The sequence below is a fragment of the Balaenoptera acutorostrata genome, chromosome 12, assembly GCF_949987535.1.
Source record: "Balaenoptera acutorostrata chromosome 12, mBalAcu1.1, whole genome shotgun sequence".
Taxonomy (NCBI): Eukaryota; Metazoa; Chordata; class Mammalia; order Artiodactyla; family Balaenopteridae; genus Balaenoptera; species Balaenoptera acutorostrata.
In genome coordinates, this window is record NC_080075.1 from 25,946,970 (window position 1) to 26,091,148 (window position 144,179).

A 144,179-nucleotide genomic window follows, 5' to 3' on the forward strand; every position below is an offset into this window, starting at 1 on the left:
AATGTAAATTGATACAGCCACTATGGAGAACAGTATGGAGGTTCCTTAAAAAAATAAAAATAAAATTACCATATCATCCAGCAATCCCACTACTGGGCATATACCCTGAAAAAACCATAATTCAAAAAGACACATGCACCCCAATGTTCATTGCAGCACTATTTACAATAGCCAGGTCATGAAAGCAACCTAAATGCCCATCAACAGACAAATGGATAAAGAAGATGTGGTACATATATTACTCAGCCATAAAAAGGAACAAAACTGGGTCATTTGTAGAGATGTGGATGAATCTAGAGACTGTCATACAGAGTGAAGTAAGTCAGAAAGAGAAATGCAAATATCGCATATTAACACATATATGTGGAACCAGAAAAATAGTACAGATGAACCGGTTTGCAGGGCAGAAATTGAGACACAGATGTAGAGAACAAACATATGGACACGAAGGGGGGAAAGCAGCATGGAGTGGGGGTGGGGGTGTGATTTATTGGGAGATTGGGATTGACATGTATACACTGATGTGTATAAAATGAATGACTAATAAGAACCTGCTGTATAAAAAACCAAAAAAAACGAACAAACAAAAAACACAAGAAAGAGCCAGTGTTGGCGGGGATGTGGAAAAAAGGAAACCTTTGTGCACACTTGGTGGGAATGTAAATTGGGGACAGCCACTATGAAAAACAATATGGAGGTTCCTCAAAAAACTAAAAATAGAGCTTCCATATGATCCAGTAATTCCACTTCTTGGTATTTTCCAAAAGAAAATAAAAACACTAATTCAAAAAGATATATGGACCCCTATATTCATTGCAGCCCTATTTACAATAGCTATGATATCGAAGCAATCTGAGTGTCCATTGTTAGATGAATAGGTATAGAAGATATATATATATATATATATATATATATATATATATATATATATATATATATATATATATATATGTATATATATAAAAAGGAATACTAGTCACCCATAAAAGAATGAAATCTTGCCATTTGTGACAATATGGATGGACCTAGAGGGCATTATGCTAAGTGAAATAAGTCAGAGAAAGACAAATACTGTAAGATTTCACTCATATGTGGAATCTAAAAAAACAAAATAAATGAACAAACAAAAGAAAATGGAAATATACTCATAGATACAGAGAACAAACTGGTGGTTACCAGAGGGTAGAGGATGGGCAATGCATGAAATAGGTGAAGGGATTAAGAGGAACAAATTTTCAGTTATAAAATAAATAAGTTAGAGGAATGTAATGTACACATAGGGAATATAGTCAATAATAGTGTAACTACTTTCTATGGTGACAGAAGATAATTGGACTCGTGAATATTTCATAATGTATAAAAATATTAAACCACAATGTTATACCTCTGAAACTAATATAATATTGTACATCAATTTTAACTTAATTAAAAATACTTTAAGAAATTAAATCAACAGGACTTGGATATTGAACATGTGGAGAGAGATAAATGTAGGCTGATTCTCATGTTTTGGGCTCAGGAAAAAGATAGGTGACAGTGCTATGTTAGTATTCTGGTCTTGGGCCTGGAGAGAGAGATAAGTACTTCACTTTGGGACATGATGATTTTCAAGTGCCCAGAGAAAAACCAAGTTTAGTAATTCAGCTAACTCTTGGGTACATGAACCTGCAACTCAAGAGAGAAGTCATGGCTGGAGACAGATTTGAGTGTCATCATAACACAGGTGTACATTAAAATCATAAGAGTAGATAATATTGCCCAGGGATAGGGCAAAGGAAGAAGAAGTCTACAAGACAAAGACAAATGCTAAGGAGGAAAAAGAAAGGTGCTTGGGATGAAGTGAGGTACAGCGTAATCAAGAGAAAATATCGGCAGGAAACGAGGAAGATTTCAAGAACCAGTGGTGGTTAACATAACAAAATGTGGGGTCTATAAAACAGAAATAGGAAAGGTCCATTAGATTTGGCTATTAGGTTGTCGGTGACCTGTTCAGTAATTGTTTCAATAGAGTATTAAGATCAGAAATCAAGTTACACGAGATTGAGGAATAATGAAAAATGAAGAAAACAGAGAAAGTAAATTTATTCACTTCAAAGAAGCATTGTGAGAAGGAAGGATAGGGTGGGACAGTGGCTCAAGGAAGACACGATCTATAAGGGTTTGAAGCGGTTTTTTTCTCCTTATCTTTGGTTTGCTTTAGAATGAGAGTAAAATTTCTACTTCAATATGGAAGAAATTTGTTTGCAAGAATTTGTAAATCCAGAGCCTAGGCCTAGCATCTGGGAGAGAACTTTTGATCCGTAGTTATAACACACAAACAGGTACACACCAGTCATATCACATAGTAGTAACATACGTACACAGGCACATATACATACACATACACATAAACACACACATCAAAATTAGTTTGGGACTATAATCTTAAAATCCTTACATTTATACCAATTTCGAGTTCCAATAAGATATAACAGAAAGATTATTTGATTAGGGAATCAAAAACCCAAGTCATAATCCTGGCTTCCTTTCCAAATGGTCATGTGACTTTTCAGTCATTTTATCCTTCTGAGATTCAGTGACCTTACCTGAAAACTTAGAGAGCTGAACTGAATTAGGAATGACATCTTAAATACCAGCTCTGATGGACTGTCACAGACTGCTCAGCATGCTGTGTTGAATTGGTTTGAGGCTGTGTCTAAGCTTCCTAAGCACAACTATTATAATAGACTAGCAATCTCTGCCACAGGTAGGAAATCAGTAGTGCTGAGTGTTTACCATATCTAAACTACTGAACTTGACATCCCATGATTCATTAAATGCATTGTCATCCTGTCATACATTATGACTTTGACCCAGTAAAATGCTCTGTAGCCATTTACACCCCTTATTTATTCCAAATCCCATTATTATTTTACTAAAGAAGTGAATGAATCTTACATCACTAGTCTGAGTCTGTGGTCCTATTCAGAAACTAGGCCTATTCCTTTCTGTTTATCTTTCTAATAGGCTTCTACGACAGGTATACAATTTAGGGAAATAAACCACTGGTTGTAAAATCTTCAGAGATTTGGAACTGCATATATTAGGTTCCAAATGATGTCTATGATATTTTGGACTATGACAGAACTTATTTTCAAGCCAGCTCTATTGGTCCTTTCTTGCTAGATTCAAATGTCATATTTACAGCATTTCTAATACCCAAGTAAGGGATCCAATACCTAGTCCCTTACAACAGGATCTACTGCCCTACAATGGATGTAATCACAGAAGTTTATGACAAGCAGTTATCTAAAGCACATTAATGGAAGATTGCTCCTCTCCTCAAACCACCCACAAACAAATTCTCAAGGATATTTCTTTTCTAATTGATTGCAATAAATATAGCTTTGCTTACAACTTCAAGTGGACTCAGGCATTTTACAAAGCCTCTATCATTATCTTGATAAACTGTATGATTACTGTTTTTACACGCTTTCCTAGCATAGAGGCCCTAAACAGGGAAATATGGGGATGTTTTATAACTGTATGTATGACTGGTACTTTGTCAAAGAACCAGAGCGGCAATTCACAGAACTTTCAGCAGAACATCCTCAAACTCAAAAGGTGTTAATCCACAAGCCCAGTGAACTTTGCCATTAATATCCTTCTTTATTGTGCTGTTTTTATTTGTAAGAAAGCTTTTTTTAATACAAAACTTGGTGGTCTCCTACTCCTTCAGCCACGTGCCTATCCCCTCAGGAGGTAACTAGGCAATTTTCTCTGTATGTGAACATTATTTCTATACCATTTGTTCTTTTATGTCCTGGAGGAACGCTACTGACCTGTGTGCTCCTCCTCCATTGCCTCTCTTTGATATCTCTCTTCTCTGTAGTCATTTCCATCTCATTGCTTTCTTCAGCATTTGGAGACTCTTAGCTAGTTCTCCATATTACTGCTGAAATTATCCACAGGGTCTACTGTACTACTCCTAATACATTACAAGATTCTGTCAACTCATTTTTTTTTCATAGCCATCATTCCAATTTCCAGCTGGCTTGTTTTTTGATTTTTGCCTTCCTGTAAACAAGCTTACTTTTGATGTTTATTGTCTTATCTTTTTTTAAAAAATGCACATCTACTTTTTTATTTATTTGAAAAAAACACCCAACATCCTATAAAAGGTAACTAAGAAAAGAGGGTTTTTTTTGTTGTTGTTTTTTATTTTTTGGCTAAGTAACTTTCTACCTTTAGAGATAAGTTATTGTCTTATCTTTAATCTCATGTTTCATAGAATTCAGGCTTAATTGAATTTTATTGAAAGTACAAGCAGATGCTGCCTTAAATTACTTTTGTTTCCTACGGTAAATCTTCTTTACAAGTATGTCCTTCCTTTACCTCATGTGAGCTCTGTTCTTTCAAGCTTCAAAGTCTTTCATAGTCTCCAAATTGGTATGTATGGATTTTCCCTCTAGTTTTATCCATACTGAAAATGAGAATTCTACACAAGCCTGAAATCTCCTCTGGAAACAAGGTGCTAAAAATTAGATGCTTTCTCAGTTTCAGCAAAAGCCCCCACTTTAATAGGGACAACGAGGACTAGCTGCAAAATTTTCTGGACGCAGTCAAAAGTAAAAATGCAGGGTACCTTGTTGAAAAATTATTTAAAATTTCAAGATGGTGACAGCAAAGTATTAATCCAAGCACAGGGTTCTTTTGAGTAAAGGAAACTGTGTAACTGTAAAGTCATACATCCACAAAGCCATCCCCAGGAGAATGACCCTCCACTCTCCAAAGCAGGTTGCTAGACCACCAAGTAGGTCTTATAAGGAAGTGTCTATAAAATGGATTTTCAAACCTTAACCCTTCACTCATTTAAAAGGTATAAAACAGCTGAAGAGTGAGTTGGAATGTGGAAGAATTCTCTAGACCAAAGTATCAGTGTGCTGTGAGAAAGGCCCTCCTCAATGAGCCTTAAATAGTTTACATAGGGAGGAGTTGTAAGCAAACAGTAAGAGCAGCTTTACTCTCATCCACAGAAATGCAGTATAGTGTTCCCAGGGAGAAATTTCTGAGAATCTACACAAGTGCCGCCATGAGAGTGTCAGTTTTGGCTATCTTCCAAGCCAGGAGAGCACCATATCATGACAGTGCCAGTCAAGAATGTCTTTTCCTGACCCTGCCTCCTGGTCTAAGCAAAGAGTCAGAGGAGCAGAGAAAAGAACAGCTTTATATCGAGGTTTTGACTATTACCTAGCACTGAAATGAGACTGCTTTGTGAGTCTAAGTGATCAGAAACTGTTTCTATTATCTGAGAGTAACTGGACCAGCCAGCCAGTTCACCAAAGGTCAAAGGGAAAAACTAATATAGTGGGTTTGTATAGAGTTGCTTTATAATTAGGCCTCATCAAGTTTTGCTTGTTCAAATACAGAGTTTGTGTCTCTCTTGTGGATCTCTTCAGTTTCCTCTTGTTTGCTGGATACAGACCTCTTGCTGGATCTTTAGATTGAGCACCAGTTGCCTTTTTCATGATCCAGCATTGCAAAGTGAGCAAGAGTAAGCAAGGTCTCAGGCAACTTCACTCAGTTTGGTGCAGCTGCAGCTCCAGGTGCCGAGCCTGTTGAGAATTCCCTCTGCTGCCTCAGGATACTCTCCCAGGTTCCTACCACTGCCCACTAGGCCCAATTTCCCATCACCCTGACCCCAAAGAATCTGCTGATTCAAGAAGTTGTGACTACAAGACTTCCACTTCAGGAACAGCTTCCTCTAATTCTGTTCATGAAAGTTGGAGGAGAGAGTGCTACTGTCCACAATGAGTGAAGCTGTTGAGATTGGGCACCACTGGGGAGTCCCCACTTAGGGAGACTTGAGCCCTTAGTGCACTTCTTTGACTAACAAATGCCACACTCTTTCCCTTAGCCTGCTCCTCCCTCCAGCCCAGCTCCTTCTGCTCAGAGCTAGAGCACACCAGCAAGTTTCAGTTAAGGCACTGAATCCCCATCCTAGCTGTACATCAGAATCAGCTGAAGAGCATTTCAAACATTGGATTATGTTTGGATTATATTCAGTCTCTAACTTGTCTTCGTCCATTATCCTGAGCATCAGCAATCATTGGCACTCCGTGACTTCATAAACTTTCACATTTGTCCACTCTTTAGGCAATCCAGCTGCATTTCCTCTAGCATTTTGTTCACCTTCATTTACCTTCAGAGCTGATGAAAATCACACCATCTCAGATATCAGGCTTCCTCACACAGGCCTTCTCTATCCCAAGTACAGCAAGCAGATTGCTTTGTTCCCTTGCCATTCTGAGCATTATCCAGGTGCTGAACACAAGATGCTGTGAATAAATGATGAAACCAAGTTTCAGCTTAGAGCTTTCTGTGTTCCATTTGCATAGCTATAATGTCAGATTCATTATTCATGAGCATATGCTATTATGGCCCTTCCCTTATAGCTCAATCCTCCACTGCCTCTGACTCTCAGATGTGCAAGATGAACCATCTCTCTTGCAGCTTGGAGCAATCTCTCCTTTCTGAGTGCACAGTGGAGTGATGGCCCTATTTTTTATGCAAGTGTGGATCCTTGGATGCTTAACATTCACAACCAAACATAAAACAAAACGGAAGATTTTGATTCTGAAAGTCATAAGCATACTGAGTCAACAAGGGAAACTAAGGAGCTGGGATTGCCTTTAGAATTCTGGTGGAGTGAAAAGTTGGTCTATCTCTAAATAAAAGTAAATTATGGTGTATTGTAGGAGGTGTGCTAGGAAGGCTTTCCTAATCAAAATTCTCTCCCCTAGATAGATGCCTTTCATGCCTGGGATTCCACTATTAAAAATTGTCAGGAAGGAGGGAGAGAAGATGGAGGAAGAGTAAGACGTGGAGATCACCTTCCTTCCCACAGATACAGTAGAAATACATCTACACGTGGAACTGCTCCTACAGAACACCCACTGAACGCTGGCAGAAAACGTCAGACCTCCCAAAAGGCAAGAAACTCCCCACGTACTTGGGTAGGGCAAAAGAAAAAAGAAATAGCAGAGACAAAAGAATAGGGACGGGACCTGCACCAGTGGGAGGGAGACGTGAAGGAGGAAAGGTTTCCACGCACTAGGAAGCCCCTTCGCGGGCAGAGACTGTGGGTGGCAGAGGGAGGAAGCTTCGGAGCCACGGAGGAGAGCACAGCCACAGGGGTGCGGAGGGCAAAGTGGAGAGATTCCCACACAGAGGCTCGGGGCCGAGCAGCACTCACCAGCCCGAGAGGCTTTTCTGCTCCCCCGCCGGGCCGGGCGGGGCTGGGAGCTGAGGCTCGGGCTTCAGTCAAATTGCAGGGAGAGGACTAGGGTTGGCGGCATTAACACAGCCTGAAGGGGTTAGTGAACCACAGCTAGCTGGGAGGGAGTCCGAGAAAAACTCTGCAGCTGCCGAAGAGGCAAGAGACTTTTTCTTGCCTCTTTGTTTCCTGGTACGCAAGGAGAGGGGATTCAGAGCACCGCCTAAATGAGCTCCAGAGACTGGCACGAGCCGTGGCTATCAGCGCGGATCCCACAGCAACAGGGGCGCAGAGGAAAAAATGGAGAGATTCCCGCACAGACGCTCGGTGCTGAGCAGCATTCACCAGCCCGAGAGGCTTCTCTGCTCACCCGCCGGGGCGGGCGGGGGCGGGGACCTGAGGCTCGGGCTTCGGTCAGATCCCAGGGAGAGAACTGGGGTTGGCGCGTGAACACAGCCTGAAGGGGTTAGCGCGCCACAGCTGGCTGGGAGGGAGACCAGGAAAAAGTCTGCAGCTGCCAAAGAGGCAAGAGACTTATTCTTGCCTCTTTGTTTTGCAGCGCGCAAGGAGAGGGGATTCAGAGTGCCGCCTAAACGAACTCCAGAGACGGGCGTGAGCCACGGCGATCAGCGCAGGCCCCAGAGACGGGCGTGAGACACTAAGGATGCTGCTGCTGCCACCAAAAAGCCAGTGTGCGAGCTCAGGTCACTCTCCACACCGCCCCTTCTGGGAGCCTGTGGACCCCGCCACTGCCAGGGTCCCGTGATCCAGGGACAACTTCCCCGGGAGAATGCACGGCGCGCCTCAGGCTGCTGCAACATCATGCCGGCCTCTGCCACCGCAGGCTTGCCCTGCATCCGTACCCCTCCCTCCCCCCGGCCTGAGTGAGCCAGAGCCCCCGAAGCAGCTGCTCCTTTAACCCCGTTCTGTCTGGGTGGGGAAGAGACGCCCTCAGGTGACCTACACACAGAGGTGAGTCCAAATCCAAAGCTAAACCCCGGGAGCTGTGCGAACAAAGAAGAGAAAGGGAAATCTCTCCCAGCAGCCTCAGAAGCAGCGGATTAAAGCTCCACAAACAACTTGACGTGCCTGCATCTGCTGAATACCTGAATAGACAACGAATCATCCCAAATTCAGGAGGTGGACTTTGGGAGCAGGATATATTAATTTTTCCCCTTTTCCTTTCTTTCTGAGTGTATATGTATATGCTTCAGGGTGAGATGTTGTCTAAATAGCTTTGCTTTATAATAGCTTTGTTTTACTTCACTATATTATATACTCTTTCTTTCTTTCTTTCTATTTTTTCTCCCTTTTACTCTGAGCCGTGTGGATGAAAGGCTCTTGGTGCTCCAGCCACGCATCAGGGCCATGCCTCTGAGGTGGGAGAGCCAACTTCAGGACACTGGTCCACAAGAGACCTCTCAGCTCCATGTAATACCAAATGGCTAAAATCTCTCAGAGATCTCCATCTCAACATCAAGACCCAGCTTCACTCAACGACCAGCAAGCTACAGCACTGGACACCCTATGCCAAACAACTAGCAAGACAGGAACACAGCCCCATCCATTAGCAGAGAGGCTGCCTAAAATCATAATACGGCCACAGACACCCCAAAATACACCACCAGATGTGGACGTGCCCACCAGAAAAACAAGATCCAGCCTTATCCACCAGAACACAGGCACTAGTTCCCTCCACCAGGAAGCGTACACAACCCACTGAACCAAACTTAGCCCCTGGGGACAGATACCAAAAACAACGGGAACTACGAAGCTGCAGCCTTTGAAAAGGAGACCCCAAACACAGTAAGATAAGCAAAATGAGCAGACAGAAAAACACACAGCAGGAGAAGGAGCAAGGTCAAAACACACCAGACCTAACAAATGAAGAGGAAATAGGTAGTCTACATGAAAAAGAATTCAGAATAATGATAGTAAGGATAATCCAAAATCTTGGAAATAGAATAGACAAAATGCAAGAAACATTTAACAAGGACGTAGAAGAAATAAAGAGGAACCAAGCAATGATGAAAAACACAATTAATGAAATTAAAAATACTCTAGATGGGATCAATAGCAGAATAACTGAGGCAGAAGAAAGGATAAGTGACTTGGAAGATAAAATGGTGGAAATAACTACTGCAGAGCAGGATGAAGAAAAAAGAATGAAAAGAACTGAGGACAGTCTCAGAGACCTCTGGGACAACATTAAATGCACCAACATTCGAATTATAGGGGTCCCAGAAGAAGAAGAGAAAAAGAAAGGGACTGAGAAAATATTTGAAGAGATTATAGTTGAAAACTTCCCTAAAATGGGAAAGGAAATAGTTAGTCAAGCCCTGGAATCATAGAGAGTCCCATACAGGATAAATACAAGGAGAAACACGCCAAGACACATATTAACCAAACTGTCAAAAATTAAATATAAAGAAAACATATTAAAAGCAGCAAGGGAAAAACAACAAATAACACACAAGGGAATCCCCATAAGGTTAACATCTGATCTCTCAGCAGAAACTCTGCAAGCCAGAAGGGAGTGGCAGGATATACTTAAAGTGATGAAGGAGAAAAACCTACAACCAAGATTACTCTACCCAGCAAGGATCTCATTCAGATGTGATGGAGAAATTAAAACCTTTACAGACAAGCAAAAGCTGAGAGAGTTCAGCACCACCAAACCAGCTTTACAACAATTTCTAAAGGAACTTCTCTAGGCAAGAAACACAAGAGAAGGAAAACACCTACAATAACAAACCCAAAACAGTTAAGAAAATGGGAATAGGAACATACATATCGATAATTACCTTGAATGTAAATGGATTAAATGCTCCCACCAAAAGACACAGGCTGGCTGAATGGATACAAAAACAAGACCCATATATATGCTGTCTACAAGAGACCCACTTCAAACCTAGAGACACATGCCGACTGAAAGTGAGGGGATGGAAAAAGATATTCCATGCAAATGGAAATCAAAAGAAAGCTGGAGTAGCAATGCTCATATCAGACAAAATAGACTTTACAATAAAGACTATTACAAGAGACAAAGAAGGACACTATATAATGATCAAGGGATCGATCCAAGAGGAAGGTATAACAATTGTAAATATTTATGCACCCAACATAGAAGCACCTCAATACATAAGGCAAATACTAACAGCCATAAAAGGGGAAATCGACAGCAACACAATCATAGTAGGGGACTTTAACACCCCACTTTCACCAATGGACAGATCATCCAAAATGAAAATAAATAAGGAAACACAAGCTTTAAATGATACATTAAACAAGACGGACTTAATTGATATTTATAGGACATTCCACCCAAAAACAACAGAATACATATTTTTCTCAAGTGCTCATGGAACATTCTCCAGGATAGATCATATCTTGGGTCACAAATCAAGCCTTGGTAAATTTAAGAAAATTGAAGTCGTATCAAGTATCTTTTCTGAGCACAATGCTATGAGACTAGATATCAATTACAGGAAAAGATGTGTAAAAAATACAAACACATGGAGGCTACACAATACACTACTTAATAACGAAGTGATTACTGAAGAAATCAAAGGGGAAATCAAAAAATACCTAGAAAAAAATGACAATGGAGATACGATGACCCAAAACCTATGGGACGCAGCAAAAGCAGTGCTAAGAGGGAATTTTATAGCAATACAAGCCTACCTCAAGAAACAGGAAACATCTCGAATAAACAACCTAACCTTGCACCTAAAGCAATTACAAAAGAAGAACAAAAAAAACCCAAAGCCAGCAGAAGGAAAGAAATTATAAAGATCAGGTCAGAAATAAATGAAAAAGAAATGAAGGAAACAATAGCAAAAATCAATGAAACTAAAGCTGGTTCTTTGAGAAGATAAACAAAATTGATAAACCATTAGCCAGACTCATCAAGAGAAAAAGGGAGAAGACTCAGATCAATAGAATTAGAAATGAAAAAGGAGAAGTAACCACTGACACTGCAGAAATACAAAAGATCATGAGAGATTACTACAAGCAACTCTATGCCAATAAAATGGACAACCTGGAAGAAATGGACAGATTCTTAGAAATGCACAAACTGCCGAGACTGAACCAGGAAGAAATAGAAAATATGAACAGACCAATCACAAACACTGAAATTGAAACTGTGATTAAAAACCTTCCAACAAACAAAAGCCCAGGACCAGATGGCTTCACAGGTGAATTCTATCAAACATTTAGAGAAGAGCTAACACCTATCCTTCTCAAACTCTTCCAAACTATTGCAGAGGGAGGAACACTCCCAAACTCATTCTACAAGGCCACCATCACCCTGATACCAAAACCAGACAAAGATGTCACAAAGAAAGAAAACTACAGGCCAATATCACTGATGAACATAGATGCAAAAATCCTCAACAAAATACTAGCAAACAGAATCCAACAGCATATTAAAAGGATCATACACCATGATCAAGTGGGGTTTATCCTAGGAATGCAAGGATTCTTCAATATATGCAAATCAATCAACGTGATACACCATATTAACAAATTGAAGGAGAAAAACCATATGATCATCTCAATAGATGCAGAGAAAGCTTTCGACAAAATTCAACACCCATTTATGATAAAAGCCCTGCAGAAAGTAGGCATAGAGGGAACTTTCCTCAACATAATAAAGGCCATATATGACAAACCCACAGCCAACATTGTCCTCAATGGTGAAAAACTGAAACCATTTCCACTAAGATCAGGAACAAGACAAGGTTACCCACTCTCACCAGTATTATTCAACATAGTTTTGGAAGTGTTAGCCACAGCAATCAGAGAAGAAGAAGAAATAAAAGGAATCCAAATCGGAAAAGAAGAAGTAAAGCTGTCACTATTTGCAGATGACATGATACTATACATAGAGAATCCTAAAGATGCTACCAGAAAACTCCTAGACCTAATCAATGAATTTGGTAAAGTAGCAGGATACAAAATTAATGCACAGAAATCTCTTGCATTTCTATACACTAATGATGAAAAATCTGAAAGTGAAATTAAGAAAACACTCCCGTTTACCATTGCAAGAAAAAGCATAAAATATCTAGGAATAAACCTGCCTAAGGAGACAAAAGACCTGTATGCAGAAAATTATAAGACACTGATGAAAGAAATTAAAGATGATACAAACAGATGGAGAGATATACCATGTTCTTGGATTGGAAGAATCAACAATTTGAAAATGACTCTACTACCCAAAGCAATCTACAGATTCAATGCAATCCCTATCAAACTACCACTGGCATTTTCCACAGAACTAGAACAAAAAATTTCACAATTTGTATGGAAACACAAAAGACCCCGAATAGCCAAATCAATCTTGAGACCGAAAAATGGAGCTGGGGGAATCAGGCTCCCTGACTTCAGACTATATTACAAAGCTACAGTAATCAAGACAGTTTGGTACTGGCACAAAAACAGAAACATAGATAAATGGAACAGGATAGAAAGCCCAGAGATAAACCCACGCACATATGGTCACCTTATCTTTGATAAAGGAGGCAAGCATATACAATGGAGAAAAGACAGCCTCTTCAATAAGTGGTGCTGGGAAAATTGGACAGATACATGTAAAAGTATGAAATTAGAAAACTTCCTGACCCCATGCACAAAAATAAACTCAAAATGGATTAAAGACCTAAGTGTAAGGCCAGACACTATCAAACTCTTAGAGGAAAACATAGGCAGAACACTCTATGACATACATCACAGCAAGATACTTTTTGACCCAGCTCCTAGAGAAATGGAAATAAGAACACAAATAAACAAATGGGACCTAATGAAACTTAAAAGCTTTTGCACAGCAAAGGAAACCATAAACAAGACCAAAAGACATCCATCAGAATGGGAGAAAATATTGGCAAATGAAGCAACTGACAAAGGATTAATCTCCAAGATTTACAAGCAGCTCATGCAGCTCAATAACAAAAAGACGAACAACCCAATCCAAACATGGGAAGAAGATCTAAATAGACATTTCTCCAAAGAAGATATACAGATTGCCAACAGACACATGAAAGAATGCTCAACATCATTAATCATTAGAGAAATGCAAATCAAAACTACAATGAGATATCATCTCACACCGGTCAGAATGGCCATCATCAAAAAATCTAGAAACAATAAATGCTGGAGAGGGTGTGGAGGAAAGGGAACACTCTTGCACTGTTGGTGGGAATGTAAATTGATACAGCCACTATGGAGAACAGTATGGAGGTTCCTTAAAAAACTACAAATAGAACTACCATACGACCCAGCAATCCCACTACTGGGCATATACCCTGAGAAAACCATAGTTCAAAAAGAGTCATGTACCAAAATGTTCATTGCAGCTCTATTTACAATAGCCAGGACACGGAAGCAACCTAAATGTCCATCAACAGATGAATGGATAAAGAAGATGTGGCACATATATACAATGGAATATTACTCAGCCATAAAAAGAAATGAAATGGAGGTATTTGTAATGAGGTGGATGGAGTTAGAATCTGTCATACAGAGTGAAGTAAGTCAGAAAGAGAAAAACAAATACAGTATGCTAACACATATATATGGAATCTAAGGGGGAAAAAAAAGGTCATGAAGAACCTAGTGGCAAGACGGGAATAAAGACACAGACCTACTAGAGAATGGACTTGAGGATATGGGGAGGGGGAGGGGTGAGATGTGACAGAGTGAGAGAGTGTCATGGACATATATACACTACCAAATGTAAAATAGATAGCTAGTGGGAAGCAGCCGCATAGCACAGGGAGATCAGCTCGGTGCTTTGTGACCACCTAGAGGGGTGGGATGGGGAGGGTGGGAGGGAGGGAGACGCAAGAGGGAAGAGATATGGGAACATATGTATATGTATAAGTGATTCACTTTGTTATAAAGCAGAAACTAACACACCATTGTAAAGCAATTATACTTCAATAAAGATGTTTAAAAAAAATTGTCAGGAAACATTGTCTTTTAGAAAGAAAATGTTCTTGAGAAGAATGCCATACTGAACCAGCCCACTTGTACGTGGAGCTTCCTATGTGTCAGGTACTGTTCTAGATGTTTTCCACATACTAATTCATGTGATCCTTAAAATAGACCTAGGATGTAGATAATATCATCATCATCATCATCATCATCATCATCATCTCCACTTTTCAAATGAGGAAAGTGAATCACCAAAAGCGTGGGTAACTTCCCCAAAGTCATATGCAAGTATCAAGCCTAATTACAGAATCTGAATGTAAGCAATACATTGCAGGGCCTCTGGAAGATGACACATGTAAGGGGTCTCCCTGTATGTCTGAAGATTACAGAAAGAGTGGAAAATATTCTGAAAATAAGAAATGTGAAGGCATGCTGAATGGAGCAGGGGACAAAGCCCTTACTGTTGCATATCATCTGCCCTCCAACCCTATTACCTTCATCCTCTTCTTCCTGTCTCCCCTTCTTTTCCTCTATACTCACACTCTGGCCTGTCTGCAGCAACTTGGCACACCATGAATTCTCCCATTTCAAAGCCTTCACACTCACTCTTTTTCTTCCTAGAATGCTCAGAGATCCACATGATTTCCTCCTTTACCTCTTTCAATTATCAGAGAAATCTTGTCTGACCACCCAGTATTGTCTGACTTGATTTTCCCAATAACCCTTCAAGATCAATGTTGCCATATTTCTACCTATACCCATTTTATAGACGAGAAAGATGAAGCCCAATGCTGTTAATTCATTTGCCCAAGGTAATATAACAATAAGCAGCAGAGCCAGGACTTAAACTCAAAAATAACTGCAAGACTTTGATCATTTTTGGAACACCCAATCTCTATCTTTTCCCTTTTATCCCCCATAGATTGCATACCTAGTGCTTCTAAGATCTGTACTAGGAAGAACATGTCAGCATCTCTGCCAAAAATACTTTTACTCATGCAGTCACCATATTTATAATCGGTCTCCATCTAAAGATATATCTGATCTAACCTTATCATTGCCAAGATCGGTGATTTAATTTTTCAGTGAGCCTTGTTAATTATAGCCATAGACTCAGATAACCAAGTATAACATGGAAGACCTGGAAGACCTCTAAATTGTCTCGTTTTATCTTCCAGTTGGAGGTCATCTTGAAAGAATTGTAAAGTAAGTATTTCACAGCCATTCATCCATTCACTTAACAAATATGTACTGAACTTCTAATGTGGAAGGAACAGTTCTAGGTGCTGAGTATATAGCAGTGACCCAAAAGATTGAGCTCTTTCTCTCACAGAGCTCACACTGCAGAGACAGGTAAGTAGTAGGGGGCAGCTAACAGACAAATAAATAAGTAAATGTATAACATGCCAGGTGATGATAAGTGCTGTGAAGAAAAAGCAAGGTAAGTGGACAGAGATTTGGAGGGATTGGAGGGAAAGATGGTGTGATGCTATTTTATATTGTGTAGTCAGACAAGACTTCTCTGATGAGGTGACAGTTGAAAGAGGTAAAAGAGGAAATCATGTGGAACTCTGAGTATTCCAGGAAGAGAGAACAGTGAGTGTTTCCATTTTTTTCCTGAATCTTTATGAAGAGGTGGCATGACTTAGTGAGAAGTTAGAGGCATAATGTAATCAACAAGACTTTGTTTAAAAAGGAAAAAAACCCATAAAATTCACAAGATCTCCAGCAAAGTATACCTCATCCTCTTCATTTTTTTTTTTGTAAGATAATGACTTTTATTTATTTATGGCTGTGTTGGGTCTTCGTTTCTGGGAGAGGGCTTTCTCTATGTGTGCCAAGCGGGGGCCACTCTTCATCGCGGTGCGCGGGCCTCTCACTATCGCGGCCTCTCTTGTTGAGGAGCACAGGCTCCGGACGCGCAGGCTCAGTAGCTGTGGCTCACGGGCCCAGTCGCTCCGCGGCATGTGGGATCCTCCCAGACCAGGGCTCGAACCCATTTCCCCTGCATTGGCAGGCAGACTCTCAACCACTGCGCCACCAGGGAAGCCCTAGCAGGCAGATTCTCAACCACTGCACCACCAGGGAAGCCCTCATCCTCTTCTTTATTTCCAACAACTCCCATAGTTCTACTACATTGATTTATTTAACACATCATTAACAAAGTAATTTATTTACTGGGCTCTCACTTAATACCAGGTATCCCCACTTAGTGAATATGTCTTATTAGGTCTCTTTTATGATTAATACTTCACTGATAAAGGATACCTTTATTGTTCTTCCCTCTGCCAGAATGCAAGTGTACAATGAGAAAGCATTCAGTATTTGAGATGCTCTGGGTTGGATAAGGAGAATGGAGATATTGTATATTATTCCTGACTTAAACAACTAAAAATACCTTGAGAAATACTTTGTGTTTTCAGTATTAGAATAAATCTATGGATAGCAAAGAGTGGATGATGCATCTGCATCACAGAGCAGAAATGAAATGACTAGTCTAGCTCAGAGTCATTTGTTCTTTTAGTTTATGTCTAGTCACTGTCTACTTCTCTCATGGAACCATTAACTTACACATGTATGGCTTCAGTCTAAGAAGAGAAGAAATGTGCATGGAGTAAAGTCTTATTTTATTATGAATTCATTCTCTCCAGGTTCAGGTAATGCTCCATGGTTTTCTGTTTCTGTTGGGGAACAGACTGTCTCAGGGTTGTTATTTAACAGCCCTTTATTGGCAAAACGCATGAACAAATGACTCCTGTTTATTTCAAGGAGAAAGCTGCTCCTACCAATTCCAGGAAGGGATTGCTGAAAATCAGAGTGTGGGTAATAGGGGATGTGACTCTTTCATTACACAGCACTTATTCACTTTCTAAGCACTGTGGATACTGTCTCATCTAAGGTAGGAAAATCAGGGCTGCATCTTCCCTTTCCCTGACCAACTCTAAGTTTGGGAGGTATTGGGAGTGGTCTATGAAGTCAAATGAAGTCTATGAAGTCCCAGGGCTTATAACTAAGTGGTAACAGAGTTGGAACTAGATCTCAACCTTTCAAATCTCTGTCAATGGCTCTTTTCATAATGTCCTTCCTTCTTTCACCCATACTCTTTGGTCCACATGTATTTGATTTTGTTTTTGTTTTTTCTTTATTGGAGTATAATAGCTTTACAATATTGTGATAGTTTCTGTTGTACAACAAAGTGAATCAGCTATAAGTATACATATATCTCCATATCCCCTCCCTTTTTAGCCTCCCTCCCATCCTCCCTATCCCACCCCTCTAGGTTGTCACAAAGCATCAAGTTTATCTACCTGTGCTACGCAGCAGCTTCCCACTAGCCATCCAGTTTACATTTGGTAGTGTATATATTTTAATGCTACTCTCTCATTTCAACCCAGCTTCATCTTCCCCACCTGTGTCCCCAAGTCCATTCTCTACTTCTATGTCTTTAGTCCTGCCTTGCCACTAGGCTCATCAGTACCATTTTTTTTAGGTTCGATATATGTGCTTTAGCATACTGTATTTGTTTTTCTCCTTTTGACTTATTTCACTCTGTATGACAAGCTCTAGGTCCATCTACCTCATTACAAATAATTCAATTTTGTTCCTTTTTATGGCTGAGTAATATTCCATTGTATATATGTGCCACATCTTTATCTATTCATCTGTTGATGGACACTTAGGTTTCTTCTATGTCCTGGCTATTGTAAATAGTGCTGCAATGAACACTAAGGTATATGTCTCTTTTTGAATTTTGGTTTTCTCCAGGTATATGCCCAGTACTGGGATTGCTGGGTCATATGGTAGTTCTATTTTTAGTTTTTTAAGGAACCTCCATACTGTTCTTGATAGTGGCTGTGTCAGTTTACTTTCCCACCAACACTGCAGGAGGGTTCCCTTTTCTCCACACCCTCTCCAGCATTTATTGTTTCTAGATTTTTTGATGATGGCCATTCTGACCGGTGTGAGATGATATCTCATTGTAGTTTTGATTTGCATTTTTCTAATGATTAATGATGTTGAGCATTCTTTCATGTGTCTGTTGGCAATCTGTATATCTTCTTTGGAGAAATGTCTATTTAGGTCTTCTTCCCATGTTTGGATTGGGTTGTTCGTCTTTTTGTTATTGAGCTGCATGAGCTGCTTGTAAATCTTGGAGATTAATCCTTTGTCAGTTGCTTCATTTGCCAATATTTTCTCCCATTCTGATGGATGTCTTTTGGTCTTGTTTATGGTTTCCTTTGCTGTGCAAAAGCTTTTAAGTTTCATTAGGTCCCATTTGTTTATTTGTGTTCTTATTTCCATTTCTCTAGGAGCTGGGTCAAAAAGTATCTTGCTGTGATGTATGTCATAGAGTGTTCTGCCTATGTTTTCCTCTAAGAGTTTGATAGTGTCTGGCCTTACACTTAGGTCTTTAATCCATTTTGAGTTTATTTTTGTGCATGGGGTCAGGAAGTTTTCTAATTTCATACTTTTACATGTATCTGTCCAATTTTCCCAGCACCACTTATTGAAGAGGCTGTCTTTTCTCCATTGTATATGCTTGCCTCCTTTATCAAAGATAAGGTGACCATATGTGCGTGGGTTTATCTCTGGGCTTTCTATCCTGTTCCATTTATCTATGTTTCTGTTTTTGTGCCAGTACCAAACTGTCTTGATTACTGTAGCTTTGTAATATAGTCTGAAGTCAGGGAGCCTGATTATTCCAGCTCCATTTTTCGTTCTCAAGATTGCTTTGGCTATTCGGGGTCTTTTGTGTTTCCATACAAATTGTGAAATTTTTTGCTCTAGTTCTGTGAAAAATGCCATTGGTAGTTTGATAGGGATTGCATTGAATCTGTAGATTGCTTTGGGTAGTAGAGTCATTTTCACAATGTTGATTCGTCCAATCCAAGAAGATGGTATAAGTTTCCATCTGTTTGTATCATCTTTGATTTCTTTCATCAGTGTCTTATAATTTTCTGCATACAGGTCTTTTGTCTCCTTAGGCAGGTTTATTCCTAGATATTTTATTCTTTTTGTTGCAATGGTAAATGGGAGTGTTTCCTTCATTTCCCTTTCTGATATTTTGTTGTTTGTGTATAAGAATGCAAGGGTTTTCTGTGCATTAATTTTGTATCCTGCTACTTTACCAAAGTCATTGATTAGCTCTAGTAGTTTTCTGGTGGCATCTTTAGGATTTTCTATGTATAGTATCATGTCATCTGCAAACAGTGACAGTTTTACTTCTTCTTTTCCAATTTGGATTCCTTTTATTTCTTTTTCTTCTCTGATTGCTGTGGCTAAAAATTCCAAAACTATGTTGAACAATAGTTGTGAGAGTGGGCAACCTTGTCTTCTTCGTTATCTTAGAAGAAATGGTTTCAATTTTTTATCATTGAGAATGATTTTGGCTGTGGGTTTGTCATATATGGCTTTTATTATGTTGAGGTAGGTCCCCTGTATGCCCACTTTCTGAAGAGTTTTTAATCATAAATTGGTGTTGAATTTTGTCAGAAGCCTTTTCTGCATCTATTGAGATGATCATATGGATTTTATTCTTCAATTTGTTAATATGGTGTATCACATTGATTGATTTGCGTTTATTGAAGAATCCTTGCATTCTTGGGATAAACCCCACTTGATCATGGTGTATGATCCTTTTAATGTGCTGTTGGAGTCTGTTTGCTAGTATTTTGTTGAGGATTTTTGCATCTATGTTCATCAGTGTTATTGGCCTGTAATTTTATTTTTTGTAGTATCTTTGTCTAGTTTTAGTATTAGGGTGATGGTGGCCTCATAGAATGAGTTTGAGAGTGTTCCTCTCTCTGCTATATTTTGGAAGAGTTTGAGAAGGATAAGTGTTAGCTCTTCTCTAAATGTTTGATAGAATTTGCCTGTGAAGCCATCTGGCCCTAGGCTTTTGTTTGTTGGAAGATTTCTAATCACAGTTTCAATTTCAGTGATGGTAATTGGTTCGTTCATGTTTTCTATTTCTTCCTGGTTCAGGCTTGAAAGGTTGTATTTTTCTAAGAATTTGGGCATTTCTTCCACATTGTCAATTTTATTGCCATATAGTTGCTTGTAGTAGTCTCTTGTGATCCTTTGTATTTCTGCAGTGTCAGTTGTTATTTGTCCTTTTTCCTTTCTAATTCTGTTGACTTGGGTCTTCGCCCTTTTTTTCCTGATGAGTCTGGGTAATGGTTTATAAATTTTGCTTATCTTCTCAAAGAACCAGCTTTTAGTTTTATTGATCTTTGCTATTGTTTTCTTCATTTGTTTTCATTTATTTCAGATCTGATCTTTATGATTTCTTTCTTTTTGCTAACTTTGGGTTTTGGGGTGTTTTTTTGTTCTTCTTTCTCTAATTGCTTTAGTTGTAAGGTTAGGTTGTTTTTTTGAGACTTTTCTTGTTTATGTGTTTCTTGTTTTTTTAGTTTCTTGAGGTAGGATTGTTACCTCTTAGAACTGCTTTTTCTGAGTCCCATAGGTTTTGGGTCATCATGTTTTCATTGTCTTTTGTTTCTAGGTATTTTTTGATTTTCTCTTTGATTTCTTCAGTGATCTCTTGGTTGTGTAGTGGCATATGGTTTAGCCTCCATGTGTTGTATTTTTTACAGTTTTTTTCCTGTAATTGATATCTAGTCTCATAACACTGTGGTCAGAAAAGATGCTTGATATGACTTCAATTTTCTTAAATTTACTGAGGCTTGATTTGTGACCCAAGATGTGACATATTCTGAAGAATGTTCCATGTGCACTTGAGAAGAAAGTGTAATCTGCTGTTTTTGGATGGAATGTCCTATAAATATCAACTAAGTCCATATGGTCTAATGTGTCATTTAAAGCTTGTGTTCCCCTTTTTATTTTCTGTTTGGATGATCTGTCCATTGTTGTAATTGGGGTGTTAAAGTCACCTACTATTATTGTGTTACTGTTGATTTCCCCTTTTATGGCTGTTAGCATTTGCCTTGTGTATTGAGGTGCTCCTATGTTGGGTGCATAGATATTTACAATTGTTATATCTTCTTCTTGGATTGATCCCTTGATCATTATATGGTGTCCTTCCTTGTCTCTTGTAATAGTCTTTATTTTAAAGTCTATTTTGTCTGATATGAGTGTTGCTACTCCAGCTTTCTCTTGATTTCCGTTTGCATGGAATATCTTTTTCCAACCCCTCACTTTCAGTCTGTATGTGTCCCTAGGTCTGAAGTGGGTCTCTTGTAGACAGCATGTGTATGGGTCTTGTTTTTGTATCCATTCAGCCAGTCTGTGTGTTTTGGTTGGAGCATTTAATCAATTTACATTTAAGATAATTATTGATGTGTATGTTCTTATTATGATTTTTTAATTGTTTTGGGTTTGTTTTTGTAAGTCTTTTCCTTCCCTTGTGTTTCTGGCCTAGAGAAGTTCCTTTAGCCTTTGTTATAAAGCTCGTTTGGTGGTGCTGAATTCTCTTAACTTTTGCTCGTCTGTAAACCTTTTATTTCTCCCTCAAATCTGAATGAGATTCTTGCTGGGTAGAGTAATCTTGGCTGTAGGTTTTTCCCTTTCATCACTTGAAATATATCTTGCCACTCCTTTCTGGCCTGTAGAGTTTCTGCTGAAAGATCAGCTATTAAACTTATGGGGATTTCCTTGTATGTTATTTGTTGCTTTTCCCTTGCTGTTCTTAATATTTTTTCTTTGTGTTTAATTTTTGTTATTTTGACTAACATGTGTCTCAGCATGTTTCTCTTTGGGTTTATCCTGTATGGGACTCTGTGCTTTCTGGACTTGTTTGACTATTTCCTTTTCCATGTTGTGGAAGTTCTCAACTATTATCTCTTCAAATATTTTCTTATACCCTTTCTTTTATTCTTCTTCTCTGGGACTCCTATAATTCGAATGTTGGTGTGCTTAATGTTGTCCCAGAGGTCTCTGAGACTGTCTTCCATTCTCTTCATTCGTTTTTCTTTATTTTGCTCTGTGACAGTTATTTGCACCATTCTATCTTCCAGCTCATTTATCTGTTTTCTGCCTCAGTTATTCTGCTATTGATTCCGTCTAGAGTATTTTTAATTTCAGTCATTGTGTTGTTCATAACTGTTAGTTTGCTCTTTAGTTCTTCTAGGTCCTGGATAAACGTTTCTTGTATTTTCTCTAGTCTATTTCCAAGATTTTGGATCACTTTACTGTCATTACTCTGAATTATTTTTCCAGTAGTTTGCCTATTTCTTCTTTATTTATTTGGTCTTGTGCATTTTTATCTTGCTCCTTTGTCTGTAAGATATTTCTCTCTCTTCTCATTTAGTCTAATTTACAGTATTTGAGGTCTCCTTTCCCTAGGCTGCAGGGCCATAGTTCCTCTTGCTTCTGTTCTCTGCCCCCAGTGGTGGGGTTGGTCCAGTGTCTTGTGTAGGCTTCCTGATGGGAGGGACTGGTGCCTTCTTTATGGTGGGTGGAGCTGAGTCTTTTCTCTCTGATGAGCAGGGCTGTGTCAGGTGGTGTGTTTTGGGGTGATGTGAGCATAGTATGACTTTAGGTAGTCTGTGTGCTGATGAGTGGGTTTGTGTTCCTGTCTTGTTTGTTGTTTGCTATGAGGCTTCCTGTGCTGGAAGCTGCTGGCAGTTGGGTGGAGCCGGGTCTTGGATTCAGATAGAGGATTCTGTGAGAGCTCTCCGTGATTATTCTTCCCTGGGGCTGGGAATTCTCTAGTGGTCTAGTATCCTGGACCTGGTGCTCCCACTCCAGAGCCTGTATCCCAACTTCTGGTCAAGGGACCAAGACCACGTAAGTTGCTCATCCCAGCAATAAAGGGCATTTACGAAAAAAAAAAAAATAGACTAACAAAACCCCAGACCAATGGTAAAAAGTAAAATCAAACAAACAGAAACAGAAACAAGGAAACATGCACATACACAAAAGAAACAAAAACAGAACCAAATAAATCAAATAGCAAGAGAACAACCGACAAACAAAAGAACCCAAGAACGAAATCAAACAATTAAGGAGAAAGCTGACAAAAACCCAAACCCAAAAAACAAAATCAAAGCAGAGTGCTAACTAAAGAATGAAACAAAGAAAAAAAAACCTGATAAAAATGATATAAAAAGAAAGAAAAAGAGCAAAGGGAAAGAAGACAGAACAACAGAAAAGAAAACAGAAACAGAAATATTTTTAAAAAAAGAAAATATATTACAGAATAAAAAGACAAACAAAACCCTGGAGAAATGGTAAAACAAAATCAAACAAACAAAAACAGAAACAAGGAAACACACACACATGTAAAAGAAACAAAAACAGAGCCAAATAAATCAAAAAGCAAGGAAACAACCAGACAAAGAGAAGAACTCAAAAATGAAATCAAACAATTAGGATTAAAATGAACAAAAACACATAACCTAAAACAAAACCAAAGCAGTGTGCTAACTGAAGAATAAAGCAAGGAAACTGAGCAAACTGATAAAAATGATTTTAAAATAATAATAATAATAATAAAATAAAATAAAATAAAAGGGAAAAAACACAGGACAACAGAAAAGCAATGTAGAAATGGAAATATTAAAAAATATATATTAAAGAAAAAAGGAAGAAAAAATAAAGGAGCAACAGAAAAACAAAGTAAAAGTAGAAAAGCATAAAAAAATTATAAATAAAAGTATGTTATAAAACAGGGAGATCCCAAAAGACTTTAAAAAAAAAACTAAAACAACAACAGACAAACAAAGAAAAAGAAACCAAAAAAAAAATCTAGAACCAACAACAGAATGAATGAAAACATGCTAAAGTTAATAGTAATCATTGTTTCCCTGGGGTCTCTGCTGTAAGTGTCCTTGCACAAACCATGAGCCACAGCCCATCTCCACCTCCCCAAGAGGCTCTCCTCTGCCTCTGGGCTGGTCTCTAGACTTGCTGTAGGCCCTGTGGGGACCACTCAGACTCTGGTCTGGTCCAATTCCTGAGTGTGTTGCCCCCAAAGTCCACAGCTTCTAGAGCTAGACCATTTTCATTTGTGGGAACACTCATTGTCTACTCAGATATTCCATAGATGCAGGGTCTACCTGGCTGATTGTGGGGATTTAATCTGCAGCTTGTACAGTTGATGGAAAGATTTTTGATCTTCTTCCTTAGTCACCCCATCCCTGGGGTTCAGCTTAGGTTTTATCCCCACATCTGCATGTGGTCCACCCTCAGGGGTCTGGTCCTGAGGCTTCTTTGGAGCTCTTGGGTCTGCCCCTGTGAGGACCGGGAGCAAAGGTGGTATAACTGCTTGCATTGCAGGAGCCCCGGCAGCGCCAAATGCAAGGGAAGCTGACGGCCATGGGTGCAAGAGATATGGCCCTAGTGAGGGTCTTTTCTGGTGCCTGGTGTAAGGCGCATGCAGGTGAGCTCTGGCAGGGGTTTTTCTGGCTGCTGGCAGCAGGCATGCAAGGGCCAGCCCTGAGAGGGCTTTTTTATTTTTATTGCCCTGCTGCTGGCACATGAGGGCCAGCTCTGAGGGTTTTTTTTTTTTAATTGCTTTTCATTCAGCACACAAGAGCCAGTCCTGAGCAAGCTTCTTTTATTGTCGTTGGCAGGTGTCAGCGTGTGGGAAGAGAGAGGTTACAATAGTGGCCCCTCCCCCTGTGTGTGACTCAGCAATAGCACCCTGCTTCCATGGCAGTCCAGTCTTCCTCCATAGTCATTCCCTTCTGCAGATTTCTTCCCTCCCATCCCCTCAGTCCATCTCCCCACAGCTAGCAGCTGCTCTCACTCTGGGCCTGTTCTCCAATCCCCACGCACCAGCTCCCAGCCCCCTTGCACACCTGTGAACACATGTCCCAGTATGGGGCACTTAGGGCCATGGTATGGACCATCTGTGTATTTCGCACTCTGTCCCATCTGCCACAGATCAGCTGCTTCACCCTCTTCCAACAGCCTCAAATGCTTCCCTTCTGTCCCAATCAATTTCCCCATCAGAGAGGGGGTTTCCCTGAATTCAGGAATCTCTCCTCTGCTTCAGCTCCCCTGCCCCATTGTGCAGGTCCTATCCCACTTCCTCTCCTCCTCTTTCTCCTTTCTTTTTTTCCATCCTACCAGTTATGCAGGGAACTTTATAGTCTTTTCCAGTGTCCAAGGTCTTCTGCTAGTTTTCAGGTCGTGTTCTGTGAGAATTTTTGCATCTATAGATGTATTCCTGATGTATCTGTGGAGAGAGACGACCTCCATATCCACCTACTCCTCCACCATCTTGGAACCCCCGGTCCACATATTGAGCTTTGGTGATTTCTCTTCTGTCAAAGATTGCCTATAACTTTATAGGCCATATTTCTTTGAGTGATACCTCTCTGAGGTGGTATAACTGTGAAGAGCACATAACAAAATTGTTCCTAAGTAAAGCCCAGTACTAGGTAGGAATTATTCACTCTCATAATGATTATGGTTCCTACTTGCATGATGGGAAAAGTAAAACAGTCGAAAGGAATTGGTGAAATATTTTTCATAAACTAAGTGCAGAATAAACTGATTACTGCAAAGTATTATTCATTTGTTCTAACCAAAAAGCAATACTACTTCTTGATTATGAACCTCTTTATTTAATATAATTTTGGAACTTATATTGTTAATAGAAGAGAGCAAGAACCCAGGGAGTCAGTTGCTTTCATGGAAATAAATACCTTATGTATTCACAAAATCTCATGAAAACCAACAGAATATAAAAAAGAAAAAAGAATATCCCAAGATTTATAGTGGATTTTAACTTTTTTGAATGACCATTTTTTGGGATCTTTTCAGAAAATGTAAACAACACATTTGCATTCCGATCAAGTTTATAACCTTTTTCATTGTACAACAGGAATGTGAACTGTCTCAGAGAGATGACTGTTATTTATAATTCCAAAAAAAAAAAACGTTTATTTAGCGGAAATGGGTCCGGAATATCAAAAAATCTAAATATAAAATAGCTTTAATTATTATATTATTTAAAATACATTATGGACAAATTGGAACCACCAACCATATTTTTCTGCATGGTTAGTTTAATTAGTGAATGAGTCATTTATAATGAGCAGCCATCCTGGGCATTAAAAACAATTTTGTTTAAATTTTTAAAGTTTATTTTCTTAGTAAACAGACCTGTCTTGCATAGGAATGCAAGAGATTTCTGTGTATTAATTTTTTTTTTTAAAGGATTTTCTTATTTATTTATTTATTTATTTATTTATTTTTGGCTGTGTTGGGTCTTCGGTTCGTGCGAGGGCTTTCTCCAGTTGCGGCAAGCGGGGGCCACTCTTCATCGCGGTGCGGGGACCGCTCTTCATCGCGGTGCGCGGGCCTTTCTCTATCGCGGCCCCTCCCGTCGCGGGGCACAGGCTCCAGACGCGCAGGCTCAGCAATTGTGGCTCACGGGCCCAGCTGCTCCGTGGCATGTGGGATCCTCCCAGACCAGGGCTCGAACCCGTGTTCCCTGCATTAGCAGGCAGATTCCCAACCACTGCGCCACCAGGGAAGCCCTGTGTATTAATTTTGTATCCTGCAACTCTACTAAATTCATTGATTAGCTCTAGTAGTTTTCTGGTGGCATTTTTAGGATTCTCTATATATAGTATCATATCATCTGCAAACAGTGACAGTTTTACTTCTTCTTTTCCAATTTGTATTCCATTTATTTCTTTTTCTTCTCTGATTGCTGTGGCTAGGAATTCCAAAACTATGTTGAATAATAGTGGTGAAACTGGACATCCTTGTCTCATCCCTGATCTTAGAGGAAATGCTTTCAGTTTTTCACCATTGAGAATGATGTTTGCTGTGGGTTTGTCATATATGGCCTTTATTATGTTGAGGAAGGTTCCCTCTATGCCCACTTTCTGGAGAGTTTTTATCATAAATACGTGTTGAATTTTGTCAGAAGCTTTTTCTGCATCTATTGAGATGATCATATGGTTTTTATTCTTCAATATGTTAATATGGTGTATCACATTGATTGATTTGCGTATATTGAAGAATCCTTGCATCCCTGGGATAAATCCCACTTGATCATGGTGTATGATCCTTTTAATGTGTTGTTGGATTCTGTTTGCTAGTATTTTGTTGAGGATTTTTGCATCTATATTCATCAGTGATATTGGTCTGTAATTTTCTTTTTTTGTAGTATCTTTGTCTGGTTTTGGTATCAGGGTGATGGTGGCCTCATAGAATGAGTTTGGGAGTGTTCCTTCCTCTGTAATTTTTTGGAAGAGTTTGAGAAGGATGGGTGTTAGCTCTTCTCTAAATGTTTGATAGAATTCACCTGTGAAGCCATCTGGTCCTGGACTTTTGTTTGTTGGAAGACTTTTAATCACAGTTTCAATTTCATTACTTGTGATTGGTCTGTTCATATTTTCTGTTTCTTCCTGGTTCAGTCTTGGAAGGTTATACCTTTCTAAGAATGTGTCCATTTCTTCCATGTTGTCCATTTTATTGGCATAGAGTTGCTTGTAGTAGTCTCTTAGGATGCTTTGTATTTCTGCAGTGTCTGTTGTAACTTCTCCTTTTTCATTTCTGATTTTATTGATTTGAGTCCTCTCCCTCTTTTTCTTCATGAGTCTGGCTAATGGCTTATCAATATTGTTTATCTTCTCAAAGAACCAGCTTTTAGTTTTATTGATCTTTGCTATTGTTTTCTTTGTTTCTATTTCATTTATTTCCACTCTGATCTTTATGATTTCTTTCCTTCTGGTAACTTTGGGTTTTGTTTGTTCTTCTTTCTCTAGTTTCTTTAGGTGTAAGGTTAGATTGTTTACTTGAGATTTTTCTTGTTTCTTTAGGTAGGCTTGTATAGCTATAAACTTCCCTCTTAGAACTGCTTTTGCTGTATCCCATAGGTTTTGGATCATCGTGTTTTCATTGTCATTTTTCTCTAGGTATTTTTTTATTTCCTCTTTGATTTCTTCAGTGATCTCTTGGTTATTTAGTAACGTATTGTTTAGCCTCCCATGTGTTTGTGTTTTTTATGTTTTTTTCCCTGTAACTCATTTCTAATCTCATAGCATTGTGGTCAGAAAAGATGCTTGATATGATTTCAATTTTCTGATATTTACTGAGGCTTGATTTGTGACCCAAGATGTGATCTATCCTGGAGAATGTTCTGTGCGCACTTGAGAAGAACGTGTAATCTGCTGTTTTTGGATGGAATGTCCTATAAATATCAATTAAATCTATCTGGTCTATTGTGTCATTTAAAGCTTTTGTTTCCTTATTTATTTTCATTTTGGATGATCTGTCCATTGGTGTAAGTGAGGTGTTAAAGTCCCCCACTATGATTGTGTTACTGTCAATTTCCTCTTTTATAGCTGTTAGCAGTTGCTTATGTATTGAAGTGCTCCTATGTTGGGTGCATATATATTTATAATTGTTAAATCTTCTTTTTGGATTGATCCCCTGTTCATTATGTAGTGTCCTTCCTTTTCTCTTGAACATTCTTTATTTTAAAGTCTATTTTTTTTCTGATATAAGCACTGCTACTCCAGCTTTCTTTTGATTTCCATTTGCATGGAATATCTTTTTCCATCCCCTCACATTCAGTCTGTGTCCCTAGGTCTGAAGTGGGTCTCTTGTAGACAGCATATATATGGGTCTTGTTTTTGTATCCATTCAGCAAGCCTGTGTCTTTTGGTTGGAGCATTTAATCCATTCACGTTTAAGGTAATTATCAATATGTACGTTCCTATGACTATTTTCTGAATTGTTTTGGGTTTGTTTTTGTAGGTCCTTTTCTTCTCTTGCGTTTCCCACTTCGAGAAGTTCCTTTAGCATTTGTTGTAGAGCTGGTTTGGTGGTGCTGAATTCTCTTTGCTTTTGCTTGTCTGTAAAGCTTTTGATTTCTCCATCAAATCTAAATGAAATCCTTGCCAGGAAGAGTAATCTTGGTTGTAGGTTCTTCCCTTTCATCACTTTAAGTATATCATGCCACTCCCTTCTGGCTTGTACAATTTCTGCTGAGAAATCAGCTGTTAACCTTATGGGAGTTCCCTTGTATGTTATTTGTTGTTTTTCCCTTGCTGCTTTCAATACTTTTTCTTTGTATTTAATTTTTGCCAATTTGATTAATATGTGTCTTGGTGTGTTTCTCCTTGGGTTTATCCTGTATGGGACTCTCTGCTCTTCCTGGACTTGGGTGGCTATTTCCTTTCCCCTGTTAGGGAAGTTTTCGACTATAATCTCTTCAAATATTTTCTCTGGTCCTTTCTCTCTCTCTTCTCCTTCTGGGACCCCTATAATGCGAATGTTGTTGCGTTTAATGTTGTCCCAGAGGTCTCTTAAGCTGTCTTCATTTCTTTTCATTCTTTTTTCTTTAGTCTGTTCCACAGCAGTGAATTCCACCATTCTGTCTTCCAGGTCACTTATCCGTTCTTCTGCCTCAGTTATTCTGCTATTGATTCCTTCTAGTGTAGTTTTCATTTCACTTATTGTATTCTTCATCTCTGTTTGTTTGTTCTTTAATTCTTCTAGTTCTTTGTTAAACATTTCTTGCAGCTTCTCGATCTTTGCCTCCATTCTTATTCCGAGGTCCTGGATCATCTTCACTATCGTTATTCTGAATTCTTTTTTGGAAGGTTGCCTATCTCAACTTCAGTTAGTTGTTTTTCGGGGGTTTTATCTTGTTCCTTCATCTGGTATATAGCCCTCTGCCTTTTCATCTTGTCTATCTTTTTGTGAATGTGGTTTTTGTTCCACAGGTGGCAGGATTGTAGTTTTTCCTGCTTCTGCTGTCTGCTCTCTGGTGGTTGAGGCTATATAAGAGGCTTCATGGGAGGCTCTGGTTGTGGGTAGAGCTCGATATTTTATATTTTCTTAGCAGTCCTTTGTTTCACAAATATTTCAGTATTAATTTTTTTCCAACACGTATAATCTCTGAATCGTATTGATGGAACTTAAGTCAACAAAATTTAACAGTATATGAATTTAATTATATAAAAGTTTCAGTTCTCAGAAAGTAAAATTCTTAAGAAAACATCAACAGTCCTTACCACCTTTATTTATTTTTTATTTTTTTAAACATCTTTACTGAAGTATAATTGCTTTACAATGGTGTGTTAGTTTCTGCTTTATAACAAAGTGAATCACTTATACATATACATATGTTCCCATATCTCTTCCCTCTTGTATCTCCCTCCCTCCCACCCTCCCTATCCCACCCCTCTAGGTGGTCACAAAGCACTGAGCTGACCTCCCTATGCTATGCAGCTGCTTCCCACTAGCTATCTATTTTACATTCGGTAGTGTATATATGTCCATGACACTCTCTCACCCTGTCACATCTCAGCCCTCCCCCTCCCCATATACTCAAGTCCATTCTTTAGTAGGTCTGTGTCTTTATTCCCATCTTGCCACTAAGCTCTTCATGACCTTTTTTTTTCCCTTAGATTCCATATATATGTGTTAGCATACTGTATTTGTTATTCTCTTTCTGACTTACTTCACTCTGTATGACAGACTCTAACTCCATCCAACTCATTACAAATATCTCCATTTCATTTCTTTTTATGGCTCAGTAATATTCCATTGTATATATGTGCCACATCTTCTTTATCCATTCATCTGATGATGGACACTTAGGTTGCTTCCATATCCTGGCTATTGTAAATAGAGCTGCAATGAACATTGTGGTACATGAGTCTTTTTGAATTATGGTTTTCTCAGGGTATATGCCCAGTAGTGGGATTGCTGGGTCGTATGGTAGTTCTATTTGTAGTTTTTTAAGGAACCTCCATACTGTTCTTCATAGTGGCTTTATCAATTTACATTCCCACCAACAGTGCAAGAGTGTTCCCTTTTCTCCACACCCTCTCCAGCATTTATTGTTTCTAGATTTTTTGATGATGGCCATTCTGACCAGTGTGAGATGATATCTCATTGTAGTTTTGATTTGCATTTCTCTAATGATTAATGATGTTGAGCATTCTTTCATGTGTCTGTTGGCAATCTGTATGTCTTCTTTGGAGAAATGTCTATTTAGGTCTTCTGCCCATTTTTGGATTGGGTTGTTCGTTTTTTTGTTATTGAGCTGCTTGTGAATCTTGGAGATTAATCCTTTGTCAGTTGCTTCATTTGCAAATATTTTCTCCCATTCTGAGGGTTGTCTTTTCATCTTCTTTATGGTTTCTTTTGTTGTGCAAAAGCTTCTAAGTTTCATTAAGTCCCATTTGTTTATTTGTGTTCTTATTTCCATTTCTCTGGGAGCTGGGTCAAAAAGAATCTTGCTGTGATGTATGTCATAGAGTGTTCTGCCTATGTCTTCCTCTAAGAGTTTGATAGTGTCTGGCTTTACACTTAGGTCTTTAATCCATTTTGAGTTTATTTTTGTGTATGGTGTCAGGGACTGTTCTAATTTCATACTTTTACATGTACCTGTCCAATTTTCCCAGCACCACTTATTGAAGAGGCTGTCTTTTCTCCACTGTATATGCTTGCCTCCTTTATCAAAGATAAGGTGACCATATGTGTGTGTGGGTTTATCTCTGGGCTTTCTATCCTGTTCCATTGATCTATAGTTCTGTTTTTGTGCCAGTACCAAACTATCTTGTTTACTGTAGCTTTGTAATATAGTCTGAAGTCAGGGAGCCTGATTATTCCAGCTCCATTTTTCGTTCTCAAGATTGCTTTGGCTATTCAGGGTCTTTTGTGTCTCCATACAAATTGTGAAATTTTTTGTTCTAGTTCTGTGAAAAATGCCAGTGGTAGTTTGATAGGGATTGCATTGAATCTGTAGATTGCTTTGGGTAGTAGAGTCATTTTCACAATGTTGATTCTTCCAATCCAAGAACATGGTATATCTCTCCATCTGTTTGTATCATCTTTAATTTCTTTCATCAGTGTCTTATAATTTTCTGCATACAGGTCTTTTGTCTCCTTAGGCAGGTTTATTCCTAGATATTTTATGCTTTTTGTTGCAATGGTAAACGGGAGTGTTTTCTTAATTTCACTTTCAGATTTTTCATCATTAGTATATAGGAATGCAAGAGATTTCTGTGCATTAATTTTGTATCCTGCTACTTTACCAAATTCATTGATTAGCTCTAGGAGTTCTCTGGTAGCATCTTTAGGATTCTCTATGTATAGTATCATGTCATCTGCAAACAGTGACAGCTTTACTTCTTCTTTTCTGATTTGGATTCCTTTTATTTCTTTGTCTTCTCTGATTGCTGTGGCTAACACTTCCAAAACTATGTTGAATAATAGTGGTGAAACTGGACATCCTTGTCTCATCCCTGATCTTAGAGGAAATGCTTTCAGTTTTTCACCATTGAGAATGATGTTTGCTGTGGGTTTGTCATATATGGCCTTTATTATGTTGAGGAAGGTTCCCTCTATGCCCACTTTCTGGAGAGTTTTTATCATAAATACGTGTTGAATTTTGTCAGAAGCTTTTTCTGCATCTATTGAGATGATCATATGGTTTTTATTCTTCAATATGTTAATATGGTGTATCACATTGATTGATTTGCGTATATTGAAGAATCCTTGCATCCCTGGGATAAATCCCACTTGATCATGGTGTATGATCCTTTTAATGTGTTGTTGGATTCTGTTTGCTAGTATTTTGTTGAGGATTTTTGCATCTATATTCATCAGTGATATTGGTCTGTAATTTTCTTTTTTTGTAGTATCTTTGTCTGGTTTTGGTATCAGGGTGATGGTGGCCTCATAGAATGAGTTTGGGAGTGTTCCTTCCTCTGTAATTTTTTGGAAGAGTTTGAGAAGGATGGGTGTTAGCTCTTCTCTAAATGTTTGATAGAATTCACCTGTGAAGCCATCTGGTCCTGGACTTTTGTTTGTTGGAAGACTTTTAATCACAGTTTCAATTTCATTACTTGTGATTGGTCTGTTCATATTTTCTGTTTCTTCCTGGTTCAGTCTTGGAAGGTTATACCTTTCTAAGAATGTGTCCATTTCTTCCATGTTGTCCATTTTATTGGCATAGAGTTGCTTGTAGTAGTCTCTTAGGATGCTTTGTATTTCTGCAGTGTCTGTTGTAACTTCTCCTTTTTCATTTCTGATTTTATTGATTTGAGTCCTCTCCCTCTTTTTCTTCATGAGTCTGGCTAATGGCTTATCAATATTGTTTATCTTCTCAAAGAACCAGCTTTTAGTTTTATTGATCTTTGCTATTGTTTTCTTTGTTTCTATTTCATTTATTTCCACTCTGATCTTTATGATTTCTTTCCTTCTGGTAACTTTGGGTTTTGTTTGTTCTTCTTTCTCTAGTTTCTTTAGGTGTAAGGTTAGATTGTTTACTTGAGATTTTTCTTGTTTCTTTAGGTAGGCTTGTATAGCTATAAACTTCCCTCTTAGAACTGCTTTTGCTGTATCCCATAGGTTTTGGATCATCGTGTTTTCATTGTCATTTTTCTCTAGGTATTTTTTTATTTCCTCTTTGATTTCTTCAGTGATCTCTTGGTTATTTAGTAACGTATTGTTTAGCCTCCCATGTGTTTGTGTTTTTTATGTTTTTTTCCCTGTAACTCATTTCTAATCTCATAGCATTGTGGTCAGAAAAGATGCTTGATATGATTTCAATTTTCTGATATTTACTGAGGCTTGATTTGTGACCCAAGATGTGATCTATCCTGGAGAATGTTCTGTGCGCACTTGAGAAGAACGTGTAATCTGCTGTTTTTGGATGGAATGTCCTATAAATATCAATTAAATCTATCTGGTCTATTGTGTCATTTAAAGCTTTTGTTTCCTTATTTATTTTCATTTTGGATGATCTGTCCATTGGTGTAAGTGAGGTGTTAAAGTCCCCCACTATGATTGTGTTACTGTCAATTTCCTCTTTTATAGCTGTTAGCAGTTGCTTATGTATTGAAGTGCTCCTATGTTGGGTGCATATATATTTATAATTGTTAAATCTTCTTTTTGGATTGATCCCCTGTTCATTATGTAGTGTCCTTCCTTTTCTCTTGAACATTCTTTATTTTAAAGTCTATTTTTTTTCTGATATAAGCACTGCTACTCCAGCTTTCTTTTGATTTCCATTTGCATGGAATATCTTTTTCCATCCCCTCACATTCAGTCTGTGTCCCTAGGTCTGAAGTGGGTCTCTTGTAGACAGCATATATATGGGTCTTGTTTTTGTATCCATTCAGCAAGCCTGTGTCTTTTGGTTGGAGCATTTAATCCATTCACGTTTAAGGTAATTATCAATATGTACGTTCCTATGACTATTTTCTGAATTGTTTTGGGTTTGTTTTTGTAGGTCCTTTTCTTCTCTTGCGTTTCCCACTTCGAGAAGTTCCTTTAGCATTTGTTGTAGAGCTGGTTTGGTGGTGCTGAATTCTCTTTGCTTTTGCTTGTCTGTAAAGCTTTTGATTTCTCCATCAAATCTAAATGAAATCCTTGCCAGGAAGAGTAATCTTGGTTGTAGGTTCTTCCCTTTCATCACTTTAAGTATATCATGCCACTCCCTTCTGGCTTGTACAATTTCTGCTGAGAAATCAGCTGTTAACCTTATGGGAGTTCCCTTGTATGTTATTTGTTGTTTTTCCCTTGCTGCTTTCAATACTTTTTCTTTGTATTTAATTTTTGCCAATTTGATTAATATGTGTCTTGGTGTGTTTCTCCTTGGGTTTATCCTGTATGGGACTCTCTGCTCTTCCTGGACTTGGGTGGCTATTTCCTTTCCCCTGTTAGGGAAGTTTTCGACTATAATCTCTTCAAATATTTTCTCTGGTCCTTTCTCTCTCTCTTCTCCTTCTGGGACCCCTATAATGCGAATGTTGTTGCGTTTAATGTTGTCCCAGAGGTCTCTTAAGCTGTCTTCATTTCTTTTCATTCTTTTTTCTTTAGTCTGTTCCACAGCAGTGAATTCCACCATTCTGTCTTCCAGGTCACTTATCCGTTCTTCTGCCTCAGTTATTCTGCTATTGATTCCTTCTAGTGTAGTTTTCATTTCACTTATTGTATTCTTCATCTCTGTTTGTTTGTTCTTTAATTCTTCTAGTTCTTTGTTAAACATTTCTTGCAGCTTCTCGATCTTTGCCTCCATTCTTATTCCGAGGTCCTGGATCATCTTCACTATCGTTATTCTGAATTCTTTTTTGGAAGGTTGCCTATCTCAACTTCAGTTAGTTGTTTTTCGGGGGTTTTATCTTGTTCCTTCATCTGGTATATAGCCCTCTGCCTTTTCATCTTGTCTATCTTTTTGTGAATGTGGTTTTTGTTCCACAGGTGGCAGGATTGTAGTTTTTCCTGCTTCTGCTGTCTGCTCTCTGGTGGTTGAGGCTATATAAGAGGCTTCATGGGAGGCTCTGGTTGTGGGTAGAGCTCGATATTTTATATTTTCTTAGCAGTCCTTTGTTTCACAAATATTTCAGTATTAATTTTTTTCCAACACGTATAATCTCTGAATCGTATTGATGGAACTTAAGTCAACAAAATTTAACAGTATATGAATTTAATTATATAAAAGTTTCAGTTCTCAGAAAGTAAAATTCTTAAGAAAACATCAACAGTCCTTACCACCTTTATTTATTTTTTATTTTTTTAAACATCTTTACTGAAGTATAATTGCTTTACAATGGTGTGTTAGTTTCTGCTTTATAACAAAGTGAATCACTTATACATATACATATGTTCCCATATCTCTTCCCTCTTGTATCTCCCTCCCTCCCACCCTCCCTATCCCACCCCTCTAGGTGGTCACAAAGCACTGAGCTGACCTCCCTATGCTATGCAGCTGCTTCCCACTAGCTATCTATTTTACATTCGGTAGTGTATATATGTCCATGACACTCTCTCACCCTGTCACATCTCAGCCCTCCCCCTCCCCATATACTCAAGTCCATTCTTTAGTAGGTCTGTGTCTTTATTCCCATCTTGCCACTAAGCTCTTCATGACCTTTTTTTTTCCCTTAGATTCCATATATATGTGTTAGCATACTGTATTTGTTATTCTCTTTCTGACTTACTTCACTCTGTATGACAGACTCTAACTCCATCCAACTCATTACAAATATCTCCATTTCATTTCTTTTTATGGCTCAGTAATATTCCATTGTATATATGTGCCACATCTTCTTTATCCATTCATCTGATGATGGACACTTAGGTTGCTTCCATATCCTGGCTATTGTAAATAGAGCTGCAATGAACATTGTGGTACATGAGTCTTTTTGAATTATGGTTTTCTCAGGGTATATGCCCAGTAGTGGGATTGCTGGGTCGTATGGTAGTTCTATTTGTAGTTTTTTAAGGAACCTCCATACTGTTCTTCATAGTGGCTTTATCAATTTACATTCCCACCAACAGTGCAAGAGTGTTCCCTTTTCTCCACACCCTCTCCAGCATTTATTGTTTCTAGATTTTTTGATGATGGCCATTCTGACCAGTGTGAGATGATATCTCATTGTAGTTTTGATTTGCATTTCTCTAATGATTAATGATGTTGAGCATTCTTTCATGTGTCTGTTGGCAATCTGTATGTCTTCTTTGGAGAAATGTCTATTTAGGTCTTCTGCCCATTTTTGGATTGGGTTGTTCGTTTTTTTGTTATTGAGCTGCTTGTGAATCTTGGAGATTAATCCTTTGTCAGTTGCTTCATTTGCAAATATTTTCTCCCATTCTGAGGGTTGTCTTTTCATCTTCTTTATGGTTTCTTTTGTTGTGCAAAAGCTTCTAAGTTTCATTAAGTCCCATTTGTTTATTTGTGTTCTTATTTCCATTTCTCTGGGAGCTGGGTCAAAAAGAATCTTGCTGTGATGTATGTCATAGAGTGTTCTGCCTATGTCTTCCTCTAAGAGTTTGATAGTGTCTGGCTTTACACTTAGGTCTTTAATCCATTTTGAGTTTATTTTTGTGTATGGTGTCAGGGACTGTTCTAATTTCATACTTTTACATGTACCTGTCCAATTTTCCCAGCACCACTTATTGAAGAGGCTGTCTTTTCTCCACTGTATATGCTTGCCTCCTTTATCAAAGATAAGGTGACCATATGTGTGTGTGGGTTTATCTCTGGGCTTTCTATCCTGTTCCATTGATCTATAGTTCTGTTTTTGTGCCAGTACCAAACTATCTTGTTTACTGTAGCTTTGTAATATAGTCTGAAGTCAGGGAGCCTGATTATTCCAGCTCCATTTTTCGTTCTCAAGATTGCTTTGGCTATTCAGGGTCTTTTGTGTCTCCATACAAATTGTGAAATTTTTTGTTCTAGTTCTGTGAAAAATGCCAGTGGTAGTTTGATAGGGATTGCATTGAATCTGTAGATTGCTTTGGGTAGTAGAGTCATTTTCACAATGTTGATTCTTCCAATCCAAGAACATGGTATATCTCTCCATCTGTTTGTATCATCTTTAATTTCTTTCATCAGTGTCTTATAATTTTCTGCATACAGGTCTTTTGTCTCCTTAGGCAGGTTTATTCCTAGATATTTTATGCTTTTTGTTGCAATGGTAAACGGGAGTGTTTTCTTAATTTCACTTTCAGATTTTTCATCATTAGTATATAGGAATGCAAGAGATTTCTGTGCATTAATTTTGTATCCTGCTACTTTACCAAATTCATTGATTAGCTCTAGGAGTTCTCTGGTAGCATCTTTAGGATTCTCTATGTATAGTATCATGTCATCTGCAAACAGTGACAGCTTTACTTCTTCTTTTCTGATTTGGATTCCTTTTATTTCTTTGTCTTCTCTGATTGCTGTGGCTAACACTTCCAAAACTATGTTGAATAATAGTGGTGAAACTGGACATCCTTGTCTCATCCCTGATCTTAGAGGAAATGCTTTCAGTTTTTCACCATTGAGAATGATGTTTGCTGTGGGTTTGTCATATATGGCCTTTATTATGTTGAGGAAGGTTCCCTCTATGCCCACTTTCTGGAGAGTTTTTATCATAAATACGTGTTGAATTTTGTCAGAAGCTTTTTCTGCATCTATTGAGATGATCATATGGTTTTTATTCTTCAATATGTTAATATGGTGTATCACATTGATTGATTTGCGTATATTGAAGAATCCTTGCATCCCTGGGATAAATCCCACTTGATCATGGTGTATGATCCTTTTAATGTGTTGTTGGATTCTGTTTGCTAGTATTTTGTTGAGGATTTTTGCATCTATATTCATCAGTGATATTGGTCTGTAATTTTCTTTTTTTGTAGTATCTTTGTCTGGTTTTGGTATCAGGGTGATGGTGGCCTCATAGAATGAGTTTGGGAGTGTTCCTTCCTCTGTAATTTTTTGGAAGAGTTTGAGAAGGATGGGTGTTAGCTCTTCTCTAAATGTTTGATAGAATTCACCTGTGAAGCCATCTGGTCCTGGACTTTTGTTTGTTGGAAGACTTTTAATCACAGTTTCAATTTCATTACTTGTGATTGGTCTGTTCATATTTTCTGTTTCTTCCTGGTTCAGTCTTGGAAGGTTATACCTTTCTAAGAATGTGTCCATTTCTTCCATGTTGTCCATTTTATTGGCATAGAGTTGCTTGTAGTAGTCTCTTAGGATGCTTTGTATTTCTGCAGTGTCTGTTGTAACTTCTCCTTTTTCATTTCTGATTTTATTGATTTGAGTCCTCTCCCTCTTTTTCTTCATGAGTCTGGCTAATGGCTTATCAATATTGTTTATCTTCTCAAAGAACCAGCTTTTAGTTTTATTGATCTTTGCTATTGTTTTCTTTGTTTCTATTTCATTTATTTCCACTCTGATCTTTATGATTTCTTTCCTTCTGGTAACTTTGGGTTTTGTTTGTTCTTCTTTCTCTAGTTTCTTTAGGTGTAAGGTTAGATTGTTTACTTGAGATTTTTCTTGTTTCTTTAGGTAGGCTTGTATAGCTATAAACTTCCCTCTTAGAACTGCTTTTGCTGTATCCCATAGGTTTTGGATCATCGTGTTTTCATTGTCATTTTTCTCTAGGTATTTTTTTATTTCCTCTTTGATTTCTTCAGTGATCTCTTGGTTATTTAGTAACGTATTGTTTAGCCTCCCATGTGTTTGTGTTTTTTATGTTTTTTTCCCTGTAACTCATTTCTAATCTCATAGCATTGTGGTCAGAAAAGATGCTTGATATGATTTCAATTTTCTGATATTTACTGAGGCTTGATTTGTGACCCAAGATGTGATCTATCCTGGAGAATGTTCTGTGCGCACTTGAGAAGAACGTGTAATCTGCTGTTTTTGGATGGAATGTCCTATAAATATCAATTAAATCTATCTGGTCTATTGTGTCATTTAAAGCTTTTGTTTCCTTATTTATTTTCATTTTGGATGATCTGTCCATTGGTGTAAGTGAGGTGTTAAAGTCCCCCACTATGATTGTGTTACTGTCAATTTCCTCTTTTATAGCTGTTAGCAGTTGCTTATGTATTGAAGTGCTCCTATGTTGGGTGCATATATATTTATAATTGTTAAATCTTCTTTTTGGATTGATCCCCTGTTCATTATGTAGTGTCCTTCCTTTTCTCTTGAACATTCTTTATTTTAAAGTCTATTTTTTTTCTGATATAAGCACTGCTACTCCAGCTTTCTTTTGATTTCCATTTGCATGGAATATCTTTTTCCATCCCCTCACATTCAGTCTGTGTCCCTAGGTCTGAAGTGGGTCTCTTGTAGACAGCATATATATGGGTCTTGTTTTTGTATCCATTCAGCAAGCCTGTGTCTTTTGGTTGGAGCATTTAATCCATTCACGTTTAAGGTAATTATCAATATGTACGTTCCTATGACTATTTTCTGAATTGTTTTGGGTTTGTTTTTGTAGGTCCTTTTCTTCTCTTGCGTTTCCCACTTCGAGAAGTTCCTTTAGCATTTGTTGTAGAGCTGGTTTGGTGGTGCTGAATTCTCTTTGCTTTTGCTTGTCTGTAAAGCTTTTGATTTCTCCATCAAATCTAAATGAAATCCTTGCCAGGAAGAGTAATCTTGGTTGTAGGTTCTTCCCTTTCATCACTTTAAGTATATCATGCCACTCCCTTCTGGCTTGTACAATTTCTGCTGAGAAATCAGCTGTTAACCTTATGGGAGTTCCCTTGTATGTTATTTGTTGTTTTTCCCTTGCTGCTTTCAATACTTTTTCTTTGTATTTAATTTTTGCCAATTTGATTAATATGTGTCTTGGTGTGTTTCTCCTTGGGTTTATCCTGTATGGGACTCTCTGCTCTTCCTGGACTTGGGTGGCTATTTCCTTTCCCCTGTTAGGGAAGTTTTCGACTATAATCTCTTCAAATATTTTCTCTGGTCCTTTCTCTCTCTCTTCTCCTTCTGGGACCCCTATAATGCGAATGTTGTTGCGTTTAATGTTGTCCCAGAGGTCTCTTAAGCTGTCTTCATTTCTTTTCATTCTTTTTTCTTTAGTCTGTTCCACAGCAGTGAATTCCACCATTCTGTCTTCCAGGTCACTTATCCGTTCTTCTGCCTCAGTTATTCTGCTATTGATTCCTTCTAGTGTAGTTTTCATTTCACTTATTGTATTCTTCATCTCTGTTTGTTTGTTCTTTAATTCTTCTAGTTCTTTGTTAAACATTTCTTGCAGCTTCTCGATCTTTGCCTCCATTCTTATTCCGAGGTCCTGGATCATCTTCACTATCGTTATTCTGAATTCTTTTTTGGAAGGTTGCCTATCTCAACTTCAGTTAGTTGTTTTTCGGGGGTTTTATCTTGTTCCTTCATCTGGTATATAGCCCTCTGCCTTTTCATCTTGTCTATCTTTTTGTGAATGTGGTTTTTGTTCCACAGGTGGCAGGATTGTAGTTTTTCCTGCTTCTGCTGTCTGCTCTCTGGTGGTTGAGGCTATATAAGAGGCTTCATGGGAGGCTCTGGTTGTGGGTAGAGCTCGATATTTTATATTTTCTTAGCAGTCCTTTGTTTCACAAATATTTCAGTATTAATTTTTTTCCAACACGTATAATCTCTGAATCGTATTGATGGAACTTAAGTCAACAAAATTTAACAGTATATGAATTTAATTATATAAAAGTTTCAGTTCTCAGAAAGTAAAATTCTTAAGAAAACATCAACAGTCCTTACCACCTTTATTTATTTTTTATTTTTTTAAACATCTTTACTGAAGTATAATTGCTTTACAATGGTGTGTTAGTTTCTGCTTTATAACAAAGTGAATCACTTATACATATACATATGTTCCCATATCTCTTCCCTCTTGTATCTCCCTCCCTCCCACCCTCCCTATCCCACCCCTCTAGGTGGTCACAAAGCACTGAGCTGACCTCCCTATGCTATGCAGCTGCTTCCCACTAGCTATCTATTTTACATTCGGTAGTGTATATATGTCCATGACACTCTCTCACCCTGTCACATCTCAGCCCTCCCCCTCCCCATATACTCAAGTCCATTCTTTAGTAGGTCTGTGTCTTTATTCCCATCTTGCCACTAAGCTCTTCATGACCTTTTTTTTTCCCTTAGATTCCATATATATGTGTTAGCATACTGTATTTGTTATTCTCTTTCTGACTTACTTCACTCTGTATGACAGACTCTAACTCCATCCAACTCATTACAAATATCTCCATTTCATTTCTTTTTATGGCTCAGTAATATTCCATTGTATATATGTGCCACATCTTCTTTATCCATTCATCTGATGATGGACACTTAGGTTGCTTCCATATCCTGGCTATTGTAAATAGAGCTGCAATGAACATTGTGGTACATGAGTCTTTTTGAATTATGGTTTTCTCAGGGTATATGCCCAGTAGTGGGATTGCTGGGTCGTATGGTAGTTCTATTTGTAGTTTTTTAAGGAACCTCCATACTGTTCTTCATAGTGGCTTTATCAATTTACATTCCCACCAACAGTGCAAGAGTGTTCCCTTTTCTCCACACCCTCTCCAGCATTTATTGTTTCTAGATTTTTTGATGATGGCCATTCTGACCAGTGTGAGATGATATCTCATTGTAGTTTTGATTTGCATTTCTCTAATGATTAATGATGTTGAGCATTCTTTCATGTGTCTGTTGGCAATCTGTATGTCTTCTTTGGAGAAATGTCTATTTAGGTCTTCTGCCCATTTTTGGATTGGGTTGTTCGTTTTTTTGTTATTGAGCTGCTTGTGAATCTTGGAGATTAATCCTTTGTCAGTTGCTTCATTTGCAAATATTTTCTCCCATTCTGAGGGTTGTCTTTTCATCTTCTTTATGGTTTCTTTTGTTGTGCAAAAGCTTCTAAGTTTCATTAAGTCCCATTTGTTTATTTGTGTTCTTATTTCCATTTCTCTGGGAGCTGGGTCAAAAAGAATCTTGCTGTGATGTATGTCATAGAGTGTTCTGCCTATGTCTTCCTCTAAGAGTTTGATAGTGTCTGGCTTTACACTTAGGTCTTTAATCCATTTTGAGTTTATTTTTGTGTATGGTGTCAGGGACTGTTCTAATTTCATACTTTTACATGTACCTGTCCAATTTTCCCAGCACCACTTATTGAAGAGGCTGTCTTTTCTCCACTGTATATGCTTGCCTCCTTTATCAAAGATAAGGTGACCATATGTGTGTGTGGGTTTATCTCTGGGCTTTCTATCCTGTTCCATTGATCTATAGTTCTGTTTTTGTGCCAGTACCAAACTATCTTGTTTACTGTAGCTTTGTAATATAGTCTGAAGTCAGGGAGCCTGATTATTCCAGCTCCATTTTTCGTTCTCAAGATTGCTTTGGCTATTCAGGGTCTTTTGTGTCTCCATACAAATTGTGAAATTTTTTGTTCTAGTTCTGTGAAAAATGCCAGTGGTAGTTTGATAGGGATTGCATTGAATCTGTAGATTGCTTTGGGTAGTAGAGTCATTTTCACAATGTTGATTCTTCCAATCCAAGAACATGGTATATCTCTCCATCTGTTTGTATCATCTTTAATTTCTTTCATCAGTGTCTTATAATTTTCTGCATACAGGTCTTTTGTCTCCTTAGGCAGGTTTATTCCTAGATATTTTATGCTTTTTGTTGCAATGGTAAACGGGAGTGTTTTCTTAATTTCACTTTCAGATTTTTCATCATTAGTATATAGGAATGCAAGAGATTTCTGTGCATTAATTTTGTATCCTGCTACTTTACCAAATTCATTGATTAGCTCTAGGAGTTCTCTGGTAGCATCTTTAGGATTCTCTATGTATAGTATCATGTCATCTGCAAACAGTGACAGCTTTACTTCTTCTTTTCTGATTTGGATTCCTTTTATTTCTTTGTCTTCTCTGATTGCTGTGGCTAACACTTCCAAAACTATGTTGAATAATAGTGGTGAGAGTGGGCAACCTTGTCTTGTTCCTGATCCTAGTGGAAATGGTTTCAGTTTTTCACCATTGAGGACGATGTTGGCTGTGGGTTTGTCATATATGGCCTTTATTATGTTGAGGAAAGTTCCCTCTATGCCTACCTTCTGCAGGGCTTTGATCATAAATGTTTGTTGAATTTTGTCGAAAGGTTTCTGTGCATCTATTGAGATGATCATATGGTTTTTCTCCTTCAATTTGTTAATATCGTGTATCACATTGATTGATTTGTGTATATTGAAGAATCCTTGCATTCCTGGGATAAACCCCACTTGATCATGGTGTATGATCCTTTTAATGTGCTGTTGGATTCTGTTTGCTGTATTTTGTTGACAATTTCACATCTCTCTTCATCAGTGATATTGGCCTGTAGTTTTCTTTCTTTGTGACATCTTTGTCTGGTTTTGGTATCAGGGTGATGGTGGCCTCGTAGAATGAGTTGGGGTGTGTTCCTCCCTCCGCAATGTTTTGGAAGAGTTTGAGAAGGACAGGTGTCAGCTTTTCTCTAAATGTTTGATAGAATTCACCTGTGAAGCCATCTGGTCCTGGGCTTTTGTTTGTTGGAGGATTTTTAATCACAGTTTCAATTTCAGTGCTTGTGATTGTTCTGTTCATATTTTCTATTTCTTCCTGGTTCAGTCTCAGCAGATTGTCCATTTCTAAGAATCTGTCCATTTCTTTCAGGTTGTCCGTTTTATTGGCATAGAGTTGCTTGTAGTAATCTCTCATGATCTTTTGTATTTCTGCAGTGTCAGTGGTTACTTCTCATTTTTCATTTCTAATTCTATTGATTTGAGTCTTCTCCCTTTTTCTCTTGATGAGTCTGGCTAATGGCTTATCAACTTTGTTTATCTTCCTGAAGAACCAGCTTTTAGTTTCATTGATTTTTGCTATTGTTTCCTTCATTTCTTTTTCATTTATTTCTGATCTGATCTTTATGATTTCTTTCCTTCTGCTAGCTTTGGGGTTTTTTTGCTCTTCTTTCTCTAATTGCTTTAGGTGCAAAGTTAGGTTGTTTTTTCGAGATGTTTCCTGTTTCTTCATGTAGGCTTGTACTGCTATAAACTTCCCTCTTAAAACTGCTTTTGCTGCGTCCCAAAGGTTTTGGGTCGTCGTGTCTCCATTGTCATTTGTTTCTAGGTATTTTTTGATTTCCCCTTTGATTTCTTCAGTGACCACTTCGTTATTAAGTAGTGTATTGTGTAGCTCCATGTGTTTGTAATTTTTACAGATCTTTTCCTGTAATTGATATCTAGTCTCATAGCGTTGTGGTCAGAAAAGATACTCGATACAATTTCAATTTTCTTAAATTTACCAAGGCTTGATTTGTGACCCAAGATATGATCTATTCTGGAGAATGTTCCATGAGCACTTGAGAAAAATGTGTATTTTTTTGTTTTTGAGTTGAATGTCCTATAAATATCAATTAAGTCCATCTTGTTTAATGTATCATTTAAAGCTTCTGTTTCCTTATTAATTTCATTTTGGATAATCTTCCCATTGGTGAAAGTGGGGTGTTAAAGTCCCCTACTATGATTGTGTTGCTGTCGATTTCCCCTTTTATGGCTGTTAGTATTTGCCTTATGTATTGAGGTGCTCCTATGTTGGGTGCATAAATATTTACAATTGTTATACCTTCCTCTTGGATCGATCCCTTGATCATTATATAGTGTCCTTCTTTGTCTCTTGTAACAGTCTTTATTTTAAAGTCTATTTTGTCTGATATGAGAATTGCTACTCCAGCTTTCTTTTGATTTCCATTTGCATGGAATATCTTTTTCCATCCCCACACTTTCAGTCTGTATGTGTCTCTAGGTCTGAAGTGGGTCTCTTGTAGACAGCATATATATGGGTCTTGTTTTTTGTATCCATTCTGCCAGTCTGTGTCTTTTGGTGGGAGTATTTAATCCATTTACATTCAATGTAATTATCGATATGTATGTTCCTATTCCCATTTTCTTAAATGTTTTGGGTTTGTTATTGTAGATGTTTTCCTTCTCTTGTGTTTCTTGCCTAGAGAAGTTCCTTTAGCATTTGTTGTAAAGCTGGTTTGGTGGTGCTGAACTCTCTCAGCTTTTGCTTGTATGTAAAGGTTTTAATTTCTCCATCAAATGTGAATGAGATCCTTGCTGGGTAGAGTAACCTTGGTTGTAGGTTTTTCTCCTTCATGACTTTAAGTATATCCTGCCACTCCCTTCTCGCTTGCAGAGTGCCCGCTGAAAGATCAGCTGTTAACCTATGGGGATTCCCTTGTGTGTTATTTGTTGTTTTTCCCTTGCTGCTTTTAATATGTTTTCTTTATATTTAATTTTTGATAGTTTGATTAATATGTGTCTTGGCCTGTTTCTCCTTGGATTTATTCTGTATGGGACTCTCTGTGCTTCCAGGAATTGATTAACTATTTCCTTTCCCATATTAGGATAGTTTTCAACTAGAATCTCTTCAAATATTTTCTCAGTCCCTTTCTTTGTCTCTTCTTATGGGACCCCTATAATTCGAATGTTCGTGTGTTTAATGTTGTCCCAGAGGTCTCTGAGACTGTCCTCAGTTCTTTTCATTCTTTTTTCTTTATTCTGCTCTGCAGTAGTTATTTCCACTATTTTATCTTCCAGGTCACTTATCCGTTCTTCTGCGTCAGTTATTCTGCTATTGATCCCGTCTAGAGTATTTTTAATTTCATTTATTGTGTTTTTCATCGTTGCTTGGTTCCTCTTTAGTTCTTCTATGTCCTTGTTAAATGTTTCTTGCATTTTGTCTATTCTATTTCCAAGATTTTGGATCATCCTTACTATCATTATTCTGAATCATTTTTCAGGTAGACTGCCTATTTCCTCTTCATTTGTTAGGTCTGGTGTGTTTTGACCCTGCTCCTTCACCTGCTGTGTGTTTTTTTGTCTTCTCATTTTGCTTATCTTACTGTGTTTGGGGTCTCCTTTTCACAGGCTGCAGGTTCGTAGTTCCTGTTGTTTTTGGATCTGTCCCCAGTGGCTAAGGTTGGTTCAGTGGGTTGTGTAGGCTTCCTGGTGGAGGGGACTAGTGCCCGTGTTCTGGTGGATGAGGTTGGATCTTGTCTTTCTGTTGGGCACATCCACGTCTGGTGGTGTATTTTGGGGTGTCTGTGGCTTTATTATAATTTTAGGCAGCCTCTCTGCTAATGGATGGGGCTGTGTTCCTGTCTTGCTAGTTGTTTGGCATAGGGTGTCCAGCAATGTAGCTTGCTGGTCATTGAGTAGAGCTGGATCTTGATGTTGAGTTGGAGATCTCTGAGAGATTTTCGCCATTTGGTATTACGTGGAGCTGGGAGGTCTCTTGTGGACCAGTGTCCTGAAGTTGGCTCTCCCACCTCAGAGGCACAGCCATGATGCCTGGCTGGAGCACCAAGAGCCTTTCATCCACACAGCTCAGAATAAAAGGGAGAAAAAAATAGAAAGAAAGAAAGAAAGAGGATAAAGTAAAATAAAACAAAGCTATTATAATAAAAAATAAGAAAAAAATTGTTAAGAATAAATGTATTCAGAAATTTTTTTTTTAATTTTTAAAAATAGATTTATTAATTTTTATAATAAAAAATAAGAAAAAATTATTAAGAAAAAAAATTTATTGAGAAAAAATTTGTTTTAATTTTTTAAAATAAATAATATGAAAAAACTTATTAAATTTTTTTTAATTTCTAAGAATAGAAAATAAGGAAAAAATTATTAAGAAAACATTTATTAGGAAAAAAAATTTTAAGTAAAAAAAAAAAAAAAAAAAAAAAAAAAAAGGGCTTCCCTGGTGGCGCAGTGGTTGAGAATCTGCCTGCTAATGCAGGAGACACGGGTTCGAGCCCTGGTCTGGGAGGATCCCACATGCCGCGGAGCGGCTGGGCCCGTGAGCCACAGCTGCTGAGCCTGCGCTTCTGGAGCCTGTGCCCCGCGACGGGAGGGGCCGCGATAGTGAAAGGCCCGCGCACCGCGATGAAGAGCGGTCCCCGCACCGCGATGAAGAGTGGCCCCCACTTGCCGCAACTGGAGAAAGCCCTCGCACGAACCAAAGACCCAGCACAGCCAAAAATAAATAAATAAATAAATAAATAAATAAAAAAAAAAAAAAAAAAAACGGGCATACCTAACCTTAGGACTAATGGTGAAAGCAAAGCTATACAGACAAATTCTCGCCCAGAAGCATACACATATACACTCACGAAAAAAGGAAAAGGGAAAAAATTAATATATCCTTCTCCCAAAGTCCACCTCTTGAATTTGGGATGATTCGTTGTCTATTCAGGTATTCAGCAGATGCAGGCACATCAAGTTGTTTGTGGAGCTTTAATCCGCTGCTTCTGAGGCTGCTGGGAGAGATTTCCCTTTCTCTTCTTTGTTCGTACAGTTCCCGGGTTTCAGCTTTGGATTTGGACCCGCCTCTGCATTTAGGTCGCCTGAGGGCATCTGTTTCCCGCCCAGACAGGATGGGGTTAAAGGAGCAGCTGCTTCGGGGGCTATGGCTCACTCAGGACGGGGGGAGGCAGGGGTATGGATGCGGGACGAGCCTGCGGCGGCAGAGGCCTGCATGACATTGCAGCAGCCTGAGGCACACCATGCTTTCTCCCGGGGAAGTTGTCCCCGGGTCACGGGAGCCTGGCAGCGGCGAGCTGCACCGGCTCCCGGGAGGGGCAGTGTGGAGAGTGACCTGTGCTCACACACAGGCTTCTTGGTGGCGGCAGCAGCAGCCTTAGCATCTCCTGCCCGTCTCTGGGGTCCGCGCTGTTAGCCACGGCTCACGCCCGCCTCTGGGGTCCGCACTGATAGCCGCAGCTCGCGCCCGTCTCTGGAGTTCGTTTAGGTGGCGCTCTGAATCCTCCCCCCTTGCGCACCGCAAAACAAAGAGGCAAGAAAAAGTCTCTTGCCTCTTCGGCAGCTGCAAACTTTTTCTCGGGCTCCCTCCCGGCTAGCTGTGTTGCGCTAACCCCTTCAGGCTGTGTTCACGCCACCAGCCCCTGGTCCTCTCCCTGCGATCCGACCAAAGCCCGAGCCTCAGCTCCCAGCCCCCGCCTGCCCCGGTGGGTGAGCAGACAAGCTTCTCAGACTGGGGAGTGCTGCTCGGCGCCGAGCCTCTGTGCGGGAATCTCTCCATTTTTCCCTCTGCGCCCCTGTTGCTGTGGGATCCGCGCTGATAGCCACGGCTCACTCCCGCCTCTGGGGTCCGTGCTGATAGCCGCAGCTCGCGCCCGTCTCTGGAGTTCGTTTAGGTGGCGCTCTGAATCCTCCCCCCTTGCGCACCGCAAAACAAAGAGGCAAGAAAAAGTCTCTTGCCTCTTCGGCAGCTGCAGACTTTTTCCTGGACTCCCTCCCAGCTAGCACCGAAGCCCGAGCCTCAGCTCCCAGCCCCCGCCTGCTCCGGCGGCTGAGCAGACAAGCTTCTCGGGCTGGTGAGTGCTACTCAGCACCGATCCTCCGTGCGGGAATCTCTCCGCTTTGCCCTCCTCACCCCTGTGGCTGCGCTCTCCTCCGTGGCTCTGAAGCTTCCCCCCTCTGCCACCCACAGTCTCTGCCCACGAAGGGGCTTCCTAGTGTGTGGAAACCTTTCCTCCTTCACAGCTCCCTCCCACTGGTGCAGGTCCCATCCCTATTCTTTTGTCTCTGTTATTTCTTTTCTCTTTTGCCCTACCGAAGTACGTGGGGAGTTTCTTGCCTTTTGGGAGGTCTGACGTCTTCTGCCAGCGTTCAGTGGGTGTTCTGTAGGAGCAGTTCCACGTTTAGATGTATTTCTACTGTATCTGTGGGAAGGAAGGTGATCTCAGCGTCTTACTCTTCTGCCATCTTGCCCCCCAACTCCCTTAGCACCTTTAGATATACAGTATATACTTATGACTTTGATTCACAAGGGTCCAAACCTGCTCTGGCCTTTTGGAACACTTGCTCTTGGGATGCTCCCTCTGGGAACCTAGCTACTAAACTGAGGGAAGCCCAAAGCACATGGGAAGGTCATGTGGAGGTGCTCCAGCCTACAGCCCCAGATAAGCTTTCAGGTGAGCTCTCAGCAACAGCCAACCTCAACTGCCAGCCATGTAAGTGAGCCATCTCAGATATCCAGCACAGACAAGCCTTCAGAAGACTGTAGCCTCAGACAATATCTGACAACATCTGCGTGAGAGATCCTAAGCAAGAACTGTCCAGTTGAACCTAGTCTAGCCACAGAACCATGATAGATAATAAGAAATTGTTGTTTTAAGCCACTAAGTTTTGGAGTGGTTTGTTGTGCAGAAAAAAAATCACTGGAAAAGTCTCTATGACTAGGCTTTTTGTCCTGATTTATACCCTTTAGTTCCTTCCATGCTGCTAGATATAGAGTTAGTCTCTGAATCTGCTTATTTAAGGTCCAGGCAATTTTCTGATTTCTAACCAGTCCCATTTACTTTACTGTCCCACACTCCTCCCTCCCTCACAACTGAAATCACTAGAAACACACAACAGCTCAACCTACCTTAATATTCTGAAACCAAATCATCTCTCTGGACCTTTTAAATCCCAACTCCTTTTCTTGATGGCTATCTATCAACAAATCTACCATAGGTTCTCAACTATGACTGCATATTGGAATCACTTGGGAAGAATTTAGAATGTATATGGTTACTATTTCCCACCCCCACAGATTCTCATCTAATTGGTCTAGAACAATGTTTCTCTATACTGGCATTATTGACATTTTGGGCTAGATAATTCTTTGCCAGGAGGGGCTGTCTGCTGTATTGTAAGATACTTGGCAGTATCCTGGCCTCTAACTACTAGATGTCAGTAGCACCCTTACAGCTTTGACAAACAAAAATGTCTACAAATGTTGCCAAATGTCCACTTGGGGACAAAGTCACCCCCAGTTGAGAACCACTGGTCTAGGGTTTAGCCTGAGCATCAAGATGTTTCCAAACTCCCCCAGAACATTCTAATGTGCAGTCAAGGTTGAGCACTACTAATCTAGAATAGTGTTGCTTTTCGAACTTAAATATGTATATGAATCACCTGGGAATCTTGTTAAAATGCAGATTCTGATTTACTAAGTCTGGGGTGGGCCCAAGATTCTGCATTTCTAACAAGCTCCTAGGTGATGTGATGTGGTTCTCAGACCACACATTGTGTAGAAAGGAAGTAGACCCTGATGGCTATACTTCCACTTAGCACCTTCACTTAGTACCTTACCCTAATTTCCCCCCAGGTTATTGGTGATTGTCAAAACACAGTACCTACATTCTCCACAGTAGGCAGAGATGCCTGAAAACATGGTAGAGCAGAGAAATTACTTCAAGTGAGTCATTCATTTCTTAGGGCTCATTGTGCCATAGACTACATGTTACATTTCACCAGGCTAGGAGGTGCCAGCAGATTAGAAGGAATTTTCCCTACAGTTTGCTGCTTGCTGGTTGCCAAGGGAAAACACCAAATAGTACCATGAGCTACCAGTCTTTTTCAACAATACACTTCACATTGCCAGTCAGAAAAAAGGCTGTATGCGAGACCAGAGATATCCCCCTGCTGCCTGAACCCAGCTCCAGCTTTCCTTCTGCATTTTAAAGCCCACAAATTTAACATATGTCACAGGGGTTAAACAAATGAGTCAAGAAAGCAGATTTTTAGTTTGAAGAGAGATTTCAGGAAGCAAATTCTACAACTGAATCAAGACAGACTAGACTTCTAGAATTTACACAGAACTGTGGAAAGGTTACATTTCCCTCCACTCACAATACAGGAATGCAGAGAGTTTGTACAGCTCTGTTCTGTTTTGATTTTGTCTGAGGGAAATGCTCTCATTTTATTCTGGTGGTATTTATTTGCATTAAAATCACTTTAGAAGTATCTCCTCTCTCACCTGTAAATTTAGCCAGGAACTTGACAATGTCAGTGTCATATTATTTAAATCCTATTGGCTCCAAAGAAGGAAAAAACATCTCACTATCTGGGAATCTATAGTGAAGTACAAGCCTATCTATAGATTCTCCATCTATACATCTCTATCTAAAGATTCTCTGGTTCAATGTGTGATATGAAATACCACTGTTCTTGTCACCTGTAAAAGAAAAAAGGGGGGCTGTGAGTAATCTTGACTACTGACTGTCCACAGAAACAATGCTAATTAATTTCGGAGAGTTCTTTGAGCGTAGAAACTGTAAGAGATATTTCCTCTTCTACTTTTCTTCATGTCCCTCAGAGACAATATTAAATAAGCTTCAAGTATGTGGACACTAATTAATTCTGAATAGATCTTCTTCTGAAACCCATACCTACTTTTTCACTATGGAGAAAATTCTGACAGTGAAAAAGAAAGCTCAAGTTCCCATTTACTTCTCTTTTTCTGAAAACCTTATACCCAGTCAGACTTGTTAATTGGTTCCTGGCTGCCTCCCCCCTTGACTATATCCTAGCTCCTCTTAGATCACTCATTATCAATAAGATGGGTCAGGGACATTTATCAATGTCTGGAGACATTATTGGTTGCCACAACTGGGAGGTTGCTACTGGCATATCTGGATAGAGGCCAGGGTTGCTGTTATATGTCCTGCAGTACACAAGAAAATCCCCCATTTTTAGAAGCTCAAAAAAACCTTCAACTAAAGGCTGCTGGAGACTGCAGGCCTCATCTTACCACCTAAACTGCTACTCTGAAATAGAAGGCAGAAAAAGAGAAAGAGAAAAAGGACTCCTACAAGTAATTCTGAGGCAGGAGGGAGATGGGCCCCAGGCTGAATTGTTTCTCCCCTGTGGACAGAAACTCCATAATAGCAGAAACTCCATAAAAGCAGGATGACGGAGGAGGCTGGGTCCTGCCCAGATAAGAGATAAAAGACCACATATTCCTCATTCTTGAAATCAAGGAGACACCCCCCCCGACTACACATGACACTGAAAGGCTCCCTGGAGGTCAAAAAGGGAGGGGGTGCCAACTCACAGTAAGTGATGTCAGCTACCCATAAGCCTCATTGCTAGAATCTATCTTGGCTAAGATCTGCACACGCACACAGGAGAGGACCCTGAGATATACCAAATATGGACTCAGAACCAGGCAGAGCAAGATGACTGGTCAAAGGCAACTCAGAAAAAATGCCCCATAAAAGTGATTCAAACTACCATGAGGGCACAACTCTTCCTCTGAGCCCACATGTGTGTCTATCCATACGTACTGTACTCTTTTTTCTCCTAATATACAATTTACTTGCTTCACTACTTTCCTTCTCTATGTGGAAATTGATTTCTACACTGCTGATGGATTAGGGCCTTGTCACTGGCCACTCATCCCTGGTGGTCTAGTGGCTAGGACTCGGTGGTCTCACTGCTGCAACCTAACCTCAATCTCTGGCCGGGAACCGACACCCTGCTTCAATCCGCTGCAGGCTGAGGCCACCCAGGATTAATTCCTTTACTTATCCACGAAGACAGAGACCTTCTCATTCTTGTCCTTTTCTGTTACCCTGGAGGGTAACAGTGACTACTTAATAAATATTTGTCAAAAAAATGAATCAGGGCTTCTCTGGTGGCGCAGTGGTTGAGAATCTGCCTGCCAATGCAGGGGACACGGGTCGAGCCCTGGTCTGGGAAGATCCCACATGCCGCGGAGCAACTAGGCCCATGAGCCACAACTACTGAGCCTGCGCGTCTGGAGCCTGTGCCCCGCAACGAGAGAGGCCATGACAGTGAAAGGTCCGCGCACCGCGATGAAGAGTGGCCCCCACGTGCCACAACTAGAGAAAGCCCTCGCATAGAAACGAAGACCTAACACAGCAAATAAATAAATAAATAAGTCAGAAGCTCTTTAAAAAAAAAAAAAAAAAAGAATCAATCCCACCCCTCAGTTCAAGGATGTTCTCAAAGGAAAAGAATAAAAGGAGAAATCATAGCTATAAAATTAGCTATCCTGGGGTCAGTAGTTTGGGACTTTTTCAAGAAGTGTAGTACATCACAGTGTTTCTCAAACTAGTGTGCATATGAATTAACTGGGATCTTGTTAAAAATGAAGATTCTGGTTTATTAGCTCCAGGATCAGGCCAGAGAGTCTGCATTTCCCTCATTCTTCCAAACAAATCTGATACAGCCCAGGCCACACTTTGAGCAGCAGTAGACTGTGTCCAGCCTTGGAACCTTTCTCAGCTTCCATTTCCTGTTGTAGAAAACAGAGAGGATAATAAATTTTCTGCTACGCCCACATGAAAAAATTGTTGTGATGACTAAATTAAAAAATTATGATCTGACATGATCTAGAAAATTTACACGGGATTTCAGAAATCATATAAACTAAACTCTTCAAATTTAAGTGAGAAACAGAGGCTCAAAGACATTTTAACTTGCCCAAGTCACACTGGTGATTGGCTGTAGAGTTTAAACCAAATCCTCACCCGGACTCTCAATCCAGTCATCTTTCCCCTCTCTGTGTGCTGGCTGCACACACTGTCTGGTACCTAGTGCTGCAGGTCTGGCTTTCGTTTAATTGTCTCTGTTTTTCCCTTGATGGTGTTACATAATGCCTTGGCTAAAAATGAACTCAACCATTTCTCCAAGTCCCCCTGTCACTACATCCATATCTGATTGCACATTCAGTGAGATGGTTGGCTGTTACTATGTCTCTAAAATCAATCGTTACACTCCACTACTCCATTTTGTGCATTATGGTGAACTTATATTGGGTTTTGCTCCCCTGATGTATGAGAGAAGCACAAACCATAGGCAAAAAAGAGCAGTTAGCTTGTTGCCAAACAACAGAGCAGGCACTGAGCTGGTATCAAAACCCCACATTCAGATCCTCTGTGCATGCTCCAAACCTCTTCAGAAAGAATACAACCCTTCACTATTTACGCCAAACTCTCATTAGTCCAACAGCCTGTTGTCTTAATATTAAAAACCTGCTCATCAATATAGATTTAGGTGAAGGGAAGTTATATTCAAAGAGGAACATTCTACCATTTATGATTCACTTTAAAATTCTACCCTTTCATTGTCTCAAAATAATATTGGATCTGCTTTTCTTCCTCTCCTGCAAAGTAGATAATATTGTTCTAAGAACTCAAATTGCATTCCTGTCCTGTGTCTTTTGCCTCCCAGTTGAAGCAGGCCTCTGTGTCTCATGGATTTTAAGTGCCATCTAGTGGTAAATCTTCAGATGTTAAAAAGAATACAATAAAGTCTAATTCATCAAGCATAGTTGGGTCTCCAGACAATGGGATAATCCCTTTACCTGAAAATCACTGTATCTGCCATATGTGAATTACCAATATTCAAGATTTTTAAATACTATAAAAAAACCTCAAATAAGTGTGAATATTGGTTTGAGCATCCCCTTTAAAAACTATTGTAACTTCTCAATCAAAAAGCATCTGAAAGATCCTTATAATTAGAGTTTTTCTGTTTATATTAGAGACAAATTGAGGCATTCTCAAAATGTTTTTTTTTTAATTTGAAAGACATGTTTTTAAACCATAAAAGTAGTTTAGCCCCTCTGAGTAACTTGTATTGGTATTTTCTATTTGCTTTGACTATTCTACCCACTTCCTCCATCACAGAGAACAGCAACAACTTGGATTTCATCCTACAGAAAGACAAAAAAATCTTTACTTTCTTTCTCTTCCTTGGAGAAGGAGATCCTGGAAAGATGTAGCCTCCCTTCTCTTCCTCCACTCACATAAGCCTTCAGTGTCTGCTCTTCCTAAGTTTGTAATCTCCCAACCCACCACCTGCACTTAGGTGAATCTGGCTGAGTGCTATAGGATTTGGGCTCCTCTGTCTCTATTATGTACAATGGCAGACAAACCAGAGTGGGCAGAAGTTAAAAATGTGTCTACACAAATGACAATAAAAACACAACCAGACAAAATCTATGGGATGCAGCAAAAGCAGTTCTTAGAGGGAAGTTCACAGTGATATAGGCCTTCCTCAAGAAGCAAGAAAAATCTCAAATAAACAACCTAACTTACCACTCGAAAGAATTAGAAAAAGAAGAACAAATAAAACCCAAATTCAGGAGAAGGAAGAAATAATAAAAAGCAGAGAATAAATAAGTAAAATAGAGATTTAAAAAAACAATAGAGCTGGTTCTTTGAAAGGATAAACAAGATTGACAAACCTCTGGCCAGGCTCACCAAGAAGAAAAGAGAAAGAACCCAAATAAACAAAATAAGAAATGAAAAAGGAGACATAACAATTGATACCACAGAAATACAAAAATATAATAACAATAATAAGGGAATACTATGACAATTGTATGCCAACAAATTCGACAACCTAGAAGAAATGGACAAGTTTCCAGAAACATACAGCCCACCAAAATTGAATCAAGAAGAAACAGATAATTTGAACAGACTGATGACTAGAAGTGAGGTAGAATCTATAATTTAAAAACTCCCTACAAACAAAAGTCCAGAACCAGATGGATTCATAGGTGAATTCTATGAAACATAAAAAGAAGAACTTATGCTGATCCTTCTCCAATTCTTCCAAAAAGTTGAAGAGCAGAGAACACTCCCAAATTCATTCTATGAAGCCACCATCACCCTGATATCAAAACCAGACAAAGACACCACCAAAAAAGAAGATTACAGGCCAATATCTTTGATGAATATAGATGCGAAAATTATCAACAAAATGTTAGCAAACTGAATCCAACAACACTTAAAAAAGATTATACACCACGACCAAGTGGGATTCATCCCAAGTTCACAAGAATGGTTCAATATACACAAATCAATGTGATACACCACAGAAATAAAAGACAAAATCACACAATCATCTCAATAGATGCAGAAAAAGCATTGGACAAAATTCAACATCCATTAATGATAAAAACTCTTAACAAAGTGGATATAGAGGGAACATATCTCAAGATAATAAATGCTATTTATGACAAACCCACAGCCAATATAATAATCAATGGTAAAAAGCTGAAGGCCTTCACACTAAAATCTGGAATAAGACAAAGATAACCACTCCTACCTCTTCTATTCAACATAGTACTGGAAGTCCTAGCTACAGCAATCAGATGGGAAAAAGAAACAAAAGGTATCCAAACTGGAAGGGAAGAGGTAAAATTGTTATTCTATGCAGATGATATGATATTATACATAGAAAACCCTAAAGATTCCACACAGAAACTACTAGAACTGATAAACTGATTCAGCAATGTAGCATGATACAAGATTAGCATACAGAAATTTGTTGCATTTCCTTACACCAACAATGAAACATTAGAAAGGGAATATTAAAAAAATAAATTTTAAAATCACCCCCCCCCCCAAAATTAAAATACTTAGGAATAAACCTGACCAAGGAGGTGAAAGACTTACATGCTGAGAACTATAAAATGTTAATAAAGGAAATTGAAGATGATTCAAAAAAAATGGAAAGATATCCCATGTTCTTGGATTGGAAGAATTAATATTGTTAAAATGGCCATACTACACAAAGCAATCTACAGATTTAATGTGATCCCTATCAAATTACCAATGACATTTTTCACAGAACTAGAACAAATAATCCTAAAATTCCTATGGAATCATAAAAGAGCCAGAATTGCCAAAGGAATCCTGAAAATAAGAACAAAACAGGAGACATAACCCTCCCAGACTTCAGACAATTCTACAAAGCTACAGTAAACAAAACAACATGGTATTGTCACAAAAACAGATATATGGATCAATGGAACAGAATAGAGAGCCCAGAAATAAACCACACACTTATGGTAAATTAATCTTTGACAAAGGAGGCAAGAATATACAATGGGAAAAAGACATTCTCTTCAGCAAGTGGAGTTGGAAAAGTTGGACAGCTACATGTAAATCAATGAAGTTAGAACAGACTCTCTCACCATACACAAAAATAAGCTCAAAAAGGCTTTAAGACTTAAACATAAGACATGACACCATAAAACTCCTAGAAGAGAACATAGGCAAAACACTCTCTGACATAAATCGTACCAATGTTTTCTTAGGTCAGTCTCCCAAAGCAATAGAAATAAAAGCAAAAATAAATAAATGGGACCTAATCAAACTTACAAGCTTTTGTAGAGCAAAGGAAACCATAAATAAAATGAAAAGACAATCTACAGAATGGGGGAAAATAATTGCAAATGATGCAACTGAATATGGCTTAATTTCCAAAATATACAAACAGCTCATACAACTTGACAACAACAACAACAACAAAACAAACAGCCCAATCAAAAAATAGTCAGAAGACCTAAATAGACATTTCTCCAAAGAAGACATACAAATGGCCAACAGGTACATGAAAAGATGCTCAACATCTCTAATTATTAGAGAAATGCAAATCAAAACTATAATGAGGTACCACCTCATACTGGTCAGAATGGTCATCACTAAAAAGGGTACAAATAACAATGGCTGGAGAGGGTGTGGAGAAAAGGGAACTCTCCTACACTGTTGGTGGGAATGTAAGTTGGTACAGCCACTGTGGAAAACAGTATGGAGGTTCCTCAGAAAACTAAAAATAAAATTACCATATGGGCCGCCGTTGATCCGGTGCTGCAGTGAGGAGGTGTTTCTCGCCCGTGTTGTGTGTGTGTGTGTGTGAGTGAGAGAGCGAGTGAGTGAATGTGTGTGTGGGGTGACTTGGCTTGTTGTTGTCGGTGACTTCCCCCTCCCCTCCACCCCTCCCCCTTCCCCGCCGCTGCTGCAGTGGCCGCTCCCTGGGCCATAGGAAATGAGCGATAATGATGACATCGAGGTGGAGAGCGATGTTGACAAACGGGGTCATCATAATGCACTGGAACGAAAACGTAGGGACCACATCAAAGACAGCTTTCACAGTTTGCGGGACTCGGTCCCATCACTCCAAGGAGAGAAGGCATCCCGGGCCCAAATCCTAGACAAAGCCACAAAGTATATCCAGTATATGTGAAGGAAAAACCACACACACCAGCAAGATATTGATGACCTCAAGCGGCAGAATGCTCTTCTGGAGCAGCAAGTCCGTGCACTGGAGAAGGCGAGGTCGAGTGCCCAACTGCAGACCAACTACCCCTCCTCAGACAACAGACTCTACACCAACGCCAAGGACAGCACCATCTCTGCCTTCGATGGGGGCTCAGACTCCAGCTCGGAGTCGAAGCCCGAAGAGCCCCAAAGCAGGAAGAAGCTCCGGATGGAGGCCAGCTAAACTCCATGGGGCAGGCCAGCAATAAAAACTGTCTGTCTCCTCCATCATCTTATCCTCCTTTCAGTTCATCTTTAAAACCCTCAGAACCATTTAAGAGACTATTTTTTTCTCCTTCTCTTTTTTTTTATTTTTATTTTTTAATTTTATTTTTACGTAGAAGCTCTTGGACAACAGCTCTCGTTCTCCTTCCCCATTTCCACTATATATATTTTTAACGTTTCCCTTCAGGGATTCCCTGTCCCCACCAGGAATATTCAAACCAAAACACCCCAACTTGGCAACTTTTTCTGTGGAGGACAGAAGGCCGGCCAGACCTCTGAGCACATGGTGTCCTGACCACCCACCAGCTCCTCCAGCCCTGCCGGGTGCATGTGCCCGGGGGACTCCTGCCCCTCCCAGGCCTCTCCTCCCGGGCCAACCTCACCGCTGTTTGATAGACTTTGTGAATCTGTGGACTGCTCTACTTTAAGAAGATGACCAGTTTGGAGTAATCAGAATTATTCCCCCTTCTTTTTAAGGATTTTTTTTTTTTCCCTAAAAGGCTATTTATCGCTCCTGCTGAAAGACCAGATCCTTGAAGAAGTTTGTGGTATAAAAGGAAGTGGGGACAGATTTGCAGTGCAGAGTCTTTGGCCTGTTTCACTCCTGCTTCTCTCAGCCAGCCTTAGGGAGGGCCGCGTGACACTCGTGTGGTTTGTGGGGGGACAGCAGCAGTGAAGCAGTAGCTGCCAGGGGGTGGGAGGGGGCGGGACAAGGAGGGAGGGTCGGGTGGGGTAGAGGTTTTGTATTGAGGGCCAGTGATGATGTTTTGATATTTATTTCCTGCTACTGAAATTTGAATCTGAGTGAATTGTCCCTCTTTCTGATGATGTCGGTATTGCAAAATGACAGATTCATAAAGTAATCATCAAATCTTCCTTTCTTTCCATGTGTATTTCTAAGAAATAGAGCCAACTGATTTTCTATGTAAATACCAAGAGCGGTTCACCTCATACTAAACCCACACCCCAGTGCAGACACCTCCCCACCCTCGTCCCCCTCCCCTTCTAGCTGTCCTGGAACCTGTCCCCATTATGTGATCCAGCCCTGGTTCTGGCTGCGGTCCGCAGATCCCAGTGAAGGGTTTTGTGTGTTTAGGCCTCATTTCTTTGTCTTTTTCCTACTCTGTTCCTGGCATTTGCTGATTTCTAGTGTATACTCTGTAGTCTCAGTCCATGTTTGATTCCATTCCATGGAGATAAAAAGTATGTTGTACATACTGCTGAAGAATTGTCTTGCAAGTTAAGGCTTCCCCTTTACTATAAGACTATAAATAAAAACTTATTTTATCCTTAAAAAAAAAAAAATTACCATACGATCCAGCAATCCCACTGCTGGGCATATATCCAGACAAGCTATAATTCAAAAAGATACATACACCCCTATGTTCATAGCAGCCCTATTCACAATAGCCAAGACATGGAAACAACCTAAATGTGCATCAACAGATAAATGGATAAAGAAAATGTGGTACATATATACAATGGAATACTACTCAGCCATAAAAAAGAATAAAATAATGCCATCTGCAGCAACATGGATGCAACTAGAGATTATCATACTAAGTGAAGTAAGTCAGAAAGAGAAACACAAATACCATATGATATCATTTATATGTGGAATCTAAAATATGACACAAATGAACCTATCTATGAAGTATAAACAGATCATGAACATAGAGAACAGACTGGTGGTTGCCAAGGGGGAGCATGTTGGGGGAGGGATAGAGTAGGAGGTTGGGGTTAGCAGATGTAAGCTTTTACATTTAGAAAGGATAAACAACAAGGTCCTACTTTATAGCACAGAGAACTATTTTGAATATCCTATGATAAACCATAATAGAAAAGAATATTTTTTTAAAAAAGAATATAAAAAATAAATGTGTCTACAGACTTATCACCAGATCATAACAGAGTTAGAACTGTGATTTAGATTTTCAGCTCCTGGTCTGATGTTTTTTCAAGATCAAATGGAGTTGTAGCAGAAATGCACTTATAAAATAGACCCCAGGTACTCAGAGAAAATATGTACAAATGAGATACCTACAGAGAGATATAAAAACAGATGTCCCTTCTACAGCACAAACGGAGAGTTTGAAAAGAATTTTTATTAAAAATGATTAGATATTCTTGAACAGCAACTCCTACTAAATGCTAGTTCACTACAATTTATTTCACTTTGTTTTTGACAGCATTTGTTTTTTCTGAATAAAAATGTAAACTATAGAAAATATAGACAAAGCATAGAGTAAAATGTAAGTTCTCTTTCATACATCTTGTAGACTTAGCCTTATTAAAATCCTTTGGATTTTTTCCTGAACGTATCTAGGATAAATATTGAGATCATATATACAAATAATTTTGTCATGTGGGGTTTTGTTCACATAATAATTTGAGCCTTTTCCATGTAATTAAATATATTCAGAACACTAAAATATTTTATCACATGAATGCACCATGTTTAATTTAACCAATACTTATTGATAGACATTAGATTCTTCCTCTTGTATCTAAAAATTCTGAGACAAACTTCCCTGTATAATAAAAGAAATGTAAATATTTATTACAAACTTACTTCTAGAACTTGAATTGCAGGGTCAAAAGGTGTGAATATGTTTAAGTTTTGTGATACACAACAAATTGATTGTTAAAAATGTAACCATCAATAAACACTCTCACCAGGATCTTGTAAGGGTACACCAATGACGTTTTCCTGGAGGAGGGAGACTGCTTCAGAACACCTTCCCTCTCATCAGGATGTATCCTTGAGCACACAACAGGCCTAATTAAAAGTCTCAAACATTTAATATTGCAGTGTATGTTTTACAGGACTTCTGACCTTGAAACTGTAAGCACCTCCAGAATTAGCTCTGGGTCTACATAAAGTATACATAAGGTAATCATAAGTGTATCCCTGGTCTCTCAAGGAGATAACAGAAGTTTCAGTTGTTACGTCTTCTACTTTTCTGTATAAATTTGTGTAAAATTCTGACTAAATTTTGTAGTTATTTTTTTCCTTTAGTGGTACTTTACATGCATGTAGTTCTGATAATTACCCAATATTAAAATTATGTTCTGTGTCTCTCTTCCATATTGATTACAGAGAGGTCTTTTGCTTATGATACTGTTTTATTTCCCTAACAACCTCGTAAGAATACCTATATCCCACAAACCAGAGTTTCTTTGACATAGCTGCCTGGAAACAATAGTAATGGTGGAAACAATGTAATTCTGGAACATTCCATCTGAATTCACTTAACAGAATATTTTACAATTGACAAATTTTAAAACTAGAATCAGATTTCCCTGACTTCTTTTAGCATTATTATTTTTCAGATAACACATGGCATTCTTTTATTCTTCTTAATAAAAAGAATAACTAGAAATATTTTTTAAACATATCAAAACAATTATTTTAAATTTAAAGGAAAAAAAAACCTCTTGTTGTTAAAGTTTGCCCTTTCATCCCTGTTTAAATTCCCTTCAGTAAGCAGGGGAAGCTCATCAGTTTTGCCTTTTTATTAAACTAGAGTAGAAGTCAGGGGCTTTTGGCTGAAAACTCTCAATTTTTCTCCTCTGTCAGAGGGAGTTTTGCATCTCTGAACTCAAACAAAATAACAGGATTGGTTAAGAATGACTAAATTCACATTGTATTTAGGTTTAATATTCTCAATTACCAATATTTGATATTTGATTAGAAAAAAATTGTCAATTTCATGCTGTTGAGCTAATAGAACAATTTATAATTACCAAATTATAATTAGTAGATCACTAGAAGCAAACTTCCAGAGGTGTCACTACAGTGGGTTCTGGTGTTTGCTATCAGTCAATTATTAAGGATATGCTACTGACTGCTGAGCCAGGAGTGGCTGGAGGAGTGGTGTCTACAGGACTATGGCCCCAGCCCTCTTTTTCTGGCATCATCTTCTGATCTGGTTCTGCACAGATTTCTATTTATGGTCCATGATGATCTGGGCTCTTGCACATCATCCTGGTCATTTCCTAACAAAACAAGTAGTTAACTGGGGACAAAGACAAGGTAAGGACCCCATCATTAATAAAGAAAAGAAAACCACTGGGACTGGACGCATCCTCTGGCCAACCAAGAGCCAGCCACACTGACCCTGTCTACTCTCCACCTGCCATCCTCACTTCCAGTGCCTATTAACAAATGACTAGGTTGGGATCCAAAATGTCATCAGAATTGTGAGCAGTCAATCTAAAGAGAAGGGCTTCAGCTTTTCCTCTTGATCGCACTGAATGAAGAGAGGAAGTTTCCCTCTCCCCAAACTACCAAGGGAGGAAAAAAGGGACTCACTTATTGAGATGCAGAGGCCTACAGGAAGGGGAGACACATCTCATTATAAAGTTAGCTTTTGAAGCAGATTACTGAAAAGCCCTCCTGTGCCTTTTTGAACTAGAGGAGATGAGAATCAGTGAGAAGTGGCAGGACAAAATCGGGGTAACAGGAGGAAGCCTGCAGTCTCATCCTTTGTCATGTCAAAGATATGTCATTTGCATTGAGTCGAGTGGGCACATATGCAAGGTAGCTGGAATGGAGTCTACAAGAGACTGTGGGGAGACAGCAGGGAGGCAGAAAGAGGAAAGTGGGGTAGAAAAGCAGAAGCCAGAGTCATGTCTCCTATGGGGGCATCTTTGGAGGTCTTCCTGCAGGTGCATCAGAAGAACCCATACAAAGGTCCCAAGAGAGAACAGCATCTTCATGCTTGCACAGAGAGGGATCACTCATCTATCACTGTTGTCTGGGAAAACTGCAATGTGTAAGAAAATATTATAATAGAAAGCCAGTAAGTACAGGGCCTTTTACCCTGTTCCCTCTCATTGCCCTAACCCAAGGTAGCTCGGAAAAGTGAAGAAATGACCACACCACCTTCCCACTATAAACCCATCCAGCCATAGGTCAGTCATCTGTTGGGAATTAGGTAGGAGATGACATTAGAGTCGGACTGGATTGTGTTTTAATATCTAAAAGTGCCCAAGAGGTGGTTAAGAGGCAAAAAGGGGAGATGCAACAGAGTATGATTATAAGCAGTAGATGGAGGAAAAATATTTTCATACTTATATGTCACCAAGTTCAATAAGCCAGTTACACTGTTTGGACTGAAAAAACTCATTGAAATTCTGGCTCTCTGTAGCTTTATTGCTAAAAGTTCAGCTTTTACAGTATCATTGAATTCAAAGACAAGGAATCATCAGTATCAGTTGTAAAGGAGATGAAGATGAACTAAAAATCTAAAGATGAACTAAAAATCTACTTTCATTTGAAAAGAAACTGCATTAAATTAAACTAAATATAATTTGTAGTTTTGTTTCAACTCATGCCTGTCACTTACAAGGCCTAAGGAGCAGAAATAATCCAGTCCAAACAGCATTATCAACAACACACACACACACACACACACACACACACACACACACACACACACACGATGAATTTGGTTTATTAAAATAATGGGATGTACAGAGAATAATAAAGCTAGTTGGTAGTTGTGTTCAAAAAATATACAGTTGGTGAGATAAACTTTTCACTTCTCAGTTCTCTCAAAAATTCTGTATTTACAAGTCACAGATCATAATGGAATATTTATTCTAACATGGCTGCCTTTCAAATTTGATTCTATAAAGTTCAAGAAATTTAAGCTAGTTATAATGAGGCTACTTCACAAAGAGCTTTTCCAAGGTTATAAATTGTAGTAACCACTTTACACATCTTTACCATAGCCCAACCCCACCACAAGGTAAAACTCAAATGGCCATCATTTACTCATTATTACAGATGTGTCTTTTGTTAGAATCAATAAACTCAAATATTATTCTCTCTAGGTCATTAATTTGGAAATTTTTTTATGAATGTTAATAATCTACTTAGCTTCCTACATTAGTAATTATACTTTCTTTGCCTTGGGCATTTAGGGAGTTTAATATCTCTGAAATTTTAAAATGCTTGTCTAAAGAGATGGCCATAGTGGTTTAGCTTATATGTAAAATAGCAACTAGATTTTGGTTACATCCTCATTTCTCCAGAATTTCTTAAACTTCAAATTGTCACATTCCTACAAATTTTCTTAAAACAAATCTCTGTTCTTTGAACACTTGAATCAAGTGTGTTTTTTCAAAGCAATTTTATTTATTTATTTATTTATTATTTATTTTAACAGTATAATTCCTTTACAATGGTGTGTTGGTTTCTGCTTTATAACAAAGTGAATCAGTTATACATATGCACATATCCCCATATCTCTTGACCCTTGTGTCTCCCTCCCTCCCACCCTCCCTCTCCCACCCCTCTAGGTGGTCACAACGCACTGAGCTGATCTCCCTGTGCTATGCGGCTGCTTCCCACTAGCTATCTATTTTACATTTGGTAGTGTATATATGTCCATGCCACTTTCTCACTTTGTCCCAGCTAACGCTTCCCCCTCCCCGTATCCTCAAGTCCATTCTCTAGTAGGTCTGTGTCTTAATTCCCGTCTTGACACTAGGTTCTTCATGACCATTTTTGTTTGTGTGTTTTTTAGATTCCATATATATGTGTTAGCATACGGTATTTGTTTTTCTCTTTCTGACTTACTTCACTCTGTATGACATACTCTAGGTCCATCCACCTCACTACAAATAACTCAGTTTCGTTTCTTTTTATGGCTGAGTAATATTCCATTGTATATATGTGCCACATCTTCTTTATCCATTCATCTAATGATGGACACTTAAGTTGTTTCCATGTCCTGGCTATTGTAAATAGAGCTGCAATGAACATTGTGGTACATGACTCTTTTTGAATTATGGTTTTCTCAGGGTATATGCCCAGTAGTGGGATTGCTGGGTCGTATGGTAGTTCTATTTTTAGTTTTTTAAGGAACCTCCATACTGTTCTCCATAGTGGCTGTATCAATTTACATTCCCACAAACAGCGCAAGAGGGTTCCCTTTCTCCACACCTTCTCCAGCATTTATTGTTTGTAGATTTTTTCATGATGGCCATTCTGACCAGTGTGAGATGATATCTCACTGTAGTTTTGATTTACATTTCCCTAATGATTAACGATGTTGAGCATTGTTTCATGAGTTTGTTGATGATCTGTATATCCTCTTTGGAGAAATGTCTATTTAGGTCTTCTGCCCATTTTTGGATTGGGTTGTTTGCTTTTTGGATATTGAGCTGCATGAGCTGCTTGTAAATTTTGGAGATTAATTATTTGTCTGTTGCTTCATTGGAAAATATTTTCTCCCATTCTGAGGGTTGTCCCTTCATCTTGTTTCTGCTTTCCTTGCTCTGCAAAAGCTGTTAAGTTTCATTAGGTCCCATTTTTTTTGTTTTGTTTTGTTTTTATTTCCATTTCTCTAGGAGATGGGTCAAAAGGATCTTGCTGTGATTTATGTCATAGAGTGTTCTGCCTATGTTTTGCTCTAAGAGTTTTATAGTGTCTGGCTTTAAATTTAGGTCTTTAATCCATTTTGAGTTTATTTTTGTGTATGGTGTTAGAGAGTGTTCTAATTTCATTCTTTTAAATGTAGCTGTCCAGTTTTCCCAGCACCACTTATTGAAGAGGTTGTCTTTTTTCCACTGTATATTATTGCCTCCTTTATCAAAGATAAGGTGAGCCTATGTGCGTGGGTTTATCTCTGGGCTTTCTATCCTGTTCCATTGATGTATATATTTGTTTTTATGCCAGTACCATACTGTGTTGATTACTGTAGCTTTCTAGTATAGTCTGAAGTCAGGGAGCCTGATTCCTCCAGCTCCGTTTTTCCTTCTCAATATTGCTTTGGCTATTCGGGGTCTTTTGTGTTTCCATACAAATTGTGAAATTTTTTGTTCTAGTTCTGTGAAAAATGCCATTGGTAATTTGATAGGGATTGCATTGAATCTGTAGATTGCTTTGGGTAGTATACTCATTTTCACAATGTTGATTCTTCCAATCCAAGAACATGGTATATCTCTCCATCTATTTGTATCATCTTTAATTTCTTTCATCAGTGTCTTATAATTTTCTGCATACAGGTCTTTTGTCTCCTTAGGTAGGTTTATTCCTAGATATTATATTCTCTTTGTGGCAATGGTAAATGGGAGTGTTTTCTTAATTTCACTTTTAGATTTTTCATCATTAGTGTATAGGAATGCAAGAGATTTCTGTGCATTAATTTTGTATCCTGCTACTTTACCAAATTCATTGATTAGGTCTAGGAGTTTTCTGGTAGCATCTTTAGGATTCTCTATGTATACTATCATGTCATCCGCAAACAGTGATAGCTTTACTTCTTCTTTTCTGATTTGGATTCCTTTTATTTCTTTTTCTTCTCTGATTGCTGTGGCTAACAGTTCCAAAACTATGTTGAATAATAGTGGTGAGAGTGGGCAACCTTGTCTTGTTCCTGATCTTAGTGGAAATGGTTTCATTGTTTCACCATTGAGAATGATGTTGGCTGTGAGTTTGTCATATATGGCCTTTATTATGTTGAGGTAAGTTCCCTCTATGCCTACTTTCTGGAGCGTTTTTATCATAAATGGGTGTTGAATTTTGTCAAAAGCTTTTTCTGCATCTATTGAGATGATCATATGGTTTTTCTCCTTCAGTTTGTTCATATGGTGTATCACATTGATTGAGTTGTGTATATTTAAGAATCCTTGCCTTCCTGGGATAAACCCCACTTGATCATGGTGCATGATTTATTTTTGTTTGTGTTTTTTTTTTTTTTTTGGTGCATGATACTTTTAATGTGCTGTTCGATACTGTTTGCTGGTATTTTGTTGAGGATTTTTGCATTTATGTTCATCAGTGATATTGGCCTATAGTTTTCTTTCTTTTTGACAACTTTGTCTGCTTTTGCTATCAGGGTGATGATGGCCTCGTAGAATGAGTTTGGGAGTGTTCCTCCCTCTGCTATCTTTGGGAAGAGTTTGAGAAGGATAGCTGTTAGCTCTGCTCTAAATGTTTGATAGAATTCGCCTGAGAAGCTGTCTTGTCCTGGGCTTTTGTTTGTTGGACGAGTTTTAATCACAGTTTCAATTTCAGTGCTTGTGATTGGTCTGTTCATGTTTTCTATTTCTTCCTAGTTCAGGCTCAGAAGGTTGTGCATTTCTAAGAATTTGTCCATTTCTTCCAGGTTGTCCATTTTACTGATATATAGTTGCCTGTAGTAATCTCTCATGATCCTTTGTATGTCTGCAGTGTCAGTTGTTACTTCTCCGTTTTCATTGCTAATTCTATTGATTTGAGTCTTCTGCCTTTTTTTCTTGATGAGTCTGGCTAATGGTTTATCAATTTTGTTTATCTTTTCAAAGAACCAGCCTTAAGTTTTATTGATCTTTGCTAACATTTCCTTCATTTCTTTTTCATTTATTTCTGATCTGATCTTTATGATTTCTTTCCTTCTGTAAACTTTGAGGTTTTTTTGTTCTTCTTTCTCTAATTGCTTTAGGTGTAAGGTTAGGTTTTTATTTGAGATGTTTCCTGTTTCTTAAGGTAGGATTTTATTGCTATAAACTTCCCTCTTAGAACTGCTTTTGCTGCATCCCATAGGTTTTGGGTTGTCATGTTTTCATTGTCATTTGTTTCTAGGTATTTTTTGATTTCCTCTTTGATTTCTTCAGTGATCTCTTGGTTATTAAGTAGGGTATTTTTTAGTATCCATGTGTTTGTATTTTTTACAGATTTTTTCCTGTAATTGATATCTAGTCTCATGGCGTTGTGGTCAGAAAGGATACTTGAAACGATTTCAATTTTCTTAAATTTACCAAGGTTGATTTGTGATCCAAGATATAATCTATCCTGGAGAATGTTCCATGAGGACTTGAGAAGAAAGTGTAGTCTGTTCTTTTTGGATGGAGTGTCCTATAAGTATCAATTAAGTCCATCTTGTTTAATGTATCATTTAAAGCTTGTGTTTCCTTATTTATTTTCATTTTGGATGATCTGTCCATTGGTGAAAGTGGGGTGTTAAAGTCCCCTACTATGATTGTGTTACTGTCGATTTCCCCTTTTATGGCTGTTAGTGTTTGCCTTATGTATTGAGGTGCTCCTATTTTGGGTCCATAAATATTTACAATTGTTATACCTTCCTCTTGGATCGATCCCTTGATCATTATATAGTGTCCTTCTTTGTCTCTTGTAATAGTCTTTGTTTTAGTTTATTTTGTCTGATATGAGTATTGCTACTCCAGCTTTCTTTTGATTTCCATTTACATGGAATATCGTTTTTCATCCCCTCACATTCAGTCTGTATGTGTCCCTAGATCTGACATGGGTCTCTTGTAGACAGCATATGTACAGGTCTTCTTTTTTTATCCATTCAGCCAGTCTATGTCTTTTGGTTGGAGCATTTAATCCACTTACATTTAAGGTAATTATTGATATGTATATTCCTATTACCATTTTGTTAATTGTTTTAGGTTTGTTAATTTTTTTTAATTTATTTATTTATTTATTTATTTTTGGCTCTGTTGGGTCTTCGTTTCTGTGCGAGGGCTTTCTCCAGTTGCGGAGAGCGGGGGCCACTCTTCATCGCGGTGCGCGGGCCTCCCACTGTCGCGGCCTCTACCATTGCGGAGCACAGGCTCCAGACGTGCAGGCTCAGTAGTTGTGGCTCACGGGCCCAGTTGCTCCGCGGCATGTGGGATCTTCCCAGACCAGGGCTCGAACCCGTGTCCCCTGCATTGGCAGGCAGACTCTCAACCACTGTGCCACCAGGGAAGCCCTAGGTTTGTTATTGTAGGTCTTTTCCTTCTGTTGTGTTTCCTGCCTAGAGACCTTTCTTTAGCACTTGTGGTAAAGCTGCTTTGGTGGTGCTGAATTCTCTTAGCTTTTGCTTGTCTGTAAAGGTTTTAATTTCTCCATCAAATCTGAATAAGATCCTTGCTGGGTAGAGTAATTTTGTTTGTAGGTTTTCCCCTTTCATCACTTTAAATATGCCCTGACACTCCCTTCTGGCTTGCAGAGTTTCTGCTGAAAGATCAGCTCTTAACCTTATGGGGATTCCTTTGTGTGTTATTTGTTGTTTTTCCCTTGTTGCTTTTAATATTTTTTCTTTGTATTTAATTTTTGAATAGTTTGATTAATAAGTGTCTTGGAGTGTTTCTATTTGGATTTATCCTGTATGGGACTCTCTGTGCTTCCTGGACTTGATTAACTATTTCCTTTCCCATATTAAGGAAGTTTTCAACTATAATCTCTTCAAATATTTTCTCAGTCCCTTTCTTTTTCTCTTCTTCTTCTGGCAGCCCTATAATTCGAATGTTGGTGTGTTTAATGCTGTCCAAGAGGTCTCTGAGACTATCCTCAATTCTTTACATTCTTTTTTCTTTATTGTGCTCTGCAGTAGTTATTTCCACTATTTTATCTTCCAGGTAACTTATCTGTTCTTCTGCTTCAGTTATTGTGCTATTGATCCCTTCTTTCTAGAGAATTTTTAATTTCATTTATTGTGTTGTTCATCACTGGTTGTTTGCTCTTTAGTTCTTCTAGGTCCTTGTTAAATGTTTCTTGTATTTTCTCCATTCTATTTCCAAGATTTTGGATCACCTTTACCATCATTATTCTGAATTCTTTTTCAGGTAGACTGCCTATTTCCTCTTCATTTGTTAGGTCTGGTGGGTTTTTACCTTGCTCATTCATGTGCTGTGTGTTTCTCTGTCTTTTCATTTTGCTTAACTTACTGTGTTTGGGGTCTCCTTTTCGCAGGTTGCAGGTTTGTAGTTCCCGTTGTTTTTGGTGTCTGCCCCCAGTGGCTAAGGTTGGTTCAGTGGGTTGTGTAGGCTTCCTCGTGGAGGGGACTAGTGCCTGTGTTCTGGTGGATGAGGCTGTATCTTGTCTTTCTGGTGGGCAGGTCCATGTGTTGTGGTGTGTTTTGGGGTGTCTGTGACTTTATTATGATTTTAGGCAGCCTCTCTGCTAATGGGTGGGTTTGTGTTCCTGTCTTGCTAGTTTTTTGGCATAGGGTGTGCAGCACTGTACCTTGCTGGTCATTGAGTGGAGCTGGGTCTTGGCGTTGAGATGGAGATCTCTGGGAGACTTTCACCATTTGATATTATGTGGAGCTGGGAAGTCTCTTGTGGACCAACCTGAACTTGGCTCTCCCACCTCAGAGGAGAAGCGCTGACGCCTGGCTGGAGCACCTAGAGCCTGTCATCCACATGGCTCAGAATAAAAGGGAGAAAAAGAAAGAAAGAAAGAAAGAAAGAAAGAAAGAAAGAAAGAAAGAAAGAAAGAAAGAAAGGAAGGAAGGAAGGAAGGAAGGAAGGAAGAAAGAAAGAAAGAAAGAAAGAAAGAAAGAAAGAAAGAAAGGAAAGATGAAATAAAATAATTAAAATAAAAAATAATTATTAAAAAAAAATTTTAAGTAATAAAAAGAAAGAAAGAGCAACCAAACCAAAAAATAAATCCACCAATAATAACAAGCACTAAAAAGTATACTAAAAAAAAACAAAACAAAAAACCACAAAAACAAAAGGACATACAGAACCCTAGGAGAAATGGTGAAAACAAAGCTATACAGAGAAAATCACACACAGAAGCATACACATACACACTCACAAAAAGAGAAAAAGGGAAAATATATATATATATATATCATTGCTCCCAAAGTCCACCTCCTCAATTTGGGATGATTCATTGTGTATTCAGGTATTCCACAGATGCTGGGTACATCACGTTGATTGTGGAGATTTAATCCACTGCTCCTGAGGCTGCTGGGAGAGATTTCCCTTTCTCTTCTTTGTTCGCACAGCTCCTGGCTTCAGCTTTGGATTTGGCCCCACCTCTGTGTGTAGGTCGCCTGAGGGCATCTCTTCTTCACTCAGACAGGACGGGGTTAAAGGAGCAGCTGATTAGGGGGCTCTGGCTCACTCAGGCTGGGGGGAGGGAGGGGTACAGAATGTGGAGTGAACCTGCAGTGGCAGAGGCCAGCATGACATTGCAACAGCCTGAGGCGTGCCTTGTGTTCTCCAGGGGAAGTTATCCCTGGATCACAGGACCATGGCAGTGGTGGGCTGCACAGGCTCCCGGGAGGGGAGGTGTGGATAGTGACCTATGCTTGCACATGGGCTTCTTGGTGGCTGCAGCAGCAGTCTTAGCGTCTCATGCACGTCTCTGGGTTCCATGCTGATAGCCGAGGCTAGCACCCATCTCTGGAGCTCCTTTAAGCGGTGTTCTTATTCCCCTCTCCTCCCACAACAAGAAACAAAGAGGCAAGAAAAACTCTCTTGCCTCTTCGGCAGCTCCAGACTTTTTCCCGGACTCGTTCCTGGCTAGCTGTGGTGCACTAGCCCCCTTCAGGCTGTGTTCACGCAACCCACCCCAGTCCTCTCCCTGGGGTCTGACCTCCGAAACCTGAGCCTCAGCTCCCAGCCCCCACCAGCCCCAGTGGGTGAGCAGACAAGCCTCTCAGCCTGGTGAGTGCTGGTCGGCTCAGATCCTCTGTGAGGGAATCTCTCCTCTTTGCCCTCCGCACCCCTGTTGCTCCGCTCTCCTCCAAGGCTCTGAAGCTTCCCCCTCCGCCACCCACAGTCTCTGCCCGTGAAGAGCCTTCCTAGTGTGTGGAAACCTTTCCTCCTTCACAGCTCCCTCCCACTTGTGCAGGTCCCATCCGTATTCTTTTGTCTCTGTTTTTTCTTTTTTCTTTTGCCCTACCCAGGTACGTAGGCGAGTTTCTTCCATTTTGGGAGGTCTGAGATCTTCTGCCAGCGTTCAGTAGGTGTTCTGTAGGAGTTGTTCCACATGTAGATGTATTTCTGGGGAGGAAGGTGATCTCCACATCTTAGTCTTCCGCCGTCTTGAAGCTCCTCCTCAAAGCAATTTTAAAGTTCAAATATTTGCTTCTACAATACTTCAGTGGATATTTCAAACATTAGCAATGCAGCTAGAAGCAATGTCTGTATGTCCTTTCTATAAGAAACAGGTAAGGCTTCCATTCACTCAGCAACATATAAGTAATGGATAGGTGATATGGGCATGGAACTGACAAACTATATTGTTTGTGGCATAAAATTTACAATTCTTTTCTTTATTTCCTCAAGGTTATTGTATTTCATAATTTGCTAAAACTCAATTTTACTTTTAAGGAGCAGAAAACATTTATAGAACTACCCTTTGGGCACAAATAGCCCTCCAGTGTTGTTACTGAACAGTACAAACCCAATATTTTGAGTTCTTGAGAGCACTCTGACTAGAAATGGCATAGGCTGTGTATTGACTTTGCCATTCATAATGCAAGCTTTGAATTAATAAGATGGTGTTTTTCTATGATGATCTATAATTATAGTCTTTCATTAATCTAATTCAAATTAGTTTCTCCTGTAGTAAGTACAAAATAGCTGCATTTTACTCTCTCTGACAAACAAAGCAAGGTCCAATCTCTCTTCCACATAAGCCAGAAACAAGGTTGTTAGATTGGGCTGACATGAGCCTAGTTGTATGGCCTGAGGTTGAAAGGTGAGAAACTTAGGGCTATGTTCAGGGAAAACTTAAAAGCCAAGCAGGGAATCTATCTGACGGATCAATGGAAAAAGTCTAGATAAATCTCCAGGCAATGGGTAGCATTTACAGGTTCTTTTTATACAGCACCCATGGCCTTAATTAAAAATTTAGAAACCTCACCAAAATATGTTGACTTTTTTTTTAAAATGAGGCTTAAAGTTCAAGATGAATCTCAGCCTAGGTTTTCTGGAAGTGGACCTAACCCTAAAATCTTTAGAGTTAACTTTTCTCATCTGGGGAGTTTCTCTGGTGTTATGAACTGAATTATGTACTCCCCAAATTCATATGTTGAAGCCCAAACCCCCATTGTGACTGTATTTGGAGATAGAGCCTTTAAAAAAGTAATTAAGATTAAGTAAGGTCATAAGGATGGGGCCGTAATTCAATATGACTGGTGTCCTTATAAGAAGAGGAAGGGACACCAGGGATGCAAACACCACAGAGAAAAGGCCAATATAAGGGCACAGTGAGAAGGAAGCCATCTGCAAGCAAAGAAGAGAAGACTCAAGAGAAATCAAATTTATCAACACCTTGATCCTGAACTTCCAAACTTCAGAACTGTGAGAAACAAATTTGTTGTTTACAAAATAAGGAAAGAGGGGCTTCCCTGGTGGCGCAGTGGTTGAGAATCTGCCTGCTAATGCAGGGGACACGGGTTCGAGCCCTGGTCTGGGAAGATCCCACATGCCACGGAGCAGCTGGGCCCGTGAGCCACAACTACTGAGCCTGCGCGTCTGGAGCCTGTGCCCCGCAACGGGAGGGGCCGCGATAGTGAAAGGCCCGCGCACCGCGATGAAGAGCGGTCCCCGCACCGCGATGAAGAGTGGCCCCCACTTGCCGTAACCAGAGAAAGCCCTCGCACGAACCGAAGACCCAACACAGCCAAAAATAAATAATAAAAAAAATAAATAAATAAAGTAGCTATAAAGAGTATTACAGTTTAAAAAAAAAAAAAAAAAAAAAAAAAAAAAAAAAAAAAAAAAGGAAAGAAAAATAATCACAATTTCTGAAAGAAGAGCTCACCAAAAAGGGAGGCCTGATAAACTCTTTTGTGAAAATTCCGTATGATCCTATTAGACTTCCTCACTTAAATAGTATTAAGGATATGAATACTTAAAGGAATACTTTGACAATTTTCATTAAAGCTTTTGAGGATCAGAGCCTCACAAGCCATCAGAGCATGTGAACATGGGCAGATTCTGATTTAAAAGAATGTTTAATAGTTTTTTTTTTTTGGTGGGTTTTTTTTTAACTCAGCTTCTTGGCTTCAAGGACCCCAGTCGTTTTGTAAGAAACTTTGTTGAGCTGTTTTGGGAACAGACTGATTTACCAAGTACAATTAACAACTGCAAAGTGTTGTAAAACACAGACATTTCATATCTGTAGGTCCCAAACTTAAAGCATAAAGAAGATATTTTTTAAAATAAAAGGAAAAGACAACCCCTTTACCTTCATTTGCAAAGGCAGTGTTGCATACTAGAACTTTTACCCAGAAGGTTTAGATTTTCTTACCAGCAGTTCCACTACCCAGTGGGAGGGACCTGGCAGTGTTTAACCCCTCTTAGCTACACCTTTCATTTCTACAAAATGAAGGAGTTGGAATAAGTGACCTCTAAATTGACTCTTTTCTGTTCTAACCCAGAGCCTCTCAGACATAGTAAAGGATTGGAAGCTTCATGTTGAGTGGGCAAAGACAACAGAAAGCACCATTTATGAAGGCCATCAAAGACACCAGCAGATATGGAGGTTTTGTTTGTGTCTCCCAGGGTGGGAGAGCCACTTGCCAGCCTCTGAGTTGCAGTACTGAGTTTCCACCTGCAGATTTAAGCTTGTTACACAGTCAGGGCTCCAACCAACATTAATGGAACTTGTGTGCACACGTCAATGCTGAGAATGGTGTCTGTGCTTCAGGAACCCCCAGTATGGAGCTGAAAGGAAAACTATGTCTGTAATTTAAGACTTGCCTTTTGAGCAGACAGAATTATATATTAGAAGGAATAAAATGTCCCAATTTTATTGCTTCCCTGAGAACACTTACATTTCATCTTACAGGGGACATGATAATTAGGAACCTAGGTTTTAGTGAATTAACTATCTCAAAATGATGGTCTCAAAAAACAAAAGAATGGTCCATGGTTGCCCACTGTTTCTGTTTTTACTGTATGGTTTGCCTCATCACATGATAATTATCTGGAATACCATGCAACAGAAGAGAATGCAGAAACATTTAAATAAATAATTGTTTTTGTTTGTTTTCACTAATGTAGCATTTACCGAATTAGGTGCACCCTGGCATGGAGCTTTGCAAATCTCAGTCAAGAAATCATTTCAATTGCCTTTGCAGTTTTTTATAAAAATTAATTTGGATCAGACCTTCAAGATGGCAGAGGAGTAAGACGTGGAGATCACCTTCCTCCCCACAAATACATCAAAAATGAACCTACTGAATGCTGGCAGATGACCTCAGACTTCCCAAAAGGCAAGAAACTCCCCACATACATGGGTAGGGCAAACAAAAAACGAAAAAACAGAGACAAAAGAATAGGGATGGGACCTGCACATCTGGGAGGGAGCTGTGAAGGAGGAAAAGTTTCCACACACTAGGAAGCCCCTTCACTGGTGGAGATGGGGGTGGGGGGAGGAAGCTTTGGAGCCACGGAGGAGAGCACAGCAACAAGGGTGCAGAAGGCAAAGCAGAGAGATTCCCCCACAGAGGATCGGTGATGACCCACACTCACCAGCCTGAGAGGCTTGTCTGCTCACCTACCGGGATGGATGGTGGCTGGGAGCTGAGGCTCGGGCTTTGGAGGTCAGACCCCAGTGAGAGGACTGGGGTTGGCTGCGTGAACACAGCCTGAAGGGGGCTAGTGCACCACAGCTAGCCAGGATGGAGTCTGGGAAAAAATCTGGAAATGCCTAAGAGTCAAGAGACAATTGTTTCAGAGTGTGCAAGGAGAGGAGATCCAGAGCACCGCCTAAACGAACTTCAGAGACAGGTGTGAGCTGCAGTTATCAGCACAGACCACAGAGACGGGCATGAAATGTTAACACTGCTGTTGCGACCACCAAGAATCCTGTGTGAAAGCACAGGTCACTATCTACACCTCCCCTCCTGGGAGCCTGTACAGTCCGCCATTGCCAGGGTCCCGTGATCCAAGGACAACTTCTCCAGGAGAACACATGGTGCACCTCAGGCTGTTGCAATGTCACACTGGCCTTTGCCACTGCAGGGTAACCCTGCATTCCAATTATAACTACCATACCCCCTCTCTTCCCAGCCTGAGTGAGCCAGAGCCCCCTAATCAGCCGCTCCTTTAACTCCCTCCCCGTCTGGGTGAAGAACAGATGCGAGAGGGTGACCTACATGCAGAGGCAGGGCCAGATCCAATGCTGAAACCCAGGTGCTGTGCGAACAAAGAAGAGAAAGGGAAATTTCTCCGTGCAGCCTCAGGAGCAGCAGATGAAATGTCCACAATCAACTTGATGTACCCAGCATCTGTGGAATACCTGAATAGACAAAGAATCAACCCAAAATTGAGGCAGTGGATTTTGGGAGCAACTGTAGACTTGGGGTTTGCTGTACGCAACTGACTAGTTTCTGATTTATATGTTTATCTTAGTTTAGTTTTCAGCACTTGTTATCATTGGTGGAATTGTTTATTGGTTTGGCTGCTCTCTTCCTTTTTTTTTTTTTTTTAAACATCTTTATTGAAGTATAATTGCCTTACAATGGTGTGTTAGCTTCTGCTTTATAACAAAGTGAATCAGTTATACATATACAATATGTTCCCATATCTCTTCCCTCTTGCATCTCCCTCCCTCCCACCCTCCCCATCCCACCCCTCTAGGTGGTCACAAAGCACCGAGCTGATCTCCCTGTGCTATGCGGCTGCTTCCCACTAGCTATCTATTTTATATTTGGTAGTGTATATATGTCCAAGACACTCTCTCACCCTGTCACATCTCACCCCACCACCTCCCCATATCCCCAAGTCCAATCTCTAGTAGGTCTATGTCTTTATTACCGTCTTGCCACTGGGTTCTTCATGGCCTTTTTTTTTTTTTCCTTAGATTCCGTATATATGTGTTAGCATACTGTATTTGTTTTTCTCTTTCTGACTTATTTCACTCTGTATGACAGACTCTAACTCCATCCACCTCATTACAAATACCTCCATTTCATTTCTTTTGATGGCTGAGTAATATTCCATTGTATATATGTGCCACATCTTCTTTATCCATTCATCTCTCGATGGACATTTAGGTTGCTTCCGTGTCCTGGCTATTGTAAATAGAGCTGCAATGAACATTTTGGTACATGACTCTTTTTGACCTATGGTTTTCTCAGGGTATATGCCCAGTAGTGGGATTGCTGGGTCGTATGGTAGTTCTATTTGTAGTTTTTTAAGGAACCTCCATACTGTTCTCCATAGTGGCTGTATCAATTTACATTCCCACCAACAGTGCAAGAGTGTTCCCTTTCCTCCACACCCTCTCCAGCATTTATTGTTTCTAGATTTTTTGATGATGGCCATTCTGACCGGTGTGAGATGATATTTCATTGTAGTTTTGATTTGCATTTCTCTAATGATTAATGATGTTGAGCATTCTTTCATGTGTCTGTTGGCAATCTGTATATCTTCTTTGGAGAAATACCTATTTAGGTCTTCTGCCCATTTTTGGATTGGATTGTTCGTTTTTTTGTTATTGAGCTGCATGAGCTGCTTGTAAATCTTGGAGATTAATCCTTTGTCAGTTGCTTCATTTGCAAATATTTTCTCCCATTCTGAGGGTTGTCTTTTGGTCTTGTTTATGGTTTCCTTTGCTGTGCAAAAGCTTTTCAGTTTCATTAGGTCCCATTTGTTTATTTGTGTTCTTATTTCCATTTCTCTGGGAGCTGGGTCAAAAAGAATCTTGCTGTGATGTATGTCATAGAGTGTTCTGCCTATGTTTTCCTCTAAGAGTTTGATAGTGTCTGGCCTTACACTTAGGTCTTTAATCCATTTTGAGTTTATTTTTGTGCATGGTGTCAGGGAGTGTTCTAATTTCATACTTTTACATGTATCTGTCCACTTTTCCCAGCACCACTTATTGAAGAGGCTGTCTTTTCTCCATTGTATATGCTTGCCTCCTTTATCAAAGATAAGGTGACCATATGTGTGTGGGTTTATCTCTGGGCTTTCTATCCTGTTCCATTGATCTATATTTCTGTTTTTGTGCCAGTACCAAACTGTCTTGATTACTGTAGCTTTGTAATATAGTCTGAAGTCAGGGAGCCTGATTCCCCCAGCTCCATTTTTTGTTCTCAAGATTGCTTTGGCTATTCGGGGTCTTTTGTGTTTCCATACAAATTGTGAAATTTTTTGTTCTAGTTCTGTGAAAAATGCCAGTGGTAGTTTGATAGGGATTGCATTGAATCTGTAGATTGCTTTGGGTAGTAGAGTCATTTTCAAATTGTTGATTCTTCCAATCCAGGAACATGGTATTAGTGTATAGAAATGCAAGAGATTTCTGTGCATTAATTTTGTATCCTGCTACCTTACCAAATTCATTGATTAGCTCTAGGAGTTTTCTGGTAGCATCTTTAGGATTCTCTATGTATAGTATCATGTCATCTGCAAACAGTGACAGCTTTACTTCTTCTTTTCCGATTTGGATTCCTTTTATTTCTTTGTCTTCTCTGATTGCTGTGGCTAGGACTTCCAGAACTATGTTGAATAATAGTGGTGAGAGTGGGCAACCTTGTCTTGTTCCTGATCTTAGTGGAAATGGTTTCAGTTTTTCACCATTGAGGACAATGTTGGCTGTGGGTTTGTCATATATGGCCTTTATTATGTTGAGGAAAGTTCCCTCTATGCCTACTTTCTGCAGGGCTTTTATCATAAATGGGTGTTGAATTTTGTCGAAAGCTTTCTCTGCATCTATTGAGATGATCATATGGTTTTTCTCCTTCAATTTGTTAATATGGTGTATCACATTGATTGATTTGCGTATATTGAAGAATCCTTGCATTCCTGGGATAAACCCCACTTGATCATGGTGTATGATCCTTTTAATGTGCTGTTGGATTCTGTTTGCTAGTATTTTGTTGAGGATTTTTGCATCTATGTTCATCAGTGATATTGGCCTGTAGTTTTCTTTCTTTGTGACATCTTTGTCTGATTTTGGTATCAGGGTGATGGTGGCCTCGTAGAATGAGTTTGGGAGTGTTCTTCCCTCTGCAATATTTTGGAAGAGTTTGAGAAGGATAGGTGTTAGCTCTTCTCTAAATGTTTGATAGAATTCACCTGTGAAGCCATCTGGTCCTGGGCTTTTGTTTGTTGGAAGGTTTTTAATCACAGTTTCAATTTCAGTGCTTGTGATTGGTCTGTTCATATTTTATATTTCTTCCTGGTTCAGTCTCGGCAGTTTGTGCATTTCTAAGAATCTGTCCATTTCTTCCAGGTTGTCCATTTTATTGGCATAGAGTTGCTTGTAGTAAACTCTCATGATCTTTTGTATTTCTGCAGTGCCAGTGGTTACTTCTCCTTTTTCATTTCTAATTCTATTGATTTGAGTCTTGCCCCTTTTTCTCTTGATGAGTCTGGCTAATGGTTTATCAATTTTGTTTATCTTCTCAAAGAACCAGCTTTTAGTTTCATTGATTTTTGCTATTGTTTCCTTCATTTCTTTTTCATTTATTTCTGACCTGATCTTTATGTTTTCTTTCCTTCTGCTGGCTTTGGGGTTTTTTATTCTTCTCTCTCTAATTGCTTTAGGTGCAAGGTTAGGTTGTTTATTCAAGATGTTTCCTGTTTCTTGAGGTAGGCTTGTATTGCTATAAACTTCCCTCTTAGCACTGCTTTTGCTGCATCCCATAGGTTTTGGGTCGTCGTATCTCCATTGTCATTTGTTTCTAGGTATTTTTTGATTTCCCCTTTGATTTCTTCAGTGATCACTTCGTTATTAAGTAGAGTATTGTGTAGCCTCCATGTGCTTGTATTTTTTACAGATCTTTTCCTGTAATTGATATCTAGTCTCATAGCGTTGTGCTCAGAAAAGATACTTGATACGATTTCAATTTTCTTAAATTTACCAAGGCTTGATTTGTGACCCAAGATATGATCTATCCTGGAGAATGTTCCATGAGCACTTGAGAAAAATGCGTATTCTGTTGTTCTTGGGTGGAATGTCCTATAAATATCAATTAAGTCCATCTTGTTTAATGTATCATTTAAAGCTTGTGTTTCCTTATTTATTTTCATTTTGGATGATCTGTCCATTGGTGAAAGTGGGGTGTTAAAGTCCCCTACTATGATTGTGTTGCTGTCGATTTCCCCTTTTATGGCTCTTAGTATTTGCCTTATGTATTGAGGTGCTCCTATGTTGGGTGCATAAATATTTACAATTGTTATACCTTCCTCTTGGATAGATCCCTTGATCATTATATAGTGTCCTTCTTTGTCTCTCGTAATAGTCTTTATTTTAAAGTCTATTTTGTCTGATATGAGAATTGCTACTCCAGCTTTCTTTTGATTTCCATTTGCATGGAATATCTTTTTCCATCCCCTCACTTTCAGTCTGTATGTGTCTCTAGGTCTGAAGTGGGTCTCTTGTAGACAGCATATAGATGGTTCTTGTTTTTGTATCCATTCAGCCAGCCTGTGTCTTTTGGTGGGAGCATTTAATCCATTTACATTCAAGGTAATTATCGATATGTATGTTCCTATTCCCATTTTCTTAAATGTTTTGGGTTTGTTATTGTAGGTGTTTTCCTTCTCGTGTTTCTTGCCTAGAGAAGTTCCTTTAGCATTTGTTGTAAAGCTGGTTTGGTGGTGCTGAACTCTCTCAGCTTTTGCTTGTCTGTAAAGGTTTTAATTTCTCCATCACATCTGAATGAGATCCTTGCTGGGTAGAGTAATCTTGGTTGTAGATTTTTCTCCTTCATCACTTTAAGTGTATCCTGCCACTCCCTTCTGGCTTGCAGAGTTTCTGCTGAAAGATCAGATGTTAACCTTATGGGGATTCCCTTGTGTGTTATTTGTTGTTTTTCCCTTGCTGCTTTTAATATGTTTTCCTTATATTTAATTTTTGACAGTTTGATTAATATGTGTCTTGGCATGTTTCTCCTTGGGTTTATCCTGTATGGGACTCTCTGTGCTTCAAGGACTTGATTAACTATTTCCTTTCCCATATTAGGGAAGTTTTCAACTAGAATCTCTTCAAATATTTTCTCAGTCCCTTTCTTTTTCTCTTCTTCTTCTGGGACCCCTACAATTCGAATGTTGGTGCGTTTAATGTTGTCCCAGAAATCTCTGAGACTGTCCTCAGTTCTTTTCATTCTTTTTTCTTCATCCTGCTCTGCAGTAGTTATTTCCACCATTTTATCTTCCCGGTCACTTATCCTTTCTTCTGCCTCAGTTATTCTGCTATTGATCCCATCTAGAGTATTTTTAATTTCATTTATTGTGTTTTTCATCGTTGCTTGGTTCCTCTTTAGTTCTTCTATGTCCTTGTTAAATGTTTCTTGCATTTTGTCTATTCTATTTCCAAGATTTTGGATCATCCTTACTATCGTTATTCTGAATTCTTTTTCAGGTAGACTACCTATTTCCTCTTCATTTGTTAAGTCTGGTGTGTTTTGACCCTGTTCCTTCATCTGCTGTGTGCTTTCTGTCGTCTCATTTTGCTTATCTTATTGTGTTTGGGGTCTCCTTTTCACAGGCTGCAGGTTCGTAGTTCCCGTTGTTTTTGGTATCTGTCCCCAGTGGCTAAGTTTGGTTCAGTGGGTTGTGTAGGTTTCCTGGTGGAGGGACCTAGTGCCTGAGTTCTGGTGGATGAGGCTGGATCTTGTCTTTCTGGTGGGCACGTCCACGTCTGGTGGTGTATTTTGGGGTGTCTGTGGCCTTATTATAATTTTAGGCAGCCTCTCTGCTAATGGATGGGGCTGTGTTCCTGTCTTGCTAGTTGTTTGGCATAGGGTGTCCAGCACTGTAGCTTGCTGGTCGTTGAGTGAAGCTGGGTCTTGATGTTGAGATGCAGTTCTCTGAGAGATTTTTGCCATTTAGTATTACGTGGAGCTGGGAGGTCTCTTGTGGACCAGTGTCCTGAAGTTGGCTCTCCCACCTCAGAGACACAGCCCTGATGCCTGGCTGGAGCACCAAGAGCCTTTCGTCCACACGGCTCAGAGTAAAAGGGAGAAAAAATAGAAAGAAAGAAAGAGGCTATAATATAGTGAAGTAAAATAAAGCTATTATAAAGCAAAGCTATACAGACAACATCTCACCCAGAAGCATATACATACACACTCACAAAAAAAGGAAAAGGGAAAAATTAATATCTCCTTCTCCCAAAGTCCACCTCCTGAGTTTGGGATGATTCGTTGTCTATTCAGGTATTCAGCAGATGCAGGCACATCACGTTGTTTGTGGAGCTTTAATCCGCTGCTTCTGAGGCTGCTGGGAGAGATTTCCCCTTCTCCTCTCTGTTCGCACAGCTCCCAGGGTTCAGCTTTGGATTTGGCCCCGCCTCTGCATGTAGGTCGCCTTAGGGCGTCTGTTCCCCGCCCAGACAGGATGGGGTTAAAGGAGCAGCTGCTTCGGGGGCTCTGGCTCACTCAGGACGGGGGGAGGGAGGGGTACAGAGGAGGCGGGGTGAGCCTGTGGCGGCAGAGTCCAGCGTGAAGTTGCACCAGCCTGAGGTGCGCATTGCGTTCTCCCGGGTAAGTTGTCCCTGGATCACGGGACCCTGGCAGTGGCGGGCTGCACCGTCTCCCAGGAGGGGCAGTGTGGAGAGTGACCTATGCTCGCACACAGGCTTTTTGGAGGTGGCAGCAGCAGCCCCAGCGTCTCACGCCCGTCTCTGGGGTCCACGCTGATCGCCGCGGCTTGCGCCCATCTCTGGAGCTTGTTTAGGCGGCGCTCTGAATCCCCTCTCCTTGCGCGCTGCGAAACAAAGAGGCAAGAAAAAGTCTCTTGCCTCTTTGGCAGCCACAGACTTTTTCCCGGTCTCCCTCCCAGCCAGCTGTGGTCCGCTAATCCCTTCAGGCTGTGTTCACGCCGCCAACCCCAGTCCTCTCCCTGTGATCCGACCGAAGCTGAGCCTCAGCTCCCAGGCCCGCCCGCCCCGGCGGGTGAGCAGACAAGCCTCTCGGGCTGGTGAGCACTTCTCGGCGCCAAGCCTGTGTGCGAGAGTCTCTCCGTTTTTTCCTCTGTGCCCCTGTTGCTGTGGGGTCCGCGCTGATAGCCACGGCTCGCGCCCGTCTCTGGAGCTCGTTTAGGTGGCGCTCTGAATCCCCTCTCCTCACCCACCAGGAAACAAAGAGGCAAGAAAAAGTCTCTTGCCTCTTCGGTAGCTGCAGGCTTTTTCCCGGACTCCCTCCCGGCTAGCTGTGGTGCACTAACCCCTTCAGGCTGTGTTCATGCCGCCAACCCCAGTCCTCTCCCTTCGATCCAACCAAAGCCCGAGCCTGAGCTCCCAGCCCCGCCCGCCCCGGCGGGTGAGCAGACAAGCCTCTCTTGCGCTGGTGAGTGCTGCTCGGCGCGGAGCCTCTGTGCGGGAGTCTCTCCGCTTTGCCCTCCGCACCCCTGTGGCTGCACTCTCCTCCATGGCTCCGAAGCTTCCCCCCTCTGCCACCCGCAGTTTCTACCCGCGAAGGGGCTTCCTAGTGCGTGGAAATCTTTCCTCCTTCACGGCTCCCTCCCACTGGTGCAGGTCCCGTCCTTATTCTTTTGTCTCTGTTATTTCTTTTTTCTTTTGCCCTACCCAAGGACGGGGGGAGTTTCTTGCCTTTTTGGAGGTCGGACGTTTTCTGCCAGCGTTCAGTGGGTGTTCTGTAGGAGCAGTTCCACTTGTAGATGTATTTCTACTGTATCTGTGGGAAGAAAGGTGATCTCCCCGTCTTACTCTTCCGCCATCTTCTCTTCTTATTTCTGCTCTCTTCTTTTTATTTAAATTACTTTAAATTTTTTTTATTTTAATAATATTTTTAAAAATTTTTTATTGCAATAACTTTAATTTATTTAATTATTTTTCTTTATTTCTTTATTTGCTACCTTTTTTTCTGAGCTGTGTGGCTGACAGGGTCCTGGTGCTCTGGCCAGGTGTCAGGCCTGAGACTCTGAAGTGGGAGAGCCAAGTTCAGGACAATGTACCACCAGAGACCTCCCAGCCTCATGTAATATCAATCGGCGAGAGCTCTCCCAAAGATCTCTGTCTCAATGCTAATACCCAGACCCACTCAAAGACCAGCAAGCTACAGTGCTGGACACCCAATGCCAAGCAACTAGCAAGACAGGAAGACAACCCCACACATTAGAAGAGAGGCTGCCTAAAATAATAATAAGGTCACAAACACCCCAAAACACACCAACGGATGCAGACCTGCCCATCAGAAACACAAGATCCAGCCTCATATATCAGGACACAGACACCAGTCCGCTCCACCACGAAGCCTACACAACCCACTAAACAAACCTTGCCCACTGGGGGCACACACCAAGAACAACAGGAACTACAAACCTGAAGTCTGTGAAAAGCAGACTCCAAACACAGTAGGTTAAGCAAAATGAGAAGACAGAGAAATATGCAGCAGAAGAAGGAGCAAGGTAAAAATCAACCAGACCAAACAAATGAAGAGGAAATAGGCAGTCTACCTGAAAAAGAATTCAGAGTAATGATAGTAAACATGATCCAAAATCTTGGAAATAGAAGGGAGAAAATACAAGTAACTTTTAACAAGAACCAGAAGAATGAAAGAGCAAACAAACAATGATGAACAACAAAATAAATGAAATTAAAAGTTCTCTAGAAGGAATCAATAGTAGAATAACTGAGGCAGAAGAATGGATAAGTGACCTGGAAGATAAAATAGTGGGAATAACTACCGCAGACCAGATTAAAGAAAATAGAATGAAAAGAATTGAGGACAGTCTCAGAGATTTCTGGGACAACATTAAATGCACCACCATTTGAATAAAGGGCTCCTAGAAGAAGTAGAGAAAAAGAAAGGGACTGAGAAAATATTTGAAGACCTTATAGTTGAAAACTTCCCTAATGTGGGAAAGGAAATAGTCAATCAAGTCTAGGAAGTACAGAGAGTCCCATACATGACAAATCCAAGGAGAAACATGCCAAGACACATATTAATCAAAGCATCAAAATTTAAAATACAAAGAAAAAATATTAAAAGCAGGAAGGGAAAAGCAACAAATAACATACAAGGGAATCCCCATAAGGTTAACAGCTGATCTTTCAGCAGACTCTGCAAGCCAGAAGGGAGTGGCAGGACATATTTAAAGTGATGAAAGGGAAAAACCTACAACCAAGATTACTCTACCCAGCAAGGATCTCATTCACATTTGATGGAGAAATTAAAACCTTTACAGACAAGCAAAAGCTAAGAGAATTCAGCACCACCAAACCAGCTTTACGACAAATGATAAAGGAACTTCCCTAGGCAGGAAACACAAGAGAAGGATAAGACCTACAGTAACAAACCCCAAACAATTAAGAAAATGGTAATAGGAATATACATATCGATAATTACCTTAAATGTAAATGGATTAAATGCTCCAACCAAAAGACATAGACTGGTTGAATGGATACAAAAAGAAGACCCATATATATGCTGTCTACAACAGACCCACTTCAGACGTAGGGACATGTACGACTGAAAGTGAAAGGATGGAAGAAGATATTCCATGCAAATGGAAATCAAAAGAAAGCTGCAGTAGCAATTCTCATTTTAGACAAAATAGACGTTAAAATAAAGACTACTACAAGAAACAAAAAGGGACACTATATAATGCTCTAGGGATAAATTCAGTCCAAGAAGAAGATATAACAATTGTAAATATTTATGCACCCAACATAGGAGCACCTCAATACATAAGGCAAATGCTAACAGCCATAAAAGAGGTAACTGACAGTAACACAATCATAGTAGGGGACTTTAACACCCCAAATTCACCAATGGAAAGATCAACAAAAATGAAAATAAATAAGGAAACACGAGCTTTAAATGACACATTAAACAAGATGGACTTAACTGATATTTATAGGACATTTCATCCAGAAACAACAGAATACACTTTCTTCTCAAGTGCTCATGGAACATTCTCCAGGATAGTTCATATCTTGGGTCACAAATTAAATCTTGGTAAATTTTTAAAAATTGAAATCATACGAAGTATCTTTTCTGACAGCAACACTATGAGACTAGATATCAATTACAGAAAAAAAAACTGTAAAAAATACAAACACATGGAAACTAAAAACAATACACTACTAAATAACCAAGAGATCACTGAAGAAATCAAAGAGGAAATCAAAAAATACCTGGAGACAAATGACAATGAAAACGTGATGGCCCAAAACCTGTGGGATGCAGCAAAAGCATTTCTAAGAGGGAAGTTTATAGCCATACAATCCTACCTCAAGAAAGAAGAAAAATCTGAAATAAACAATCTAACCTAACACCTAAAGCATTTAGGGAAAGAAAAACAAAGAAAGCCCAAAGTTAGCAGAAGGAAAGAAATCATAAAGATAAGATCAGAAATAAATGAAAAAGAAACGAAGTAAATGATAGCAAAGATCAATAAAACTAAAAGCTGGTTCTTTGAGAAGATAAACAAAATTGATAAACCATTAGTCAGACTCATCAGGAAAAATAAGGGAGAAGACTCAAATCAATAGAATTAGAAATGAAAAAGTAGAAGTAACAACTGACACTGCAGAAATACAAACGATCATGAGAGATTACTACAAGCAACTATATGCCAATAAAATGGACAACCTGGGAGAAATGGACAAATTCTTACAAAAGCACAACCTTCTGAGAGTGAACCAGGAAGAAATAGAAAACATAAACAGACCAAACACAAACACTGAAATTGAGACTGTGATTAAAAATCTTCCAACAAACAAAAGCCCAGGAGCAGATGACTTCACAGGTGAATTCTATCAAACATTTAGAGAAGAACTAACACCCATTTTTCTCAAACTCTTTCAAAAGAAAGCAGAGGGAGGAACACTCCCAAACTCATTCTATGAGGCCACCATCACCCTGATACGAAAAACGGACAAATATGTCAGAAAAAAAGAAAACTACAGGTCAATATCACCGATGAATATAGATGCATAAATCCTCAACAAAATACTAGCAAACAGAATCCAGCAGCACATTAAAAGCATCAAACACCATGATCAAGTGGGGGGAATGCAAGGATTCTTCAATATATGCAAATCAATCAATGTGACACACGATATTAACAAATTGAAGGAGAAAAACCATATGACAATCTCAATAGATGAAGAAAAAGCTTTTGACAAAATTCTACACCGATTTATGATAGAAACCCTACAGAAAGTACGCATAGAGGGAACTTACCTCAACATAATAAAAACCATATTGACATACCCACAGCCAACATCATTCTCAATGGTGAAAAACTGAAACCATTTCCACTAAGATCAGGAAACAGACAAGGTTGCCCACTCTCACCAGTATTATTCAACATAGTTTTGGAAGTTTTAGCCACAGCAACCAGAGATGAAAAATACATAAAAGGAATCCAAATCAGAAAAGAAGGAGTAAAACTGTCACTCTTTGCAGATGACATGATACTATATATAAAGAATCCTAAGGATGCTACCGAAAACTTCTACAGCTAATCAATGAATTTGGTGATGTAGCAGGATACAAACTTAATGCACAGAAATCTTTTGCAATCCTATACACTTATGATGACTAATCTGAAACAGAAATTAAGGAAACACTCCCATTTACCATTGCAACAAAAGAACAAAATACCTAGGTATAAACCTACCTAAGGAGAGAAAAGACCTGTATGCAGAAAATTATAAGACACTGATGAAAGAAATTAAAGATGATACAAATAGATGGAGAGATATACCATGTTCTTGAATTGGAAGAATCAACATTGTGAAAATGACTATACTACCCAAAGCAATCTACAGATTCAATGCAACCCCTATCAAACTACCAATGGCGTTTTTCACAGAACTAAAAACAAAAACTTCACAATTTCTATGGAAACACAAAAGACCCCGAATAGCCAAAGCAATCTTGAGAATGAAAAATGGAGCTGGAGGAATCAGGCTCTCTGACTTCAGACTATACTACAAAGCTACAGTAATCAAGCTAGTATGGTACTGGCAGAAAAACAGAAATATAGATCAATGCAACCGGATAGAAAGCCCACAAATAAACCCACACATACATGGTCACCTTATCTTTGATAAAGGAGGCAAGAATATAGAATGGAGAAAAGACAGCCTCTTCAATAAGTGGGGATGGGAAAACTGGACAGCTACATGTACAAGAATGAAATTAGAACACTCCCTAACACCATATGCAAAAATAAACTCCAAATGGATTAAAGACCTAAATTTTAGGCCAGACACTATAAAACTCTTAGAGGAAAAATAGGCAGAATACTCTAAGACAGAAATCATAGCAAGATACTTTTTCACCCACCTCCTAGCAAAAGGGAAATAAAAACAAAAATAAACAAATGGGACCTAATGAAGCTTAAAAGCTTTTGCACAGCAAAGGAAACCATAAACAAGATGAAAGGCCAGCCCTCAGAATATGAGTAAATATTTGCCAACTAAGCAACTGACAAAGGATTAATCTCCAAAATATACAAGCAGCTCATGCAGCTCAATATCCAAAAAACAAACAAACCAATCCAAAAATGGGCAGAAGACCTAAATAGACATTGCTCCAAAGAAGATATACAGATTGCCAAAAAACACATGAAAGGTTGCTCAAAATCACTAATCATTAGAGAAATGCAAATTAAAACTACAATGAGGTATCACCTCACACTCAGAATAGCCATCATTAAAAAATCTACAAACAACAAATGCTGGAGAAGGTGTGGAGAAAAGGGAACCCTCTTGCACTGTTGGTGGGAATGTAAATTGATACAGCCACTATGGAGAACAGTATGGAGGTTCCTTACAAAACTAAAAAGAGAACTGCCATATGACCCAGCATTCCCACTACTGGGCATATACCCTGAGAAAATCATAATTGAAAAAGCAACATATACCACAGTGTTCATTGCAGCACTATTTATAATAGCCAGGACATAGAAGCAACCTAAGTGTCCATCGACAGGTGAATGGATAAAGAAGATGTGGCACATATATACAATGGAATATTACTCTGCCATAAACAGAAGCAAAATTCAGTTATTTGTAGTGAGGTGGATGGACCTAGAATCTGTCATACAGAGTGAAGTAAGTCAGAAAGTGGAAAACAAATACCATATGCTAACACATATATATGGAATCTAAAAAAAAAAAAAAATTTCTGAAGAACCTAAGGGCAGGACAGGAATGAAGATGCAGATGTAGAGAATGGACTTGATGACACGGGAATGGGGAAGGGTAAGCTGGGACGAAGTGAGAGAGTGGCATTGACATATATACACTACCATATGTAAAATAGATAGCTAGTGGAAAGCAGGTGCATAGCACAGGGAGATGAGCTTGGTGTTTGTGACCACCTAGAAGGGTAGGATAGGGAGGGTGGGAGGGAGGTTCTAGAGGGAGGGGATATGGGGATATACGTATATGTATAGCTGATTCACGTTGTTATACAGCAGAAAGAGAGACAACAATGTAATGCAATTATACTCCAATAACGATGTCAAAAATAATTAATAAATAAAAGTTTAAAGAAAAATTAATTTGATGATCAAGCAAATACCATCAGCACACAATATGCTCCATGTATAGAATATGAGATAAGAAGTCAAGCATTTGACTCGCATTTCAGAGCTTTGTGGGGTGAGATATTATTTTTAAATAGTGGTAAATAGAGAATATATATTATGTAGAAAAAGGTTATGCTGAAAGATGTTCTTAGTTTATCTGAATATCAAAAAGAGGCCATCTTCAATCTACTGCCTTTTAAATGTCCTGAATTTCCTCTTTTGAATGCAACAAAAAGGGCAAGTAACATTTATTAAGTGCTTCTCTGTTTAGGGTACCATTTTAAATATTTCATTTATTCAGTCAACAAATATTTATTGAGGACTTCCCTGGCAGTCCAGTGATTAAGACTTCACCTTCCAATGCAGGGGATGTGGGTTCGATCCCTGGTAGGTGAGCTAAGATCCCACATGCCTCGTGGCCAAAAAAACAAAACAAAACAAAACATGGAACAGAAACAATGTTGTGACAGGTTCAATAAAACTTTGAAAATATTTATCTATTTATTGAGCATTGACTTCTTGCCTGGCACAGTATGAAGTATTGGGCATAGAGAGATAGAATCTTACCCCACCTACACGCTCATGGACCCCACACCCTAGAAGAGGAGGCAGAAATTGAATAAACACACTCATCCATATATGATTATAAATTGTGAACTATGTGATTTTTTAAAAATTATAAGATGCTCTGGGAGAGTGTAACTGGAAGAGAGAGAAGGGAAACCCTCCCTGAGAAAATTGTTATTTGAGCTGACTTCTGAAAGGTTTCCATTTGGCAGCTAGAAGAAAGAAGAACATTGCTGACAGAGAATATGAGCAAGAGCTTTGGAGGTAGATACTATCCCTATCTCCATTTAACAAAAGGGTAAACTGATGCGTAGAGAGATTAACTCACTTTACCTAAGGCAATGCAGCTAGTAAATGACAAGGTAGGAGTCAACTACATGTTTAATGCTAGAACTATAATAATAGAAAATAATTTAAAATTTCTTCTCAGTTACGACACTGGTGAGTTTATCACATCTCATGCTTCAGATCAAATGCCTCTCCTCTGAAGGTATTAGAAAAAATTTCCCACATCAAGTGCATCATCTACTATACCTGGGTAAAGCATTATTGTCATTATTATTATTGGCCTCCCTCAGAAGCTCCAGACATTGGAGAACTGCCAAGGATGGAGATATGAAGTTCATGGGACCAGAAGAATCGTACCATAAATCCTGATGCCATTTTGAGAACAGTAAAAAGCAAACAACCCATAACATTATAAAACTAGAAGACGAACAAATGTCACCTTCCCCCTGAGTATCAGAATAAAGTGCATTATATAAATAAAAGGCTGACCATCAAGTACAAAGGATACAAAGAACTACTGATGAAAAAAAGGTGAACAAAATTAATCCCACTCTCCTAACTAAATGAACCAGATTACACAGTATATATCTATGGAGCTGTCAGAGGCATTCTGACCAGGTTCCACTCCTGTTCAGTGTTCATTTTTACTATTTTTTCCTAACTAGCACCTAAAAATTTAATAAGTTATTAATAAGGATCTCGCCAAAGTCATACAGCCAAGTTTAGAGCTAAGAACGGAATTTGGAAATACTGATAAGACTGGATCTGTGCCAGGTGTTAAAGGGTAATTTTCAAAAAAAAGGTAAAATCCTGCCTTTCGTACAGATATAAAATAAACACATGTTAAGGATTTTATTTAGCTCATTACTCAGTGAGAGAACAAGTAAGATGGGAAAATTGGTTCAAAATGAGAAGACAAAGAAGAGATACATCTATAGGTAGGAAATATTAAAATGAATGTGCAAATGGAGGCAAAACTGGCCTCATCCATGGTAGAGGAGGATAGTCAGTTGAACTTCTACTGGATAGGACAGAATTTGCATGTCTATGAACAGGAATTATTTTGCATTGCTGTCAGTTATCTGCAATTTACAGAGTGGCAAAATAGCACAAAGACAGTGGAAGTCTAGAATTAGATAACCTTCACGATGTGCTCTAGAAAGTATATAGCGTTCCATTGAGGCACAAATGTTACCCCTCACAGATGAAATAACCACCATGGCAGAACTGATTATTTCAGTCAGATCCCTGCATAATGTAAGGTGAAATAAAATTTTTAAATAAGAGGCTTAATTCTCCCTGTTTAAAATAAGGGAAGAGATTCCCCTCCCCTCCTTTTTCTTAGAGAACTGACTTTAGAAAACTTAAAATGGTAAGTACTTTCTTCTCACTTTGAAATCTATATATATCTTTTTGAAAACTAGATAGGCTTTTTGTCAGGTGTATGACTCAGGAATGCCTTTTTCAAGGACCTGGGAGCCATCTTTTTGAAATGCTAACATCAAGGGAGATAGCACTCCTATTTCTGTGGAAGACTAAGAGCCTAACTTTGGTGAGTATCTTCCCCCAAATTTGCAAAATTACCTCTCGTCATAAAGATATGAGAAATTTGTTTTTCCTTTGTATAGAGCCAATTAGTTAACACAGATGATCACCCTGATTACCAGAAGTTAGAGTGAACTGTGTGTGACCAAGGGTGCTGTCAAGTCCTCTTGATCACTAGTTACTGAGAGCATGTATGGAATGGGTTGTGTCTGTTGATGATATAAGGGGATGAGGTTCATTTCTGTCTTTGCACTCTCTTAGCAGATTGCCTGTGTTGCATATCACATTCTGGCTTAACAATTATTCAATAATAAAACCATTTTATTTCTCTAGTACTTTTGTGGAGAGCTTATCCGGGTTGGGAGAAAATTCTGTTGTTAATTATATTTCCCCATCAATAATCAACCGACCCAGGTGTACACAAATCCCAGAAGCATCCAGCCAGATAAGAGTCCTGTGAACCAAACTGCTTGCTTCTGCTGGTCATTGCCTCCTTGCCTCTAGACACAACTTGGACCCCTTTTGCAATCACCAAAAGAACAATGAACAAGTTGCACCCATGCAAGCATACAGTTGTGTATATGGGATGATGTATGCCAGGGTTCCCCAACCCCCGGGCCGCAGACTGGTACCAGTCCATGGCCTGTTAGGAACAGTGCCGCAGGAGGTGAGTGGTGGGCGAGCTAGCGAAGCTTCATCTGCCACTCCCCATCATTGGCATTACTGCCTGAACCAACACCCCCCGCCCTCCCTCCCTGGAAAAGTTGTCTTCCACAAAACTGGTCCCTGGTGCCACAAAGGTTGGGGACCGCTGATGTATGAAATCAGGAGGACTGAGGACACAAGGAGGTCCAGGAAAAGGGAAACATTTGGAACAAAGATAGCATCCCTTGATTGTTGTTACTGTGATTGCCAAGCATGGAAAGTTGGCTCCCCAAATATGTCCAACATAACCTGTTGAGAGACAAATCTCATTATATTGCTTACCACAGTTCAGGGAGAAAACCACCTAGCACTGCTTTGGCAACATTTGAGAAGGGGAAAGGTAAGGTCAGAATGTACTGAGATTTGGAAGTTTGATTTAAGGCATATCTTTCCAGGGGGTTGAGGGGGCAATTTTAGGGGCTTGATTAGAATTGTTAAAGATTATAATACAATAGTCCAGGATTGGTGGAAAGGGTAAGGTAAGGATTTTTAGGAGAAGGATTTAAAAATCATAAGGCTTAAACTGTCTGTTGATGTTTTCCACTGAAGAGTTGATGGGTCTTTTGGGAACTTCCTATAATGAATAATCAGGCCATTTGCCTGAGTAGTAAAGTTACACTACTGAAGACAGAGGAAAAGCACAAAGTCATATTAATATAGACAATAAGGCACGGCTTCAATTCTTAATGTCCATGATGAACCGTGGGGTAGATAGTTTTGATTATTAGGAGTTCAGATCAAAACTCAGCTAGGTAGGAACTATTCTGTTTCTCTAACTAACTCAGTTTTTTTTTTTTTTTCTTTTGGATTCTGTTAAGTTTTTAATATGCATACTTATTAATATTACCCCGAATACACACACAAGGTTTCTGAAGCAGAACAGATTAACCATGAACAACAAAAAATACAGGAAGATTTATTTTCCCACAGCCTCTTATTATACTGGAAAATTAATCTCAGACCATTCAGGCCCACTTTTCCTAGGGCTGCATCTAAGTTTCAGGTGCTTTCAAAGTATAAGGCACGGAGAGGGAGCCATTTCTGATTTTCTATGCCATTTGTTTTCCAAAAGCCCTCCCATCTGGTCCTGTCATTTGTCCATTGTTTACCCCTGAGGTATCCCTTCTCCCTCTCACCTGGCATATTCATCCTGAAGCAACTCCTTCTCTCTCATTTCCATGCTAAGGGATAACTGCAGCTTTGGATTGGGTATGGACAGTGAGGCTATCCAACTGTCCCTCTTGATCCAGATTCAACTTGTAGCCCTCCTCCTCTAAGTCCTTCTGTCTCCCCACAGGTCTATCGAGGGAACATGGTACAAGGCCCCTCTATATGGGCCATGCCCCACACATGTCTCTACTCTAGATCCCCCAACCCAGGAAATTTTAGGAGATGGGGAAAGCCCTTGCTGCTTTCAAACATTCTCTCTGTGCTTCTTCTATATCAAGGTTTCGAAACCTTGGCACCATTAACATTCTGAACCAGATAATTCTTTGTAGTGGGGGCTTGCCCTTTGGATTCTAGGATATGAAGGGGAGCAGAATATGTCACCCCAAAGTGTGTCATTCTGGTACAATGGTTATTTTGAATTAAAGTTACTTAAGAAACAGCCAGTGCAAGAAGGACACTCTGACTCTTCTTCACCCCCTGAGAAGGAGGAAATAAATTCCCCATGTGAAAGGTATCCTCCATGTACCAGCAGGCAAAGAGACGACCTTATCACCAGAGATAGGGAATTTAGGGCCAGGAAGGCTGTGTAAACAAACCTTGTTACTTCTTCCCTAATTTACTACCCCAAGCCCAAACTTCTTTATCAATTCTTCACAAATTTATTGTTTCTTTGTCTAAAAAGTAGAAAAACTGCCTGCTTTGGTCACTTTTTTGAGTCATATTTTTATGAGCTCCTGTACATAAAAAAAATTAAGTTTGTTTTTCTCCTGTTAATTTATCTCATGGCAATTTAATTAGATCAGTCAAAGAAACGAGAACAGAAGAAAGGAAAGGTTTTCCTCCCCCACAGATGTTAGTAGCATCTACACACACCCAGTAAATATCTCTTAGTTGTGACAATCTGAAATGCAAAATGTTTCCTGCTGGGAGAAAAATAACCCCAGGTTAAGAACCACTAAAAACCTGAATTTTTGTGGGAAAAAAAAAACCCCACAGAAGTAAAGTCCCTGAGTACTTCCTTCCTGCTTGCTCCATTTCTCCCCTGAGATACTGAACTCAGGAAAGTTTCCCTGTGTGAATGCAGCAAGGGAAAGGGAAAAGAAATTTGGTGTGGAGAACATAGATTAATATCTGATAATTACCTGAACACGCTATCTCATTCTGTGCTACTCAAGATCACCTGTGGCTCATTAAAAATGCAGAATCTCCGTCTTGCCACTAGGTTCTTCATGACCTTTTTTTTTCTTTTCCTTAGATTCCATATATATATGTGTTAGCATACTGTATTTGTTTTTCTCTTTCTGACTTACTTCACTCTGTATGACAGACTCTAACTCCATCCACCTCACTACAAATACCTCCATTTCATTTCCTTTTATGGCTGAGTAATATTCCATTGTATAAAAAAAATGCAGAATCTCAGGCCCCACCCCATAGCTACTGAATTAGAATCTTGACAATTCAACTAACAAGCTCTCTGCATGATTCTTATGCTGTGCAGAAATAAATGAAGACCATCCAAATGAAAACACACAGAGGTTTAATGTTTAGAGCTTGCTATAGCAAGGAAATCAGCCACCATCACTTACATTTGACTCTAAGGCAGTCAGGGGAGTGGCAAAGCTTTACAGTGGAAAAAAAGGGAAAGCTTAAGCTATATCTTGATTGGAGGTTATTGATGCGGGAAAGCTGGATGAGGCTAACTAGAAGTGGGCCATCCTATGTGATTGGTTTGTGAACATATTTCACTTTCTCTGGTTGGTCCTGGGTTGGAGGTGGGGGCAAAAATTAGTGAAGCTGGCAGTCATTGACCAAATTCTAACTGTTCTGGGCCGATTGGCTCCCCAGGCTGGTTGCTATAGAGGTGTGGGTCAGGTTTTATTGTCCTATATAGACTGGCCATTGTCCATTGGTATATTTCATATCTCAGCCACTAAAGCTTGAGAATCATTGCTCTTTCCAAAATATCTGGCTGAGCCTCGTCCTACAAATTTGAAGAAGGTGCCCCTAAGGAGCCGACAGTTTAGCAGAGGAGAATGACACGAAAACTACCTGTTGTGCAAACTAACTTAGGCAGAGGGCCATTAGGGAGGCCAAAACAAGGTGTCCTGAGAACAGACAGGAGGGAGTAATTTCCTCTGACAGGGCTTTCAGGGAAATTCACGCTCCCAGATGGTGCAGCATGGGTATTGAGCCTTGAAAGATCAGTGGGATTTCAGTACAAAAAGGGGAACTAAGGTAAACCTGCTATTTCTGAAAAAATAAAAGATTTTTAATCAAAGGGGAGAGTCTGCCTGGCTCAAAATAAAATCTGGTCTCTTTAGCTTGGAAGGAAGGGATTGGTCATACAATTTTCCTAGCAGCCCACATATTGTCCTTCACTGTATCTGTCTCTGTACCAGAAAATGTATAAAGGTCAGAGTCAGTTACAGACTGCTAATTCAGAATCAATCAGCCCTTGCCTTTTGGCAGGGAGCATCTCTGCCTCTGACCAGCCCTTAAAGACTACAGATGCTCAAATAGCAGCACAGGTGTAACAGAAAGAAACCTGGGAAAGAGCCAAATCCTAGAAGGGGAAAGAAGGTGAAACTGTCATATAAATAACTTGTGCAGAGAATGAAGAAGGGACAAAGAGGAGGGGTCGGAATGAAGAATGGAGCCAACAAGGGACAAAAAAAAAAAAAGGTGATGCAAAATGTAGAAGGTTGAATGAGAAAGGAAGGACCAGAGGAGGAAAAGCCTTTCCAGAGAGTCCATCATGAGCCCAGGAGGGAGAAGGAAGTAAAATCTCCATGGGGAAAGTGAAAGGGTAATGGACTATTTTATATCATTGGGATTACAGAAAAACAAGCAGAGTGGCAAATGATCATGTCTCCAGTGCTATATCCCCTCAGTGTAGAAAGTCCTAATGCTCAGGTCCTGTTAACTGACCATCCCCACCCATAGCCCAGAATTGTAAAGCCCATTGGTCGGAGCTGTGCAATGAGTCTCAGAGCAGGAGAAGGGAGAGGAGCATTGGGGCAATTAGCACAGGGATCAGCTGAGGACTTCCTTCCCAGGGTATAAAGGGAATACAGCAGCCTGTCTCTGCCCATCTCTTCTCCTGAGCTCATAGTTCTTCTACCTTTACTCCTTTCATTCCTGGGTATTCAACTTTTATCTTTATAATCTGAGGAGAGCAAGGGGGGATACAACTAATCTTCCAAGCTTTCTTGTCCTCCAAGAGATATGTTAAAGACAGATGCTCTTAGATTTTAATCAAAGTCCATATATGGATATTCCCTCAAATCCACAACACTATTTTTACCAAATTCCTTTCTCAATAGAAAATTTCTAGTGTCCAATTAATTTTTTTGGTGAATATCCTGAAGCAAAGAGTCATTGCACTTTAGTCAGGCAGACACAATTTTCACTGAGAGAACTAAACCTCAGATAAGGGGTAAATTAAATGCATTTAGTCTTTCTTGAGGGAAAATCAAGGAAGAAAATTGATATTTGACCACAGCTGCTTTATACCAGACACTGGCATAAGCACCTTTATATAAATTCGTACTTGCTTTGCATAACACTGGCAAATGGGCACTATTATCCATGATTGACAGCTAAAACACTGAGGATAAGTGGTTATCAAACCAAGCCACCTCACCAGAAATGGTGGAACTGAAGCCTAAGCTCTGTTTTCATGAATCTCAATCTTCTGCTCCCTTTGCATTTTTTTTTACATATTTATTGGAGTATAATTGCTTTACAATGGTGTGTTAGTTTCTGCTTTATAACAAAGTGAGTCAGTTATACATATACATATGTTCCCATATCTTTTCCCTCTTGCATCTCCCTCCCTCCCACCCTCTCTATCCCACCCTTCTAGGTGGTCACAATGAACTGAGCTGATCTTCCTCTGCTATGCGGCTGCTTGCCACTAGCTATCTATTTTACGTTTGGTAGTGTATATATGTCCATGCCACTCTCTCACTTTGTCACAGCTTACCCTTCCCCCTCCCCATATGCTCAGGTCTATTCTCTAATAGGTCTGAGTCTTTATTCCCATCTTGCTACTAGGTTCTTCATGACCTTTTTTTTTTTTTTCCTTAGATTCCATATGTATGTGTTAGCATATGGTATTTGTTTTTCTCTTTCTGACTTACTTCACTCTGTATGACAGACTCTAACTCCATCCACCTCATTACAAATACCTCCATTTCATTTCTTTTTATGGCTGAGTAATATTCCATTGTATATATGTGCCACATCTTCTTTATCCATTCATCCAATGATGGACACTTAGGTTGCTTCCATGTCCTGGCTATTGGAAACAGAGCTGCAATGAAAATTTTGGTACATGACTCTTTTTGAATTATGGTTTTCTCAGGGTATATGCCCAGTAGAGGGATTGCTGGGTCGTATGGTAGTTCTATTTTTAGTTTTTTTAGGAACATCCATACTGTTCTCCATAGTGTCTGTATCAATTTACATTCCCACCAACAGTGCAAGAGTGTTCCCTTTTCTCCACACCCTCTCCAGCATTTATTGTTTCTAGATTTTTTTGATGATGGCCATTCTGACTGGTGTGAGATGATATCTCATTGTAGTTTTGATTTGCATTTCTCTAATGATTAATGATGTTGAGCATTCTTTCATGTGTTTGTTGGCAATCTGTATATCTTCTTTGGAGAAATGTCTATTTAGGTCTTCTGCCCATTTTTGGATTGGGTTGTTTGCTTTTTTGTTATTGAGCTGCGTGACCTGCTTGTAAATTTTGGAGATTAATCCTTTGTCAGTTGCTTCATTTGCAAATATTTTCTGCCATTCTGAGGGTTGTCTTTTGGTCTTGTTTATGGTTTCCTTTGTTGTGCAAAAGCTTTTAAGTTTCATTAGGTCTCATTTGTTTATTTTTGCTTTTATTTCCATTTCTCTAGGAGTTGGGTCAAAAAGGATCTTGCTGTGATTTATGTCATAGAGTGTTCTGCCTCTGTTTTCCTCTAAGAGTTTCATAGTGTCTGGCCTTACATTTAGGTCTTTAATCCATTTTGAGTTTATTTTTGTGTATGGTGTTAGGGAGTGTTCTAAGAGATGCAGAGAAAGCTTTTGACAATACTCAACACCCATTTATGATAAAAGTCCTGCAGAGAGTAGGCATAGAGGGAACTTTCCTCAACATAATAAAGGCCATATATGACAAACCCACAGCCAACATCGTCCTCAATGGAGAAAAACTGAAACCATTTCCACTAAGATCAGGAACAAGACAAGGTTGCCCACTCTCACCACTATTATTCAACATAGTTTTGGAAGTTTTAGCCACAGCAATCAGAGAAGAAAAAGAAATAAAAGGAATACAAATCGGAAAAGAAGAAGTAAAGCTGTCACTGTTTGCAGATGACATGATACTCTACATAGAGAATCCTAAAGATGCTACCAGAAAACTACTAGAGCTAATCAATGAATTTGGTAAAGTAGCAGGATACAAAATTAATGCACAGAAAACTCTTGCATTCCTATACACTAATGATGAAAAATCTGAAAGTGAAATTAAGAAAACACTCCCATTTACCATTGCAACAAAAAGAATAAAATATCTAGGAATAAACCTACCTAAGGAGACAAAAGACCTGTATGCAGAAAATTATAAGACACTGATGAAAGAAATTAAAGATGATACAAATAGATGGAGAGATATACCATGTTCTTGGATTGGAAGAATCAACATTGTGAAAATGACTCTACTACCCAAAGCAATCTACAGATTCAATGCAATCCCTATCAAACTCCCTTTGCATTTATAACAACTTATCTCTGCCCACCTAGGAGCTCAGCCTTCACAGTGTCTCTTTCAATTCCCATAGAACCTTGCGCCTTGGAAAGAATTTGTTGCTAATCATTTAAAACAGTGTATTTTCCCAAATGTGTTCTAGAGAACACTAGTATTATCAACTATGGGTTCCATAGGTAAATAAATTTGGAAAGCACTGGGCTAAACAAACAAACATTTCTTTTTACTGGAGAATTCTCAAAGCCTTGATCATAGTTATGCACAATGTGAAATAAGAAGTGGATAAAGCAATAGGATGGAATGGAGTATTGGGATGTTATGTTATGATTCTCCAAAAGGGGATATTGTGAGACAATATAATGCAGTGGTTAAGATCACAGTCTCTGGGGCCAGATTCATTAGTTTCCAATCCCAGATCCATTACTTCGGTTTTGGGTAAGTTACTTAACCTGCCTATGCCTTGTAAAATGCACATATTAGTAGAACTTACCACTTTCATAGGTATGTCATGAATGCTACATACAAATTACCTTTAGAATAGAGCCTGTGAGACAGCCATGAAAATGTGCCTCTCAGATCTCCTGCAGCAGGGAGCAAAAGTTGACTGACAGCCCCAGCTGCCAGCCCTCTGGGTCCACCTTTGCATTTGTGCTGAGACTACAATTTCTCCCTGGCAGTGCACAGTGTGGGTACCAGTGCAAGCCCATTCCTGTGAGACATGAGACTTTTCTAACAAGTGACTAAGCTCTGGTGTGCCCATCCTCAGTGAAACTTCCTTAGCACTGCACTATAATCTAAGAATCTAAGATTCTTCCTATTCAATCTTCCTTTTTTTCTACCTTTGCTTCTCTGCCTGTGCCTGTTTCTTCCCCTTCATTCTTTAGGTATTTCCCTAATAAATCTTATGTGCATGTAATCCTATTTTGGCATTTGCTTCCTGGAAGACCTGAACTAACAAAGGCTGGTACAATCAGGCATAACCCACAAAGTTAGTTAGCCCATAGAGTCTGTTACTCAGGAAGCATCTTATGGGACATATTCTATGCAACACATCTTGGTAAAATAGTGAATATATCTGTATGTTAATTTTGCCTGTAGGTAGAGATACTTTAGGTATTTGTTGTTGGAGAGGAAAGTAGGGAGAGAAGAGCAGAAGAATCCTCAAGTTAATCCAAAATCAAATTGCATACCAACTAGCTACCCAACTTAGCACATATGACTGTCTCTATCTGAGATAGTAAATAGAGTCTGCTGGCATTTGGAGACATGAAATAATTTGTGAAACTTTAAGTTCTCTTCCTGCCTTAGGACTCTGTGAAATTAGCTTCATTAGAACCCAATTTTCCCTGGTAAGACTAGAAATAAAATGGAAGAAAAGGCAAGGATTGTATAATGCCAGTTCTCAGTCATACATTCATCAGCTCATTCACTCATTTAACAAACAAACATTGAGATCTCAATATGCACTGGATTCATTCCTAGGTGCTGAAGATAAAGGTTCAAGAGTCAGATGAAGAAACAACTTTTAACAAATATGATAAATGCTGTTAAGAGAGAATTAAATTCTACAAGAGCACAGAGGAGAAAGAACTTGACCTAACACTGAGAAGGACTCTTTTAGGATGACAAGGAGGGAAAGGGAAATCCACACAAAGAGAACGCTGTGTGAAGATTGGAAGTGTGAAAGAGGAAACACAGATTGCTCAGAAAGCCAACGCTGATAGTAATGTCTAGGGTTCATTATGAGGACAGACTGTAAAGACAGGCAGAGGTCAGATCACAATGGGCTTCCCAAAGCACCCTAAGGATTGTGCACTCACTTGGGATTCCAATGAGCCAGCTGGACATGGTGAAATAATTGATGAAAGTTTTGAAGATAATGTTGATAAGGATGTACATATACTGACATTTGGGGAATTTATTGGAAAAACAATTTTAAAAACAGTTGGCAGTATCTACTAAAATTGTACATATGCAGGCTCTATAACACAACTGTAACACATGCACCTGTGTATCAAAATAAAAAGTAAAGATTTTTCATACCCCCTCACCAAATAAAGGATTTTCCACTTCCCCTGTAGAAGAGACAAAGAACCATACAGTCCTGCTTGAAGTTGAGACACAAACACTCAATATGGGAGCACTGAAAACCTCCCTTGAGTGGATTGGGCCCAAACTGGTAGTTGCAAGTCCCTATCAGTTCACGACATGGGTGTAATAAAGAAGGAATGGAGCACATGTGAATGTACACGGCAATGCATGTGTATTATTGCTTTGTCCCCAGAAGAAAGTAAGCCCATTCCACTGAAAATCATTGGTATGGAATTGATTTGAAGCACTTACAAGTAATAGAAATACCCATGTTTTCTATCACAACCATAAAACATACTAACAAACTATGACTTCAGGGAGAGTTGAAATTTCAGAGAGGCCACTGAATTTTTCTCTCTAACAAGTACCAGAGTAAACTGAAGTTAATCAAAAGGATAGAAAAGTTCTAAATTTGAAAAAGAGTTTTAGAGTCCTTGAACCATCTGACTGTTCTTTGTGCCCTCATTTCATTCTGTGTTCAAAATTTTTAATCCCCATTTTAAAAACCCATGCATATTTTTTGAACCGAGCTTAAACGTTTCATCATCACAAATTTCTGAGATGTTTTCTGCTCAAGAACTGATCATTAGTGAATTCATTTTGTATTCTAGTGGTTGTCAAAGTTAGTTCTGAAGGTGTTACATTGCGTTTTGACATTAATTGATGAACACTTAAACTCATCATAACTCTGCTCAGATTCAGAACAGCAGAAATTAGAAAGATGAATTTCAGGAGATGAATCAGGAGATGAAACTTCAGAATCACTACCATTGAATGATCAGAGTTCAATGACGTTCACACGGAATGCAATAAGATATCCTGGCTGCCGTCAAGCATAGGGTTCTGGTGAGGGGGGAAAAAAAGTTATTCTGCATGTGTTGAACAAAGCTGGACCAAGTCAGCAGGTCCAACTTCACAGTCCTAGTCCTGGGAATGGATGAAAACTAGGTTTGCCTTATTTTTACTAAAGATGAGCATCTCCACAGGGTGGAGAGGAAACTACTTAGGTTGAAATCATAAAGAGTTCTTATTTCTATCACTACCGAAATATTTGTAAAAATGGAAATTGTCAGCCTTAGGCTAGCAGACAGGAATTGGGGCTGTGAAATCCCATCAGCTTTGACATGCAAGTATGAAATAAATTCATGGAGCTAAGAGAGAAATAGAGCAGTTTTCCTTGGTAACAATAGGTACTTGCCTATCTAAGCTATTTGAATAGCTCATGGGTAGTTCAGTAAATTTTTTGATACACAAAGTTTTCTGAAAACAGGAAAACATGATGAAAAGATGATTAGACAGGTTAAAATCAATAAATATTTAAAATCCATAACTGCAATACCAGCGTGGGTCCAAACTTCTAGGGTATCGCATTCTTGGAATCAAAATCCAATCAACACAAATGACTTTCCTTCCACTTATTTTACTCTTCAAAGCTCCACAAGGGAGGTTTGTTTTGTTTTGTTTTGTTTTTTACCCTAACCTACAGGCTTTCAATTATTCATGAGAAAGACCATGTGCTAAAAGGTATGGAGGAACACAGAGAAACTTAGGTTTTTTGAAGACAAAAAATTAATTAGCTAAGCTTTTGGGAAATATTGAATTTGTTAAAATAATAGCCACATCTCCTCTAGCCCTGGCATAGTGTTAGCACCTATATACTCTTATTTCTAGGAAGGATCAAGATGGTAAAGACAAAGGATGTGGAGCTCACCTCCTCACAAACACATCAAAAATACATCTACACGTGGAACAATTCTCACTGAAAACTAACTGGAAACTGTCAGAAGAACTCCTACAAACAAAGCTATAAGAAAGATACACATGCAATCAAGTAGGAAGGGAAGAAAAGTGATCAGGTCAGGACCTGTGCCCCTGGGAAGGGACTCAGAGGAAAAGGGAGATTACACAGACAGACACCCACCCTGGGGAGTGAGTGGCTCAAGCCAGACTGGGCTCCCCAGTCCTGGGTCCTACACAGGGGAGACAAGCACACTTGGCTTGTTGGAGGACCACTGGGACAAACAGAAGGGCTGTGGGAAGCCTGGACTCAGCTCATGAGGAGTGCTCACTCACTGGCTAGCTCCTGCGGCAGGGCAGAGAGAGGTCTGCTCTAGCGGCTGCCAGGTTTCCCATGACGATCTTGCCATGCACCCCAGCCCAAGCTGAACAAATATGCCAGCCCCACTGACTACACATCACAATGTGGCACTGGATCTGGGGCAGCCACAACCAGGAAAAGACCATGGGATGCACAGAAGACCTGGTCCCAGGGCAGAGCCTGGGCAGGGTGCAGTGGCCATTATTGGTGCTTACTCAAGCAGCCTAATCTCTGATGGTAGCCACTCACCCTCCATTACCTGCTGAGAGTCCACATGGACCCTTCCAGCCCTGCAGAGTTGTTCCACAACCGGGTAGGTGTGGCAGAGGCTAGGGGCAGTGATCACTGTGAGGGACAAATAGGACTTGCTCCAAAGTCTGCATCTAAGCAGAGCCATGGGCACCTACACAGGCAGCACATCAAACCTCTATCAGCATACAGACCTCACTTGCTTCAGCACTCCCTTCTTTTGGGCAAGAGTCCTGGTGCAAGGAAAGGTAAAAAACACACACTTAAAGGGAATGGTGCCAGGTTAACCTGACCCTCAGGGCTTCTGTTCCAGCAAATTGGAATCAGACCCCACTCCCCTGATAGAGTGGTAATGGTCACAAGCTGAAGGGAAGTCCCACTCACACTTGATGCCAGTTCTAGCCCTTCCATCTCCAGCCCCACTCCCTACCAACTGCTGCCATCACACCCTGAAGAAAGGCATGTCTTGTGTCCACATCAAACCTAGCTCTCCCCTAAAGACATTGGGCACATGTAGCAGACTACAGAGATGTTCCCACATATGAACACCCCTTTGAGACCACAATAGGTAACTGTTTCACATAAATTCACAGAGGCAGAGAGAGTTAAGCAAAATGAAAAGGCAGAGGAACTACTCTTAATTGAAAGAACAAGAGAAAACCCCTGAAAAAATAAACAATAAAACAGAAATAAACAATTTACTAGACAAAGAATTCAAAGCATTGGTAATAAAAATATTAACTAAATTAGAGAAAAGAATTGATGTACACAGTGAACATTTTAACAAGGAACAAGAAAATATTTTTAAAAGACCCAGTCAGAAATGGGGACTTCAATAGCTGAAATTTAAACACACACTATAAGGAATGAATAGCAGACTAAGTGATACAGAAGAATGCATAAGTGATCTGGTAGATAGAAATAATAGAACTCATCCAATCAGAACAGCAAAAAGAACAACAAATTTTTAAAAATAAAAGCAACTTTAGAGATTTCTGGGATAACATTAAGCATTCCAACATTCATATTATATGGGTGCCAGAAGGAAAAGCAAGAGAGAAGGGGGTCAAAATGTATTTGAGATGATTATGGATGAAAAATTCCCAAACCTAAAGAAGTAAACAGATATTCAGGCACAGGAATCAGTGGGTCACAACCAAGACGAGCACAAAAGGACCCAAACCAAGGCATATCATAATTAAAATGGAAAAATTTAAACATAAAGAGAGAATTCCAAAGGCAGCAACAGAAAAACAGAGAGTCATACACAAGGGACCTCCCATAAGGCTGACTTGCCTGCAGAAACTTTGTGGGCCAGAAGGAAGTCACATAATATATTCAAAGGGTGGAAAGGGAAAAACCTGCAACCTAGGATACTCTACCTGGCAATATTACCATTTAGAATAGAAGGAGAGATAAAGAACTTTTCAGACAAGCAAAAACTAAAAGAGTTCATCAATACTAAACTTACCCTAAAAGAAATATTAAAGGTTCTTCTCTAAGTGGAAAAGAAGTAAGAATCTATAAGATTGGGAAAAATCCCAATAAGAAAGGCAAATATAGAGTAAGGATAGAGGAGCAACAACTTAAATAAGCCAGTACAAAGATTAGAAGACCAAAAAATTGTAAAAGCAACTAAAACTACAATAAACTGTTAAGGGATAACCATGAAAATGTAAAATATGACATGAAAAACACAAAATGTGGAAGAAAAAATGGAGATTATTTAAAATGTGTTTAAACTAAAATGAATACCACGTTAAAGCAAGTAGATATAGTTATAGGCCAACATATATGAACCCCATGGTAACCACAAATCAAAAACCTACTATAGATACACAAAAAATTAAAAATAAAGGAACACAAGCATACCACTAGAGAAAATTATCAAACCACAAGAGAAGAATAAAAAGAAGAAATGAACAGAGAAGGAATATAAAAACAACTGTCAGACAAGTAATAAAATGGGAATAAGTACAAACCTATCAATAATTACTTTAAATGTCAATGGACTAAATGCTCAATCAAAAGACATAGGGTGGGTGATTGGAAAAAATGATGTTTCTATATGCTGCCTATGAGACTCACTTCAGAGCTAAACACAAACAGAATGAAAGTGAGTGGATGGAAAAACATATTTCATGCAAATGGAAATGACAACAAAGCAGGGGTAGTGATATATCAGACAAAATAGACTTTGAAACAAGACTATAACAAAAGACAAAAAAGAGCATTATATAATGATAAAGGGATCAATACTAGAAGAGGATATTACATAGGAACATACATATCGATAACTACCTTAAATGTAAATGGAAAAAATGCTCCAACCAAAAGACATAAACTGGCTGAATGGATACAAAACCAAGACCTGTAGATATGCTGTCCATAACAGACCCACTTCGGACCTAGGGACACATACTGAAACTGAGGGGATGGAAAAAGATATTCCATGTAAATGGAAATCAAAGGATAGCTGGAGTAGCAATTCTCATATCAGACAAAATAAACTTTAAAATAAAGACAATTGCAAGAGACACAGAAGGACACTACATAATGATCAAGGGATCAATCCAAGAAGAAGATATAACAAGTGTAAATATTTATTCACCCAACATAGGAGCACCACAGTACATAAAGCAAATGTTAACAGCCATAAAAGGGGAAATGGACAGTAACACAATAATAGGGGACTTTAACATCCCACTTTCATCAATGCACAGATCATCCAAAATGAAAATAAATAAGGAAACACAAGCTTTAAATGATATATTAAACAAGATGGACTTAATTGATATTTATAGGACATTCCATCCAAAAACAACAGAGTACACTTTCTTCCCAAGTGCTCAGGGAACATTCTCCAGGATAGATCATATCATGGGTCACAAATAAAGCCTTGGTAAATTTAAGAAAATTGAAATCATATCAAGTATCTTTTCTGACCACAAAGCTATGAGACTAGATATCAATTACAGGAAAAAATCTGTAAAAAATATAAACACATGGAGGCTAAACAATACACAATTAATAACCAAGAGATCACTGAAGAAATCAAAGGGGAAATCAAAAAATACCTAGAAACAAATGACAGTGAAAACACAATGACCCACAACCTATGGGATACAGCAAAAGCAGTTCTAAGAGGGAAGTTTATAGCAATACAATTCTACCTTAAGAAACAAGAAACATCTCAAATAAACAACCTAAACTTACACCTAAAGCAATTAGAGAAAGAAGAACAAAAAAACCCAAAGTTAGCAGAAGGAAATAAATCATAAATATCAGATCAGAAATAAGTGAAAAAGAAATGAAGGAAACGATAGCAAAGATCAATAAAACTAAAAGCTGGTTCTTTGAGAAGATAAACAAAATTGATAAACCATTAGCCAGATTCATCAAGAAAAAAAGGGGGAAGAATCAAGTCAATAGAATTAGAAATGAAAAAGGAGAAGTAACCACTGACACTGCAGAAATACAAAAGATCATGAGAGATTACTACAAGCAACTCTATGCCAATAAAATGGACAACCTGGAAGAAATGGACAAATTCTTAGAAAAGCTCAACCTTCTGAGAGTGAACCAGGAAGAAATAGAAAATATAAACAGACCAATCACAAGCGCTGAAATTGAGACTGTGATTAAAAATCTTCCAACAAACAAAAGCCCAGGACCAGATGACTTCACAGGCGAATTCTATCAAACACTTAGAGAAGAGCTAACACCTACCCTTCTCAAACTCTTCCAAAACACATTAGAGGGAGGCACACTCCCAAACTTATTCTATGAGGTCACCAGCCTGCTGATATGAAAACCAGACAAATATGTCACAGAAAAAGAAAACTACAGGCCAATATCTCTGATGAACATAGATGCCAAAATCCTCAACAAAATGCTAGCAAACAGAATCCAACAGCACATTAAAAGGATCATACACCATGATCAAGTGGGGTTTATCCCAGGAATGCAAGGATTCTTATATGCAAATCAGTTAATGTGATACACCATATTAACAAATTGAAGGAGAAAAACCATATGATCATCTCAATAGTTGAAGAAAAAGCTTTTGACAAAATTCAACACCAATTTATGATAATAACCCTCCATTTTATTATAAATAATAAATTTATATTGCATTGCTATACACTAATGATGAAAAATCTGAAAGAGAAATTAAGGAAACACTCCCTTTTACCATTGCAAAAAAAAGAATAAAATAATTAAGAATAAACCTACCTAAGGAGAAAAAAGACCTGTATGCAGAAAACTATAAGACACTGATGAAAGAAATTAAAGATGATACAAACAGATGGAGAGATATACCATGTTCTAGGATTGGAAGATCAACATTGTGAAAATTACTCTATTACCCAAGGCAATCTACAGATTCAATACAATCCCTATCAAACTACCAATGGCATTTTTCACAGAAGTAGAACAAAAATTTTACAATTTGTATGGAAACACAAAAGACCCTGAATAGCAATAGCAATCTTGGGAAAGAAAAACGGAGCTGGAGGAATCAGGCTCCCTGACTTCAGACTATACTACAAAGCTACAGTAATCAAGACAGTATGGTACTGGCACAAAAACAGAAATATAGATCCATGCAACAGGATAGAAAGCCCAGAGATAAACCCACGCACATATGGTCACCTTATTTTTGACAAAGGAGGCAAGAATATACAATGGAGCAAAGACAGCCTCTTCAATAATTGGTGCTGGGGAAAGTGGACAGCTACATGTAAAAGAATGAAATTAGAATGCTCCCTAACACCATACACAAAAATAAACTCAAAATGGATTAAAGACCTAAATGTAAGGTCAGACACTATAAAACTCTTAGAGGAAAACATAGGCAGAACACTCTATGACATAAATCACAGCAAGATCCTTTTTGACCTACCTCCTAGAGAAATGGAAATAAAAACAAAAATAAACAAATGAGACCTAATGAAACTTAAAAGCTTTTTCACAGCAAAGGAAAACTTAAACAAGACCAAAAGGCAATGCTCAGAAAGGGACAAAATATTTGCAAATGAAGCAACTGACAAAGGATTAATCTCCAAAATTTAGAAGCAGCTCATGCAGCTCAATATCAAGAAAACAAACAACTCTATCCAAAAATGGGCAGAAGACGAAATAGATATTTCTCCAAAGATATACAGATTGCCAATAAACACATGAAATGTTGCTCAACATCACTAATCATTAGAGAAATGCAAATCAAAACTACAATGAGGTATCAGCTCACACCACTCAGAATAGCCATCATCAAAAATCTACAAACTATACATGCTGGAGAGCGTGTGGTGGAAAGGGTAACCTCTTGCACTGTTGTTGGGAATGTAAATTGATATGGACACTATGGAGAACAGTATGGAAGTTCCTTAAAAAACTAAAAATAGAACTATCATATGACCCAGCAATCCCACTACTCGGCATATACCCTGAGAAAACAATAATTCAAAAAGAGACATGTACCACATTGTTCATTGCGACTCTGTTTACAATAGTAAGGACATGGAAGCAACCTCAGTGCCCATCGACAGATGAATGGATAAAGAAGATGTGGCACATATATACAATGGAATATTACTCAGCCTTAAAAAGAAATGAAATTGAGTTATTTGTAATGAGGTGGATGGACCTAGAGACTGTCATACAGAGTGAAGTAAGTCAAAGAGTAAAACAAATACCGAGAACACTCCCTGACACCATACAAGAACACTCCCTGACACCATACACAAAAATAACCTCAAAATGGATTAAAGACCTAAGTGTAAGGCCAGACACTATCAAACTCTTAGAGGAAAACATAGGCAGAACACTCTATGACATAAATCACAGCAAGATCCTTTTTGACCCAGCTCCTAGAGAAATGGAGATAAAAACACAAATAAACAAATGGGACCTAATGAAACTTAAAAGCTTTTGCACAGCAAAGGAAACCATAAACAAGATCAAAAGACAACCCTCAGAATGGCAGAAAATATTTGCAAATGAAGCAACTGACAAAGGATTAATCTCCAAGATTTACAAGCAGCTCATGCAGCTCAATAACAAAAAAACGAACAACCCAATCCAAAAATGGGCAGAAGACCTAAATAGACATTTCTCCAAAGAAGATATACAGATTGCCAACAGACACATGAAAGAATGCTCAACATCATTAATCATTAGAGAAATGCGAATCAAAACTACAATGAGGTATCATCTCACACCGGTCAGAATGGCCATCATCAAAAAATCTAGAAACAATAAATGCTGGAGAGGGTGTGCACTGTTGGTGGGAATGTAAATTGATACAGCCACTATGGAGAACAGTATGGAGGTTCCTTAAAAAACTAAAAATAGAACTACCATACGACCCAGCAATCCCACTACTGGGCATATACCCTGAGAAAACCATAATTCAGAAAGAGTCATGTACCAAAATGTTCATTGCAGCTCTGTTTACAATAGCCAGGACATGGAAGCAATCTAATTGTCCATCATCGGATGAATGGATGAAGAAGATGTGGCACATATATACAATGGAATATTACTCAGCCATAAAAAGAAATGAAATGGAGGTATTTGTAATGAGGTGGATGGAGTTAGAGTCTGTCATACAGAGTGAAGTAAGTCAGAAAGAGAAAAACAAATACAGTATGCTAACACATATATATGGAATCTAAGGAAAAAAAAAAAAGGTCATGAAGAACCTAGTGGCAAGACGGGAATGACACAGACCTACTAGAGAATGGACTTGAGGATATGGGGAGGGGAAGGGGTGAGATGTGACAGGGTGAGAGAGTGTCATGGACATATATACACTACCAAATGTAAAATAGATAGCTAGTGGGAAGAAGCCACATAGCACAGGGAGATCAGCTCAGTGCTTTGTGACCACCTAGGGGGGTGGGATAAGGAGGGTGGGAGGGAGGGAGATGCAAGAGGGAAGAGATATGGGAACATATGTATATGCATAACTGATTCACTTTGTTATAAAGCAGAAACTAACACACCATTGTAAAGCAATTATACTTCAGTAAAGATGTTTTAAAAAAAAAAAGCAAATGTTTAAAATGTAAAAAAGAAAAAAACAAATACCATATGCTGACACATATATATGGACTCTAAAAAAAAAAAAAAAAAAAAAGGTTTTGAAGAGCCTCGGGGCAGAACAGGAAGAAAGAGGCAGACGTAGAGGATGGACCTGAGGACACAGGAAGGGGAAAGGGTAAGCTGGGAGTAAGTGAGAGAGTGGCATGGACATATATACACTACCAAATGTAAAATAGATAGCTAGTGGGAGCAGGTGCACAGCACTGGAAGATCAGCTCAGTGCTTTTTGACCACCATAGGGGTGGGATAGGGAGGATGGGAGGGAGAATCAAGAGGGAGGAGATATGGGGATATATGTATATGTATAGCTGATTCACTTTGTTAAAAAGCAGATACTAACACACCATTGTAAAGCAACTATACTCCAATAAAGATGTTAAAAAAATAAAAAAATTAAAAAGAGGATATTACACTCATTAACATATATGTACCTAATACAGAAGCACCTAAATATTTAAAGCAAATACTAAAAGACATAAAAGGATAGACTGACAAGAAAACAATAATTGTAGGGAATTTTAACATCCCACTGACAGCAATGGATGGATAATCCAGACAGAAAATAAATACAGCAACAGTGGTCTTAAATGACACATTAGATCAGTGGGACTTAATAGGTATCTACAGGACATTCCATCCAAAACAGCAGAATACACATTCTTTTCAAGTGCACTTGGAATGTTCTTCCGGATAAATTACACCCTAGGCCACAAAACAAAGCTCAACAAATTTAAGAGGATACAAATTATATATAATTTTACTTCTCACAACCTCTGTATAAGGAAAAGAATATAATTATTTCTAAATTGAAAATAGGTAAGCTCAGGCTGTAAAGAGCCCATTGATTTTTCAAAGCCATATAGCTTTTTTTTTTTTTTTCAAACGTCTTTATTGAAGTATAATTGCCTTACAATAGTGTGTTAGCATCTGCTTTATAACAAAGTGAATCAGTTATACATATACAATATGTTCCCATTTCTCTTCCCTCTTGCATCTCCCTCCCTCCCACCCTCCCCATCCCACCCCTCTAGGTGGTCACAAAGCACCGAGCTGATCTCCCTGTGCTATGCGGCTGCTTCCCACTAGCTATCTATTTTACATTTGGTAGTGTATATATGTCCATGACACTCTCTTACCCTGTCACATCTCACCCCACCCCCTCCCCATATCCTCAAGTCCATTCTCTAGTAGGTCTGTGTCTTTATTCCCGTCTTGCCACTAGGTTCTTCATGGCCTTTTTTTTTTTTTTCCCTTAGATTCCATATATATGTGTTAGCATACTGTATTTGTTTTTCTCTTTCTGACTTACTTCACTCTGTATGACAGACTCTAACTCCATCCACCTCATTACAAATACCTCCATTTCATTTCTTTTTATGGCTGAGTAATATTCCATTGTATATATGTGCCACATCTTCTTTATCCATTCATCTCTCGATGGACATTTAGGTTGCTTCCATGTCCTGGCTATTGTAAATAGAGCTGCAATGAACATTTTGGTACATGACTCTTTTTGAACTATGGTTTTCTCAGGGTATATGCCCAGTAGTGGGATTGCTGGGTCGTATGGTAGTTCTATTTGTAGTTTTTTAAGGAACCTCCATACTGTTCTCCATAGTGGCTGTATCAATTTACATTCCCACCAACAGTGCCAGAGTGTTCCCTTTCCTCCACACCCTCTCCAGCATTTATTGTTTCTAGATTTTTTGATGATGGCCATTCTGACCGGTGTGAGATGATATCTCATTGTAGTTTTGATTTGCATTTCTCTAATGATTAATGATGTTGAGCATTCTTTCATGTGTCTGTAGGCCATCTGTATATCTTCTTTGGAGAAATGTCTATTTAGATCTTCTGCCCATTTTTGGATTGGGTTGTTCGTTTTTTTGTTATTGAGCTGCATGAGCTGCTTGTAAATCTTGGAGATTAATCCTTTGTCAGTTGCTTCATTTGCAAATATTTTCTCCCATTCTGAGGGTTGTCTTTTGGTCTTGTTTATGGTTTCCTTTGCTGTGCAAAAGCTTTTCAGTTTCATTAGGTCCCATTTGTTTATTTGTGTTCTTATTTCCATTTCTCTGGGAGCTGGGTCAAAAAGAATCTTGCTGTGATGTATGTCATAGAGTGTTCTGCCTATGTTTTCCTCTAAGAGTTTGATAGTGTCTGCCCTTACACTTAGGTCTTTAATCCATTTGGAGTTTATTTTTGTGCATGGTGTCAGGGAGTGTTCTAATTTCATACTTTTACATGTTCCTGTCCAATTTTCCCAGCACCACTTATTGAAGAGGCTGTCTTTTCTCCACTGTATATGCTTGCCTCCTTTATCAAAGATAAGTTGACCATATGTGTGTGGGTTTATCTCTGGGCTTTCTATCCTGTTCCATTGATCTATATTTCTGTTTTTGTGCCAATACCAAACTGTCTTGATTACTGAAGCTTTGTAATATAGTCTGAAGTCAGGGAGCCTGATTCCCCCAGCTCCATTTTTCGTTCTCAAGATTGCTTTGGCTATTCGGGGTCTTTTGTGTTTCCATACAAATTGTGAAATTTTTTGTTCTAGTTCTGTGAAAAATGCCAGTGGTAGTTTGATAGGGATTGCATTGAATCTGTAGATTGCTTTGGGTAGTAGAGACATTTTCACAATGTTGATTCTTCCAATCCAGGAACATGGTATATCTCTCCATCTATTTGTATCATCTTTAATTTCTTTCATCAGTGTCTTATAATTTTCTGCATACAGGTCTTTTGTCTCCTTAGGTAGGTTTATTCCTAGATATTTTATTCTTTTTGTTGCAATGGTAAATGGGAGTGTTTTCTTAATTTCACTTTCAGATTTTTCGTCATTAGTGTATAGAAATGCAAGAGATTTCTGTGCATTAATTTTGTATCCTGCTACTTTACCAAATTCATTGATTAGCTCTAGGAGTTTTCTGGTAGCATCTTTAGGATTCTCTATGTACAGTATCATGTCATCTGCAAATAGTGACAGCTTTACTTCTTCTTTTCCGATTTGGATTCCTTTTATTTCTTTGTCTTCTCTGATTGCTGTGGCTAGGACTTCCAGAACTATGTTGAATAATAGTGGTGAGAGTGGGCAACCTTGTCTTGTTCCTGATCTTAGTGGAAATGGTTTCAGTTTTTCACCATTGAGGACAATGTTGGCTGTGGGTTTGTCATATATGGCCTTTATTATGTTGAGGAAAGTTCCCTCTATGCCTACTTTCTGCAGGGCTTTTATCATAAATGGGTGTTGAATTTTGTCAAAAGCTTTCTCTGCATCTATTGAGATGATCATATGGTTTTTCTCCTTCAATTTGTTAATATGGTGTATCACATTGATTGATTTGCATATATTGAAGAATCCTTGCATTCCTGGGATAAACCCCACTTGATCATGGTGTATGATCCTTTTAATGTGCTGTTGGATTCTGTTTGCTAGTATTTTGTTGAGGATTTTTGCATCTATGTTCATCAGTGATATTGGCCTGTAGTTTTCTTTCTTTGTGACATCTTTGTCTGGTTTTGGTATCAGGGTGATGGTGGCCTCGTAGAATGAGTTTGTGAGTGTTCCTCCCTCTGCAATATTTTGGAAGAGTTTGAGAAGGATAGGTGTTAGCTCTTCTCTAAATGTTTGATAGAATTCGCCTGTGAAGCCATCTGGTCCTGGGCTTTTGTTTGTTGGAAGGTTTTTAATCACAGTTTCAATTTCAGTGCTTGTGATTGGTCTGTTCATATTTTCTATTTCTTCCTGGTTCAGTCTCGGCAGTTTGTGCATTTCTAAGAATCTGTCCATTTCTTCCAGGTTGTCCATTTTATTGGCATACAGTTGCTTGTAGTAATCTCTCATGATCTTTTGTATTTCTGCAGTGTCAGTGGTTACTCCTCCTTCTTCATTTCTAATTCTATTGATCTGAGTCTTCTCCCTTTTTCTCTTGATGAGTCTGGCTAATGGTTTATCAATTTTGTTTATCTTCTCAAAGAACCAGCTTTTAGTTTCATTGATTTTTGCTATTGTTTCCTTCATTTCTTTTTCATTTATTTCTGACCTGATCTTTATAATTTCTTTCCTTCTGCTGGCTTTGGGGTTTTTTTGTTCTTCTTTCTCTAATTGCTTTAGGTGCAAGGTTAGGTTGTTTATTCGAGATGTTTCCTGTTTCTTGAGGTAGGCTTGTATTGCTATAAACTTCCCTCTTAGCACTGCTTTTGCTGCGTCCCATAGGTTTTGGGTCGTCGTGTCTCCATTGTCATTTGTTTCTAGGTATTTTTTGATTTCCCCTTTGATTTCTTCAGTAATCACTTCGTTATTAAGTAATGTATTGTGTAGCCTCCATGTGTTTGTATTTTTTACAGATCTTTTCCTGTAATTGATATCTAGTCTCATAGCGTTGTGGTCGGAAAAGATACTTGATACGATTTCAATTTTCTTAAATTTACCAAGGCTTGATTTGTGACCCAAGATATGATCTATCCTGGAGAATGTTCCATGAGCACTTGAGAAAAATGTGTATTCTGTTGTTTTTGGGTGGAATGTCCTATAAATATCAATTACGTCCATATTGTTTAATGTATCATTTAAATCTTGTGTTTCCTTATTTATTTTCATTTTGGATGATCTGTCCATTGGTGAAAGTGGGGTGTTAAAGTCCCCTACTATGATTGTGTTGCTGTCAATTTCCCCTTTCATGGCTGTTAGTATTTGCCTTATGTATTGAGGTGCTCCTATGTTGGGTGCATAAATATTTACAATTGTTATACCTTCCTCTTGGATCGATCCCTTGATCATTATATAGTGTCCTTCTTTGTCTCTTGTAATAGTCTTTATTTTAAAGTCTATTTTGTCTGATATGAGAATTGCTACTCCAGCTTTCTTTTGATTTCCATTTGCATGGAATATCTTTTTCCATCCCCTCACTTTCAGTCTGTATGTGTCCCTAGGTCTGAAGTGGGTCTCTTGTAGACAGCATATGTATGGGTCTTGTTTTTGTATCCATTCAGCCAGCCTGTGTCTTTTGGTGGGAGCATTTAATCCATTTACATTCAAGGTAATTATCGATATGTATGTTCCTATTCCCATTTTCTTAAATGTATTGGGTTTGTTATTGTAGGTGTTTTCCTTCTCTTGTGTTTCTTGCCTAGAGAATTTCCTTTAGCATTTGTTGTAAAGCTGGTTTGGTGGTGCTGAACTCTCTCAGCTTTTGCTTGTCTGTAAAGGTTTTAATTTCTCCATCGAATCTGAATGAGATCCTTGCTGGGTAGAGTAATCTTGGTTGTAGGTTTTTCTCCTTCATGACTTTAAGTATATCCTGCCACTCCCTTCTGGCTTGCAGAGTTTCTGCTGAGAGATCAGATGTTAACCTTATGGGGATTCCCTTGTGTGTTATTTGTTTTTTTTCCCTTGCTGCCTTTAATATGTTTTCCTTATATTTAATTTTTGACAGTTTGATTAATATGTGTCTTGGCGTGTTCCTCCTTGGGTTTATCCTGTATGGGACTCTCTGTGCTTCCAGGACTTGATTAACTATTTCCTTTCCCATATTAGGGAAGTTTTCAACTATAATCTCTTCAAAAATTTTCTCAGTCCCTTTCTTTTTCTCTTCTTCTTCTGGTACCCCTATAATTCGAATGTTGGCACGTTTAATGTTGTCCCAGAGGTCCCTGAGACTGTCCTCAGTTCTTTTCATTCTTTTTTCTTTATCCTGCTCTGTAGTAGTTATTTCCACCATTTTATCTTCCAGGTCACTTATCCTTTCTTCTGCCTCAGTTATTCTACTATTGATCCCATCTAGAGTATTTTTAATTTCATTTATTGTGTTTTTCATCATTGCTTGGTTCCTCTTTAGTTCTTCTACATCCTTGTTAAATGTTTCTTGCATTTTGTCTATTCTATTTCCAAGATTTTGGATCATCCTTACTATCATTATTCTGAATTCTTTTTCAGGTAGACTACCTATTTCCTCTTCATTTGTTAAGTCCAGTGTGTTTTGAGCCTGCTCCTTCATCTGCTGTGTGTTTTTCTGTCGTCTCATTTTGCCTATCTTACTGTGTTTGGGGTCTCCTTTTCACAGGCTGCAGGTTCGTAGTTCCCGTTGTTTTTGGTATCTGTCCCCAGCGGCTAAGGTGGGTTCAGTGGGTTGTGTAGGCTTCCTGGTGGAGGGAACTAGTGCCTGAGTTCTGGTGGATGAGGCTAGATCTTGTCTTTCTGGTGGGCACGTCCACGTCTGGTGGTGTATTTTGTGGTGTCTGTGGCCTTATTATGATTTTAGGCAGCCTCTCTGCCAATGGATGGGGTTGTGTTCCTGTCTAGCTAGTTGTTTGGCATAGGATGTCCAGCACTGTAGCTTGCTGGTCGTTGAGTGAAGCTGGGTCTTGATGTTGAGATGGAGATCTCTGGGAGATTTTTGCCGTTTGGTATTACGTGGAGCTGGGAGGTCTCTTGTGGACCAGTGTTCTGAAGTTGGCTCTCCCACCTCAGAGGCACGGCCCTGATGCCTGGCTGGAGCACCAAGAGCCTTTCGTCCACACGGCTCAGAGTAAAAGGGAGAAAAAATAGAAAGAAAGAAAGAAAGAGGCTATAATATAGTGAAGTAAAATAAAGCTATTGTAAAGCAAAGCTATACAGACAAAATCTCACCCAGAAGCATATACATATACACTCACAAAAAAAAGGAAAAGGGGAAAAATTAATATCTCCTGCTCCCAGAGTCCGCCTCCTGAGTTTGGGATGATTCGTTGTCTATTCAGGTATTCAGCAGATGCAGGCACGTCAAGTTGTTTGTGGAGTTTTAATCCGCTGCTTCTGAGGCTGCTGGGAGAGATTTCCCCTTCTCTTCCCTGTTCGCACAGCTCCTGGGGTTCAGCTTTGGATTTGGACCCGCCTCTGCGTGTAGGTCGCCTGAGGGCGTCTGTTCCCCACCCAGACAGGACGGGGTTAAAGGAGCAGCTGCTTCGGGGCTCTGGCTCACCCAGGCCGCGGGGAGGGAGCGGTACGGAGGAGGCGGGGCGAGCCTGCGGCGGCCGAGGCCGGCGTGACGTTGCACCAGCTCGAGGCGCGCAGTGCGTTCTCCCGGGGATGTTGTCCCCGGATCCCGGGACCCTGGCAGTGGCGGGCTGCACAGGCTCCCGGGAGGGGAGGTGTGGAGAGTGACCTGTGCTCACACACAGGCTTTTTGGAGGCGGCAGCAGCAGCCCCAGCGTCTCACGCCCGTCTCTGGGGTCCGCGCTGATCGCCGTGGCTTGCGCCCTTCTCTGGAGTTCGTTTAGGCGGCGCTCTGAATCCCCTCTCCTTGCGCGCAGCGAAACAAAGAGGCAAGAAAAAGTCTCTTGCCTCTTCGGCAGCTGCAGACCTTTTCCCGGTCTCCCTCCCGGCTAGCTGTGGTGCGCCAACCCCTTCAGGCTGTGTTCACGCCGCCAGCCCCAGTCCTCTCCCTGCGATCCGACCGCAGCCCGAGCCTCAGCTCCCAGCCCCGCCCGCCCCGGCGGGGGAGCAGACAAGCCTCTCGGGCTGGTGAGCGCCGCTCGGCGCCGAGCCTCTGTGCGGGAGTCTCTCCGATTTTCCCTCTGCGCCCCTGTTGCTGTGGGATCCGCGCTGATAGCCGCGGCTCGCGCCCTTCTCTGGAGTTCGTTTAGGCGGCGCTCTGAATCCCCTCTCCTTGCCCGCCGCGAAACAAAGAGGCAAGAAAAAGTCTCTTGCCTCTTCGGCAGCTGCAGACTTTTTCCCGGACTCCCTCAGGGCTAGCTGTGGTGCGCTAACCCCTTCAGGCTGTGTTCACGCCGCCAGCCCCAGTCCTCTCCCTGCGATCCGACGGAAGCCGGAGCCTCAGCTCCCAGCCCCGCCCGTCCCGGCGGCTAAGCAGACAAGCCTCTCGGGCTGGTGAGTGCTGCTCGGCGCCGAGCCTCTGTGCGGGAACCTCTCCGCTTTGCCCTCCGCACCTCTGTGGCTGCGCTCTCCTCCGTGGCTCTGAAGCTTCCCCCCTCCGCCCCCCGCAGTCTCCGCCCGCGAAGGGGCTCCTAGTGCGTGGAAACCTTTCCTCCTTCACGGCTCCCTCCCACTGGTGCAGGTGCCGTCCCTATTCTTTTGTCTCTGTTATTTCTTTTTTCTTTTGCCCTACCCAAGTACGGGGGGAGTTTCTTGCCTTTTTGGAGGTCGGACGTTTTCTGCCAGCGTTCAGTGGGTGTTCTGTAGGAGCCGTTCCACGTGTAGATGTATTTCTACTGTATCTGTGGGAAGGAATGTGATCTCCGCGTCTTACTCTTCCGCCATCTTCTCCAATCCCATATAGCTTTTTAATTCTGTAACCAGGTTTCAATCCAGGCAGCTTAACACAGAGCCCTATACATCATTTTATCTTCCAACTCCTGGCTCAATTGACTTACTCATCAGAGATTTACAGTGAGCCCTTTCAGCTGAAGGCAGAAAAGAACTGTTTTCAGTAACACCAGCCAACCAACTGACTGAGGCCATAGATTTTGAAATGTAGTAGAGAGTTTTGGAATGGACTGTTATTCTTATAGATTACAATAGTGTTCATAGTGATATAGTAATTTGATCATAGAATCATCAATGAGCCTTCTTGTGGGTATTGCATTCAATTTTATCCCTTAAAACCATTTATAAGTTTGAAAGCCAAGTAAGTAAACCATCATAGTGATTATGTTTTCTTGAATCCAGCATGCATCTCATGTTCCTGTGAGTTTGTCTCCTGTTTTGTGTTCTTTTAAACATTTTTTCTAGCAGTGAATATAATATGAACTAACACAAAGAATTACATTGTTAACTCAGATTCATAAGATTTCCTATAGAGATCTTATACATTTTTAGTCTTAATAATAACTTCAATAATTTAAGTAGTCATAATACACATACAGAACTTGGAAAAGTCCAAAACTGCCAACACCATGCCCCCAATTCTTTCTTGCTACATTAGGACATGCTTTGGCCCAAATTAAACATACAATGTCTTTAGGTAATGAGTTACACGTAGCATTTATATAAAAGAGAGCTAATTTAGTCAGGAGACATCTCTGTTTATACTTCGATAAGTACATAGCTTATGTGACTATCTTTTAGTGACTCATGCTCCAGAAACCCATAGATTCCCAGTTTATTATAAGTGATTCTAGATAGGCCAGTACCTCTTGCTAAAAGTGTGTCATAGGTAATTAATTTCCCACTATTAACACTACTAGTCTGTTTTCCAGAAGGCCTATATTTTGCACATTTACAAAGGGATTTGACCAGGTCATCTTTCTCTCTTTCCCCAGGATTCCCTCCATAAAGTAAGAAAATAAATTCAAGGATACTAACACTTTCCTTCCAAATACTACTCATTGGTGACATCTTTGAAATATAAAAAAACACAAGATGAAAATTGAAATCACCTGTAATTACTAAGCTTCACCAATACATAAATATTTACTATTAAAAATGCTTTGTTTCACTGTAATCATTTTTCTATACAGATTATATTTCTATGCAAGTTGATTACTGAGAATAATATACTCCATATATAATGCATTGTAAACACCTTATTACTCTGGACAATACATTAGGACTATATGTCCTTATTTCTAAATAATCCTCCAAAGTCTTATTTTTAGTGATTGTATACTATTATGGCATATTGATACACCATTCATATTTAATAAATAACCACTATTTTGTATTTAGATTGTTATACACTGGTGGCTTTTCTCCTCCATCGAACTTGCAATTTATACTACAATCCCAATGAGGTAGCATTCAAATAGCAGAACTGAGCTATTTCCCAATGCTAGATATTAATACATATTTTTAATGTTATTAATCATATAGAAACCTACAGCCTACACCAGCCTGGATGATTGAGTGGTTACCACTAGTAGGACCCTCCTACTGCTCCACACTGGCCATATTACATGAACAAAAAGTAAACTCTGTGTTAAGTTCTTAGTATTTGGGGGCTGATTTTTACTTCAGCATAACCTAGTCTATTCCTACTTATACATTTGAAAATGTTTTTGTGGTTTTTTTTCTTTAATTTAAAGTTAGTTAATATTGGATTTTGCTATATAAAATTTTTTATAATGGCAAATAGCTTGAGCTTTGAAAATTGTGGATTCCTCCTCTGCTTTTACTAGTTGAAAGCTTTTTGCTAAATAGAGATGAGATATTCACCTATGTTGGCAATCTGTATATCTTCTTTGGAGAAATGTCTATTTAGGTCTTCTGCCCGTTTTTGGACTGGGTTGTTTGTTTTTTTGATATTGAGCTGCATGAGCTGCTTGTACATTTTGGAGATTAATCCTTTGTCAGTTGCTTCATTTGCAAATATTTCCTCCCATTCTGAGGGTTGTCTTTTCATCTTGTTTATGGTTTTCTTTGCTGTGAAAAAGCTTTTAAGTTTCATTAGGTCCCATTTGTTTATTTTTGTTTTAATTTCCATTTCTCTAGGAGGTGCTAGAGAATGGACTTGAGGATACGGGGAGGGGGAAGGGTAAGCTGGGACAAAGTGAGAGAGTGGCATGGACATATATACACTACCAAACGTAAAATAAATAGCTAGAGGGAAGCAGCCACATACCACAGAGAGATCATCTCAGTGCTTTGTGACCACCTAGAGGGGTGGGATAGGGAGGGTGGGAGGGAGGGAGATGCAAGAGGGAAGAGATATGGGGACATATGTATATGTATAAATGATTCACTTTGTTATAAAGCAGAAACTAACACACCATTGTAAAGCAATTATACTCCAGTAAAGATGTTTTTTTTAAAAATCACCTATGTTTCCTTCTAGTTATTTTACGATTTTAGTTTTTGTATTTAATTCTTATTTTCTTAAATAGCATTTACTATATTTTTTAATCATGGGTTTAATACATACTTGAAGCAAAAAATCTCCAAAAATATAACCATGAACAAATGAAATAAAAACAAAAAACTTTTATTATGTCACTGCTCAAAGATAACCAGAGCTAAATTATATATGCTGTAAGCAAATAACCTTCCTATACAGAGACATATTAATACATTTAGATGAATAAATGGAATAATTTATGTAAGATTTTGGAGCCCATTTTATGGAGTACATAAAACAGAAATATTTCCTTAGAGAAATACTTTTTAAAATTTCTGCTTAGTATTTTGTTATGTGCATATGCCAAATGTATTTTTTTAGTTCATTATTTGGGGGCCTTAAAATTGTTTCAAAATTTTCACTATTATAAATAACACAGTGATGTAAATATATATATCCTTATACATATACCAGATAGCAACAAGTAGGAGAACTGGCACACACTGGGTCCTGGTGTTAGCAATGACTGAAGGTCCACCACAATGTCCAGGTCTTATGGTCTCTTCTTTTTGTATCTCTCCCATTCCTTTTTCCCTGCCTATGACATCTTTTACCTAGTCTGCATGTAGGAAAATTAGGATTTCTATTCACCTGATTGATTTCATTCTCTCTTCAGTCTTGTTTTCTGGTTTATTCCAGAAATATTATAACTTGTATTCCTCATTTCAGAAGACCTAGTTTGTATAAGTTTTCAGTCTCCCAATATTGTTCTGGTAACATATCTCATGTTTAATTAGTTCCAATAGAAGATAATAGTTTGGCTCAGACTAATTACAGCTCTTAATGCACAATAGTAATATAGTGGTAATAAAAAGACCACATCTCCTTTCATATTTTGGAATTTCTTATAAGCTCCTCTGAAGCCCAAAGAAGATCATGTTTTCATTGCCAAGCTCTGAGACCAAAAGGAATGCCAAAAATCACATTTCAGTACACCATTAATATTTCTTTGCCCAGCTGTCTCTGTGAACTTTCAGATTACAACCTAATCTGTTTTGCAAGATTTTCTACCTAATTGGCTTATCTCCAGATTAGATACTGAACACTCTTTCAGCTGCTAATTTTCTGCAGGCCATCAGTACTTCAAATTAGGGGCTATGTTTGTCTTTGCAGTCACTTCTCAAGTCACAGAAACAACTGGTATAGTTTGCAGTAAAGTGGCTAGAGAAATATATGAATTAATATCACACTCTTCATAGATCTCTTAAAGGTCCAGGAATAGGTAAAGTGAATAATAAAGGGATTAACAACTGCCTTATAAGAAATTTTAAAAGATTGGGTGGACTCAGAGCAAGATGGCTGAGTGGAAGGACTTTGAGTTCACCTTCTCTCACAAACACACCAAAATCACAAATAACTGATGAACAACCATCAATAAAAAAGACTAGAACCTACGAAAAAAATATTCTACAACTAAAGACATAAAGAAGAAACCACAATGAGATGCTAGGAGGGGTGCAATCACAATATAATTAAATCCCATATCTCCTGGGTGCATGACATATGAACTGGAGAATAATTATATTACAGAGGCTCTCCCATAGGAGTGAGAATTCTGAGCTCCACATCAGGGTCTCCAGCCCAGAGATCTGGCATTGGGAAGAGGAGCCCCCAGAGCATTTGGCTTTAAACGCCAGGGGTGCTTAATTGCAGGGGCTCCACAAAACTGGGGGAAATGGAGACTTAACTCTTAAAGGGATCACACAAAATCTCATATCCACTGGAACCAAGAGCAAAAGCGGTAACTTCATAGGAGGCTGGGGTCTGGGCCAGACATACCTGCTGGTCTTGGAGGACCTCTTGGGAAGGCAGGGGGCAGCCGTGGCTTACTCTGGGGTCATAAAAGCTGGTAGTGGATATATCAGGGAATAGTCATTTGCATGAAATCTCCTCAAGGCAGAAAATTTGCTTGGGTCATTAGCACCAAGAACAGGGCCCACCCAACAGCCTATAGGCTCCAGTGCTGGGAAGCACCAGGCCAAACAACTAACCGGGGAGAACACAGCCCCACCCATAAGCAGACAGGCTGCCTAAAGACTTCCTGAACCCACAGCCACTGCTAGACATGCCCCTAGACATGGCCCTGCCTACCAAAAGGCCAAGACCCAGCTCCACTCACCAGTAGGCAGGCACCAACCCCTCCCACCAGGAAGCCTGCAAAAGACTCAACACCACCCTCAACCACCATGAGTCAGACACCAGAAGCAAGAAAACTACAGTCCCACACCCTGCAGACCAAGTTCACAAATGCAGGCCAGACACTAACCTGGGACCAAATAGTCCCAGGCCCTTCAGTGATGAGAGGGGATTACACTGCTGGGATGCATAGGACATCTTCTACATAGGGCCACTTCTCCAAGGTCAAGAAATGTAACTAACTGACCACGTAAGTCAAAACACAAATAGAAATTTAGACCTAAAAAAGGCAGCAGAGGTATATATTTCAGACAAAGGAACAAAATAAAACCTGAGAAGAACTAAGTGATGTGGAGATAGGCAACCTACCCAAGAAAGAGTTCAGAGTAACTATTGTAAAGATGATCCAAGAACTCAGGAGAAGAATGGATGCACAGAGGGGAAAATTAGAAGTATTTAACAAAGATTTAGAAAATATAAAGAACAACCAAACAGAGTAGAAGAATACAAAAACCGGAAAAAAAAAATAACAAAAACTAGAAGGAATCAATAGTAGAATAAATGAAGCAGAAGAATGGATCAGTGAGCCAGAAGACAGAATAGTGGAAATCAATACTGCAGAGCAGAAAAAAGAAAAAAGTACAAAAGGAAATGAGGACAGTTTAAGAAGCCTCTGGGACAACATTAAGCACACTAACATTAGCATTATAGGGGTCCAAGAAGGAGAAGAGAGAGAGAGAGAAAAGTCCAGAGGAAATATTGGAAGAGACAATGCCTGAAAATTTCCCTAACCTGGGAAAGGAAGCAGTTAACAAAGTCCAGGGGGCACAGAGAGTCCCATACAGAATTAACCCACAGAGGAATACACCATGACACACTGTAATAAAAACGACAAGAATAAAGGCAAAAGGACAATATTAAAAGCAACAAATAAAATAGAAGGGAACTCCTATAAGGTTATCAGCTGATTTTTTTCAGCACAAACTCTGCAGGCCAGAAGGAAGTGGCACAGTATCTTTAAAGTGATGAAAGGGAAAAACCTACAACCAAGAATATTCTATGCAGCAAGGTTCTTGTTCAATTGCCAAAAAAATCAAAAGCTTTACAGACAAGCAAAAGCTAAAAGAATTCAGCACCACCAAACCAGCTTTATAACAAATACTAAAGGAACTTCTTCAGGTGGAAAAGAAAAGGCCACATCTAGAAACAAGAAAATTATGAAATGGAAAAACTCACCAGTAAAGGCAAACATACAGTAAAGATAGGAAATCATCTGCACACAAACTAGTAGGGAAGTTAAAAGACAAAAGTAGTAAAAGTCATCCATATACACAATAAGCAGTTAAAAGATACACAAAACAATTAGATGTAAAATATGATATCAAAACCAGTAATTGTGAGGGGAGGAGAGTAATAATTCAAGGTATTTAAAATGCATTTGAAATTAAGAGATGAGCAACCTGAAATAATCATATATATATATATATATGTATATTTGACAACTATTAGACTGCCATATACATCTATATATATACATATATATATAGACTGCTATATGAAAAACCTCATGGTAACTGCAAAACAAAAATCTATGATAGACATACACATAAAAAAGAAAAAGGAATTCAAACATAACACTAAAGATAGTCATCAAATCACATGAAAATAGAACAAAAGAAAAAAGGAGGGAAAAGACCTATAAAAACAAATCCAAAACAATTAACAAAATGGCAATAAGGACATACATATCAGGAACTTCTGGGAGCCTGAACACAGGGAAATGCTGAAAGAGAATTGCTCTCAGAGAGGGCTTGAAGCTTCACCCCCTTTCCCCATGCCTTGCCTTGTGCAACTCACTCATCTTGCTGTCCTTGCGTTAGATGCATTGTAGTAAACAGCACATGGTGAATACTGCTCTTGAGCACCTTCTGTGATTACTACACACACCTTTTCCAGTGACACTTTCTTAAAATGAACAGCAAGCATCCAATTTACTCAGATATATTCCCAGTATCATGGAGTTGTTGCAAACCAGATTACACTTGTCTCACTAAGACTGGTTGAGCATCACACACCAAGAAGGACATTGGATTAAAAAAACTGCAAACTTTGGATCTTGTCCTGACTTAGAAGCAAGTAAAATGGAAAATTGATAATCAAAGTATGGATCAGTGATTATTCTGGTAGTCTAATTGATGTATATTTCAGGGATAACAACAGAACACTAACATTGGTTGAGGGTAGGACTGGAGAATATTCACATTATCTTTTGTGAGGAAGAAGAGTTCCATCGACTATATAAATATGTAATTATTAGAGAAGAGGACAAGATGGTGGAATAGAAGGACGTAGCTCACCTTTTCTTATGGAAACACCAGAATCACAACCGACTGCTGACCAATCATTGACAAAAAAAAAAGCTGGAAACTACCAAAAAAGATACTCTACATTTAAAGACAAAGAAGAAGCTACAGGGCTTCCCTGGTGGCGCAGTGGTTGAGAGTCTGCCTGCTAATGCAGGGGACACGGGTTCAGGCCCTGGTCTGGGAGGGTCCCACGTGTCACGGAGCGGCTAGGCCCGTGAGCCACGATTGCTGAGCCTGCGCGTCTGGAGCCTGTGCTCCGCAACGGGAGAGGCCGCGGTGGTGGGGAGGCCTGCGTACCGTGATGAGGAGTGGCCCCCACTTGCCGCAACTGGAGGAGGCCCTTGCACAGAAACAAAGACCCAACAGAGCCAAGAATAAAAATTAAAAATAAAAAAAAGAAGCCACAACAACACTTTAGAAGGGGCACAATCATGATAAAATCAAATCCCATACTCGCCAGGTGGGCAACCCACAAACTGGAAAATAATTATAGCATAGAAGATCTCCTACAGGAGTGAAAGTTCTGAGCCCATATCAGGCTCCCCAGCCTGAGGGTCTGGCAATGGGAGGAGTCCCCAGAGAATCTGGCTTTGAAAGCCATTGGGGTTTGTTCATAGGAATTCCACAAGACTGGGGGGAAAAGAAACTCCTCTCTTGGAGGGTGTGCACAAGGTATTGTGCACACTAGGACCCATGGAAAGAAACACTGACCTCATAAGAGACTGGGCCAGACCTACCTGCTAATATTGGAGGGTCTCCTGCAGAGAGGGGGTTCGGCTGTGGCTCACTGTGGGGACAAAGACACTGGCAGCAGTAGTTCTGAGGAGTGCTCATTAGCATGAGTTCTCCTGGAGGTGGCCATTTTCTCACGAAGGCCTGGGCTCAATCCAACAGCCTGTAGGCTCCAGTGCTGGGAGGCCTCAGGCCAAACAACCAACAGGGCAGGAATACAGCTCCTCCCCTGAGCAAACAGACTGCTTAAAGTCTTCCTGAGCACACGGCTGCCCACCAAACACACCCTTTGACACAGCCCTGTCCATCAGAGGGACAAGACCCAGCTCCACACATCAGTGGCTGGGAACAAGTCCCTCCCACCAGGAAGCCTGCATAAGCCTCTTAGACAGCCTCATCCACCAGGTGGTAGACAGCAGAAGCAAGAACTATAACCTTGGAGGCCATGGAAGGGAAACAGCAATCACAGAATGTTAGACAAAATAAGACAGCAAAGGAATATGTCTCAGATGAAGGAACAAGATAAAACCCCAGAAGAACAACTAAGTGAAGCAGAGATATGCAATCAACCTGAAAATGAATTCAGAGTAATGATAGTAAAGATGATTCAAGATCTCGGGAAAAGAATGGAGGCACAGATCGAGAAGATATAAGAAATACTTAACAAAGACTGAGAAGAACTAAAGAACAAACAGAGATAAACAATACAATAACTGAAATGAAAAATACACTAGAAGGAAGCAATAGGAGAATAACTGAAGCAGAAGAATGGATAAGTGATCTGGAAGAGAGAATGGTGGAAATCACTACCATGGAACAGAAGAAAGAAAAAAGAATGAAAAGAAATGAGGACAGTCTCAGAGTCTCTGGGACAACATTAAATGCACTAACATTCGAATTATAGGGGTCCCAGAAGTAGAAAATGAGAAAGGGCCTGAGAAAATATTTGACGAAATTATAGTCAAAAACTTTCCTAACATGGGAAAGGATATATTCACCCAAGTCCAGGAAGTGCAGAGAGTCCCATACAGGATAAACACAAGGAGGAACATGCCAAGATACTTATTAATCAAACTAACAAAAATTAAATACACAGAAAAAATACTAAAAGCAACAAATAACATACAAGGTAATTCTCATAAGGTTATCAGAAGTTTTTTCAGCAGAAACTCTGCAGGCCAGAAGGGAGTGGCATGATATATTTAAAGGGATGAAAGGGAAGAACCTGCAGACAAGAACACTCTACCAAGCAAGGCTCTCATTCACATTTGACAGAGAAATCAAAACCTTTACAGACAAGCAAAGGCTAAGAGAATTCAGCAACACCAAACCAGCTTTGCAACAAATGCTAAAGGAATTTCTCTAGGTGGAAAAGAAAAGGCCACAACTAGAAACAATAAAATTATGAATGGAAAAGCTCACTGGTAAAGACAAATATACAGTAAATGTAGGAAATCATCCACACACAAATATGATATCAACATCAGCAATTTTGAGAAGAGAGAAGAAATACAGGATATTAGAAATGCATTTGAAATTAAAAGAGTAGCAACTTAAAACAATCTCGTTTATCTATAGACTGCTATATCAAAATCACATGGCAACTACAAACTGAAAATCTACAATAGATATACAAACAAAAAAAGAAAAAGGAATCCAAACACAACACTAAAGTTAGTCATCAAATCACAAGAGAAGAGAACAAAAGAGGAAGGGAAGAAAAACACCTACCAAAACAAATCCAAAACAATTTTAAAAATGGTAAAAAGAACATACATATCAATAATTACCTTAAACATAAATGAATTAAATGCTTCAACCAAAAGACATAGAGAGGCTGAATGAATACCAAAACAAGACCCATGTATATGCTGTCTACAAGTGACCCACTTCAGATCTAGGGACACAAACAGACTGAAAGTGAAGGGATTGAGAAAGGTATTCCATGCAAATGGAAATCAAAAGAAAGATGGAGTAGCAATACTCATATCAGACTAAATAGATTTTAATTTCTTTTTGATGTGGACCATTTTTTGAAGTCTTTATTGAATTTGTTATGATATTGTTTCTGATTTTTTATGTCTTGAATTTTTGGCCACGAAGCATGTGGGATCTTAACTCCCCTGACCAGGGATCAAACACACACACCCTGCATTGGAAGGCGAGGTCTTAACCACTGGACCACCAGGGAAGTCCTGAGACTAAATAGACTTTAAAATAGAGACTGTTACAAGAGACAAGGAAGGATACTACATAATGATCAAGTGATCAATCCAAGAAGAAGATATAACAATTGTAAATATCTACACACCCAACATAGGAGAACCTCAATAATAAAGGAAAATACTAACAGCCATAAAAGGAGAAATCAACAGTAACACAGTAATAGTGAGGGACTTTAACACCCCACTTTCATCATTGGACAGATCATCCAGACAGAAAATCAATAAGGAAACACAGGCCTTAAATGACACATTAGACCAGATGGACTTAATTGATATGTATAGAGCCTTCCATCCAAAAGCAGCACAATATACATTCTTCTCAAGTGCACGTGGAACATTCTCTAAGATTGATTACATGCTAGGACATAAAGCGAGCCTCAGTAAATTTAAGAAAATTGAAATCATATCAAACATTTTTTCTGACCACAACACTATGAGACTAAAAATCAACTACAAGAAAAAAACTGTAAAGAACATAAACATGTGGAGGCTAAAAAATATGCTACTAAACAATCAATGGATCACTGAAGAAAGCAAAGATGAAATCAAAAAATACCTGGACACAGATGAAAATGAAAGCACCACTACCCAAAACCTATGGGATGCAGCAAAAGCAGTTATTAGAGGGAAGTTTATAGCAATACAATCTTACCTCAGGAAACAAGAAAAATCTGAAATAAACAACCTAACTTTGCACTTAAAGTAACTAGAGAAAGAAGAACAAACAAAACCCAAGTTAGTAGAAGAAGAGAAATCACAAGGTCAGAGGAGAAATAAATGAAATAGAAATAAAATGATAGCAAAGGTCAATGAAACTAAAAGCTGGTTCTTTGAGAAGATAAACAAAATTCATGAACTTTAGCCAGACTCATCAAGAAAAAAAGGGAAAGGGCTCAAATCAATTAAGTTAGAAATGAAAAGGGAGAAGTTACAACTGAAATTGCAGAAATGCAAAGGACCATAAGAGACTACTATATGCAACTATATGCCAATAAAATGAACTATATGCTAGAAGAAATGGAAAAATTCTTAGAAAGGTACAATCTCCCAAGACTGAACCAGGAAGAAATAGAAAATATGAACAGACCAATTGCAAGTGCTGAAATTGAAACTGTGATTTTAAAACTCCCAACAAACAAAACTCCAGGACCAGATGGCTTCACAGGCGAATTCTATCAAACATTTAGAGAAGAGTTAACACTTATTCTTCTCAAACTCTTCCAAAAAATTGCAGAGGAAGGAAAACTCCCAAACTCATTCTATGAGGCCATCATCACTCTGATATCAAAACCAAACAAAGATACCAAAAAAAAGAAGAAAATTACAGTCCAACATAACTGGTGAACGTAGACACAAAAATCCTCAACAAAATACTAGCAATCCAAATCCAACAATACATTAAAAGGATCATGTGCCATAATCAAGTGGGATTTATCCCAGGGATACAAGGATTTTTCAGTATCTGTAAATCAATCAGTGTGATACACCACATCAACAAATTGAAGACTAAAAACGATATGATCATCTCAATAGATGAAGAAAACGCTTTTGACAAAATTCAACATCCATTTATGATAAAAACTCTCCAGAAAGTGGGCATAGAGGGAACTTACCTCAACATAATAAAGGCCATATATGACAAACCTACAGTTAACATCATACTCAATGGTGAAAAGCTGAAAACTTTTCCTCTAAGATCAGGAACAAGACAAGGATGTCCACTCTCACCACTTTTATTCAACATTGTTTTGGAAGTCCTATCCATGGCAATCAGAGAAGTAGAAGAAATAAAAGGAATCGAAACTGGAAAAGAAGAAGTTAAACTGTCACTGTTTGCAGATGACAAGATACTACACGTAGAAAACCCTGAAGATGCTACCAGAACTACTAGAGCTCATCAATGAATTCAGTAAAGTTGCAGGATACAAAATTAATACACAGAAATCTCTTGCATTCTTATATACTAACAACAAAAGATCAGAAAGAGAAACTAAGGAAACAATCCCATTTATGATTGCATCAAAAAAACAATATACCTAGGAATAAACCTATCTAAGGCGGCAAAAACCTGTACTCCAAAAATTATAAGATGCTGATGCAAGAAATCAGATGACATAAACAGATGGAAAGATATACCACGTTCTTGGATTGGAAGAATCAATATTGTAAAAATGACTCTACTACTCAAGGCAAACTACAGATTCAATGCAATCCATATCAAATCACCAATGACATTTTTTTTACAGAACTAGAACAAAAAATCTTAAGATTTGTATGGTGACACGAAAGACCCCAAATAGCAAAAGCAATCTTGAGAAAGAAAAGCAGAGCTGGAAGAATCAGGCTCCCTGACTTCAGACTATACTACAATGCTACAGTAATCAAAACAGTATGGTACACAGCACAAAAACAGACACAAAGATCAATGGAAAAGGATAGAAAGCCCAGAAATAAACCCACGTACCTATGGTCAGTTAATCTATGAAAAAGGAGGCAATACTATGTAGGGGAGAAAAGACAGTCTCCTCAATAACTGATCCTGGGGAAAATGGACAGCTATATGTAAAAGAATGAAATTAGATGACTCCCTAACACCATACACAAAAATAAACTCAAAATGGATTAAAGACCTAAATGTAAGACTGAATACTATAAAGCTCCTAGAGGACAATACAGGCAATACACTCTGACATAAATTGCAGCAATATCTTTTTGGATTCATCTCCTAGAGTAATAGAAATAAAAACAAAAATAAACTAATGAGACCTAATGAAACTTAAAAACTTTTCCACTGCAAAGGAAACCATAAACAAAACGAAAAGATAAACTACAGAATGGGAGAAAATACTTGCAAATGATACTACCAACAAGGGATTAATTTCCAAAATATACAAACAGCTCATACAGCTCAATATCAAAAAACCAGACAACCCAATCAAAAAATGGCCAGAAGATCTAAATAGACATTTCTCCAAAGAAGACATACAGATGGCCAAAAGGCACATGAAAAGATGACCAACATCACTAATTATTAGAGAAATGCAAATCAAAACTTATAATGAGGTATCAGCTCATACTGGTCAGAATGGCCATCATGAAAATGTCTACAAATAATAAATGCTGGAGAAGGTGTGCAGCAAAAGGAACCCTCCTACACTGCTGGTGGGAATGTAAATTTGTACAGCCACTGTGGAGAACAGTATGGATGTTCCTTAAAAATCTAAAAGTAGAGTTACCGTATGAGCCAGCAATTCACTCTTGAGCATATATTCAGAGAAAACTATAACTGGAAATGATCCATGCACCCCAATGTTCATGGCAGCACTATTTACAATAGCCAAGACATGGAAGCAACCTAAGTGTCCATCAGCAAAGGATTGGATAAAGAAGATGTAGTACATGTATACAATGGAATATTACTCAGCCTAAAAAAAAAAAAAAAAGACAAAAAAACGATATAATGCCATTTGCAGCAACATGGATGGACCGAGAGATTATCATACTAAGTGAAATAAGTCAGACAGAGAAAGACAAAAATCATATGATATTGCTTATACTGGAGTTTAAACATATGATACAAATGAACTTATTTACAAAACAGAAATAGACTCACAGACACGGAAAACAAACTTATGGTTATCAAAGGGAACAAGGAAGAGGAGGGATAAATTAGGAGTTTGGGATTAAAATATACACACAACTATTTATGGAGTAAATAACCAATAAGGAACTACTGTATAGCACAGGGAACTATACTCAATAATTTGTAGTAACCTATAATGGAAAAGAATCTAAAAATGAATAGAGGTATGTGATAGATGATAGGTAGATAGGTAGATAGATAGATGATAGATAGATATAACTGAATCACTTTGCTGTATACCTGAAACTAACACAACATTGTAAATATTTCAACAAAAAATTTTTAATGAAAAAAATAAAATTAAATAAGTAAACAAATTAAAAGAGTCAAATTATTTTTTAACTTAAAAATACAAAGGTAGACAAGGTAGTTAAAAACTCCAAAATCAGAAACCCCATGAAAAAGGTGGCCAAATTCAAGAAATTTCTGAATTATGTAACATTCATATAAAAAAGAGGCAAATAAAGAAGAATAGAGGGCTTCCCTGGTGGCGCAGTGGTTGAGAATCTGCCTGCTACTGCAGGGGACATGGGTTCGAGCCCTGGTCTGGGAAGATCCCGCATGCCAAGGAGTAACTGGGCCCGTGAGCCACAAATTACTGAGCCTGCGCGTCTGGAGCCTGTGCTCTGCAACAAGAGAGGCCGTGACAGTGGGAGGCCAGCGCACCGCGATGAGGAGTGGCCCCCGCTTGCCGCAACTGGAGATAGCCCTAGCACAGAAACGAAGACCCAACACAGCCAAAAATAAATAAATAAATAAATTTAAATTGTTTAGGAAAAAAAAAAAAAGAATAGAGGTCATTGATAATCCCAAATGAAAACTTGTCAAAGCACAGTATGAAATTGATTTAACATACACTTATCATTCTACAGATGATTATTCAAATGTGTTTTTTTTAAAGATACAAAAATCTAAACTAGTCTGTTGTCATTGTTTCTTTTGAGAAATAGGCTGAGAAATGGGAGCTGAACTTAGAAAACTAAAAATGGAAATTTACCAAGACTATAAAAAAGCAAGACCTAACTCCCTTTGCCACAAATTGCTCTGGGAGAAAATAGGTGAAACATTAAAAGTTTTAGTGAACAAACTGCTTGAAAATCTTGTTCTGTGCTCCTGTAACAATTAAAAGTGACCTTAACCTGCTGCTCCACCTAATCCTGAATCATTACCCAATCATTCAAACTCTAAACCTAATTCCCATCCTAGGCTGATAAAAACCGTTGGCAAATTCTCTTTTCAAAACACCACTGAGACTTTGTTCTTAGCAGTTCCCTTCCCTGTCTGAAAGAACATAAATAAACTTGCTTGTGTGGCTGACACAGCTTTCCCCAATGATCTTTGAGAGGTCTACAACACATGTCAGCTGAGCTTTCATTCTCTTTTGGTTTCATTGTTCTTCCTTTGTTTGTTGGGTTTTATTTTGTTATTGTGGTAAGAACACTTAAATTGAGATCTACTCCTTTAACAAATTTTTTAAGCGCACAATATCATATTGTTTAACTATAGGCACAATGTTGTACAGCATATCTCTAGAAATTTTTCATCTTTCAAAACTGCAACTCTATGCCAGTAGATCAACTCCTTGTTTTCCCCTCCCCTCAGCCCCTGTCAATCACCATTCTACTCTCTGTTTCTAGGAGTTTGACTATTTTGATATCTCATCTAAGTGTAATCTTACAGTGTTATTTGTCATTCTGTGACTGACATTTCACTTAGCATAACGGCTTCAAGGCTTATTCTCATATATAGCAGCAGGATTTCTTTTTTTCTTAAGGCTGAATATTCCTTGTATACACATAACACATTTTCTTTATCCATTCATTGGATGAGGGACATTTATGTGGCTTCCAGATCTTGGCTACTGTGTACAATGCTGCAAATGAACACAGGAGTGCACCTATCTCCTCAAGATTTTGATTTTAATTCTTTTGGATAAATATCCAGAAGTGAGATTACTGGGCCATATAGTAGTTCTATTTTTAATTTTTTGAGAACCCTCCATACTGTTTCCATAAGGGCTGCACCTTTCTACATTCCCATCAACCGTGCACAATGGTTCTAGTTTCTCCACATTCCCATCAACACTTGTTTTCTTTCATTCTTTTAATAATAGCCACCCTGACAAGTGTGCAGTGATATCTCATTATGGTTTGATTTGCATTTCCTTGATGATCGAGGAAGTTAAGCATCTTTTCATATGCATGGTGATATGTGTATTTGTGTATATGTGTATGTGAGTGTGTATATATATATATATATATGTATGTATATATATATATATATATATATCTACAGACACAAATATTTTCTTCTATTCCATAGGTTTCCTTTTCACTTTTGATTGATTCTTTTGCTGTGCAGAAGCTTTTTAGTTTGATGTAGCCTCTCTTGTCTATTTTTGCCTTTGTTTCTTGTGCTTTTGGTGTCATATTCAAGAAATCATTGCTAAAACTAATATCATGAAGACTTCCCCCTGTTTTTCTTCTAGAAATTTTACAGTTTGGGGTATTATGTTTGTGTTTAATATATTTTGAGTTGATTTTGGTGTATGGTATAAGGGTCTAATTTTATTGTTTTATGTGTAAATATCCAGTTTTCCCAGCACCATTTGTTGAAGAGACTATCCTTTTCCCAATTATCATTCAAAGTAATCTTGAAATAAACTTACACATATACAGCCAACTGATATTTGACAAGGGTACCAAGATTATACGATGGGGTTTTTTAATCGATGACTAAAATAAAATCAATGTAACATCAGTTTCTCATTCTGCAAACTGCCATCCCAACCTACTAAATACTCCAACTACTGTCTTAGTAAGCAATTGAATGTTCACACAATGTGCCTTGCTTACCCTTTATTCTACACCTCTCCACAAAGCATCTGCCCAATGTTATGAAACCATGGTTCATGTAAAACATTCTTAAGCTACTCACACAAAAGTTTCACTACTCTCTTCCTTTTTTTCATAGATTGAACTAATCTTTTGATTATATCTGAGATGTTTCTTATTAATTTTACCTTAGAGGAAGTTTGAGAAGGAGTTGTTCATGAAGTTACGAATCTAGACTTGAGTGACTTCTCTGTACTTTTCAAGGATGTAATCTCTATGTAAACCTTTACTCCAGCAAGCATTGTCCAAAGGATGTTCTAGTTGATGGGTATATTATTAATCCTCCTTACCTGTCAGAGCTCTTTTGTGTACACTAAGGGTCAAGCCCAACTCCTGTAGCAAATTTATAAGGGATAAGTGAGAATCTTAGCCTTGAACTTATACTAGTCATTATCCCGGTTCTTACATGACAGTGTGTCGTATGCATGTAGTATACTTTTATTTATTTATTTATTTATTTATGTGTTTATTTCTGGCTGCACTGGGGCTTCATTGCTGTGTGCGGGCTTTCTCTAGTTGTGGCGGGTGGGGCTACTCTTCATTGTGGTGTGTGGGCTTCTCATTGTGGTGGTTTCTCTTGTTGCAGAGCACAGGCTCTAGGGCACACAGGCTTCAGTAGTTGTGGTGTGTGGGCTTCAGTAGCTGTGGCGCACAGGCTTAGTTGCTCCATGGAATGTGGGATCTTCCCAGACCAGGGCTCAAACCCGTCTCTTTTGCATTGGCAGGTGGATTCTTAAACACTGTGCCACCAGGGAAGCCCTATTTTTTCTTATTAGAAATTACAATGATTAAAAATCACAGAAAGAATGTCTTATATAATAATCCACCTCCCTTTCATCCAACTTTGTAATGTCAAAGTATTTTCCACTTCTTTACGTTTTGAACCCCTTCACTCCTTTCCCCACCCCCACCCCACCCCCAGTTCTGGCAACCACCAATCTATTCTCTGTATCTATGAGCTTATTTTTTGCTTTGGATTTGTTTTTTTTTTTAGATTTACACATTCAACAGAAATCATATGATGTTTATCTTTCACTGCCTCACTTATTTCCCTTAGCATAATGCCCTCAAGTTCCATCTATGTTGTCATAAATGGCAAATGGATGAATAATATTCCATTGTGTATATAATACAACAATTTATTGATTGATTGATTGATTGATAACCAAGTTGTTTCCATGTCTTGCCTATGGTAAATAGTTCTGTAGTAAACATAGGGGATATATATCCCCTATGCATATATCTTTTTGAGTTTGTGTTTTGTACACCCAGAAGTGGAAGTGCTAGATCATATAGTAGCTCCATTTGTAATTTTTTGAGAAACCTCCATATTGTTTTTTATAGAGGCTGCACCAATTTACATCCCCACCAACAGTGCACAAGTGCTCCCTTTTCTCCACATCCTCCTCAGCATTTGTTGCCACATGTTTTTTTTTTTAACATCTTTATTGAAGTATAATTGCTTTACAATCGTGTGTTAGTTTCTGCTTTATAACAAAGTGAATCAGTTATACATATGTTCCAATATCTCTTCCCTCTTGCGTCTCCCTCCCTCCCACCCTCCCTATCCCACCCATCTAGGTGTTCACAAAGCACTGAGCTGATCTCCCTGTGCTATGTGGCTGCTTCCCACTAGCTATCTATTTTACATTTGGTAGTGTATATATGTCCATGACACTCTCTCACCCTGTCACATCTCACCCCTCCCCCTCCCCATATCTTCAAGTCCATTCTCTAGTAGGTCTGTGTCTTTATTCCCGTCTTGCCACTAGGTTCTTCATGACCTTTTTTTTTTTCCCTTAGATTCCATATATATGTGTTAGCATACTGTATTTGTTTTTCTCTTTCTGACTTACTTCACTCTGTATGACAGACTCTAACTCCATCCACCTCACTACAAATAACTCAATTTTGTTTCTTTTTATGGCTGAGTAATATTCCATTGTATATATGTGCCACATCTTCTTTATCCATTCATCCAATGATGGACAATTAGGTTGCTTCCATGTCCTGGCTATTGGAAATAGAGCTGCAATGAACATTTTGGTACATGACTCTCTTTGAATTATGGTTTTCTCAGGGTATATGCCCAGTAGAGGGATTGCTGGGTCATATGGTAGTTCTATTTTTAGTTTCTCAAGAAACCTCCATACTGTTCTCCATAGTGGCTGTATCAATTTACATTCCCACCAACAGTGCAAGAGTGTTCCCTTTCCTCCACACCCTCTCCAGCGTTTATTGTTTCTAGATTTTTTGATGATGGCCATTCTGACTGGAGTGAGATGATACCTCATTGTAGTTTGATTTGCATTTCTCTAATGATTAATGATGTTGAGCATTCTTTCATGTGTCTGTTGGCAATCTGTATATCTTCTTTGGAGAAATGTCTATTTAGGTCTTCTGCCCATTTTTGGATTGGGTTGTTCGTTTTTTTGTTATTGAGCTGCATGAGCTGCTTGTAAATCTTGGAGATTAATCCTTTGTCAGTTGCTTCATTTGCAAATATTTTCTGCCATTCTGAGGGTTGTCTTGTGGTCTTGTTTATGGTTTCCTTTGCTGTGCAAAAGCTTTTAAGGTTCATTAGGTCCCATTTGTTTATTTGTGTTTTTATTTCCATTTCTCTAGGAGCTGGGTCAAAAAGGATCTTGCTGTGATTTATGTCATAGAGTGTACTGCCTATGTTTTCCTCTAAGAGTTTGATAGTATCTGGCCTTACACTTAGGTCTTTAATCCATTTTGAGTTTATTTTTGTGTATGGTGTCAGGGAGTGTTCTAATTTCAAACTTTTACATGTACCTGTCCAATTTTCCCAGCACCACTTATTGAAGAGGCTGTCTTTTCTCCACTGTATATGCTTGCCTCCTTTGTCAAAGATAAGGTGACCATATGTGCATGGGTTTATCTCTGGGCTTTCTATCCTGTTCCATTGATCTATATTTCTGTTTTTGTGCCAATACCAAACTGTCTTGATTACTGTAGCTCTGTAATATAGTCTGAAGTCAGGGAGCCTGATTCTTCCACCTCCATTTTTCGTTCTCAAGATTGCTTTGGCCATTCGGGGTCTTTTGTGTTTCCATACAAATTGTGAAATTTTTTGTTCTAGTTCTGTGAAAAATGCCAATGGTTGTTTGATAGGGATTGCATTGACTCTGTAGATTGCTTTGGGTAGTAGAGTCATTTTCACAATGTTGATTCTTCCAATCCAAGAACATGGTATATCTCTCCATCTATTTGTATCATCTTTAATTTCTTTCATCAGTGTCCTATAATTTTCTGCATACAGATGTTTTGTCTCCTTAGGTAGGTTTATTCCTAGATATTTTATTCTTTTTGTTGCAATGGTAAACGGGAGTGTTTTGTTAATTTCACTTTCAGATTTTTCATCATTAGTATATAGGAATGCAAGATATTTCTGTGCATTAATTTTGTATCCTGCTACTTTACCAAATTCATTGATTAGCTCTAGTAGTTTTCTGGTAGCATATTTAGGATTCTCTATGTATAGTATCATGTTATCTGCAAACAGTGACAGCTTTACTTCTTCTTTTCCGATTTGGATTCCTTTTATTTCTTTTTCTTCTCTGATTGCTGTGGGTAACACTTCCAAAACTATGTTGAATAATAGTGGTGAGAGTGGGCAACCTTGTCTTGTTCCTGATCTTAGTGGAAATGGTTTCAGTTTTTCACCATTGAGGACAATGTTGGCTGTGGGTTTGTCATATATGGCCTTTATTATGTTGAGGAAAGTTCCCTCGATGCCTACTTTCTGCAGGGCTTTTATCATAAATGGGTGTTGAATTTTGTCAAAAGGTTTCTCTGCATCTATTGAGATGATTATATGGTTTTTCTCCTTCAATTTGTTAATATAATGTATCACGTTGATTGATTTGCGTATATTGAAGAATCCTTGCATTCCTGGAATAAAACCCACTTGATCCTGGTGTATGATCCTTTTAATGTGCTGTTGGATTCTGTTTGCTAGTACTTTGTTGAGGATTTTTGCATCTATGTTCATCAGTGATGTTGGCCTGTAGTTTTCTTTCTTTGTGACATCTTTGTCTGGTTTTGGTATCAGGGTGATGGTGGCCTCATAGAATGAGTTTGGGAGTGTTCCTCCCTCTGCAATATTTTGGAAGAGTTTGAGAAGGATAGGAGTTAGCTCTTCTCTAAATGTTTGATAGAATTCGCCTGTGAAGCCATCTGGTCCTGGGCTTTTGTTTGTTGGAAGATTTTTAATCACAGTCTCCATTTCAGTGCTTGTGATTGGTCTATTCATAGTTTCTATTTCTTCCTGGTTCAGTCTCGGCAGTTTGTGCATGTCTAAGAATCTGTCTATTTCTTCCAGGTTGTCCATTTTATTGGCATAGAATTGCTTGTAGTAATCTCTCATGATCGTTTGTATTTCTGCAGTGTCAGTGGTTACTTCTCCTTTTTCATTTCTAATTCTGTTGATTTGACTCTTCTCCCTTTTTCTCTTGATGAGTCTGGCTAATGGTTTATCAATTTTGTTTATCTTCTCAAAGAACCAGCTTTTAGTTCTGTTGACCTTTGCTATTGTTTCCTTCATTTCTTTTTCATTTATTTCTGACCTGATCTTTATAATTTCTTTCCTTCTGCTGGCTTTGGGGTTTTTTTGTTCTTCTTTCTCTAATTGCTTTAGGTGCAAAGTTAGGTTGTTTTTTCGAGATGTTTCCTGTTTCTTCATGTAGGCTTGTACTGCTATAAACTTCCCTCTTAGAACTGCTTTTGCTGCATCCCATAGGTTTTTGGTCGTCGTGTCTCCACTGTCATTTGTTTCTAGGTATTTTTTGATTTCCCCTTTTATTTCTTCAGTGACCACTTCGTTATTAAGTAGTGTATTGTGTAGCCTCCATGTGTTTGTATTTTTTACAGATTTTTTCCTGTAATTGATATCTAGTCTCATAGCGTTGTGGTCAGAAAAGATACTTGATATGATTTCAATTTTCTTAAATTTACCAAGGCTTGATCTGTGACCCAAGATATGATCTATCCTGGAGAATGTTCCATGAGCACTTGAGAAAAATATGTATTCTGTTGTTTTGGGGTGGAATGTCCTATAAATATCAATTAAGTCCACCTTGTTTAATGTATCATTTAAATCTTGTGTTTCCTTATTTATTTTCATTTTGGATGATCTGTCCATTGGTGAAAGTGAGGTGTTAAACTCCCCTACTATGATTGTGTTGCTGTCGATTTCCCCTTTTATGGCTGTTAGTATTTGCCTTATGTATTGAGGTGCTCCTATGTTGGGTGCATAAATATTTACAATTGTTATACCTTCCTCTTGGATCGATACCTTGATCATTATATAGTGTCCTTCTTTCTCTCTTGTAATAGTCTTTATTTTTTTATTTTTTATTTTTTAAACTTTTTTTTATTTTTTATTTTTTTGAGTGTGTTGGGTCTTCGTTTCTGTGCGAGGGCTTTCTCTAGTTGCAGTGAGTGGGGGCCACTCTTCATCGCGGTGCGCGGGCCTCTCACTATCATGGCCTCTCTTGTTGCAGAGCACGGGCTCCAGACGTGCAGACTCAGTAGTTGTGGCTCACGGGCCCAGTTGCTCCGCGGCATGTGGGATCTTCCCAGACCAGGGCTCGAACCCATGTCCCCTGCATTGGCAGGCAGATTCTCAACCACTGAGCCACCAGGGAAGCCCAATAGTCTTTATTTTAAAGTCTATTTTGTCTGATATGAGAATTGCTACTCCAGCTTTCTTTTGATTTCCATTTGCATGGAATATCTTTTTCCATCCCCTCACTTTCAGTCTGCATGTGTCTGTAGGTCTGAAGTGGGTCTCTTGTAGACAGCATATATATGGGTCTTGTTTTTGTATGCATTCAGCCAGTCTGTGTCTTTTGGTGGGAGCATTTAATCTATTTTCATTTAAGGTAATTATCGATATGTATGTTCCTATTCCCATTTTCTTAAATATTTTGTGTTTGTTATTGTAGGTGTTTTCCTTCTCTTGTGTTTCTTGCCTAGAGAAGTTCCTTTAGCATTTGTTGTAAAGCTGGTTTGGTGGTGCTGAACTCTCAGCTTTTGCTTGTCTGTAAAGGTTTTAATTTTTCCATCAAATGTGAAAGAGATCCTTCCTGGGTAGAGTAACTTTGGTTGTAGGTTTTCCTCCTTCATCACTTTAAGTATATCCTGCCACTCCCTTCTGGCTTGCAGAGTTTCTGCTGAAAGATCAGCTGTTATCCTTATGGGGATTCCCTTGTGTGTTATTTGTTGTTTTTCCTTTGCTGCTTTTAATATGTTTTCTTTATGTTTAATTTTTGATAGTTTGATTAATATGTGTCTTGGCGTGTTTCTCCTTGGATTTATCGTGTATGGGACTCTCTGTGCTTCCAGGACTTGATTAACTATTTCCTTTCCCATATTAGGGAAGTTTTCAACTAGAATCTCTTCAAATATATTCTCAGTCCCTTTCTTTTTCTCTTCTTCTTCTGGGACCCCTATAATTCGAATGTTGGTGCGTTTAATGTTGTCCCAGAGGTCTCTGAGACTTTCCTCATTTCTTTTCATTCCTTTATCTTTATTCTGCTCTGCAGTAGTTATTTCCACTATTTTATCTTCCAGGTCACTTATCCGTTCTTCTGCCTCAGTTATTCTGCTATTGATTCTGTCTAGAGTATTTTTAATTTCATTTATTGTGTTTTTCATCATTGCTTGGTTCCTCTTTGGTTCTTCTACGTCCTTGTTAAATGTTTCTTGCATTTTGTCTATTCTATTTCCAAGATTTTGGATCATCTTTACTATCATTATTCTGAATTCTTTTTCAGGTAGACTGCCTATTTCCTCCTCATTTGTTAGGTCTGGTGTGTTTTGACCCTGCTCCTTCACCTGCTGTGTGATTTTTTGTCTTCTCATTTTGCTTATCTTACTGTGTTTGGGGTCTCCTTTTCACAAGCTGCAGGTTCATAGTTCCTGTTGTTTTTGGATCTGTCCCCAGTGGCTAAGGTTGGTTCAGTGGGTTGTGTAGGCTTCTTGGTGGAGGGGACTAGTGCCTGTGTTCTGGTGGATGAGGTTGGATCTTGTCTTTCTGGTGGGCACGTCCACATCTGGTCATGTGTTTTGGGGTGTCTGTGGCCTTATTATGATTTTAGGCAGCCTCTCTGCTAATGGATGGGTCTGTGTTCCTGTCTTGCTAGTTGTTTGGCATAGGGTGTCCAGCACTGTAGCTTGCTGGTCGTTGAGTGGAGCTGGATCTTGATGTTGAGATGGAGATCTCTGAGAGATTTTCGCCATTTGGTATTACGTGGAGCTGGGAGGTCTCTTGTGGACCAGTGTCCTGAAGTTGGCTCTCCCACCTCAGAGGCACTGCCCTGATGCCTGGCTGGAGCACCAATAGCCTTTCATCCACACGGCTCAGAATAAAAGGGAGAAAAAATAGAAAGAAAGAACGAAAGAGGATAAAATAAAATAAAATAACGTTATTATAATAAAAAATAAGAAAAAAAATTAAGAATAAATTTATTAAGAAAAAAATTGTTTTAATTCTTAAAAATAGGTTTATTAATTTTTTATAATAAAAATAAGAAAATTATTAAGAAAAAATTTATTAAGAAAATTTTTTTTTAATTTTTGAAAATAAAAAATATGAAAAAACTTATTAAAATTTTTTTAATTTTTAAAAATAGAAAATAAGGAAAAAATTATTAAGAAAACATTTAATAGGAAAAAAAATTTTTAAGTAAAAAAAAATAAATAAATAAAACGGACGGACCTAACCCTAGGACTAATGGTGAAAGCAAAGCTGTACAGACAAAATGTCACCCAGAAGCATACACATATACACTCAGAAAAAAAGGAAATGGGGAAAAATTAATATATCCTGCTCCCAAAGTCCACCTCCTGAATTTGGGATGATTCATTGTCTATTCAGGTATTCAGCAGATGCAGGCACATCAAGTTGTTTGTGAAGCTTTAATCCGCTGCTTCTGAGGCTGCTGGGAGAGATTTCCCTTTCTCTTCTTTGTTCATACAG

The 144,179-nt window shown here is 39.0% G+C and overlaps 1 pseudogene; it reads left to right on the top strand.

The window, feature by feature from the left end:
• Positions 1–57,962: 57,962 nt before the first annotated feature.
• LOC102998778 (protein max-like) lies at positions 57,963–58,579 on the top strand (annotated as a pseudogene).
• The last annotated feature ends 85,600 nt before the right edge of the window (positions 58,580–144,179 follow it).